The 121,896-nt window shown below is 37.9% G+C and overlaps 12 protein-coding genes across 18 annotated transcripts in view; 5 read left to right on the top strand and 7 right to left on the bottom strand.

Moving 5' to 3' along the window:
* Window positions 1-2,950, top strand: part of RB195_020694 (uncharacterized protein) — a gene marked incomplete at both ends in the record, with an annotated part of 6,005 nt that extends 3,055 nt beyond the window's left edge. The window contains 4 exons of the mRNA XM_064189103.1: window positions 1,668-1,693; window positions 1,770-1,786; window positions 1,869-1,896; window positions 2,608-2,950. Of these exons, the coding sequence (XP_064044984.1) occupies window positions 1,668-1,693; window positions 1,770-1,786; window positions 1,869-1,896; window positions 2,608-2,950 (414 nt within the window). The remainder of the gene's footprint in view (window positions 1-1,667; window positions 1,694-1,769; window positions 1,787-1,868; window positions 1,897-2,607) is intronic.
* RB195_020695 (uncharacterized protein) lies at window positions 2,681-2,950 on the top strand (the record flags this gene model as incomplete). The annotated part of the gene is made up of 1 exon (XM_064189104.1): window positions 2,681-2,950. One exon carries the CDS (start codon window positions 2,681-2,683, stop codon window positions 2,948-2,950), a length of 270 nt encoding a protein of 89 aa, XP_064044985.1.
* A 4,938-nt stretch (window positions 2,951-7,888) lies between these two features.
* RB195_020696 (uncharacterized protein) lies at window positions 7,889-14,729 on the bottom strand (the record flags this gene model as incomplete). The annotated part of the gene is made up of 6 exons (XM_064189105.1): window positions 7,889-8,009; window positions 8,081-8,191; window positions 9,257-9,351; window positions 9,786-9,865; window positions 13,315-13,420; window positions 14,595-14,729. The coding sequence occupies 6 exons, from the start codon at window positions 14,727-14,729 to the stop codon at window positions 7,889-7,891; spliced, it is 648 nt and encodes a 215-aa protein (XP_064044986.1).
* Window positions 14,730-50,523: 35,794 nt separating this feature from the next.
* On the top strand, window positions 50,524-50,901 carry RB195_020697 (uncharacterized protein; the record flags this gene model as incomplete). The annotated part of the gene is made up of 1 exon (XM_064189106.1): window positions 50,524-50,901. One exon carries the CDS (start codon window positions 50,524-50,526, stop codon window positions 50,899-50,901), a length of 378 nt encoding a protein of 125 aa, XP_064044987.1.
* Window positions 50,902-53,922: 3,021 nt separating this feature from the next.
* On the bottom strand, window positions 53,923-57,505 carry RB195_020698 (uncharacterized protein; the record flags this gene model as incomplete). Its single annotated transcript, XM_064189107.1, has 6 exons — window positions 53,923-54,014; window positions 54,920-55,028; window positions 55,483-55,587; window positions 55,645-55,779; window positions 57,209-57,293; window positions 57,468-57,505. 6 exons carry the CDS (start codon window positions 57,503-57,505, stop codon window positions 53,923-53,925), a joined length of 564 nt encoding a protein of 187 aa, XP_064044988.1.
* Window positions 57,506-58,764: 1,259 nt separating this feature from the next.
* Window positions 58,765-62,434, bottom strand: RB195_020699 (uncharacterized protein; the record flags this gene model as incomplete). 2 transcript variants are annotated; one of them, XM_064189109.1, is made up of 6 exons in its annotated part: window positions 58,765-58,874; window positions 58,982-59,093; window positions 59,162-59,260; window positions 59,343-59,435; window positions 59,776-59,857; window positions 62,400-62,434. In XM_064189109.1, 6 exons carry the CDS (start codon window positions 62,432-62,434, stop codon window positions 58,765-58,767), a joined length of 531 nt encoding a protein of 176 aa, XP_064044989.1. The 2 variants fall into 2 exon arrangements, with proteins under 2 accessions (XP_064044989.1, XP_064044990.1); XM_064189108.1 differs by having other exon boundaries at window positions 59,156-59,260.
* Window positions 62,435-62,576: 142 nt separating this feature from the next.
* RB195_020700 (uncharacterized protein) lies at window positions 62,577-67,230 on the bottom strand (the record flags this gene model as incomplete). The annotated part of the gene is made up of 13 exons (XM_064189110.1): window positions 62,577-62,659; window positions 62,981-63,059; window positions 63,158-63,279; window positions 63,341-63,413; window positions 63,759-63,887; window positions 63,950-64,036; window positions 64,117-64,221; window positions 64,685-64,771; window positions 65,275-65,385; window positions 65,446-65,583; window positions 65,639-65,758; window positions 65,870-65,968; window positions 67,201-67,230. The coding sequence occupies 13 exons, from the start codon at window positions 67,228-67,230 to the stop codon at window positions 62,577-62,579; spliced, it is 1,263 nt and encodes a 420-aa protein (XP_064044991.1).
* Window positions 67,231-68,060: 830 nt separating this feature from the next.
* RB195_020701 (uncharacterized protein) lies at window positions 68,061-73,730 on the top strand (the record flags this gene model as incomplete). Of its 2 annotated transcripts, XM_064189112.1 has the most annotated exons (13): window positions 68,061-68,117; window positions 69,956-70,115; window positions 70,175-70,295; window positions 70,346-70,508; window positions 70,752-70,950; window positions 71,485-71,597; window positions 71,655-71,765; window positions 72,350-72,523; window positions 72,581-72,729; window positions 72,794-72,953; window positions 73,010-73,127; window positions 73,181-73,207; window positions 73,654-73,730. In XM_064189112.1, 13 exons carry the CDS (start codon window positions 68,061-68,063, stop codon window positions 73,728-73,730), a joined length of 1,629 nt encoding a protein of 542 aa, XP_064044992.1. The 2 variants fall into 2 exon arrangements, with proteins under 2 accessions (XP_064044992.1, XP_064044993.1); XM_064189111.1 differs by lacking the exon at window positions 73,654-73,730 and having other exon boundaries at window positions 73,010-73,189.
* RB195_020702 (uncharacterized protein) lies at window positions 73,633-78,779 on the bottom strand (the record flags this gene model as incomplete). Of its 2 annotated transcripts, none has more annotated exons than XM_064189113.1 (15): window positions 73,633-73,683; window positions 74,029-74,130; window positions 74,636-74,719; window positions 74,780-74,967; window positions 75,026-75,109; window positions 75,751-75,859; window positions 75,938-76,070; window positions 76,193-76,269; window positions 76,319-76,441; window positions 76,508-76,642; window positions 76,914-76,986; window positions 77,329-77,451; window positions 77,570-77,652; window positions 78,480-78,576; window positions 78,637-78,779. In XM_064189113.1, 15 exons carry the CDS (start codon window positions 78,777-78,779, stop codon window positions 73,633-73,635), a joined length of 1,605 nt encoding a protein of 534 aa, XP_064044994.1. The 2 variants fall into 2 exon arrangements, with proteins under 2 accessions (XP_064044994.1, XP_064044995.1); XM_064189114.1 differs by lacking the exon at window positions 73,633-73,683 and adding an exon at window positions 73,838-73,879.
* Window positions 78,780-80,721: 1,942 nt separating this feature from the next.
* On the bottom strand, window positions 80,722-87,982 carry RB195_020703 (uncharacterized protein; the record flags this gene model as incomplete). 2 transcript variants are annotated; one of them, XM_064189116.1, is made up of 18 exons in its annotated part: window positions 80,722-80,778; window positions 80,908-81,008; window positions 81,065-81,143; window positions 81,215-81,361; window positions 81,714-81,835; window positions 81,915-82,057; window positions 82,176-82,299; window positions 82,454-82,538; window positions 82,676-82,801; window positions 82,873-82,945; window positions 82,999-83,072; window positions 83,162-83,246; window positions 83,303-83,419; window positions 83,940-84,079; window positions 84,174-84,228; window positions 84,795-84,929; window positions 84,982-85,133; window positions 87,956-87,982. In XM_064189116.1, the coding sequence occupies 18 exons, from the start codon at window positions 87,980-87,982 to the stop codon at window positions 80,722-80,724; spliced, it is 1,842 nt and encodes a 613-aa protein (XP_064044996.1). The 2 variants fall into 2 exon arrangements, with proteins under 2 accessions (XP_064044996.1, XP_064044997.1); XM_064189115.1 differs by lacking the exon at window positions 87,956-87,982 and having other exon boundaries at window positions 84,982-85,118.
* A 584-nt stretch (window positions 87,983-88,566) lies between these two features.
* RB195_020704 (uncharacterized protein) lies at window positions 88,567-111,038 on the bottom strand (the record flags this gene model as incomplete). 3 transcript variants are annotated; one of them, XM_064189118.1, is made up of 23 exons in its annotated part: window positions 88,567-88,587; window positions 88,705-88,726; window positions 88,800-88,839; window positions 91,337-91,485; window positions 93,477-93,521; window positions 93,593-93,762; window positions 93,874-94,047; window positions 94,249-94,354; window positions 94,481-94,634; window positions 94,691-94,814; window positions 94,905-95,022; window positions 95,158-95,259; window positions 95,348-95,541; window positions 95,744-95,847; window positions 95,913-96,032; window positions 97,865-97,986; window positions 98,723-98,853; window positions 99,800-99,945; window positions 100,013-100,075; window positions 101,004-101,080; window positions 108,905-109,049; window positions 109,326-109,343; window positions 110,921-111,038. In XM_064189118.1, 23 exons carry the CDS (start codon window positions 111,036-111,038, stop codon window positions 88,567-88,569), a joined length of 2,463 nt encoding a protein of 820 aa, XP_064044998.1. The 3 variants fall into 3 exon arrangements, with proteins under 3 accessions (XP_064044998.1, XP_064044999.1, XP_013298299.1); XM_013442845.2 differs by lacking the exons at window positions 88,567-88,587; window positions 88,705-88,726; window positions 88,800-88,839; ... (3 more) ...; window positions 109,326-109,343; window positions 110,921-111,038 and having other exon boundaries at window positions 93,425-93,521; window positions 99,800-100,015; XM_064189117.1 differs by lacking the exons at window positions 88,567-88,587; window positions 88,705-88,726; window positions 93,477-93,521; ... (16 more) ...; window positions 109,326-109,343; window positions 110,921-111,038 and adding an exon at window positions 92,626-92,702 and having other exon boundaries at window positions 88,751-88,839.
* Window positions 111,039-121,120: 10,082 nt separating this feature from the next.
* Window positions 121,121-121,339, top strand: RB195_020705 (uncharacterized protein; the record flags this gene model as incomplete). Its single annotated transcript, XM_064189119.1, has 1 exon — window positions 121,121-121,339. One exon carries the CDS (start codon window positions 121,121-121,123, stop codon window positions 121,337-121,339), a length of 219 nt encoding a protein of 72 aa, XP_064045000.1.
* Between the last annotated feature and the right edge of the window lie 557 nt (window positions 121,340-121,896).

Raw genomic sequence — 121,896 nt, forward strand, 5'->3', positions numbered from 1 at the left:
GGCGGATCGAAGAGGAACGCGAGGATAACAACATATTTCTCAATTTTCTTTCAGGAATATTTCTCAAGCACGTGGAAAAATTCATTACTATTATTAGCTTATAAATAATTTATTATTATTATGGATAGAATATCCACTAAGCACATATTTTGTTTAGGAAAAATTGAAATGACCCCCGCAAAAGATTATTTTTAATAAATTAGTGAAAGATTTCAGCATGGATTAGTACATGGAAGTGCTTACATGTGCTTCGTGAAAAACGGAAAACTCGTCCAAAACGCTGGCGTTCGCGTTTTGGTGCCTACCTAAAACTAGTGGTTCCATATGGTGTAACAAAGCGCTGCGCCGTGCTGTGTCCGTGCCCGTCCAATTCAATTAAAACGCTGTCGCCGTTTTTTTTTTCTAAAAGCCAAATGTCAGAAGTTCTTTCTTTTTGCTTCAAGTGTTTAATACATGAACATGTGTTCGACGTTGTATGTAGGAAAGAGCCAGGCAGAAGTCGGCAGCACTTTTTAACATCGCTTTCAAAACGAGTTTTACATCCTTTTTCCACTTTTTTCTATCTTTTTTCCTGGACTACATACGATACAAAGGTTTACGAACGGGTGAACAATATGTACAAGAAGTACGTGGAGGAACAGAAAATTTCAACAACGACACTAGCCGCCAACTCTTCCCCCACGTAAAGTCAGCGTGTCATGAAATCTTCGATTTTTCGATCTACCGTGTACAGTTTAGAGTTCGCGGTATATTTGCTCATGATTACGAGCGTTGCGACAATCAGTCTTCCTTGATCGTCCTGAAAAACAGCGTGGAAAACGGCTTTAGTTCCTGCGAAGCTGTCCTTGCACACGCGCCGCGTCCCCGAGCGAGCGGTCAAAAATCAATGAGGTCTTCTCATCAGCTCCTTAAAATGTGTGTATGCACCTATTCTACTAGGATAAAGGATAAGGCCTCTGTCGTATCAATCCATTTGGGATGCACCAACACATTTATTTCAATTCAGAATCGTTTGTGGTTTACGAACACATGTCTAGCCTACACAATAATTTGCGAGGACTAGTCGATGGTTCATAAAATTTGTGTCAAGTCAGCGTTCTTAACTTCTCAGACAAACTTGCTACCAAATTATCGACCTTCGGAGGGATGAGAAGCTTGGTTGGCACTAGGGCGGTTTCAATCCATTGATCGATCGTGCAGTCTCAGCAGAACCTCTTACCGACTGCGCCACATCCGCCCTCCTATTCGAGTGAAACCAATGACTATGCCGCTGAGAGATGGAGAGAGGTGAAACGCGTACTAGGGTGGCGCGTTCTAACGCGTCTCGTAGGAAATAAAGCAGTTTTCCACACTGTTTTTTTACGACTTTTAGGGCGGGGTTCATATTTGTAGCTTACATTCTGAACTCTACGCTCTTCACGGGAGATCCGGACAAAAATTGAAAAGTTTTGTGATACGCCACCTTTAAGGGTGTTTTTGTGATTGCGTTAGCCACTAAACTATGTGTACCATCCAGCAGCGGGAAGAAAAATTCTCTCAGACATTAGGGTGCCGTTTGCGCTCTCACCTCTAACTATGTATAGAGATCCAAAAGTAGATTAAGGATTTATTTTTAGATTTGTCTGAATGAATCACTTTCCATTTCCTTCCATTTCATATTTTTTCAGGAGGAATGCACTGAAATAGTAGCCGTGTAAAGGATCATAACATTCTTGTTCGTGCTCGGTTCAACTCAAGGCAGCAGATACTGAGTAAATAACGACTATCAGTGCCGGAAGCAGAAGAGGTATCAGATTTATTCCGGCACCTAACATCTACTCCTCTTCTTTCGTTTTTTAATGGATCCATTAGTTTAATTTCAATTTCAGTGATTGATGGAGATCTGAGGGATACATAGTGATGGATCCATTCGCAGCATGTAATCAATTTTCCCGCAGTATTTTTCTTAGTTGGAATTTATTTTCTATTGGTGCAGCTTATTATTATTATTATTTATGGTAGAGTGTACGAGTGCAAATTATGTTCCAAAAATAATTGCGTAGATAAATATTATCTATACCAAATTTTTACGTTGTTGACACACTAAGAATTTTTAAAATGTAGCGTTGGGTTGCGTACGAGGGGTATCATTACAAGTAAGTGAAAGTTATTTAATTTTTTGATTGGATTAAAAAAGATCTAAATTCTTGAGATTACTGTAAGTGTACGATACTCAATTAATGCCAGTTGTGACGTATACATTGAGTCATTCGGATGACAAGGAAAGAAAAAATCTCGGAATGACGGAGAAATAGGTATGCGTGGTAAGAATTGAACGACGTGGTCGTGCCAGAGATGGTCAAAAAACCCTATTGGCGCCAAATCAATACTCAAAAAATGGTGGTCTTTTTCAATCTTCGAAGATGCCACTATTCATTTCACGCAGGTTCAACAACGCTGCTTTTTTGTGTGTGTTTTTTTTTTCGAAAGTTGAGTTTACTCGCTCAAGTTCCCTAGGAACTGGCGCGCAGTTTATTGGAATGTGTTCAATTAATTTTGAATAGATTTATTGGAGATATGACAATTATGACAATCAATTGATAGAATTACTGACGTCGACTGTTCCAGCTTTCCGACTATTGAAGAGCAGACATTGAGTGAATGTCGGTTCGAGGAAATACTGAAGGAGAAGGTATTGCCGATGGCCAGGGTGAAGAACGCTGGTACTGAAGTTACCGCAAAGGCGACGATGCGTCGTGAAACGGATCGTCGGTGTAAAGCCGTGAAGCTCTGTAGCGATGAAGCTTCGACTGCCTTCTTCCTTGAGATTTATACATTCTCTTCCCTGGGTGGAATGTCTGGGCGGTTGGAATTTCCTGTTCATGCTCTTGGATCCGTTCCAATATCTTCATTCTGGAATCCCGAATGTGCCAACTTCAATAACAAAAACAGTAGAATCAACAAACAGTGAAAAACCAAATCTGAAACAGTAAAATCTAAATAGGACCCGCTAATGGCATGTGAAATAATCTAAGACTATGTAATTGAATCTTCGACCGTACTGTATATTGATGGTAACAAAGCTGCACTCCTAGAGAAATGCTTTTTGAGCGCACAATTTCCTGTTCAAGCTCTTGGATTCGGTCCAATATCTTCGTTCTGGAATCTGGAGTATGACAGGGAGCTTCCGTCGCGTGGAATTAAGAAGCTGAGTACTGCCTTTTGTACTATTGAACAATACCAGCATGCTTTTAACTAATCGATCTCTTTCTCCACTTCTGCTCTCTCAGCTGCAGGGAGGTCCATCTCCTTATTTCTGGCGTCGGCCCTACTTGACTAGTACGGGAGAGTCGTCTTCGATGAAGAATCGCTATGAGGACAGCGTCTGCGTTGTGGACTGTATTTCTAGTAAACAAGTCCGGTTCAGCTCCGCAACTGAGCAGCGGGGGTTTCCATTAGAGGCGGATTTTATGGCATTGACGCAAGTTTGGTGGATCTAGAGGGGATGGTCCGTATCGCTAGATCTGCAAATTTGGTTGACTACTGTTGACCTTTTTTTCACGAACGAGCTCCCTTTTGATCACTCTTTTAACAACATGATCGTGTCCTTTGTTGATTGTTAGTGTATCGCTACCTCCAAGGATTTCAATAATTTTAGCGCCGAGCATTCACAGGAAGGTTACAGATGCAGGTCCTAAGCGATCCAAAACTTTTCCTCTTTTTTGTGTTGTAGCTTGTGCATGTATTGTTGCGGGATGACAGAACAACGAGGAAATGTCACTCTTTTTCACGTAATCAGCCGATGCAGGGCCACTGATTTTTCTTTGCATGTACATCCAGAGAAGACAGAAGCTAACACTGTGAGCTCCCGATAATCTGAACTTAAAGTTCCGCTTTAAGAGACCCGCGAACCTAAATAACCGGTGGCATCGATTTTCTTTTTATCAAGACCTCTAGTTTTTACGTAGTCTGGATTCTGATGTAAGAGTTATGAAACGAAACCAGGAAATGTGTTGCAGCACGTGTTTGTATTGTCGCAGGATGAAAGAACAACGAGAACCTCCGGCGCACAGTAGTTTATCAGATACGGATATCCTAAGAGGAGGCATCACCACTCCGTTATATGATATCCTTATTTCGAATAAAATTTTCGCTTGAATCCTTGCCGCTTGAATTTTTGCTGGAGTGATTTTTGTCTGTTCAATAGCCTCCAGAGGCAAGTATACATAGGAGGCCATTGTGGACTGAAATAGCTCGACAGGGGCTCTAATATTCTCCACAGTTTGAGCAACGAAGTTGAATATGATGGATGGATCAAGATTCAGCGGATACTTAGAGTGTAACATTGGGAAAACCGCTCCATGATTTACCACTTGGGCCTCGGATTTAGCAATTAAACTAGCAGATACGAAAAAGACGCCCCTGCAGACATCCTCTCACATCGATTGTACAGTTTCTTGATTTTAGGCATAACATCCTTTTCCACACTCGTAAGCGGTTCTAGCAAAAGCTTGAAAGCATATTGTTGATCACTGCTGGAGGAGCCAATATTTATCGGATTTGGCTTGTTTTGTTCGCCTTGTCATGTTCGATCGATGTAGATCATCATCTCTTACAGAACTTGTGACCTTCTGTCATTTCGAGCAAAATTGACATCATTTCAAGCTGACCTTCACTGACCAGAGAAAGAACATCTTTTTGTTCTGGATCTCATTACGTTCACCTCGTTCCAACTTTTCGAGAAAAGGGCCTTTAAACAATGGCGAGACATATTTGGTGTTTAAGAATTCTTTAATAGTCACAGGGGCAAATGAATAAATAGCGAAGCGACCTGGATTCGATACCGATGCACCAAGCTGTATTAAGTTTGCTCGCTCAAGGAATTTCGTAGGAATTGTCACGCAGTATATTGGAATGTGTTCGATTAATCTCGAATAGATTTATTGAAGATATTATTATGACAATCAATTGATAGAATTACTGACATGGACTATTGAAGGGCAAATGTTGAGTGAATGTCATTTTGAGGAAACACTGAATGAGAAGGTATTGTCGTTGGCTTGGATGAAGGATGTTGGTATTGAAGTTGGCACTGCGGCGACCATGAAATGAAGTGATAAGGCGATGAAGTTCTGTAGCGATGAATCGTCGACTGATTTCTTTGCCGACATTTACATATTTTCTCCGTCAGCTGGAACGTCTGCACTTCAATATCTGAAACGACATCAAAATAACATCCGCTACTGGTGTGCGAAAGAAGCAAAGGCCACGAATGTAATGAAATCTCTCCGAATCTTACTATATGTTGATAGTAGCAAAAGTACAGAACACGTGTTTACATACAAAAGAGTAGAAAATATGCACTACAACCAAAAATGAGGAGAAAAAAAGGAATTTGGGGAAGGATCTGAGCATGCAGCCATTTGTGCAGCAGACTAATGCGCTACCACCTGTGCACTATGATACATACTTGATATGGATGGCGTCTCCAGAACAAGTAACTTATTTCGTCTAAACTCCGACCTTGTGGGACCCCATTTCTTTCTCACCCCATTTTACAGCCATCTGGCTCCGGGGCACGAATCCAACGCCGTAGTACCCATTTTAGTCTCAGCCAATTTTACCGCGTTGAGGCTCCAGCGCACCAAACCGACGCCATGGTATTCCCTCTTTTTGGGATTTTTTGACTGAGACACACACATACACAGACGCACACACGTGACTGAATAAGCCTGTTATTATACAGTATGATAGTTTGTAAATTTGGAAGTATACATTCACATAAAAGTTTATATGCCAACACTAACATATGAGAGAAACTATCTTGCCTTTATCATACATATCGATGTTTGTAACTTTGTAACAATGGTGAAAAGGTGTAGTATGTCCTATCAGGTCTCAACGAAATGGTTCCGCATCAAATCGGTGCAGAGTTTTGCATCATTATGGAGTATTTTCGTGACACACAGACAAACATACACACATACACACACGGAGTAAGCGCGTTATTATATAGCAAAAAAAGGAACTTGGGGAAGGAACTGAGCATGCAGCCATTTGTGCAGTAGACTAATGCGCTACCACCTGCGCACTACGATGCATACTTGGTACGGATGACGTCTCCAGAAGAAGTAGCTATGCCGTCATATTCATTTTGTGCTTTCGTTTCTTCTACTACAAAGCAAATATGCGCAGCTAACATCCCTGCTCAACATTTACTTTAGCCTAAACTTTAATCGTTTAGGCCAAAGTAAATGTTGATGTTAACGTCTCATCGTTTAATTCACTAATGACTGGAGAGTTGGATTGGAGTTGAAATTGAAATTTGACTGGAAACTGAAAATTGAGATTGGAGATGAAATGTTCTATTTCTTTTTCCCAGATGACACAGCGTGACATCTGCTTCTCCCAATGACATGTCGGTCCTCTGTGCATCCTAGTCGGTTATTGATTAGATCACATTCCAGTTCAGATCAAAATAGCGAAATGCGAATCCCAATCTTTGAGAATAATTCGACATAACTTAGCAATTGAAGGACAAAGCGTAAAGTTCACGCCGCTGACAAGTCGCTATGAAGCGCGCCTACGCGTTCGCAGTTTCGAACCATCGATCAATGATCAGTTATGCAGCTGTAAGCGGACCATTTACCGATTGCGCTACCGGCCACATTAGCAATTATATCAAGATTTTTAGCTAAAAGCTGGTTTTTATAGATGCTGAGGAACATTTTTCAAGGGATTGATATCATGCTATATAATAACGAGCTTAGTCCGTGTGTGTATGTGTGTGTGTGTGTTTGTTTGTGATGCAAAATTCTGCACTGGTGAAGCGCCGAACCATCGCCATGAACCTGATAGACGATCATTCTACTTTTTCACCATTGTCCAAAGATATGCAACCATGTATGTTGGCTTTGATACGGCAAGTTAGTTTCTCTCATGGGTTAGTGAGGGTATATAAACTTTTATGTGAATGTATACTTCCAAATTTGCAAACTGTCATACTGTATAATAACGGGCTTATTCTGTCACGTGTGTGCGTCTGTGTATGTGTGTGCCTCAGTCAAGAAATTCCAAAAATGAGAGGGAGACGGATACCATGGCGTCGGCTTCGTGCGCTAGAGCCTCAACGCGGTAAAATTTGGTGAGACAGGTCCTACGGCGTCGAATTCGTGCCCCGGAGCCAGATAGCTGTAAAATGGGGTTGAAATGGTGCGCGGGAGCCCCAACGCAGTAGAATGGGTTTCTGTGGTTCCTTCGCATATCTATTTCCCAGCATGTTTCCTGATGCTGCTAACATCATTTTTCCAATAGTAGCCAACAGTTTACGCGTAGAACGTTACTTTCATCACAGCGATGGTGATATTCACGTCATTCCATGTTAGCGCATCGTTCTTAGCAAATAGTTGAGAGCGAAGGAAACTCATAATTCATACTTCGAATTACTTACTCACTTTAATTACAAATTCATTACTCATACTTCGAATAATGTTTCCAAATTGTGGAGGTTTGAGAGGAACATAGATGTAAAATCAAGTTTGATTGTTCTCCAAATATAGAACTGACGCGCTTAGGGAAAAACCATAAAATCTTTCACCTATGCTTAAATTTTCGAGTAAAAAAAATTGAAGAAAGCGTTGATAGAAAAAAGCAATTCGAATTTTACAAAAAATGTCGCTACTGTTATTCCTTATTGATCGGTGAAGGCGAGCGAAGCGAACACCAAAAAAAGCCTGAAGTTCAGGCTAGTTGTTTTATAAGTCGTTTCCTTATTTAATACGCACTTTAAGCGGTTGCTAATTTGAAAATTTCGTCAATAGCTCTCGTGCATAGATCTCTCTATATCGTTATAATATTTTATTATATTACAACTGTAAGTAAGTAGGAACTGCACATAATTTAATTATATTCAGATGATACATGAAAATTCCGTAACAATTATTAACAATAATAATATTAGTACAAAGCTACTAGTGGTTGTTGAGCCTTTGGCAAACCGGTACTGATAACCGGAGATTATTTCGAGGTACCTGGAAGCAAATATAATTAAAACCTAAGTTTTTATCGAATTGCCGTGAGAAAGAATCGATTTTTTCCCGACCTAGGATCCAAATCCGCAATGATTTGGTCGAAATTGACGACTCCGCTGAAGATCCCTTCACCGTAAGTCGAAAATGGCAATCGAGCATACATTGAATTGCACTTGTCCCTCCTGAATTAAAAAAAAATAGAAGCAGAGAATAAAAAAATCAGGATTAAAAAACAATCGCCCGAACCCGATAACTTGAAGGGAATTGGATTTTCAGAGATTCAACAGAATAGAAGCTTTTCTGTTGAATTTTGATTTTATATGATTTTTTTAAGACAGTTTAGTTAATTCCTTTTAAAATAATACCCTAATTTTCGGCCAACATCTCATTTTTAGAGTTCTTCAACTTCTTACGGGTTTACGTGTTAGACAAAAAATGTAACTTTGGTGATTTCTGGTTGTTAAGGATAAAGTGTCCGGGGTTAATCAATCCGGCTGGCGCTATAGCGGAATCGAACCCCCGATCGATCATGCTGCATCCTCTTATAACGAATCATGAACCTCTTACCGACTGCGCTACATCGCCCATATGGTTACGGTTGATTTTTTTTTAACAATTATTTATTGTTTATTTCTCCTTTCCCCACTGTTCTCTCCTCTCTAGTTGTTACAATGTGTTTTTTTGTTTTTTTTTGTTTTCTTTGCTTTAATCAATCAACTTTTTTCAACCTTTAAACAAATTTGAAGGTACGTCTCTCATTAAACAAATATCGTTTTTTGTTCCCTTACTCTGAAAACTTTCATTTCTTTCTTTTATCTCGCAGAACTTTTTTTTCTCAAATTTCATTTTATTGAAGAATCAGTAGGGGACCATCTATGTACTGAACCCTGATTTAATGTCAACCTCCGTTACCCTCTTAATTACCCTTTTTAGACAGTAAATTGTTAAGTCATCAACTGTATTCGACAAAAACTTCGAAATAATCCTTAATTATAGGACATTAGTGTCGTCATCATCAGTTCCTTTATCTATATAAAAAAATGTTTAAATAAAATAAATAAAAATATTTCTTTACATAAAAATGTATATAAAAATAAAATATCTATGCATAAAATATAAAAAAAATAATATAAAATTTAAAAAACAACATAAAAACAAATAATAAAATAACGATGACAGTATTTACCCCAAAAAAGGCTCTGCGTGCTTTTCCACTATTATAATATTCATTTCAATGACCAACATACCTGTTACATATGCACGTCGTCTGATTGAAGGTGTCCTCACACAATAATTCCGAGCCCACTCGTCGCAGTCGCAGCTCGGATCGTCGACGATTCACCTAACGATTACCATTTCATAAAGGTTTATCTCGGTAATAAAGTAGATCAAAAAGAAATTACATAGAAGTCGACCTAAACCTCTTTTTCTACGTTTTTCTTCCTAAAAACCATTTCCTTTGAGTTCATCGTTGTCATGTTCTCTAATAATTGTCAGGGAAAAAATTTGAACGGATACAGCACAGTACAAAATTGAATTTCACGAAAAGAAAATCGGAATTATTCCAGGAGAGGTTCACCCCAACAAATCTTTGAAATGTTTATGGATAGTTTTTTTTTCAACTGAAAAATTCAACAGTAGATGGAAGGTCAACTCATCATCTGAGCACAAGAAAATATTCGTCAAATCTTCGTCTATTTTTTTTTTCGAGAATAGCAGTTAACACTGAACCATTTTGCCTGACACTCACACGCTTCATTCAAATATATTTCTCACCTCCAAATCGGCAATTTGCCAGGGGGTTAGATCCACACATCCGGACATGTATTGGTATACAGGACAATGTTTACATTGACCTAAATAAACACAAGTCAATCGAATCAAATTAACAAATTATCTCAAATCTATATTTTAAGATAATAGGTAATTTTATTCAGAATTTATATTAAAAAGTGAAGATACAGTTCAACATGGAGAGTTTTTTTTTCTCTTCCTCTTCTTTTTCCTTCTTCTTCTTTAGTGTTTGTCCCATGTGGTGGCTGGACCCGCTTTTCTGGTTAGGTGATGCCATTCGCACGGTGTTGTGCCTGATCAGGGTGGATCCCAGATAGTTTCATAGTAAATCTGGGTCTACCCGGAAAATGTGGTTGTCATTTAGTGCTACGTGAACGTACGATCGTAGGCGAATTTTATTGCAATTCCTCAGCTACTACAAGTGAAACTTGTACCTCTTGCAGTTTATTGAGAGTATTATTTCCCATTGTTGCAGATGAACGATTGCGAGAAGGTAAACATTTACTTATCTTTCCCTTTCCATCGACACAAAGAATCCCATCGCGAGGTATATTCTTGCTGTCTTTTGTTCTAGCTCGGCTATGGATGCTATGCCCAGTCTCAGCCGAATGTCACCGTTGCGGTGGATGGAGTTTGTCGCAAGTAATACAAATGGTCTTAGCATTGTCATAAAAAATGACAATGAGACAATTTTCCAGTGCTAATCAGAGGTGATTCCGGCATTATCCACATGATTCCAACATACAACGGCTTCGGGCGTTCCGGCGCACTATTTTCTAAAACGAGTTCTATTGGAGCGCGTCAGCCTTGCGCACGCGCCGCATCTTCCGGCCCGGCCTCTTTTACGGCAATTAGGAAGAAGTGGACGGAATCACCCCTCCCCCCTCTCCATAATCTACTGTCCCGTATACGAATACTCCACCTGAAATCCGTACCACCTCAGATTCGTGGGGTGATGCCTTTAGGTAGAAGTTAAGTAAAGTGCATCTGTACTCCAAAAAATATGTCCAAGTCCGAGGTTAACGAAACTGCACTTCGTACTTTGTGTCGAGAAGCGCCGATTCCAAAGTCGTTTATTAGGGCGAACCCACCATTGCTAGATCGTCGGGCTTATATATGGAGCGATTCCAGAGGAAAATGTCGAGAATTTTCTAATAAAGCGAGCACAGACAAAGCATATAGCGTGCATATTCAGGACAAAGACATATAAAGGACTGTATTACTCATGACTATTGATTAAGCTTAATCTACATCTTCGATGACACTCCCACCTGGGAGAAGAATTATCGTGTTTTCTTGATAAAAACAGATTTAGCTTTTCTTTTGCGAAGGCTACGGATCATTTGCGTCACAAAAGGAACAAAGAGGATCATTAATCCAATGGTTTTCCAATTCGTTATTGTCGTCCAGATGTATGCGAAGTTGCTGGAGATTGAGTTTCGGATTCCATGGAAGAGTGAGACAAATCCAGTGTTTTCCGATTGCGTGTGTTTTGCTTTTGAAATATCGTTGTGAAGGCGTGGTTAAGCTCAGTTCGCCGCGTAGGGAGAAGGGGGATCCTCCTGCCGGACACTTGACGCTGCAATTCGTATCGATAGCTGCTTTCTGGAAATGGAATGTTAACGTCGTCGCGTGTCCTTCTGGCTTGCGAATTGTTAATTGGGTTTGATTGTTGCAGGTGATTTTTGCTGTTTCTTCCGTTAGAGATGAAGTGCATGAAATGTCTACAGTTGCGCCCTTGTAGCAGGAGTAGCAACCGTTCAGCGTGCCTGCCTTCACCGTGCACGCATTGTGTGATCGTTTTGTATAGATTTGTAGATGATTGATGGTTATCTGAACAGATATGCTTGTTCCTGATGACATTGTCGCAATGAGTTCGTTTCCTTCTTTGAGGAGAATGATGTTGTCACTAGCGAGTGGGAGCGCACGTGAATTATTTTTGAAGAATGTCTTGATATTTCCGGAGGGGCATTCGCAACTAGCGTCATATACTGTCGTCGAGCACTTGCACGCCAATCGAGAGTATTTGCACTTATTGAATTCTTGTGCGTCCTTCCATGTGTTGCACTGTAGTTGTCCTACTGATCGTGGCAGTAGTAGTCCAGCTGGTGACGGATCGATTTCAGTAATTTTTTCGTCGTTCCTGATGAATAAATTGGATAATATTGGGAAACTTGGAGTGGTGGATGCGGTCAAAGCGAGTTGGATCTGGTTCCACCTGTAGGGGATAGCGGGATTCAGAACAAAGTTATGATTCTTCTGTTCTTGAAGGGTATTGATGGAAATCGTTCCGTGTGCTGTCAGCGGCCATGATAGACAGTTGAATACTCGATAGATAATCGATGATTCAGGTTCTGCGTGTTTGCGGTAGAAGATGCAAGTTTCTCTGCATCGAAAGCACCAGTCGCACCATATGCATTTGCAGCTTGGTAAACAGTACGTGAAACCCGGTCTATGGTTCGCGTTTCGGCTGAGTTCTGGAATTTTCGATGATTTCTTTATTCTTTTTCACGTTTCTCCTCTGCAACTGTGTGTGTTCCACCATTGATGGTTCGATTCCGTGTGGAAGGAATGATCGCGAGTGTGGTACTGGGTTTTCTGTTGGCATTGATATGCTACGTTTAGAAGACGAAGAGAGATAGTTCCCGCTGGTTGGTTGCTTGAGTCTCGGAGAAGAAGACAAGATTCCTGTCCGATTGGCTGGAGATGGAGTGTGACGGCTTGATCAACTATGCATGTTTCTGTAGTCCTGTCGAATTCGCAGCTGTTGAATGTGCTCGTGACGCTGACAACGTCAGAACAAGGTAGTGCTGGCTGCAGTAACGTTGTGAGTGCAAGCGGAGTGGAAGGGTCCGTGCGAACTTCTGTGTTCTTCTTTTGGAGTACGACGGAAATTGTGGAAGAGTGTATTTCCGACGACGGTTTCCTATCCGTTGGGTGATGGATGTGATCATCCTTTCCAATAAACGGAGAAGCTTGGTGGTTAGCCACCAAAAGCAGACGAAAAAGGGTGATAGCAATCAGCAGAAGATTGCAGGTTCGAATCCTGCCGTCGAGAAATCGCCATGTCGAGAAGCGTCGATTCCAAAGCCCTTTATTAGGGCGAACCCACCATTGCTAGTTCGTAGTGCTTATATATGGAGCGATTCCAGAGGAAAATGTCGAGAATTTTCTAATAAAGCGAGCACAGACAAAACATATAGCGTGCATATTCAGAACAAAGACATCTAAAGTACTGTATTACTCATGACTGTTATTCTAGAATGCTCAAAACTTCAGGCATTGATTAAGCTTAATCTACATCTTCGATGACACTTTGAGTTGATCAACAACAACAAAAAATAAACAAACTCGGCGTGGAAGACTTATGCAATCACAAGATCCAGACGCAATTGTAGTACGGAGTAAATATGTCCTTCATAACTCTTTTTATGTGAAACAAACAGATAGCTTTCCGAAAACACATTCGTCCCCGAAACCAGAAAAATGGAAAATCATCAAAAGCACTTACGCATGAAACACGCATTTCCTTTGCATGTTTTCGCATGCGGTCCGCATGCTCTCGTATCACGTTGCGATGCCGTCCGCCATAATTGTACACACTGTACACATTCAACCTAAAGATGGATCCGTTAGCAAAAAAAATCGAATGTGAAGAGAAAAATAAAAGACCCTATGGAAATGTTAGTATGTCGAATGTTTGTGGCGGGTCCTAATAAGGATATTAGTAAGGATCGCTGCCATCTATTAAGCTTCAAACAAAAAAAGGAAACTAGAAAAGTGTGAGGCACTTTTGAGCTTTATTCCACGAATTTATGAGTTTCTTCAGAGTCGATCGAAAATTCCAATCATTTAGCTCAGTCGATTTTTCTCCGAGTAAATCGAATTACTGAACTACATATTTAGGAACAGTAAGTAACAGTTCTTTTTTTTTTAGTGAAATTGCCACAAACGCTTTAAACAAATAAACCAGATTTCAAAGACAACAAAAGAATGAGGTTTAGAAGAAAACCTCCAACAAAAATCACATTTTACAATTTATTTAAAGGAATCGATCTACAAAAACAGTGAAAATATACGTATAATAAACATGATAGATTTTGTTGAAAAATATAAACGATTATGAAAGAAAAAATCGTGATCCACAGTTCCGTAAGAGTATCAACATGTGTTTGTTGCTTCCACTGGGATTTCTTGATTTTTTTCTCAACGTTTTATTTTTAATTCATCTTCCCTGAGGGGGATAGCTTAGGTTTCTTGCAGAAAGCGTATAACGTGTCCTGAAGACCTCGTTTGTTAACGGGGTCTTTATGTTTTGAATAAACTTCGGGAAAAAATCCAAAACGCTCCAAGAATCCAAGAACCTTATCACTCACTGCCGATTAACTGATTTATCCCAGGACTTTCCACTAATTTCTTTCGCCGGAGTGGGTTTTCTAAATTTCGCTCATGAACTCCAGCCTCTAGATCTGAAGATGGAAATTTTTAAGGAAAATTTAATCACAAAATTCATCGACATTTAGTTCCTGATCGCTTTTAGGCCTAAATCTTGAATTTAAATGCTTTCATAGCAGAGCGTTGCATCTTTGAATCAAAACATTGCATTCTTATTATGTCTTATTAAAATTATATAAATTCTTATTATGTTCTAATTAAAATATCAAATCTTATAGTAAGATTTTTATCTTTTTTTTTTTTGAAGGAAATTTTTGTTGAGACAACGAGAACTGTGGTGTGAAATTATTCGCTATTTTTGTAGCTCGCAACGTTACGTTACGTTAAAAGACTTACCAGACCAACACTAGTATCCAATTCCAGTTCAGGACTTACAACATCGACAGCATTGCATAGAATACTGATCAAAAGAATTACGGTACTTGATCGAAATACACTGTAGATAAGATTTAGACGAACGGGAAATAGCATTATGCTAGGGAGGGCATTAACCCTCCCCTCGGGCAAAAAATCGTCGTACAATCTGAAATTCTATTCGTTAATTAATTATTTACATCGGTATCGAACGAATAAGAGGTTTACTGGTGGAAAAACGAAACTTAAACGAGAATCAAACGGTGCCTCTGTGCAAAAATAAAACAAAAATGAATTATTTATTTCTACAGTGAACTGTGAACACGTTTCCTTACGGAATATGAAAACCACCAGCACGAGATTCTTCTCCGAAGTCAAAAATACTGGCTGGGATGGTTTAGAATGAATTCGCCCAGAATATAAATGACTATTTTGAGTTTCAGCGTAAAAAAACAAGTGCTGCCGAAAAAAAGAGAACTCAAATATGTTGCTGATTGAGGGGACGGAATAACAAAATTTTGGAGGATGTGTCTGAAAAAAAAAAACGATGAGGAGAGTAGCATTGGAGGATGGACGATTTTCTGACAATAATCGTAAAAAATCTGAACATCCAGAAAGTAAACAAGTAGGTTTTTATCTCAAGGAAGTTCATGGAAGCAAAAATTCTTCACAAATTCAAAAAAAAAATTTACAAGAAAAGTATACATTTCGAATAGTAGGGACATTGATGTCTGAATTCCTACTGCGAAAATTACTGTTTGAACGTGTATGTAAAAAAACCATAAGAATATTTTGAAAAAAATGAAATATAAATAGAAAAATAAATATAAATTATATATAAAAAGTGTTATAAAAATGTAAGGTCTGGGAAGATTTCCAAGTTAACTAAACTAAACAGAAAATATGAAACATTAGAAAATAAGACTTCAGAAAAAGTAAACATGATAAAATGTGCGAAAGAAACACTTTTCATTCAAATATCTCAACAAATTCATGAAATGTGGAAATAACTTTATTTTGTAGTTTTTTTAGATATAATTCGCTAATAGCGCAGCATACATACTAAGAAGCTTAACGCTAACAAATTTGCTATACGTCAAAAATGTACTTTGCTCGAAGTTGAAGCTCAATAGAGAAAATTGTTTTTGATTCCCTGTGACTCCAGAAAAAAAAGGAATGGGAAAAGAGATACAAGCTGATCAGAGTGCTATTTTATCTCCTCTTCCTATTTGTTTATCTCTTTATATCTTTATCTTTTATTTATCTTATCTCTTTATTTGTCTTTTAGATTTTACAATGCGTGCATAGAAATGAGCAGGGCTGAATTTTTTATTCTAAATTTCAGCTATTTTTTTTCCCGCTAACGACTAAAAAAGAAAAAAATGTAAATCACATGTCGTATTAGCGTTTCAGGATTTTTGTTTACACTAATGCGACTAATCCTCCTCACACGACAACAAATAAATGAGTAAATAAATAAAGCTTAAAGACTACACATACATATTTGTTCCCCCCTCCCCCCTCCCCTCCATCTCCAATGCAGGAAATACGAGGAAATAGCCGTGTCAGGCGCTCAACGTATAATCCTGAGCTGAATAAGAAATGCGTTGAATATCAAATTCGACACACCTACATACGTATAGCTATAGCTATAGAATTATATCTAAAAAATACAAAATAAATTATTTTCATATTTCATAAATTTGTTGAGATATTTGAATGAAGAGTGTTTCTTTCGCGTATTTTATCATCGTTACTTTTTCTGAAGTCTTATTTTCTGATGGTTCATATTTTCTGTTTTAGTTTAGTTAACTTGAAAATCTTCCCAGACCTTACATCTTTCTAACATTCTTTATATATAATTTATATTTATTTTTCTATTTATATTTCATTTTTTAATATTCTTATTAGTACTGAGGACTAATTACACATTTTGAGATTTTATTTAGGCTGAAAAAAAACGGAGTCCTGAAAAGAAAAGCACGAGTCTGCACCTCTGAAGAAGAGGAAATTTCCAACTATTTTTGGTTCCACCTCTTGATCAAATGTCAGAAACAAATATGATATTAAATTGACAGCTTCGCCCCGTTGCCAATGGTCACGAAATTTCTAATATTAACCAATAAAATTAATAGAATTGTGTGTATGTGGGGTAAGCTAACTGAGCTAGATTTTTCGTGACATTTAATTGTTTCCATGGAGTTATTTTTACTCCATGGAAAATAAGGATCGAAAATCTTTGCTCAATTTTTTTAGTGCTGATGAAATGAAATAGAAGCCGAAAAAAAATCTGCAAATCAATCAGCCAAGTTGTGGAGAGAAAACCGGGACGAAAATCGCGAGATTTCCGGAGAATTCCACAGAATTTTCGCCAGAGGACTATAGTCAGCTCAATTATTATGAGAAATACAGCAGGAGGAGAAAAATCGTCGTCTGACTCTGCACTCCTAAACCTTTCAGCCGATCATTTGTCTCACTCAAAGAACGATTGTCACGAAAATTGACACCTTATCACTCTTGTTATGCACTTAAAAATGGTGTTATTTACTTTATTTTTTTTCCATTTTTTAAAATCAATAATCGTCCATTAAGTGCCATTTATTAGCTATGTATGTATAAATAAAGACTTGTTTCTTTCAAAAAAAAAATAAACACAATATCACGGTTCAGAGTTAGGCCAGCGGATTATCATAGAAACGAAGCATTGTAGTCAAGTGAGAGTCAAAAATTATATTTATCTTTATTTTTTTTCTTTTATGTTATATGTTATTATGTTTTTTATTTGTTATTATATGTTGCTATATATGTTATATTATTATGTTTTTATTTTATATATTTACATATAACATATTATATATTCACATATATTTATATATTTATTTATTTGTTATTATATGTTGTTATATATGCTATATGTACTACCATGTTTTTATTTTATATATTTATTATCACATATATTTTACACCAACAAAATTACAAAAATTATATTTAGAAGAATTTATGATTTTTATGATTTACAATGATCAAATATACTTCAGAAAAAAAAGAAGTAGAAGAATATTTAGATTAGAGGCCAAAAATCTCTGCATAGAGAGGATCAAACTGATTTTAGCGTAATATCTTAATGTCTTGAAAATTTCATTGATTTTTCTTTCTTTTTCAGAAGATTCCACTTATTTTTTCCAATTAATCATTTCGACTTTTGAAATGGTTTGATTGATCACTACATGTAAAAGCATTGAAGAACAAGGATGGAAAAATCTCTGGAAATAATGGAAAGAATTTTCTAAGGTAAAAATTATAGGATAAAAAAGTTTGTTTACTTGTAAACGAAGAAAAAAAGCGAAATATGACTGTGAATGAGAAAACTAAGGACGACATTTGTGATCCTAGCTACATATGTTTACGATAACAATCAGAAAATAAGCGGTAGTACTCCGAAAATGAGTGGATTCAAAATCCATAACAGCCAGTTTTTTCCCGTGTTTATTTATTTTTTGTCTTCTTTGTGTTTATTTTCATAAAAACCAAAAGATCCCCACTTAAGACTGTTAAATTCTCTTGTTTTTGTTTTTTTTTTCGAAAAATATTTTTCAGAAAATCACGAAAATCTTCACCACGAAATGCTCCTGTTTCTGAAAATTGCTTCAGAGACTTGTGAAGGTCATTCTCATTCAATGTAGGGAAAGAAAAATCGCTAAAAAGAAAAGTAATTTTTTAATTCTTTTTCTGAAGAATAAAATAATCCACCACCATCGGAAGGAGATAGCAAGAATCCTTACTGAATTTATTTTTAGGAGCATATTTCATTTGTCGCTCAAAATCAAAAAGTATTCAAAAAACACCAGCATAAGCGGAAAAAGTGGAAAAATCTTGTATTGGTTTCTTCTGAAAAAATTACATCCAGTATATTCCGAAGTGCAACCCCATCAAGGTCCTCATAAATGTGTGAATGAGTTGTTAAATTAAAATATGTAAGTACGTACGTTTAATATAACGGATGGGACCTTTTCCAGACTCTTACTGGGTTCGAATCACTTCAAATATTACCACATTTTGTACGCAACCATAAAAATAAACACTAAAAGAGTACTATAAAAATAAATAAAAAAAAATAACCATAAAAGACGACCATAAAAATTTAATTCCTTAGCCAATGCAAGTGGCAAATACTTTTCATTTTTCAGCCCCTTTCAACGGAAATCTATGCCTCCAAATTGGTTGATCTGTCCAGCGGAAGATCGTTGTGAGCGCAAACATTCGAGAAATATGAGCGTGAGAATTTTTTTCTGAGTTCGATGACTAATGCATATTCAATTCTGCCTCCATATCTTCAAGATGCACTTAACTCATTGAGTTCTTTGAGTACGGCCAGAATACGGTCCTTTGCCCTTTAAAAGAAAAAAAGGAGAGCACTTGTTCTCGAAAAAAACGTATAAATCCTATAAAAATTCTATTTAACTTCTCTTTTTTTTTTAGAAATTCTCTATCTATTTCTAAAAGTTCGTATAAAAAATTTTTATAAAGTTAAAGTAAATGCTATACCAAACGACCGCTACGCATTCGCTTAAAGCTTCGTCCTCCTGGATAATGCCGCTTCCATACTCTACAGTACACCTCTGCTGTCGTGGCCGCATCGCAACCACACTGCTAATCGAACACGCGTCGCGGCTTTAAAATGCAACACAAGAGCCGATCTTTCTAAAAAAATTGAGCTACAGGTAAGAGAACAATTTACAGTTACTGAGAAAAAAAAAGTCCTTGAATTGCTAGGATGTCTCATTTTTTGACTATAACCTGAGAAGTCAGTGTAGAGTGCTTTCTGTATTTTTTTCAACAAACATCGTCCAGGCGGTCCTAGGAGGAATGTGAAAAATAACTCGAGAAGAAATTAACATTACAAGGAAACATGTAAAAAACATAATTTTTCATTGCGGCAGTAAGAAGTCTGACTATAAACTCGCAATGATTTCGCTAATAGCGTCCTTTAATCTTGAAATAATAACGAGTGCATGAAGTTCATTTTTTTTTTCTCGCAAATATTCTCATTATTTTTTTTATCTATTTCCATTATTGATTGCGGAATTGAAGCCTATTGATTTTCATTTATCTGCTCCGTTCCTTATTTTTCAAAAATTAATTGTAAAATTAATTAAAAAAAGTAAACGAAATATTTAAATAATATACTTAAAAAATAAAGGGACACTAAATAAATGAATAAATTCCACAACTTAACAACCACGAAAATGACATTTGTTTCATTTGTGACAGATATACGGTACCCGTAAGTTCGAATATTCACTTGAATGCAATCTCATTCAGCCTGCTTTGCAACCTTCTCCTCTTTTCCCCCTACTCCTCTCTATCATACGACATCGCTCTATTTCTTTGCGCTCTCCTCCGAACCGAATTCCGGAAATAATCCGTAATTGAAATTTGTGTACATAGGCAGTCGCCGTTGATCGCGTCATTCGGATTTCTTTACTCATTTACCGTAAACCGGTAGCTGCCGACGACGATTACACTGCCGTAGTGTAACCGTCGTTGACTACGTGCGCCTAATTTTTAAACTTAAAAAAATCTTAAATCTAAAAAATTAAAAAAATAATTTTCAAAAGCCTTCGGACGCAGTGCACGATTTCAGACGATCTGACCCGTTGAGTTAACGTTTTTGACGTTTTTAAGTTAAGGTTAAATTTTAAAGGTCAAGTTTTTGACGAGGAATCCATCAAGTAACTTGATTTCAACTGAAAATCACTAAACTCCAACGAAAATGGTGCAAATTTGCGTAATACACTTTACACGATGGCTGTGAGTCTAGAAAAAATAGACAGACGAGCAGAAAAATAGCTGATTCTATTTGAAGTGAGTGCCGTCGCCTCAGCGTACGTGCGACTGCAACTGAAACACATTAAATGACGACTCAAGTCCTATTTTATATTTATTTTATAGAAAAGTTACAGTTAAAGATCAAAATTTCCCTCCGAAAGCTGAAAAAACTGCAATTTTCCTTTATGGCTTAAAAACATGCGAAAAGCGGATGGTCTGAGGTCATATTTATATAAATACATATAAGTAAATACTAAACTAAGTAACTCCAACAAAAATGGTGTAAATTTGCGTATTACACTTTACACGACGGCTGTGCAGCTAGAAAAAGAGGAAGAAGAGCCGAAAAAGTGTTGATTTTATTTGAAAGAAGCTCTATTCTATTTTTGTTACTGGATTTTTCTGTTGTTTATTTATATTCATCTTTTTCTCATCCTTTTAGGATGCCATTGAGCGTAATGAATAAATAGATAGATAGATGGATAGATAGATAAATAATTAAATAAATAAATAAATAGAGAGTTTAAAAGGATTCTAGGACCTTCGGATCCTCAAACACATTTATTCAGGATTTTTTCAAGGCTTCTCGTCTTTGATTCGTTACTCTTTCCAATAGTTTACCTTTTTCCCAGCGCACAATAGGAAAACAGTGGAAATATTTTAATTAAAATGTAGAAGTTAGTCGGAAAATGTCGGAAAAGAGAACTTGGATCGCGAGAACATGCGTGCATGCTACAAGAAATCGTGGAGACATTTGTTTTATTGCATGCTGGGAAAAACTTCCCAGGACATAATTCACACGCGATTCGAAATTTAATTCGAAAAAAAAAACCACCACATTTCGAACCAATTGTCAAATAAGCGAGAAAAAAATTGTCTGTACTTTGGATTTCAAACCCAGCGGAAATCCCTAGGCAATCTAGCGGAGAAGGGCTCTGATCAGCTACCTGGGACCCCACAATAATCTTTATAAATTTGATGAAGCAGAGAAGTTTCTAAAAAAATTTATATGTGAAGAAAATAAAAATATATAAATACAAAATATATGAATAGAAAAATGTAAATATCTATACATATAAAAAAATGCAGATATAAATCAATAGTGAGCGATTTTCATTAACCTATATATATACAAAATTTCTCTAGAAAAAAGTTTTCTTTTAAAGTAATTTTTCAAAGTAAAACAGAGAAGAGGAAGAAAAAAGAAGAAAAGGAAGAGAAAAGTAAGCAATTTCCAAAAAATAGCAAAATAAATAAATTTCTCTTCTTTTGTTAATTTAAACATCCATTTATTCATCATTCGATTTATTTCTAGTCAAATATTTAATTAAATAGTATTAATAAGTAATAGAATAATATAATAGGCACAATAATAATAATAAAATTTCTGATTTGGAAAATCAACAGATAAAAAAGTGAGAATGCGAGAAAATTTATTTCACTACGGGTTGAAAGTTAGGTAATCTCCCCGGCTAAGCGAATGATGGCCGATGAGGGCGTCGTCACGTATGACATCCAATCTCTTCGGTGAAATCCGAGCCACATCCTAGCAATCGGCTTCAACATCGTCTAACTGCTGCCATCTGCAGCACGTTTTTTTCCTCGCTCTCTCTCTCCCTCTTCCTGGAGGAAATCGTAGCGCGAATGAGACATCACCATAGAAAAAACAATAGCATCCTCAGGCAAGAAAAAACAGTGACGTTTTTATTTTCCTACTGTGGAGCAGGCAAAAAAAAACTCTTCTTCTTATTAAACGGAAAAAATAAGTCTAGGAGGAAAAAACTGATGATTTAGTTTTCTGAGCTATGAAAATCCCCTCGGAAACTATGTAAAATTTAAAAATCCGACGGCATAAATTTTAAAAATAGAATTCGTGCTTGAAATAAAATTGTCATGAACCTTTTCCTTTTTTTCTCAAACAAAAGAAGTGTGTATGCATTAATATATGCTGTGATCATATTGTCGGTTACAATTTGAAATTTAAAAAAAAAACATTTAGAAAAATGAAAAAGTGTATTGTGAGTGAAATATTGTGCTTGAAAAATCCAGATAAAATAAGGTGAAGTAAATAAAAATGGCCGACTTTGTTGTTGGAAATTTAAGCAAAATTCTAGTGCACCCTGTTTTCTCTTACTTCTTTTTTTTTGCTTTATGATACACCTATGAATGTTTTCAAATGAACAAATTAAATAATTTTTCAAACACGAAGAAACACCTGTCTGATAAATTACTAGAGAATTATTTGTCGGAGTTTTTTTTTCTGTTGGAAAAAATAATAACAGTGTTAGAGTTGGGTAAAAAAAAATCCAAAGAAGAAAAAATCTTAAAAGAACGAAAATAGGATTTAATAGAAAATGAAGATGAAGTTTAAGATGTCAAGGCATTCATTTAAGAATGTCGATCCTTCTTTTTTTCTTTGAAACAAACTGAACTATTTCTATTTAATTTAACTTAACTTTAATTTAACTATTTCTACTTATTTCCATTGAATTCTAATATAAATTCAACATCTCCACAGAAACTTCTAAAATTTTTAAAACTTCAAAAATGACCAGGAAATTAAAAATAGGAAAAAATAGGAAAAAAATAGAAAAAAGCAGAAAATTCCATCGGCGAACACAATTAGCAGAGAACGCTTGAGGTTATCTCCTGTTCTTCACCCTCAATACTGCAAATATGTTTGAATTCTATGGGAAGAAAACCATTTATTGATTTGAAATTGGGAAATTTTCCCAGAATTTCTACAGCCCTACGTACTCTTTCTAACACATTTTTTTTCTTGCTGATGTCTTCCCATCAAGTGGATTAGAAATGTTTCAGCGGATCCAGAATAAACTTTCTGACCAAAGCGTCGCTCATATCAAATTAATTCTGTTCATTTAACGTTTGGCACGAAAGTTTGTAATTGTTGAAAACTTTTCGCTGAGCAATTTTTGCCAGAAATATTACGTGATAAAAATTAGTATAAAATAGGAAATAAATAAGATAGAAATTTATAAGTAGAATAATAATAAAAATAATAAAAAATAGCAGATATTAGTTGTAAGAACAGATAAAATGGATGTTGGATAATGAAATAAAGCTGAAAAGAACCATGGAATATTTGAATAATCGAATTCGCCAATTTGTGGATTTGTAGCGGAAGTTAAGCGGTGAACGTGAATGATTGACAGACAACCAATGTGGGACCCACCAATTGTCCTTTAAACGACACCGCACAGCATCGGTTTTTCAGCGTATTACACGTCATTAATCGAGCTAATGGCCGAAATGCTGAGAACTACCGTGGCTGTGGGGATAAATCCAGAAAAGAGAGAAAAATGGGGGAAATTAAAAATCGAAAGAAAAAAGAATTGCGAAAAAAGAATACAAAAAATAGCGGATGTTAATAGCTCAGCTATTTATATACACATGTAAAAAAGTTTTCAAGGAAATAAAAAATACCAAAGGGAAAAAAAATATCAAACAATAATCAAATAATAAAAGGTGAAGTATAAAGTAAAACAATAAAAAATAAACACTTAATAAAATAAAAGTTAAACAAAGTGGATGAAGTGGAGTTAGACATAATTGCAATGAAAAGTTCATATTTTTCCAAAAACCATTTTTGTTTGTTTTTTGTTTGGTGAAAATCTCTGGAACAATGAACTAATCCCTTCGCATTACTTTTTTTTTAGAAAGAAGTCTCCTAGGAATCTCTCAAACTATGATGTAAATATGAGAAGGATAATCAGAATATTTTGTTCTATTAGGAAAAAATTAACCGAATTTTTGGGAAGAAATACAGTATGTGATGTGATTTTTTATTGTTTATTTGTATTCATTCCTTGCCTCTTACTTCGGGCACGCCTTTGAGCATAATAAAAAAATAAAAAGATAAAAAATAAAAATGTGTCTCAAAAAGCAGTTTTCTTTGTTGAAAATCTCAGACGGAACGAATTAATCCCTTTCTATTACTGTTTTTCAAGGAAGATCTCCTAGAATCTCTCGATTTAATGCAAATATGAAAAGGATAATGAGGATATATTTTTTCTACCACAAAAAAATTCAGGGAACTCTGCGCAAGAAAAAAACGGACATGAGATAAAGGAATGCTCAAATAACAGCCGTTGAACCTAAATGTGATCAGTTCTGGAGCTGCAGTCGGGCAGAGGGAAGCGGAGGAGGAGCCTCAACTCTGAAGCTCATGGCCTAGTTGAGAGTTCGGTCATTCCAGGATCGCCATATTATAGACTGTTAACCTGGAAATCAAGTGAAAATTTTCTTTTTTTTTACCTTAGTGTGTAAGTTTTTACATAGCAGAGTAAAGAACTAGGAACATCGCAGAAAATGCTTCTAGAATGGAAATTCAGGAGAAGAAGAGAACATTCAGGAGGAGAAGAGAAAATAAGAGAGAAATAAGAATTAAATTTTGTGTAAAAGGTGATGGTAAAAAGAAATAGAAACTACCCAGAGTCTACTCACTAATTTTTCAATTTCACTTTGACTTTTTCATATATTTTTCTCACCATCATGATTTTGTATTTTTATATTTTTATTTTATACATATACAGAAATATTTCAATTCTATAATTAGATTATTATTCATTATTTTTATTATTATTATCTTTCAAAAATATTTCAAAACTATAATTCAGAAGCGTGTAAGGGACAATAGCCGTAAGGGCATGTAGGGGTGACGACCTCCCTCCCCTATCCGTAAGGTCTGAGTGGTTTAAATCCCTACATTATCCTGAAGGTAAAACAATAAGAAAATGAAATAAAAGAAAAAAATTGTGAAGGCGAAGTAAAACACCACATAAAGCATTTTTTAAATTTAAATTTAATATTTTTAAAAATGAAATACATGATAATAATAAATTTATTTCAGATATAATGAGATTTCACCTCTTTTTCTATATAACCAAGTTTATAAAGCTTATAAGAGGTCACAGGTGACATTGGTTTCAAAGTTATGAACGTATTTTAATAAATATCATTTTTTTTTGAAATATGTACTATTCTTGATGGTAAAAACTAGTAAAGACGTTTACTTTTTTTTTGCTAGATATTTCTTTATTGGCCTAGGAAAATGAACGAAATGGTTACTTCAGATTACTACTACCGTAGTTAGAACTGCTCTAATCGCATAACTCACGTAAATTTTTCGGCAGAAATAAAAACGTTCCAAATTTATCCGGTGAGGTATTCGTGTACATACCTCCTCAGCACGGCCATCACTTTGCGAAATTGAGAAATGTGCGGCTAGAAATAAGAAATAGTTCCTAGTGATGCTATATGTTACGTGTTTTCTGACGTTATCCAAAAGAAACCAAGGATATGGTGATGTAATTGCACGTCCCCATCTCTCACAAACGACAAGACAGGTCTCCTAAGATCCAAAAAAATCCAATCCATTTTAAATGACAGCAATCGGGGACACTTTCTATTTAAAAAAAATTCTATAATTTTATGACAATGACACCATTAATCATGTGCGGTTCAGAATGTACCAGTTTTTTTTTATTATAAGGGGACTAATTTTTCTATTTTAAAATTTCTCTATCATTTTATGACAATCATTAATGTGCGGTTCAGAATGTACCAGGTTTTTTTATTACTTATTTTTTATATTATATATATTGTTATATTTATATATATTTTATATTTTCTTATTAAATTTTTTATTACTTTAAAATTTCTTTATCATTTTATGACAATGACACCATTAAGGTGCATTTCAAAACGTAGTTTACAGGGGACGCATCAAAAACGCAGAACACCTCCTATAAATTCGGAAATCAAAGGTGTCAAGAGCGTCCAACGTATCAGTTCATCCAACGAAACAACTCTTGACAGCGCATTAACGGTGGAATTACTCTATGGAATAATTTTTACATCCATACATATAGGGAAAGAGATAAGTTTCGCTACGTTTCACCTCGTTACTTCTGTGATAAATCAACTATGACCTTTTCCTAACTGTGTCCAGCAATCACAGGCATTAAGAGCATCTGAGTGATCAATTCATCCAACGTAACAACTCTTTACAATACAACACCGGTTAAATTATTCGATAAAACAATTTTTACATCCACGTAAGTAATCGAATCCGTTTCACAAGGCTTCTCCTCCACAGTTCACAGTAACAAATCAACTATGTACATCCTCAACTGGATCCAATACTGTAGAAGGTCGAGTACCGAGAATTTTACGGACCGTATACAGGTGAAATATATAGGTGGTAGTAGCAAAAAAACCACATTTCACCGTGAAATTACTCGCAAATGATCGTTTATTTTTGTTTATTATTATTTATTACATGGATTTAATAAGGTACCAGGACTTTAGGTAACTACTATGTCTCTGGAGAAAAATTTTCACTAAATGTACGTGCATAAATTTACTGATTTTCAATTTTACATCACGATTGACCATGCTTTCCCTCCGGATTTTACATCTATGTGTCATTTTTTGAAGACATCTCGTTGGCTAGTCAGCTGTTATCAAGAGATTTCATGTTTATAGCCTGTCGAAGACGAGCGCCCCGACACGAACATAAATTTAAAAATTCCAGACAATTCTTCTCAACCTGGATTCCAGCAAAATTCTATGAAGATGATGGTATTTGACAAATCGTATGTGGATAGAGAATAATCTGACAACATTTATTGGAATAATCTTAAAAAACCTTTTTAAGTTTTCCCTTTTTTCCTTTCTTAGTAGTAGTTTTTTTTTGTAGCACCTTTTTTTAGTAGTTTTCCTAGAAATATCCTTGAGTTTTTCATTTAGAAGCACGGAAGATCGAACACAAAGGAAAACGCTCAATTGCTATGAATAATTTGAATACGTCCATAGACTTAAATTTTAAGAAAAAAAAATAAAAATAAATGTAGGCAAAAAAAAACTTGCGAAAATAAAAAATAAAGCTGGTGTTGAGGAGAAGAATCAACTCAGTGACCGCAACGTGTTATCGATTACGGCTGTGTGGGCGAAAGCGAGATTTTACACCAAACAAGGAAGTGGCAGATGCGTCGCGGTCGTTCGGTTGAACAAACTTGGCGTCGACTATAGTCAGATCAGATAAGTCGACAGTTACATCCAGCTGATGTTTTCTGTATGTTTTTGATCAGTAGCGTTTACTTTTATGATCAAGTTAAGTGAAAAAAAATGAAGAATTAGGGAAACAATACAAATCGAGTGTTTAAATTGTTAAATTTTTCTCACCCAATTAAAAAAAATAAGTAAATAAATAGCTAAATATGAAATAAGTGTCAAAAACATGTAAATAAGATTAATCAGCGTTGTACTTACCTAAAATCTTGGAATATGAAATAGTTTAGTTAGTGGAAGAAATTTCCGGGAATTTGAGGGAAAATTCTCTCAGTTGTCAAGAAAAAAACAAATTCTTCCAACTAAAAATTTGTTGCTGCAACCGGTTATCTTATAAATTTACAAAATTCCAGTATTAAATTAATCTTTTTCCTGGGAAAAATATTCGATTCTCCAATCCAGAAAGAATTTCAGCGGAAAAAACCCATGTTTTGATGAGAAATTCATATATTTTCGTTCTTCTATAGAATCGGTTTCAAAACACCAAAATCCGAAAAGATTGAAAAGAACTTTTTTTGAGAAAGAACGAAAATTCTCTCCGACAAAAATTTCTTGACACTATCCTTAGCAGTATCATTGGAAAATTATAAAAAATAAAGTAATTAATATATATATAATATTAATTTTATAATATTAATTAATATAATAATTTTTTTATAATTTTCATTGCTTTAAATTAATTTTTTAAAATTAATTTAAAGCAGTGAAAATTCTCACTGCTATTTAATATTTCTTATTTAATACTTAATAATAATATTTCTTGACACTATCATTCGCAGTGCCATTAGAAAATAAATAAAAATAAATACCTGCCCGGAATTAATTGCAGAATCATGAGCACAGAGCACAGACATTTGTCACAAAATGATGGATCACTTCTATATTTACTGTTGTTTACACGATCCAATGATAGACACTGATCACATCTGTTCTGGAGCTTGGAGGGAGGCGGTGGTGTCAGATGGACATCACATTTGTTGTTAGACAGACACGCAGGCGCATACAAACATTGTTAACCTCCTTGAGAAAACATCGTAATCCACGGTAAAAAAATCCACAAATTTGATAATTTAAGATACTTATTTGAAGCGGTTGAAGAGGAACCAGGATATGATAAATTCACAGGATTAGTTTATAGACTAAATTCCCCTTTTTTAAAATAAAAATAAGCAAATTTCCTATTTTTTTGCTTCCTACTGCTTAATGTAATCTGTGAGTAAAACAGAGTAAAATTCTAAAATTTATAGAAAAAAAAAGCTAGATTGGCAACAGAAAACAATAAAGAGTTCTTGTAAAAATTTACTTCCATGAAAAAAAAAACCTCTATGGAAAAAACTACTCTCTGGAAACTCTATGGAAAACTAGAAGAACTCTCCCTTTCAACTGAAGAAAAGGAGTCAGAGAGGTGGAGAGGTTTCTACAAAGCTGCAAATTTGTCACAGTCCTATAAGTATTTGAAAATTTACAGGAAAATTCAACGAAAAAAAGCAAAAATCTATGAACGGTGAATTATAACAATCCACTCATCACATCCACTTATCGAAAAAGCATCATTACAAGGCGAAAAAAACTTTTTTTCATGGAAATACTCCAATTGGGAAATCCATGATCTCACTGTTCTGATAGGTAATAAAATCACAATAAATGCCCGAGTATTCAATTTTTTCTATTTTTTTTTGTTGCTAAAGACCAGGTCCAGATAGGGAAGATGCTAGTAAGATTCTTTTCAAAAACGATTTGTTGACAAAAAAAAATTCTCAAACCAGGTGTGGTCATCTTTTTCAGATTCATCCGTTAAAACACTCATTATCCTTAAACAATACCATCCGGTTACATTAATTCACTAAAACAAGTGGTGTTTTGAGAAACGAGAGCCATGGCGGCAGAGACGCAGAGGAAAAGTACGGTGACATAAAACAAATAACTTACTTTACTACCTATAGGAAAACTTCTAATGTAGTTAAATTTTATGGTATAGTTAAAAAGAATGTCCTCCGGTTCGATGCCGTGCGCGTGTCGCGGCGCGTCTAGAGGGAAGAACGCCGCTAGTAGCACATTAATCAACTATTGTTTTGTTTACATGCTAACTAACAACGTAAATAGGTAAGAAAAATTAAGAGAAAAAATTTTAAGGTGTTTTTGGTGCAGTTACAGATCGTGTCACATACCTAGCGCCAAAATTCTTCACATAGCATCGCAAGGAGGCCTGTGGCATGTGTCTGCGTAAGCAAATAGACGAGGATACGATGCGGTTCAACCACGTATTGTTGAAAACTTGAGGAATTTCAGGATTTAAGCCAATATGCTAGGAAAATACTGGGATGGAGGAGAAATATTGGAGAAATTTCACATCACATCCATTTTTCATTTATAGTTACGCAGAAAAAAATCACCGAGAAATCAATCGATAGTGTGGACAAGAGAGTCGTTCAATGTTCGGAAAGGGAATGGTGGAAAATGTAGGATAACGAAATCTTTGAAAGTCATTTCTCTCAGCGGACCTCGCAAGAGAAAGAAAAAATGTCATAGAAACAGCTATAAACAGGGACACATTCGTGTTTTCCTCATAACGACATCGTTCCGGATGTCGACAATGTTCACATATGCATTAATTGAGGTATTTTTCTGTTTCGTCAAAATGGATTCGCCTGGAGGAAGAACTTTTCGTACAGTTCTGTAAAAATTCATTTTTCATTAAAAAAAAATTCAATGCATTTCTCATCAAAATGAGTAAATGACGAAGAGGAGTGTTAATGGATAGTCAAATCCAGCAAAATTAACAACAAATAAATTTTTTCTCCAGCCTTTTAAACAAAAAAAAACCGAAAAATTTCAAAAAAAAATTCAAAAATTGCTCATTTTTCATGCAAATCCTACGAACTTCCCATTAAAATGTATACTGCTGTATAAAACTTAAGCAAAATCCTTATGAGCTCTGTTTCTTCTTGTTTCTGTTTTATTGCACACCTACGGGTGTTTTCTAATGAACGAATAAATAAATAAATAACGTAAAAAAATAAAATAGTATGATCAGGTAAATAAAATTAAGGAATATAAAAACATTTAGTTCACTCCTCTCATTTTTACCCTAAAAAAGCTAAATCCTTTCGGAAAAATGGCACAAAACCAAGCAGAAAGGATATTGAGGATCTCTTCGGATCAGCAAAAATATTTCGTAAATATTTTCGTTCATTTGAAGCGGGTGAAGACGTCCAGATTAGATTTCATATAATTTATATTCTTAGAAAAACGAGGAAGAGTTATCTCACAAAGAAAAAGGATCGGATGAAGAATTCGTCAAGATAATCCAAAATTTACTTGTTTCAAGGAAAAGGTGCTGTTCCGAATTCCTTTATTCAAAAACTTCGAAATTCTAATTCTAAAACTTTTCTCGAAATCTTTTCCGATTTTTTTCTTCGGAAAAAATGCGATGAGAAATTTAATGGGGAAATGCATTTATTAGGAAATTTCTTAGGCGAACGGGTGGGAGTTGTTCCCGAAAAAAACGGACCGGATGAGGAGTCCGCTTAATTATTCGAAAATTTCAATCGTTTCAAGGAAAAGGCAGTGAGAAATGGGAAAAAGAAAACAGGAAAAAGAACTGGGAAATGTTGCTGTAAGCTGTAGACCTCGGATGTGGATGCTTAGGAATATTTTTAGATGGAATCCTCGAGGAAAAAGTGCGAGTTACACAATAGTTCCAGCTAATTAGTTCTGGATTCCACACAGCTGTTCACCACGTCAACATCCGATGACTACCTTGTTTTCTCCGTCGAGTACAAGTGGCTGAGGATACTGCGAATCCACAGCGGTGATTCCTCCCTCCCCGGATCGGCGGCTCCGCATCAATCACTCGAATCCCGCCACACAGCTCGCCTCTGGACGTTTCCAGCGCGGTTCACGCGCGTTAGAAATCCATTCACTTTCGGCCATGATTAATGCGCTTGTGAGACAAATGCAATGGAAAAGTTTAGCCGAGAGGCGGAAAAAAAACACATGTTAAAAATTCGCTGAACAATGACATATGAATTTGAGAGAAGTGCAGAGAAAAAAAAGAAAAAATGCTCAGAATTTTCTCTTGGCTCTTCGAGGAGAAAAAAGAAAGAAGAATGAAAAGATCACCAATTTTTTCTCAGCTCCTGCACAAAGAAAACCTCCTTGAATTTAAGAATGAGGCAAAAATCGCTATCCGAGAACTGGAAACGATTCACAGATAATTTTATTTCAAAGTTAAATTGCATAGGCAAAAAAATAATACAAGCACCAGGTTTCTTTTTTCTTTTTCTGCTTCGCTACAAAGCAATTTCAAGGAAAAACGCGAATTGTGCACTCCCTATAATTTTTAGATGGATCTTCCGTTGTAATTTTTATTCAGCCATTTTACATATTTTTTTAATCTTATGGTTGTATTTTACTGCTTTTTTGGGATTTTTTTTTGTATTTAATATTTGATTAGAGAGAGTTTGTTACTAAATAACATTACCATCTCAAAAAGTAAACCCGACGAAATTCTTGGATACGGTAGCTGTCTAGTTCCGCAAACTACTACCAGGATTCAAAAACACATGGACGTTCCTAACCGTCTCAAATAACACGTTTGCAAAACTGATTTCGTGCTCTGACACCGAAAAGGTTGCGCTGAGGACAATTTCGAGGTATTTAAGAGTTTCTCTCCTAGCAAATCATGGATTCAAAAAAAGTGTTATGGAGAAGATGATGTAGAGCGCTGGGCTCGAATTTTTGTGGCGATCGATAGTTAGGAAAAATTCGTGGAACGACAGAAAAAAAAACAGAAAGTCTGCTGCCACAAAATGATTTATCTATTTTCCAGGAATTTGAGACACGGAACAAGGACTGTACTGAGACTCAGAGGATAGGAGATTTGCGCTGTACGCGTACAGTTTCACCCTTAGATCTGACACGACGACTGCAATCGTGCGGAACATCAAATAAAAGTGGGTGGGACCCAATGCCGTTTCTTGTAAAAAGAGTCACAAAAGCCTATTTTATCGTTATAACTGTTTATTTAAACAACCTCCGCATCTTTTTTTTTCTCAGTTTTCCTTTCCACTCCAGAAACCCATTCAGTTTCGGAAATATGCATTAGCGGCCACTTCCCCCGTTGTAGTTCTTGAAATTGATACCACTTTTCAAGCACTTAACGGGATGGACGATTGAGAATTCCATGGAATCGATCGTTTTTTTATCTCGTTGATGTGGTGGACATATAAGTACTGTAATAGGTCCCATTATTTGCGGCGTGCTCGATGCAAACGCTACATACTTGTTGCTATATGTAAATAAAAAGTTAGTGCCGAGAAGTTCCCGTAGATTGAGGCAATTTGTGCGAAATTTAGCATAGGAGGCATGTTATGATAAGCGCATCCAAAGCAGCAAATCTTGCAACGATAAAAAAAACAGAAATAATATTTTTTTTCGACTTGTAGGGTCCCATTTCCTACGATAATTGCTTAATTTTGTTTTTGAAGGTTCCTTCGTATACGCATGTTTATTTATTAATGGGACCTAATACATATACTAATACTAATACATATACTATTATACTATAATACTACAATAATATACATATAATACTAATACTTAATAATACTTAATAGCAACACTAATTTACTAATATATACTTGCACAGGGCGGGTGTGGTGTAGCGGTTAGAGGTTCCGCTTCTTGCACGATCGATCGAAGGTTCGAGTCCGCCCCGGTGCTCACCAAGCCTTTCATCCCTCCGGGGCATCGATGAATTGGTACCAGACTTGTCTGGGAGGATAAAAGCACTGACCTGATACATCGGCTAGCCACCGCAAGTCATTGTTGGGGCCAGGTACACGTTCGTTATCCTCAAACGATTAAAGCGAACGCTGTGGCGAAGGTCCCAAGCGGATTGATTGACGCCAGAAACTTTTTATCCTTTATCCTTTATATACTTGCACTAATACGTGCTAAAAAATATGGTAATACTAATACATTTACTAATACTAACACATATACTGATACTTTTACTAATATACTAAATATACTACATTGATAATATTAATAAAAATGTCCCAGCAACAATATTTATATGAATTCTTTTTTAAAATTTTATCCATAATTATTTCATTTCTTACTTTTATTTATTGTTTTGAATGATAATTCTGCACACTTGTGTTATCGCTTATGAACTTCTGCAGTTGAGAAATTTTCCGTTATTCTGGAAAACTGATTTTTTCAAAAAATATTTCAACGACGAAAAAAAAGACCAGCGAAAGATGTCTTTCGGGAATTTCTACCATTGAAAGCGCTATGGTTTTAATTTATATGAATCTGTATTGGCTATTTTAATTTTAGAAAAAAGTATTATTTATTTTTATTTATTTTTGTTTCTTTTTAAATTTGTTTATTTTATGTTCTAAGCAAAAGAAATACGAACGCGTTGCTTTTACTTTGAACTAATTTGAAAAAATAAATCCACATAGGAGTAAAAGCGAATAAATATGGAAATACTAAGCAAAAAAATTATTTCAATCAGTTGAGAGGATAATGACAAAGGGAAATTTTGGAAAAAGAACAAAAAAATGAATCCATGTTTCCTGCATCCACAAAGAAACAAGAAAACATACCCAGAGGATGAGATTACCCGTGAAATCCCAAGCCACGAAGCAATTTTTCACAAGTTATCTGTTAGAAACTGGACAGGCAGCAGGAAAAATGGATGTAGCAGGAGAGTCGCTTTTCGCTTTTCCCTCGATCCACGTTTTCAATTGAATTTTGGAGGAAAAACACACATTATAACCAAAAAATAACGAATTTTTCTAGGTGAATTGGTCTAATAAATGGGAGATATACGGTAACTATTTATGGCTAAAAAAAGCCCTGAACTTCAGTCAAGTGAAATTGAGGTGGAATGAGCCTCTGCAGTAGTGACTCTTATGCTGTTAAGTATTAAGACATGGATTCGTTTGGGGATTTCTGAGGTCCTAACCTCCACGTACCGTAATTCTAAATTCTAAAATGATTACTAGTACTGTACGGTTCTTCTAAAAATGGTAGCATCACTATACTAACAAATATTTGTTTAATGTTCATTTAAAGTACAATTTAATTTCATTATATTTATATTTATTATTTATTGTTTACATTTATTATTATTTATTAATTATTATTTTTATTATTATTTATTATTTATTATTATTTATTTATTCATAACTATAGTAATAATATAATTTAATGTTATATGTAATTTGTAGTGTAACAGTAATGTTTGAGCTCACATTTATCCAAAAATGGGCAGTTTCGGCATGGTGACGAAAGGGTCCCACCACTTCATCTGCACAGTCAATGGCTAAAAATCGCCAAAGGCCAATAAAACTCGGATCCCTGTGACCCTAGATAAAATGGTACGTGAACTTGTCTGGGAGGATAAGCAGATAAAATATAAAAATAAATAAAAATATTAATATATAATATGATATAAATAGTATATAAAAAATATAATAAATACATATATAGCGTAATAAAAATATATGATAACTCAGCTGACCTCGTAACTGGTGTATTTAGGCTAGGCAACTAATCGAAAACCTCAAAGAAATCCTGAAATAATGTGGGACACGCACGGTGCATCCTTAAAGGAGTTGATCTACTACTTTAAAAGAATAAATAGAAATATAAATATATTATATATTACAAATAGTATATTTTACCTACTTTACCCAGCCAAAATCCTCAAATCCCAAAATAAAGAGTAATAAATAGTCGGAATTCCCTTGACCACATAGAATCTGTTGGAACATTTGCTGTCGAGGTTACGGTATTGTCTGAATAGTTAATTTAAGAGTGGAAAAGTGTTCTGGATTCAAAAGCGTGGAACGTAAATGTTTGAAGAGACAAGAATTTTTTTTACAATATAAAACTCGCCAAATTTCCAAATTTATTCAAAATTCAGGTGATTCAGTTTTTGAAAATTCCTCGGTAGAAAGCTCGAGAGCTGAAGCTATAGCAGCTCCAGAAATTTCTAACCAATTTCTATTCCCTGGATAAATCCGGGAGTGGACAACAATTTTCATTCTATGAATCTCTGCACATCTTCGAACTCATTCAAAATCCAGGTGAATCAGTTTTTGAAAACTCTTGTAGAAAATTCACCGCCGTAAACTATGGAGATACTAGAAATTTCTAAGAAATTTCTATTTCCTGGATGAATCCGTGGAGTCTATATTAGGGCGAATTTGTAGCATATGTAATAGTGTTTCGTGAAAAAATCTTGGAAACAATGCAGCCAACTGGATTTGCTTTGGGCGTGGGTCGTTGTGAATAGAGGAGACGCTCATAAAATTATGAGACCTTATTTCTTTTGCTTTGCACTCGAGAAAAAAAAAACCGCCTCTCTCCTTTCACAGAAAGCAGTCCAGAGTATCACGTCACCAAGAAAACACTATGGTTACCGTATTCGTGTCAACGTCCTAGAGGTTTTTCTTTCCTCCTTGTGGGTCCTTATTTGCTATGAACTCGGTAGAGGGGTATGTAGCTGTTGACATTCACCTCCGTACGTACCCTTTCGCAGCCCGAAAAAAAAATGGAAATGAATTTTTAGCTGAGCGCTGGGCTGTGCTGGTTAGTAAATGAGGGTCAAACGGAGTGCGGCGAGGGACCGAGTGCCACATGAGATTCAACATTTGGAACTAATCAAACTAATACCTCAGGGAGGACATCGGTCGTCGTTTGTCTAAAATGTCTGTCTCGTTGCACAGCGATTTCGGCGGAGATTGTGGATGGATGGATGGGTGCGAGCAATCAGTAACAAGTAATGCACTACATACATACGTTACTGGATGTTGCAGTCTATTAGGATTAGGGATAGCCACATAGTTGTGATTAGTGGTGTCAGAAAGCTTTAAAGTCCTAAATCCCTGGAACACACTCAAAATCCTAGGCAAAGATGTAAAATTTCGAGAAAAAAATCCGAGTTGTGGATATTTCCAGACCCATTGTTGTGCCTAAAGAAGACTACGATGCTAAAAAAATGTGATAAGAGGGAGCAGCGGAAAGGTATCCAAGTTTTTTTTTCTTAAGACTTTAATTACTCTACGTTGTGAGTCTAAAGAAGGGATTAGATCTGCTCAATAAAAAAATATTGGCTCCCCAAAAAATCTTCGTTTCCTACTCTAAGTTTGAGGATGTTGTTGACCTCAGCTCAGAGGCAAATAGTTCGCTTCTAAGTGCTAATAGTCCCTAGAACTAGCTGTTTAAGCTTTTACAAATTAAGATTTATCAACTTCCCAGAAATTTGGATACAATTCTTCATTTGTCCTGACAAAAATGCCGTCAGGATGAAGATTGAAATTGGATTGATTGGAGAGGAAGGAAGCTTCGGTAAAGGTCTAGCTGCTTTTGTGTCTTACTATCCAGAAATACTATCCAGAGAAATGGAATAATTCTCAGACTCAGAGAAGAAATTCAGAGTATTCGAAAAAAAAATCTCAGCATGAATCTGACTTCCTGAAGAGTTCATCCTGTTGGAGTGATGATTCCAAATATTAGGTGAAGTGAAAAATTCTGAGCGATTTTTTTCTGCCTTATTTCGACTATGAAATTCACACAGTTTGGATCAGCCGAAATCAAATATGTGCCACTTTGCTCATCAATTTTTGTCCATTTTAATGGCAATTTCATAATTCCAGAATTGAAGAGGTCTACATCCTTATTGGTAAAAAAAACTTGGCCACCTCATTTTCACAAGCTTCTCTTGAGACCAGTTTAATAAAATCAAGAGGATTTTGCAAACCCTTGGAAAGGTGGTGGTCGCTTGGCGTCAGGTCTGGACTATACAGCGAATACGGTGGAACCATTCATCCAAGTTTTTTTCGGAGCTTCTGATGCGTCGCTAAAAATATGTGCGGCCTGGCGTTATCTTGACGGGACCTAACACCGTTCCTGTTGGCCAATTCTGACCGATTCTCGTCGATCGCCTCCTTCAATCTGGCCAGTTGTTGACAGTAGTGGTCCGAATTAAGTTTTTGACCCCATATGGGAGGAATTCCATAGTGGGCGATTCCCTTCCAATCCCAACAAACCCACAGCAAAACCTTCTTGGCCGTTAGTCAGGGCGCAGGCGATCCTTCGGGACACCGGCTCACCGCTTTTGCGCCTTTTTTCTTTCCTCTCTTTTCTTTTTTTTCGTTTTCTTTTTCTCCCAATGTCACCTTAAAATCGCCGTAGAGACAACCCGACGTGTTGTTTACATCTTCAGATATTTCTCAATAAAGACATCTACCAAAAACGTTGGGATCTTCTTACTTCACCTAATATTATATTTTTTCTTCTAAAAATTTATCATATTCCTTGATTTGATCTCTAAAATCTCAAACAAAAAAAAAAACTTAAACTTAAGACTTAAACTTAAACTTAAGACTTAAACTTAAACTTAAACGTAAGTTAAACTTTGCCAGCTAGCAGTTACACTGAAGAATTTTAAAAAAAGTAAAAGTTTTAAAAGGTTTTAAAAGTACAATTCAATAACAACTCAGTACAATTCAGAAAAATTAAGAATTAAGAAAAATGGAGGTTTTTTTCCAGAAAAAAAGTTATGGAGTAATCATTTCAACCTTTTAACCGCTTATGACGTATCTAACGTCATAGAATGCAGTTTTTGTATAGGCGCGCACCAATTAAAGGACTAATTATCAAAATCAATATCTTTGCAAATTTTTCAGAGCGAAAATTATCATCCCGTGAGTAAAATGATGATAAAATCTTAGCTAGAATGAGGTCTGAAGCTGATAAAGATTTTCATCCAGGAACATTGGTGTTAATGGGTCCTTTAATTCTGGAGCAGCTACACGAATCAGATTCTGAACACTGAATATTAACATTTTATAGAATATGAACCAAAACAACGGGCCTACGTCAGCACGTTATTAGAATCAAATCATTTAAGAAAAAGTACAGAGGTTTCCGGAAAAATCCATGATAGAATCAATGAAATCGACCGAGAATGGTCTAGAAAAGCCGCTAACAATAGGTTCTAGAGTCAAGTCCGAGACTCGGCTCATTATTCACTCGGCTGAAAAAAATGAGTTTTGAAAGAATGGATTCTTGCAACAAGGATATTGGAGCTACAGAGTCAAGTCAACAAATATGGAACTTAAGGTGCTTAATGTTACCCAGGTTGAGGTTCAGATAAGGGTCAAGCGGCGGTAAGAGGTTCGGCGGCGACTGCACGATCGATTGATGGTTCGAAACCGCCCAAGTGCAGATCAAGTCTTTCTTCTTAGGATTTTAAGAGTGTATTCGCGTTCGATTAAAATCTTCAAACGATTCTGAGTTGAAGGCAAACGAGGTCTTTTGCTGGAGTGAGTTCCCCCTTTTGTCAATTGCTCATTATTTGAAAAAAAAGATGCCTCGAGGAAAAAAAAACGAATATACGAGAAGAACGATAACAGCTAAAAAAAAACTTTTCGCAGAATTTCGAACACACGGAAAACCAGAAATATGGATAGAAATAACAGACGAATCAGTTCCGTATCGAACCGTTGGTCCAAGTTAAACTAATCTCCGGAAAAGAGCTCTTAGTGGAATCCGGAAGGAAGATATATGGAAGAAGTGTTCGGTCAAAATATCAACAGCAACAAAAAATATTGGAATCAGCAGAAGATTAACTGGAATTTCATTGAAATCAATGTGGGAAAAAAATCAAAAGAACTGTTAGATTTTATCATGTGAAAGTTGCAGAAAAAGGAAGCAGCTGGAAGGACATAAAAATTCCCAAAAAGGTGGATCATTACATTGGATTATGATGTAAATTTATCAGATTTTAAAATTTATCAATTTTTCTTTAGAATATGGAATAAAATACAGGAGTGGATGCGGTCCTTGATCAAGAGGAAAAAAAAACATTTTTAATAAGAAAAATGATTTAATAAAATTTGAAATGATTGAAAAACAACTTTAATAAAAATTGAAATAAAAATTCCGAAGAAAATAATGGATCAGTACATTGCATTATGATATAAATTTATCAGATTTTAAAACTTGTCAATTTTTCTTTAGAATATGGAATAAAATACAACAATGGATGCGATCCTTGAACAAGAGCAGGAAAAAAACAATTTTAATAAAAATTTTAATGAAAATTCCGTGGAAAAAAGATGGATCAATACATTAAATTATGAGATAAATTTATCAGATTTTAAAACTTGTCAATTTTTCTTTAGAATATGGAATAAAATACAACAGTGGATGCGATCCTTGAACAAGAGGAGGTAAAAACAATTTTTGAGGGAAAACTCGAACTGAAAGAATCGAATCGAAATCGAACTTTCAGTCGTTTCTAAGCGATAACAAGTGAAAATAGCAAGCGGATGACGTGACGAACGAGGATAATTTATCGAGTAAATCCGTGAACATGTGCTGTGTGTAACACGGATTGTTACAAGTTGTTCTGCGGCGGCGGGGGGAAGAAGCAACATGGCTGGTCACTTCCGGTGGTATCGGCTTATTTTTTAATGAGACCGACTGAGACAAAGGATTCACATCCTGCCGCGCCGTCACTCCGCGCCGGCCGGCATTCATCGAAGTCAGAAATTAGAGCCGCTATTTCTTCGATTTCCACTTAAATCCAAGCCTATACAAGGATTTCGGATCCATAAGGAGCAATGAAAGAAATTTCATTTAAGAAGTTTGGTTCACATTCAAATATTCAAAGAAAATATAGAAAAATTGAATTTTGTTGAACGTATCGACGACAACCACAGGAGCGTTCTCCAGTGAGCGCTGAGTGTTTTCGATCACGAAGCAGAATCGATCTACAGTCGATCAAAGACGGAGATCATAAGATCTATAAAGGATAAAGAAAGAACTTTTGAAAAAAAGCAAAATACAGAATTAATTTTTAAGATGATATTCTTTCTTTCAGAAATTATTTAGATATTATAGTTCAAACTTTTTTATTATTACTTACATCACCACTTTCATTTGTTTACTTTATTTTATTATTTATTTATTATTTAATTATATTTATTTCTTTTAGAAATGTCAGAATAAGCACGAACAAGAAAACATCATAAATGAAAGAAATTTCATAAAGAATTTTGGTTCAATTTCAAATATTTAAAGAAAATATAAAAGATATTTTGTTGAACATTAATAACAACGGATTTAATTTGGTTCAACACTCAAATGTGAAAAACTGAGCGCAGCGACTGAGGTGAAAATGCGAAAAACACTCATTTTCATCAACATGTTAATGGGACCTTAATGGGACCATTCCTAATCATTTCCTATGGGTTTTTTCTGTATTTTCTCCACGGAAAGCACTTGATATTTATGTCGATTTCTTCGTAGTGAATGAATTTCATAGTTTTCATTGCCTATTTGCAGTTTCTGGATTTCTTCGAGTTCTTCTATCCTATTTTAAACGAATGCGTTAGGGCGAACACATTGACTTGCCTATAACTCGTAGGTCAAATCTCTAATCATGAGTAAATGATCTAATTCAAATCCATGACCTTTGAACACACAAAGTCTCGCACGAAGTCCTATAAATTCATACGGATTCCTTCAATTTAATATTTCTTTAACTTTAAAGACCTAAATCAATTTGCAGACTTTGTACTGAGTTCTTTTGCCGGCTCAGACTGCTCCGAAGAATCCGATAAAGTTTCAGAGGTAAAATGAGGAGTGGATTAAATAAAAGGATAAAGTGCAGGGGCGTTGATCAATCCCTCCGGGGATGCGCCACCACGTTCACTTCAATTCAAAATCGTTTGAAGTTTACGAACGTTTAACTGCCCCACACAATGACTTGCAGCGGTTAGCCCGTGTCCCAAACCAGTGTTTTTATCCTCCAGACAAGTCTGGTACCAATTTATCGACCCCGGAGGGATGAAAGGCTTGGTTTGCACGGGGACGGTTTCGAACCTTCGATCGATTGTTGCCAGAGCGGAACCTCTTACCGACTGCGCTACACAGCTCCAAAATGAGAAATGAGTGTCAAAGAAAAAGAACGACGGTTATTTGTCTAAATTCATAGCATAAGTGAAACAAAATCAATTTGAAAAAAATTGGAAAAAGCATCGGGCCTTTCATGACAATAAGCACAGCTCAGAATCCTAAAAGGACTAGAAATCAAAAAAGAATAGAGAAGATTAGCTTCGTCTATCCGGGGAAAAAAAACTCATACTCAAAAAGAAGCAGGAGGGAAAACGAAAATGTACAAAAAAAATTCGTCTCGTGCCAAATAAGAAGAATAATTGGGAAGAGGGATTAGGGGTGGGCGGTGCGGAATAGGATTAACTGATCTTTGCGGACTTTATTTTTTTTCCTATTCTGGGCGAATTATCTTTTTCTGGATATATTATCGCATAAAAAACTCTGATAATGTCACGAAGTGGGACAGAATTTATAGTAATCATCTAATTGACCACCTAATTCTCCTAATTTCAGCATTTAAATTAATTTTCTTCATTAAATTAACCAAAATGTGACAATTTTAGCGACTGAGACTTTTTTTAATGCAACAATAACTACTTTAAGAGAGGTACAGGAAGTCGACTATACCGCATTTAATGTCCGAAAATATTATTTAATTTTTAAAAACTTTATGAAATCAAGATCTAAGAACATCAAGAGATCAGGTTCCTGAGAACATGCAAACTTACGTCCTCGAACTCGACCACAATTTGAAGCAAAGAAAAAACCTTTGTAACCACCCCCAAAACCCCGAAATGTTTTCAATGTAAAATAAAAAATAATATAAAAATATATAATAAAATAATAAGTAATAAACATTTACATACATAAATAAATAATATTGAAAAATGCAATATAAATATAAAATGTCCGAAAACCCCTACTAAAAGGTGAACGTGAATGTTCGGAGAATTTTTGAAAAATTTGAAATGTGTGCCATATATTTCATTTTATTCTCCAACTTGTTCGCTCGCAATTTCGTAAAACTAAGGAAATGTGACGGAAACGTGCAAATTGACAATTTAAGATGCTTCAAAGATGTTCAGGAAAAAGCAAAAGATGGAAGGAATGACGTATTCAGTGAATGAAAGTAAATTTATACGAAAAAAACAGAGAAACTAGAGAAAAGGAAGATAAATGATTTCATAGAATGAAAAAATGTCGAAATGAATTCTACCGCCGAAACATCCATTATTGTACCCGTTCTATTCTTGATTAAATCGTATTTTAAATGAACCTCGCTTTGTGGTCTCGAGAGGAATTCAAATAAGTCACTCAAACAAGTTGAAATGCCAACTTTTTGCCTGGCTAACGCCATGTGGAAATGGTAAATTGAGGGAATAACCAATAATTCCATGGAACCGTGGATTTGTTTCATCAGCATGTGATAACCAAAGCGAGAAAAAAATATCTCTCGTATTGGATCCGATTACCAAAAAAAAAACTGTATTTTCCAGGATTTTCACGAAGTTTTCAGCTATTTTTCAGCTATAACAAGAGATCAAATGTTTTTTTTTCTGAGCATTTACAGCATAACAGGAATGCCCAAATTCTAATAATAATAATAATGATAATAATAATAATAATAATAAGTCCTAATAATAATATAATAATAGTATATTAGAAAACTGCGAAATGTTTTCAAAATAAGTTTATTTCCGTTTGCAAAAAAAAAAACTCCGCATAAGGTCGTATGAAAGCATTCGACAATTACTGAATTTTTTTCAATTAATGGAAAAAAAATCCATCAAAGATCTGTTGTCAGCAATTTGATTCAAAATTAAAAATATGAGTTCTGGATGAATTAGTCGAAATAGGAGAAAAAAATTAATAAAGTAATTTGTGATCCTAATCATAGCAAATATACTTTTTTCAGTTTCTACTGACATTACTTTCTCATCGTTAAATATTATTGAAGGGATTTGAGCATAAATTTAATTAGAAGTATAGACTTGAGAATTCAATGTATCTTAGTACGAGTCAATTTCATCCTGAAATTTCCGGAAAGTAAAGGAAAATCGAGCATCAGCTATGATAGTGTGTACGACTAGGGCCTGTTGTTGTTCCCCAAAAAAATCCAATCATTGAAGTACCGCCCGAAAAGTTGTTGAACGCTCGACGGAATAAGGAAGGAGCGCCTAAAAACAAACGCTATTCCTACGATGTGATCCTTAGTAGGAGGATAGATAGAGCTGGATTTATACGGAAGAAAAAAATCCACAAAAATTAGTCAGAAACTTATGGATTTGGATTTAAGGCAGTATAAAACGACTTGGACAAGTTCTATGTGAAGTTTTCTGTCCAATAAATGCAGCAGAGTGACCTCTGGAAAAATTCTACAGGGACAGTCGTGATTTAAGGTTGGGATCGGCTCGAAAGGTTCGTTAAGGAGGATAATATGGGAGAGATGATGAATTTATTTTAATTTTTTCCTAATCAGAAAAGCCAGAAAGAATTAAAAGATTTGATGCTTGAGGTTAAAACAAATAACAACTTAGCCTAGTGAGTTTAAAGTCGAAATAACTCCTCTCCTGGCGACGAACCTCAATGCACACAAGGCGTGGCCGATTTTGATTGGGTTCGTTTGATGAGCGCCGATTTCGAGCCTGATATGCGCAGTATACGTTCGTTGATGATGAGCTGAGGAAAGAGTGAGGAGAATTTAGACGATCGTGCAAAGGAGTGCGTGCACTCCTTTTCACCTCACTGCACTTCTCTTGAATCGAATACGAACTGAAGTTGTGGTGGTGGTGGTTACTACGTCGAAACGTTCGTACGGAAGCACACGGAAGAAACATCAGAACAATAGAAAACGTTCCCAAAACAGCACTGGAAATTTCAGAGAAAAATCCCGAAAAGAAATGATCCTAAAAAAAACAACAGTTTCATGCTTTTCCTAAGAAATCCTACGTACGGATTCCATAACAAAATGTTACTCTCGGGGAAAAAAAACAGAGGCTCTGCCTCTAACTGAGACAATGGACTTGAAATTCCAGAAAGAGAAGTGACGTTTCTTTCCGCTGTTCGTTTCCAAAGTGGCTTAATTCTATTTCAAAGTTTCCCAGGGAAGAATTCTATAATCCTACAAATTTTCTTGCAAATTCTCCGCGTACATATCTGTGGTACAAATGTGGATTAGAGCTGCGTAGCACTTTTTTCATTCGATCAATCCACCATCCATTGAGAACTAAAACTCGGCCCACGTTTTCCAAGGATATCCATACACGAAAGCATTGGAAAACGTCCAGAATCAACAATAATTACGAAGGAAAATGCATTCCGTAGCGACTCCCATGGACCTCCAAAACAATAGACACAAATCCAATTGCTTAGTCAAGGAGGACCTCAGTGTATGAGTTTTACTGCTAACGTATGCAATGAAGTTCCTGAAATCTCTGAAAGGAAGAAAAAACAATGTGACGTATTTGGTCAACATGTGCCACAGTAATGTTTCAGGAAGAAAATTCCTAGAAAAAAAAGTTCACCGGAAATAAAAATATCAACAAAAAAAACATTCCAATGATTGTGAGACACTCAATTTTTTTTTGTTAATTTGTTAATTTTAGCGTAATGGTATGAGAGCATAATCATACAAGAAGTACTACTAGAAATACTTTGTAAAATATTTTTAAAGAGAATAGAATAAATTTAGTCTTAATAGGTGATATAAATACAAAAAAGTCATGCGCTTTTTTATATATTATAACCTCATATGTATTACGTACACACTTCACGTTTTCAGAAGATGGCACTTGATAATTGATGGTCGCTTCGATTTACGTCAGTTGATACGTGAACCAGGAAACACAGAAAAAATTCAGTACTCAGTTGTACTGTTCACGCCAACCTTTTTATGTTTTCTCATATTCATCTCCGTACGACTTCATAACAATTTTATCAAGTTTTTCTTGGCAGTAACATGTATCGTCGAGATTATACTAGTTAATTTATTTTTATTATTGCTTTTTCTCGAGTTCTATGAGGTATTTGTACTCGAAAATTAACTTCGGGTGATATAAATACAAAAACGTCATGCGAAGACTTTTTTGTATTTATATCACCTATTAAGTCGAATTAGAATATCTTTCGGAGGAGTACTTTAACACTGAGAACATTCTTGGGAATAAATTTAGTGTTTAATTTTAAAGAAGAGAAGAGAAGGAAAGTGTGAAAAAATACAATTTAGTCTTCCCGACAGAAGTCTTCAAAAGCAATTTCTGCCCATGCTTCTATTTTTATGTTCGGAAAAAAAAGATCGTTGCTTTATGAGGAGTGGAACAAAATATGGATCTTAAGATAGAGACATATTTCAGTATAATATTTAGAAGAAAAAAAAGATTTCAAAAAAAAGCATATGTTAGAAAAAATAGTCAAAAGTGGTTATTTTCAAGAGTACATTTCAAAAATGGAAAAGGAAAGGGAAGCTTTCCTTTTTCTTTATCCAACGATTTACTCGGATATAATCCAACGAGGAGTACTCGATTATGATTTAATCTTGCTGAGGTGATTTTTTTAAAATTAAATACTAATATATCATAAAATACTATCTCATATTATACTATCATCATTTATTTTTATCTATTATTTATTATTTATTTATGAAATTTACGGTGGTGTTAGTTCAGAAAATAAATATATAAATATGAAATATCCGTATCTACACCTTGGTTCCATCGTCCTTTACATTTACAGACCTCTACTATAGTCCTACTGAATTCGCTGAGCGTATGGGGGCCGAATCTTTACTAATTGCATAAATTCCAATTGCATTTACCATCCGAATCGTCGACCAACCATTGTTTACAGCTCCAGGGCTCGAGAAAAAAATAAATGTACCACCAGAAGTGCTCTTCTTAATGCTCACCAAACAAAAACAACGCTTACCAGCTAAGTGGTTCACATCATCAGGATGCATACGTAGCTTATAAGCACATACTTCTTCCTGAAGAGAAGATGTGAATATTCCCTGTTGGTCGGGAATAGATTGAGTCCTTTTTTTTCTTTTCTTTTTTTAACAGAAATTTAGAATTTACTATGGTCAATTGTTTTTACTATGGTTGAATTTTTAGATATAGATTTTTTTTTCAAAATTTCAAGAATCTTGGAAAAGACAAGGATTGGGTTGTTTTCGTACTAAAATAAAATTAAGGATTGGTGCTAAGTGGCTGTTGCTGCTGTGAAGCAAACGCTCTCCCCCAAAACCTTCACCACGACGTTTCTACGAAAAAAAAATTTAGTTGCTATAACTGTTTGAGATTAATAATAATAATTTTATTTTTTTTTAGCGACTGTCGACTGAAAAGTTACTGTATTTCCATGGACATATCAAGCAGGCTTTTGCGAAAATTTAGACCTAGACTGATTTTCTCTCCAAGAAAATTAGTCTAAATTTAAATTTTGCAAAAGTAATTAATTATTTTTTTTAATTCAAAAGCAGTCAAAATAAAGTTTTAAAGTTTAACATTTTAATTAATTTATCTTAGGATTTTAAATATCAAGCAGGCTTTTGCAAAAATTTAAATTTAGACTAATTTTCTCTCCAAGAAAATGAGACACAAATACACTGTTATATATTACTATGTATATTTTTATATAATATACACTTTTTATATCTACTTGATTTTTCCACCTATTTATTTTCATAATTATTTCAATGGTTGCGTGCTAACTCTGCATTTTTACGTTTTCATTGAAAAGTAGTCAAAATAAAGTTTTAAAGTTATTAGATTTTAATTAATTTATTTTAGGATTTTAAATTTAAAAAGAAAATAAAAAATATTTAACAAAAGCGGTTATTTTTAAAAGCACCTCAGCCGATATTCTGGAATCAGTGCAAGCAGAATGTTTTTTTCACAAACTACAAAGTAGTGCGTGGAACCCACCCTTAGGATATGAGTGCTGAGAAATGTTGTTTATCAATAAAATATCTCGAGCGGAAAATGGTTGTTTGCGTGGGGATCATGGTAATGGTGTAAGCATATTAATAACGGGGAAGAGCACACGATGTCGTCCTCACGAAGCTCCGTCCCGCGCTTTTGGTACGAGCGCGAGTTCTAAATTATGCATTACTACTCAAGAAAACGTGTCCTGCTCCTGAACTCATCACTATTGGATGGGATATTCACGTCAAATGTTCTAAGAAACGTTGTTTAGGCATTTTTGGGGTTTAGATTTTTTAGATAAATAAACGGTAGCGGTAAATTTTGCAACGTATAACATTTTCAGCACAAGTAGTTCTTTTTTTCACTTCTCGTTCCTATTCAGATTTCCTCTGGATACGTTTTCTGAATGAGGAAGAGTAAAGAGTAAAAAAAAATTCTGAGCCTTCTTATGGATAGCATTCAGTGTCATCACAAGCAAAAGCGATGTTGAAGATGACCGCTGCAAGGGTGAAACCTCCTTTGTGTGCATTTTTGTTTACATTTCAACCCTCTAAAAAACAAAACGAAGAAGCTGTATCAAATGTGTGAAGAATACCGAATGGTAGTGCTCTTTTTTTGTCTTTTATACTTGAGAACCTATATTATCGCATCACTCTCCTTATAAATTGGCGACTAGACTAATAATTTGGATATTGGGCATACAACTCGGTTTTCAAAAGGTGAAAATCAGTTTCAGGAATATTATTACGTATTCGCGCTGACGCATTCCCATTCCTCTCACGATAAGCATATGGAACAAAAAGTTTGCAGAAATTCCGCTTCAGATAATGATTTGCTTGCACGCTTACATGTTTGTTCTAACGTTCTTACTTGATTGGGACCCTTAAGGGAGATATCAGGTATGAACGTTACATGTATACATCAGGCTTTCCATTCAGATCATCCAATGGTTCGCATAACTCCTTTCACCCCGTTTAATATACCTTTTGCCATTCTTCTTTGTCGCGTATACAGGATCATGCGAACCATTCGATGCTCTGAAGGAAAAATTTGATAATAGTATACTATACGATACTTGTAACGTTCTTGTACCTAATGTCTCCCTTGAGGTTCCCTCTGACAACTAAGAACATGCTAGAACAAGAGCTTAGGCCTTCTAAGAGAGTCACTATCTGAGAGCGGAAATTCCACAATTTTTGTGTTTTACAGTCCTCCCCACTCACACACCAAAACATAAATGTAGAAGCGCAATGGATTACACCGCACCGGAGGAGAATACCCCTCTCTCTCAAAGGAGGTATACCCTTCTCCCATCGCACTCGTAAAAACAGCCACGTGTCTCTGATATGTATAAGTCTGACGTAGAAAGGAGTAACAGTGGGTAAGTTCATATTCTATTCTGCGTACCACCAAGGAAAGTCGTCCTCCTCTTGACGGATCCATCAACACAATGTCACTTTCAAACGCGTCGAAATCGTTACGGAAGGAAACTCATCGTTGAAAAGACAGCTCCTCGATCGCTATGGACGAAAACAAGGACGTTGGTGATTTAGAGTGGAATAAAACGGTAAGTCAAGCCTAGTTCATGACACGTATGACAACGGAGCGTGGAGCGGTCGATGAGATTGTTCGCACCGAGGCAAAATTATAAGAGGGATGCAACAGGTAGGCACAGAAACTTCGGATTGACTGGACAAAATAGTGGGAATTTTGATGCTGATTCTGTGCGTCATTAGAAAAGCTACTGGAACATTAGAAAATATCGAACAAAGCCACAAAGTCGAGCACTCACCGCTACATTTCATACAGTTACTGTTCCTGCATCTGAATGTCTGCATCTGTGCGATCCTGGCACTAGGTTGACAGAGATAGACTTAATGAGACACATAATATCACAATGCATGATTATCAACCATTGATTGGGCAGCGCCAGTTCCTTAGTTCGAGCCTAATCACTAAGGGTAGAGTTGGATCTGCAAGAACATGACAATACCCTGAAGGTTTCACCGAAGATACTGCTTCAAGAAGCAAAGGGAGAACTATCAGAACGTCATCAATATGCAAGGAAGGGACCATACCAACGGCTATGCCATCTGCTTAAATTATGGATCATCTTCATCTTCATCTCATTGCTCACATCTGCGTTAGCAAAGAGATCGCCTGAGTCTGAATCTGTTGTCGGGACACATGTAGCCGACGTCGAGCCGGTTGTTTTCTTGGAAGGAACAATGCGCCTGAAATAGAGGCAGAATAGAGGTTGTGTCATCCTGAAACACGCCCTGACACATTTGTCCAGATTCTTGGAAGGGTATTCTTCGATTTATGAAGACAACGATGGAGCAACACATGTTGTTGTGTAAAAAAAAGAAGACTTTTTTAAAATGCTTTTTGCGTACTCACGTACTCGTTACGGTACTCGCATCGGTGTCATGATAACAGCTCCAAGATAGCGGTCACGATCTTGACACGCGAATCTGACGTATCGGCACGAAAAACATTGGAAGCGTCTCATATAGTAGCCAAAAGTTCAATCATGAATCATGAATTATCGCGCTCATTACTAATGTCTTGTGGGATGACAGTGCGATTAAGTGATGGATTGCACGTGTCTTGATTTTCCAGGCTCTGAATAAGGAGACGACGCCGAAACGTTAGCCAGAATAAAGATCGATAACAGTGTTGGTTTACTCCAAGAAAAGTAGCACATGATTCCAGAAACATCTGAAAAGGATCCCAATATGTGATCCAAAATTGTGACTCTAACCAAACCTTTACTGTTCAAATGTTGACTGTGAAATTAGCCCTTGAAAAGTTGTTCTAATAAATATCTGGTCAAACTGTGTAGCAGAACAGAAAAGTTCACTTACCGCATTGATATTTGAAAGTGGTGGACCGAAAAAATTCTAAATGATGTAGTAAGTTCCCTAAATCAGGAAAGATCTACTCGACTGAATTTTATCTGCCCCCTCTCCCTCCTCCTCCTCCTCCTCCAATCTGTTGTTTTTCCCTTGATTCCTTGATTCACTAACACCGAGGATGAATTAAATTTTTCACAACTGTCGCCACATTTTAATGAGGTTCATTAAGCTTTACCCAAAACCCAAGAGGATCTTGAGAAATTGAAAAATAGTTATAATTGGAATATGCATCCTGCAGCGTCAGATGAGTGCCCCAACGATAGGAAAAATGGGGACGAAATGAGATCCAAGTGCGAAGTGGTGTGCCAGCGCCAAAAAGCAGTGAGATGGGTCCAGCAACGAAAGAGTGGTACGCCGGCACCAGAGAGGAGTGAGACGATGACAGAGTGCAACGGCGTCAGAGGGATACTCCTGCACTCGCGATTAGCCAGTGATAGCAATCAGGTTAGTGGTGCAAGGGGACCACAAAAAAGTGTTCGAGAAGTCCAGAACAACGATAGCGGTCGAATGGGAAACGATGAGTGTGTTGTGATTGCAAACGAACTAAGCCCATATCAAGACCTCTGCGGGTTTCGATCTACAGGCGGATTGTCTCTTATGTGAAAGCACTTGTGAATGATGGTTTTGGTACGAGGTACGTTACCATTACATCACATGAGGTGAGCACTAATCGAGGTTTGGCCACCGCATATACAAACTGTCTGAATGCTAAGACGTTTTAGAAGTCATTTACAGATTTGACTTCCCAATCTTTGGCGATAACGCAAACGTTAGCTGGTAGTAAAGCACCTACAAATCTTGGCTACTGCTCAAGCCGTATCCGCGCTGCTGCACATCAGCGCATGTGTACTCCTCTGTACATTCATCCCATCATGATGCAACGTATTCAAAGTAATGATACACACACCAAAACAGCTTCTTAGATAGTAGCTAGCAGTTAATATGATCCTATGTGAAACCCCTATCTTTATCATTATGGTTGTGACGACTGTATCGTTCTTCTTTTCCACAACCTAGAAGAAGAGAAGGAAAGAAGTGCCTCGGCTACTTCGAATAATGGTAGCATATTCGTCTAAAGCGATTAAGTCCATGCACGGCGGCTGGCTAGCATCTGCATCTTTAACCTGTTCTCCAATTCCACACATTCTCCTGCTGTTCTATCTTCTCCTAACGCCCAAAAGCACATGTCCACCTGTACGGCACATTCAAGAAAAAAATCTGTTCCAGGAAACGTGATTACTAATTCTAGAGATTTCTTATTGCCTCGAAACTTTCTTCACTCACGATTATCATTTCTTGTCTTGTATGTTTTATTTCATAATAGTCATCAGTAGCGAATATCGTATTGGTGTTTATGATTAATCAAGTTATTAGAGTTTAATTTATATATGTGAAAGATTATTTGTGAAAGAATAAAAACAACGTTTGATTTGTTTACAAACCAGACAAATGTATCTCTGAGACAATAAAGATTGTATCTTTGATTTATTTATGTTGTGAAAAAGGTCAAAGGTAAAATTCACTCCTTGTCTGTCGGACTGAAATTGGATGGTTGGTCAGACTGAGAATCGTCCCTCTCAAAGTTCTTCCTGGTGTTCCTCAACAGCCGCCACAAATAGTGTACGCGATAAGTGCAAACTTCAAGGCTATTGCAAATCCTACGGTAGCAGCTAATTGTTTTTTAGAGTCGCCTTGTCCATGTAGTAGCTTGGCGCACTGCGGCGCGATACACGGTGGTTAAAAGCGTCAACCCACGAATCTGAGGTGGCACGGATTTCAGGTGTAGTATTCGTATACGGGATCGTAGATTATGAAGAGGTGGGTGATTCCGTCCATTTCTTGCTAATTGGCGTAAAAAACGGCCCGGAAGATGCAGCGCGTGCGCACAGCTGGCGCGCTCCAATTGAACTCGTTGTACAAAACAGCGCGCCAGAACGCTCGAAGCCGTACTTTCCAGGGCGTTTTTACGGCAATTAGGAAGAAATGGACGAAATCACCTCTCTCTCCTTAATCTACGATCCCGTATACGAATACTCCACCTGAAATCCACCACCACCTTAGATTCGTGAAGTGATGCCTTTAAATCTAATCACTGGAATCAATTGGATTTGGTTTCTTGAGGATAAACCACAATAATAAAGAAGTGAGGTTACCGACAAAGGTTTCCAGTTGATCAGTTTTCATCTAAACCAATAAATTATTTTACTAGGCATTTTAATTCCGCGGGTGCTTGAGAGCGATGACGTTAAAGAAAATAAAGTAGAAGTATAATATAGATAGTAGAGATAGAAAGATTATAGAAAAATAGAAAGTAAATGATTATCTGATGAACCAAGTGCCCCCTCCCCCCAAAAAAAAACTTCCTCACTTTCTTGAAAAGAACGCTCATTTCTCAAACTTTAGTATTTTTTTCCTGCTAAGTTGTATACTGTTGCTTTTAAATGTTGATTTCTTTATTCTATTCTATGTTATAGCCATCCACTTCAATTACCAATTCCAGTAATAAACAGAAAAACTAATGTGTAAAAAAAACCATTGTCTTTAAAATCTTACTGCTTTAGCCAATAAGAAATTTCTAGCATTGGTTCGTTAAAAGGTGGATCTCTAGAAGGATCACTAGGAGATCTCTAAATGGAGGAAACGATAGATCACGCAATGGAGTCGGAATAAAGTATATTTCGTGCTGAGGACACCTGAGTCCACAAAGCACGCGAGAACGATAGATCATAGCTTCAGGGAGTGTCTACATTACGCTAGTGGGCTTCTGGTTAAAGAGGTGGGAAAAAAATTAAAAAAAAAACAATAAATACATCTAGAATGGTGTAAACAATTTGTCGACTCAAATGTTTGGTAGCAGCACTTGTATTACGCCTGAGACGGTGATGAGAATGAAAATTGTAGTAATATATCTATTTTCTAATCTACATTTTAAAATCGAAACTTTTTTTCCTTTTTCTTTTTTGTATCTCGATCTTTGCACAATAACTTTCTGGCTTCGGACGGATCACAACTGGAGTTCATCAGTCTAAAAGCTTGTCAATTTTTTCTTCTTTCTTTTGCTTCTTTTTTTTCAAAGAAAAAAGCTTTTCCCTCGGAAAAAGGAACGAGTGAAGTAAGCTTTTCTGGCTTATCCATAATTTAGAAAAGTCGCCACACTAGTGAGTCGAAAAAAAATTCATCCAGCCAAAGTATGGAGAGGAAAATCACCCTTCGGAGAAAAAAAAACAAAGAAAATCGCAACAGCGTCTCTACGCGATATAACAAAGTGGAGAGTTTGCGATGGCGACACTCCTCATACGGTAATTCTTACTCTATCCTGACTGACATACTAAGAGTAAATAATATTTTCTATTTTATTATTGTATTTTCATTTTTAATATTTATTTGAATTGTTTCTGTGAAATTTCTCCAACAAATAGCTTCTAAAATTTTCGGTTATTTTGAACAGAACTGCAGTGATCAGACAAGGACGTTCCAAAGGGGAAAAAAAAAGAAAAATGAACAAGAAAAATTTCAAACACAAACTTTATTAAGAAAGCCAATACATTCTAGGAAATTTTGAAGATTTGTAGATGACAAAAAATAAAGATTAAGATTAATTCGATATGCCATATTGAAAGCCGGCTACTTTGAAAAAAGAATGCATACGATAGCATGCATGAACAAAATTGTTAGTCCACCAAAGATTTGAAATCCAATAATGTTGCTCATATATACTGAAAATGAATTAAACTTAATGAATTGAAGGATTTCTAGGAATAGCGGATTAACGCTTGGTAGTGGAGTACTGTAAATTGTACCACTTATGCTAATACCTATAGTTGTCACCAAATTTGTTCAACCGAATGAACGTGTTTCACATGTTTCTGCTGCAAGACCCTTTCTCCCTTCGTTTGACACAAACTGCCTCTTTTTTCCCTCTCTCTCTCTCTCTTTCTCTTTCTCTCTCTTTTTGTGTATCTCTGTCTTTTTTGTTCTAAGCAAAGACGAACCCTCGGCTGAACAGAAACGGTGCCCTGTTACAAAATACGTCAACGAACGTACAGTCGGGTCAAAACGACATGAAGCCACGGACCGTTGCGTAAGCGGCTGCGCTCGAAGCGTAGCGATGTAGACAGCGGTTGGAATCGAGGTGGGACCATGGGGCAACCGCTACGCCCCACCGCGCGCGCGCACCGCTTTCAGCGCAGCCGCTTGTGCAACTGCCCGTGCTTCATGTCATTTTGATCCAATTGTATTGTGTCGACCTAATGCAGTATATCTTCGGCAAAGGAAGGCAGTGATGGATCCGCTCCCGATGGATCGATAAGAAAATAATCGAATAGGCTGAGAACGCTGATTTCAGCGTTGAAGGGATTTGCTACGATAACTACAAATTCAAAGTAAATCTAACCATTCAAAATTACATCTGAAAAAAAAATGAAAACTCCCGAAAAAAAAAGAAGAAGAGAAAACGACTCTATGCGCTTTTTTGACGTTAGCGCCCGATCGATTATCGTCCTATCGATCTGTGAGAGCGGGTGTCAGTGTCCACTTCCGTCGAGGCTGTGCTGTATCAAGCCAACAGAATTTTTTCGTGTTATATCTAGGTTGATTTCATTGATTGATAATATAAGCTCACAGTCTCTTTTTTCTTTAGGAGGAAAATAATTTCTCATCATTGCTGCGATAGTAATTTTCAAATCTTCTCCTGTTTCTCTTCTAGTAAAATATCGCAAATACAAACATCTCTGGAAAAATTGGAGATAAGAATAGGATAAAGGTTCGCGAAATCGTACTCTAAATACACCTTATTTTGAAACGGGAAACGGGCAGAACCGTGATATGTGAATTGGCATTTTCAAAATACTGTGATCTAGCTAAGATTGAACAAAAAAAAACAGAAGAAACTTGAATTACCACCCAAGAAAAAAATATCGAGTAAGGAACTTATGCATTACAGGACGTAAAGACATCCAAATTCATAGATATTATTGTGATGGCTTGAAATTTCAACGTAATATTTTACACGCTGCATTTTGTTTCATGAATTTTCAAGAGTTTAAGTTTTTGACTAGATAACACAATGATTTTAATTGATTTGATTGAAGAGTGAATCGGACTTCCTCCATATCCTTACAGTAGGGTGATTCTGTATATTCTTAACCGTTTAAGTTAGTATGAAATATTTTCAAACAAACCTACCACAAATGCTTCGGGAGTGTTACAGAAGTCGCTGTGCCTACAAGTGTATTTTCTTAGGTGCATAAAATTTTCAGTGGTGGATTTATTGGCACATTCTATCTCGACCTTTAAAGAATCTTTGAAAGTCAGTAGGTCAAGAAGATCGGGAATTTCGATGCATACCGCTGCTTTCATCTCCTTCACGGTTTCGTATGTCCAGTTTGCCATTCCATACATTTCAATTTCGGCCAATGTTCCAGAAATCAAATCCACATGGGATTGAATAACACATGCTGATGAGTTTTCTTCCACTAGTTTCTTAAGTAAGATTATTAGACTGGACAAAAACTCTTCTCAGTATTTGTCATTTTTTCCACTTTATTTTTTACTCAGCTTACAATGGAAATTAATCAATAATATAATCACCATAATTAACTACAACAGTGTCCCACCTAGTGGACAGGTCAGCGATCTCTTTCTCCCAGAACTGGGGAGAATGAGAGTCGAAGAAGTCATTGACTGCCCGCTCGACATCTTCAAGGGTGGTGAAGATTTTTCTAGCTAGGAAAGACAGGGAGCGGTAGTCTGAGGGGCAAGGTCGGGAGAATAGGAGGGATGGTGCACCGTGTTCCAGCCTGACCACCTCCAACTTTTCATGGGTTTCCTTAGCTTCGTGGAGCCTAGCGTTATTGTGGATGAGATGCACCAAAGCTCGTCTCGACCGTTTTTTTTTCTCAAATGGCCGATGTGAACTTCCGGGGATGACTAGCGTAGACCCAACTCAACTATGGACCCAACTCTCATCTCCAGTAATAAGATGTTCAAGAAACTCCTTTCGATGCGGGCGAAGAAGGAGAGATCGAGATGGTTACCAAGGTAAACAGGGTGCCATCCGTCGAGGTGTGAGGGATCCATTGAGCCAGCGCTTTCCTGTAGCTGAGCGCCTGGAGGCGACTGACGACTGTTGAATGGCTACACCTGGGTCTCTTCGCAAGTCAGGTGTTGATCTGGTGTTGATCTCCGGACCCTCTTTGACAGCGTCGAGAATGGCGGAGTCTTCGACAGTATGGGGGCGTCCCAACCGGGGCTTCTCTTCGAAGTCGGCGTGTCCGCTTGCGAAGGGAACCAGCGCTTGGCAATCCTAATGGTATTGATGCCCTCGCTCAATCTGCTGCTAAAGTTGCGGGCTGCTGCCGTTGTTCCATTGCGGCCACGCCATTCATAGAAGATGATAGCTCGAAGTAGCTCTCGCGTAATCTACATCGTGGTTAAAGTTAAGAAAGTCCCTCATATACCTACGGTGGAGAAGTTTCGAAGATTTTTTTACAACTACAACATGGTGAAACATGGATCCTGGAAATTTCGAAGAATGGTTGACAAGACTTTCTGTTCAGCCCAATAATACCATCTTAACAAGTGTAGCGCAGTCGGTAAGAGGTTCCGCTGTGTCTGCACGATCGATCGAAAGTTCAATTCCGCCCTAATGTCATTCAAGCCTTTCATCTCTCCGTCGGGTCGATAAATTGGTGCCAGACTTGTCTGGGAGGATCAAAACACTGACTTGACACATCGGCTAGCCCTCGCAAATCATTGTATAGGCCAGTTACATGTTCGTGAACTTCAAACGGTTCTGAATTGAAGTGAACATGGGGGCGCATCGCAAGCAGATTGATTAACGCCAGACACTTTATCCTTTATCCTTTATATTCATGATGGTCGCGACAACAAATCAATAAAGTAATCTCACCTCCTCTTCCGCTTCATTAAGATTTTCCAGCGGAAGGCTATAATGATGACTTGAGTAACATCTTAGGCTGAACACTCCAGCAAAACTGTAAGGAAACGATAAAGACAATTTCTCTGGGAAAAAACATTGGAAGTTAGGATTACCGGCGTTAAACACTACGAATCGATAGACTTAATGTAATAATTTAGTTCTGATGTTGCTAGGAAAACTTTGTACTAAGACATTACATAGAGAAATCCCAGAAAATGTCCAGACATACCATGAATACATAGAAAGTACGTACAACCATACGATCATAGTTGAGCTAAACTGAACATCACCTTAAGATGATCAGTCAGGTACTACTGCTTATCCTAACATATTGATCTTAATATCCTGACAATATATTGATCTACTGATATTTGTTTTCTGGTTTCTACATGAAAAATTATGCTAGCGCTCAAAGTCGGTTCAATGAAACTGAAAATTGAATCCCGTAAAAAATCGGCAACATATTTTTATCTATTTTTTTCTGTTTTTTTTTCTTGCAAAAGTACAGTAACCAGGAAAACGTGGAAATAACTGCCGTTATATTTGCTGCTAATGAGTCTACAGTATGCGCCTGTACGTCGAGATGGTTTGGTTGCACCTGCATAAAACCGCTTTTTGTACGCAATCGCTGACGCGATATTGCACCATAAATCGAAATTTTTCGACTGATCTCGTGAAAGTACACTGTAGTAGAAGAGGATAAAGTATCTGGCCTTAATCTGCATGGGATGCGCCACCAGGTCCACTTCATTCCAGAATCGTTTGAGGTTTAAGAAGGCCTGTACAATGACTTGCGAGGGTTAGCCGAGTGTCAAGTCAGTGTTTTTATCCTCCCAGACAATTCTAGTACCACTTTATCGACTCCGGAGGGATGAAAGGCTTGGTAAGCACTAGAGCGGAACCGAACTTCCGATCGAACAACCTCAACGTAATCCTAAAATTCTCGATCCTGATCGTTCCAATTCTTTTTTGTAGCTTCCCCAAAAACCTTTTTTCTTCACATTCGTGCTGATGGTGGTAGCGGAACCTCCAACCGACTGCGCTACACTCACTGTACTATGAATGTAGGTCCCATTAAGTGAACATTTCATGCGTTATGTGCTCCTTATTTTCAAAACATCCCTCTCTCTATCTTGTCATATTTCTTCAACACATAAACTTAACATTAACAGTAAACAGCTTATGAAACTTTTCTTCTTCTGTCACCATTTCTCAATTTTTTTTTTCACAAAATCATAGCAAACCCAGTTCCCACGTTTGATGTACAAAAAATAACCCCTTCATAACTGCATTTAAAGAGTAGATCACAACTTCACAGCCTCATCACTACTTTGGATGCATTTTTCACCATACATTTTCATTTTCAATATCTTTTGTCGACTTCTCCACTTTAATTCTAGCACTTTTTTTTCGATAATTCCTCAAGAATATTCCTTATGAACAAGGTCTATTGATCTAAACGACTTTAAAATTTTATTAATAACAGTACATAACAATACTTTTTCTTTTTTTCCAGCAGTTTTGCTTCATTTTTTCTCAGGTATAGCTCCAAGGAAATAAACAGTGATGAGAAAATGTCCCAAAACGATGGCTACCAAAAACCATAGGACTATGATGGCAGAAAGAAGAGAAACTGCTGTAAAACGAATACTAAGCGTAGTTAGTTTCAAATCAAAGAAGAAATAACTTGGAAAAGACATGAAGCGGCAAGTCTTCCATCTTGAGGCTTGCCGTTGAACTCACTTCCTCGCAATTTGTCCACCTTGATTGTCCCATAAAGATATCCTCGCAGTGCTTTGTTGATCTCAATAATCTCTCTCGTTTTATTACTAATCGGCTGTTTTTCGAGATAATCCTGAGAAAAGTGAATGAAAACTCCTCATGTGATTGAGTTTCAAAATTTACTTTAGTTCTAACATTAACTGTAAACAAATTATTACAGTAATCCTGGTTGTCGCAAACACAGCTTAGCACAAAGATTCTCTGTCCATCATACCTCGTGCTGGTGCAACCAGGTCGAATCTGAAGATAAACAATAGAAAGGATTACCAGTAATTAAATTACCAATTAAAATCTAAGAGAAAGTCACAAATCTAAAAATTACCATGTCGTTCGTTCCGATCGCCTCGATATGAAAAATTTTACGTGACGATAAGTCAAAGAACAACTTCATGAGGCACTTAGTTAAGTTCCTTGACTGAAATTGAAAAATTTTAAATGTGGGACAACGATGTGCACATCTGGGACGGCTCGGCAGACGATGGATCCAGACATTGACAAATGTGACAACTGTCAAAAACTAAAAAGATGGTTTCTTTGGAAAATCTTAGACACAGACGCTGGGACCTCTTTTGTCCGGAAAGGAAGACGGAGAAAAAAGTCTGTTATTTAGAAAAAGCGCGATAGTTCCAGCGAACGCGTCACGGCCATCCGGACGAACACAGGCACCAGCGGCTTTATGCGCCGTCGCCATCAATTGTGCTCAGATGTCTTGGTGCAGAAAATTCAAGGATAATATCAGTAAATAAATAAACTACCCAGAATCTTGCATGTATAGCAAATAACGAAAGATTGGCACCATGATCAGTGTTACAAGTCACATTTAAATAGCATTTGAACCTGAATGAAAACAAGTGAAGAAAATTAGGAAAAATTTAGATTATGGTAGAAATAAGACCTTTAGAACAGCCGTCATATAAGACGACAATTTCCCCAAAGCCCGTCTTAAACCATGTGCAGGACTAGTGCGGTTACAGAAGAACAATGTACAGTCAGGTGTTTATGAGCAGAGCGAATGTCGTGTTCATTTAATCTTCAGCGATCTACCAAAAGAATCCAGTCCTATCAATAACGTTTGTATTAAAGGCAGCATACCACGAATGTGGAGTGGCACGGATTACAGCTGGAGTATCCGTATACGGGGTCGTAGATTATGGAGACCGGGGTGATTCCGCTCATCTCACCCTGAATCACTGCAAGCAGCCGGCCCCTGAATGCTGTTTTGTACGATGCCTTCTATTGCAGCGCGCCACCATTGCACGCGTAGAGTCCCTTTCAGCCTATCGGGGCAGTCCGAATTGATTTTCGACGAATCGCAGGGCGGAGGCGGCGCAAGGGGTGGGGCGTTGCGATAGATGGCGTCGTACAAAACAGCATTCTGGAGGCAGCTGTTTTCAATGATGAAGGAAGTGATAAGCGGAACTGCCTCCGTCTCCATAATACGACACCGAATACGGATACTCCACCTGAAATCCGCACTACCTCAGATTCGTGGTATGCTGCCTTTAAGTTGGTCCGAAAGTAACACACCAAATTTCACACTTCTTTCAAACAATTATAACTTTACTGTTCATAGATATCAATCGACAAAATAATGACCATCATGTTCCATTACGTGTGTCAGACGCTTCACTAGACTATCAGTTCCAAAAGTCCAGTCCAGAACTCTAGCGGCTGCGATTCGAAGAAACGCAAAATCTCCCCCTCCAGCTCTTTCTGTTCGTCGAATTTTTTCTCTCCTAGATGCAGCTTCAATCCCGGAAACAAATTATAGTCAGACAAATCCAAGGCAGGAGAACAAGCAGGGTGCGGTAGAATTCCCCAACCATGTCCGGTAATTTTTTTGACGAGAAAGTTCTGACATGTGAGCTCGGGCATTGTCTTGAAGTATAACATCATGAACAATTTTCTCACACTTCAGGCGAACAGCGTTTGTGAATTTCTGTACTTGAGAAGGGTAGACTTGAGTGGTCACTGGGCATCCAGATGGGAGCAGTTCATAGTACAGTATTCCCTTGGAATCCCACCAACAACATTGCAAAATCTTCTTTCCGTGTAATTCTTCCTTCGGCTCTTTTGGAGGTGGTTTGCCACGCGGGAGCCAACCTTTCTGCCGTGTATGATTAAAGACATCACCCCACGAATCTGAGGTGGTACGGAATTCAGGTGGAGTATTCGTATACGGGATCGTAGATTATAGAGAGGGGTGTGATTCCGTCCATTTCTTGCTAATTGCCGTAAAAAACGGTCCGGAAGATGCGGTGCCGCACACGGCTAGCGCACTCCAATCGAACTCCTTGTGGAAAATAGTGCGCCGGAACGCTCGAAGCCGTATCTTCCGGGCCGTTTTCTACGGCAATTAGGAAGAAATGAACGGAATCACCCTGCTCTCCATAATCTACGACTCCATATACGAATACTCCACCGGAAATCCGTACCACCTCAGATTCGTGGGGTGATGCCTTTAACTCGGACCGTTGGAACAAACGGGCCACAGCCCAGCGGGATACTATGTACATCCTTCAGCACAGATATGAGCGGTGGCGTAGATCGCGTTGTGGCGTTCCAGGAATTCGTAGCACACGATTTTTCAAATTTGACTTTGGTTTATTGAAGTCATGGTTGAATTTCAGTGAAATAAACGCGCTTATATATCCTTCACATGAGAGCTTCTAGAACATTCTACTATATTCAACTGCTATAAAAGTTTGATTCAAGGTTTCTGAAATTCTGTATCGAAAAATAAATTTTGGTGCAAGACTTTCGGGCCAACATAATACCTCCTACTCAGAAATTATTCTTCAAAAAAATATGTAATAATAATAATAATAATAATAGTAATAGGTATCACCTAGTAGTTCATGTATTGGAAAGAACTCCATCAACGCCTTGTGAATTTCTACTTAACAACTAAACGCTGGATAAGTACTGGAAATAAATCCGACGACATGAAATTCATCACAAAAATAAACCCAGAATTGGTGTAGTTCGTCTCAAATAATTTGGAATTTTTAAGAGTTTGTTGTCAATTTCGGAAATCCATACTTGGAAGGATAACTATATAGATAGATATGGCCAGAATGAGCAAGAAAAGTACTCCAGCAAATCAGTGCCCCACGAACGAGAGGTGAACATTCCCAGGAATCTCGTCATAACGTTGCTCTAACATTCTTTTTGTATTACTCAATAATTATATTATTAAATTTCCGATTCAGATTCTATGACCTTCGATTATTTATATTTATATTTATATATTTATATTCTTCTTTAGGCTTTTTTACACTAAAATTTTCGAATTCATACAGTTGTGAAGGATTCATGGATCAAAATCTATGCAGATTTTTATCATCACTCTTATTATTACCATAATTATGACACTTACATCGTAAAACAACTGAGAATAGACAACCAATGCATGGAATAAATGAATCCTCCTCGATGATGAAGGTAGAGATAAGCGAAGAGGGTCAGATTACTCTGCAAGAAGCACTCAAACAAGTTAAAATCCTTGAAGACGTTAGGAATTTCAGATAAATGAAACGAGTTGAGAATTCCCTTCTCAACACTTCTTTAATCTCCGTCTGTTGCATGATTTTGATGCAAAGATTTCTCGGTTGCAGAGCCACACACATATCATTTTTTCTAAAAAAAAAACAGAACAGTTCACCTTAAAATCTTCATAAAGGAACGACAATCAACAATCGAAAAACATCATGAGGATGAGGTAAAACGTGTCACTAAACCCGCCTCTACTTAGAGTTTCAAATAAGTTAGTGATTTCACCAGCAGTAGAAAAAAAAATGGAAAGTAAACGAGTAAAAAGAAAGAAAGAAAGACACAAAAAAGAGATTAGTTAACGTAAGAGCACATAAACAAAGGAGAAACCTACTAGTATTTAATATTTGCATATAAATATTGTCAACTTTTACCCGGAAGAGCTAAAATCGAAATTTGAAAACACACTAATCCTATCGGCATGTGATCCAATTACACCGTGTAATTGTTCGGCAGACATCATCAGCAGCTCGCGTAAGTTCTTCACCTGAAATTAGCGCAAATAATTTTTTTTCAATAATTTAATTAATTAATTTAATTTTTTTAAAATAATTTTCTGCACAAATGACAAGTAAAGTATCGAACCTTCTGACTAAGCATCATCGTTTGCACATCTCCTCTACCCATACCAGGTAAGTGCTGAGACATATGTCGTAACAGTACTGGATTTGGTTTACGTCTTTTATCCGGAGAAATAGTAAGATCTTCTGGAAAAAAAGCGAAAATACTGGCAATATCTAAGTAATAAGATATTTTCTACAATTCAACCTTCAACTCGCTCAAAAGCATCGTCTCCTTTGAGTGACATAGCCTTCTCCGGATCTGGTTCAGGACGATTCAGCTGAAACCAGTTTTCTGCTCCATGAAAATGTGGATAGCGCTGTTTTTTTTTGTTTTAGATTATGGCGCTAAGTGATTTTCACGTCTCATTAGGATCTCCGCAATTTCCGCTGCCCTCAGGGATCATCGAGGAGAAAATAAAGGAAATATGTTTAGTAGGGATACCAGAAAACGAATAGAATTTGGTAGAGCACACCACATGGTCATCCTATAACTCTCTTCTTCTACTCACAGACCCTGGAAGCATTATCCTGGTTCTGAATTTATCTTCTACATTGCCCACTTCACTTTAAAATTCATCAAAGCTAAATAGTGAAAATATCAAAGCAAAATAAGTAAAAAAAACCTTCATCTCCGCAAAATACTCCGCGCTGTTTGCCGGCGATAGCGACCAAATCAGTTTGAGTTTTGGACTTGCTCGCAACAACGAACACAACAGAGCTCGAACCTCACGACAATGTCGTGTCAATTCTCCCTAGACCACAACTATTTCAAGCAGTTATGTGTTTTGGAGCTCCCAATTTCTAAAAAAAATACCTGGAATGGACCTCCGTTAACTATTTTTGACTCGAATTTTCGATTTGATTCAATTAGAAGAACTGAATTCGCATAATGACGTATCATCTGAAATTACCATATTTTAGTGGTAAAGTATTAATAGTTAAAATTATGTTTATAACCTTGAACACGAGAAAAAAACTCGCCTGTTCAGACTGTTTGAACACACGACCGGACTGAAGAGACTGCGTCAGATCGTCCAGAGCTTTTCGTTCAACTGCGATTCCAGGAGATAAAACGTAATCACCGACCTGTCAACAACAACAAAATGATGATAAATGAAAAACAGTGACAGTGGTACAGAAGGAAAACGTTCAAACAACCAAAAACATCTTATATTAAAGCTTTAAAGAACCTGACTGCATCTAGTACAGCAGAAAAAATATTCTATTTACATTTATATATCTGTGGGCAGAACTGTATTATGCTATAGAAACAAAAATACTGTATCACACAGCGAATACAATATTGCTTAGTAGGTTCAACATCAATTTTAGGATGAATAAGTCAAATATCAACTCAATCTGATTATGACAACTAAAAAATTAACCTTGTTTTTTTTTTAGCCAAATTAAACTCGTGAATAGCTGACAAACAACTATGGGTTCACAAACCTATCCACAACATCCACTGGAGAAATAAATAGTTGCTTTCAAAATGTGCAATTTCAAAACTTTTCAAAACACTGAACACCTTTAAAAAGGAACTCTTTACCTCAAGAGTGACTGCAACAACATCGTAACCTTTCTTGTAAAGTACAGTAGGAAGTTCACTGTTGAATTCACGCATATCAACAATCACCTGAATAATGATTCTTCAACTTTTAGCCAAGACCAGCAAAGTTACAAGAACCTCCTTTGAAATATGAAAAAAAATAAAGTAGAAAAAAAGAGAAACTAAACGGAAAAATAAAAGGAAATGAAATGAATTTTATGGATGCAAGGAAATTATCGGATTTTTTACATTACAAACCATGACAGAAGCAAGAATGTGTCGAGACTAATTTCCATGCGAAGAAAGAAGCAAAAGAAAAAAAGAGGGCGAGATGCGAGGTAAGGCACGTACACAAAGTCAAAGAAAAAATGTCTTATCATTTCGCTAGAAATTTGCATGGATAATACTAAGTTAATGCAGCGCGAAGACTAAAAGGCAACATCCTTGCGACAGTTCAATAATTTTTTAAATAAGAATAAGAACAATAGGTTTTTTTTCTCAACTGCGGCAAGAATTATAATCCCAGAACAGAACAATTTTTCAAACATCAAAAATACAACCGAAACCTATATCGAATCCATGAAACCTACCTTTGGCCTTTCATCCGAATCCGGCGCCTGTCCTCCGCCGTCTCGTGTTGATAACTCTAGACGAAGTACCTGCTCACGTTCAGTCTCATATCGGCGGGGAATCAACAGAACCTGCGGTGATGGACAAATACAGTACCAAATCAAGGATCGGGATAGCAACCGTTCACGTACCTTTTCCTCTTTGAAAAGTGATGCAAAAGCATCAGTTTCATTCTTAAGAGCTGTTAAATAACGTGACTCCTCCGTTGACTCCCGGTACATCAATGAGAAAATATGCAGGAATAAATTCGAATGGTAAGCTTTATACATCTAAAGCAAAGCAAGTCACCTTAGATATTTGGAAGGATAACCCGGATGGATGTACCTCAATGTGTCTTAAAGTAACTACATCAGTATTGTAAAGGATAATCACTGTTGGTTTCATTTGTTCCAGTTGTTTTAGGATCGTATAACGCTCACCATATGCCATTATTACAAGAGGTACCTACATCGTGAAAAATTACTTGGTAAAAGTTTAAAATCAGCTAAAAAATAACTAAAATCAAAGAATTCAATTTTATAACCAAAAAATTAACTTGTAATTGTATCACCACACCTTCTCGTGTCCTCCAATAGTTTTTGCCTCTTCGGTCGGTTCATATCCATCATCGGGAGGTTCAGGCTTCGTTGTTACGGATGGAGTAGAGGTTTCCGGCTGAGACAGTATACAATTAAATACAAATGGTTACAAAATCGACAGGACAACCCATGGAACGCTCTGTACGTGTATCTAACGACATTAGTGTTAATAATTACAAATTATATTAATTATTACTCAATAATTAAATTATTAGATCACTTAGAAGCTCCGTTCTTCTATTTTAAAGTAGACAACACTAAAACATCAGAAACGCCACCAGAATCTCCCATGACAAAACTAGCTCTGCGACTATAAACCATACAAAACCATCTTTCGTAAAACATTTTATAGTGAAAATTTCATTTATTTATTTTATTTCGAGTGTAAAGTCCTAAAAAAAAACTATGTTGACACTAATAATTTCAAATATGTTTATAGAATTCCAGTGAACCGTGAAAGTTGTTCTGCACCCATGGAAAAGTAGTCAAAACTACAACCACTGCCTTAAGTCACGGATAGTTTCACGATTTCGGACCACTGTTGAGAAGTTATATTTACATTCTGTTCCTCTGTGATATATGTAAAATTCACAAATTCTTATTCTTATCTTATTATTATTCTTATTCTTACAAATTCTTTTTTTTTTAATAGAAGAAGCAGTTTAAAGTACAAATCGCTATCAATCGTTTTCATCAGTTGAGAAATGGCATCCTTTAGCAAAAGGGGGAAGGGCATCAGCTGCAGAGGAGTCTTCATTCCATAGCATTCCTTACTGATGAGCAATTTCCTATTTCTCGAGTCCTCAGGGTGTCGTTGTTTTAATACTTTGCGGACACCACTGCCAGTCCCGTTATTTCACGCAGTTCTGAGAAAATCTATTCAGTAATTTATTCGAAAACATTCATCGATGTCCCATAAAACAAAAACAAGGAAGAACAAAGCTCATTAGAATTTTCGCTAAGTTTTATCCAGCAAAGTTGGTCCTTTTCAGCACATTGTCCGCTGAATTGGCAGGCCATTCTCCTGCTACAGAAGATAAGAAATCCTGTCTAATCTCACCTATTTAATCTCAGTGTTTCAAGGATTTAGTACGAAGGTAGTGATTAATTCTCCATGAGAAATAACAAGAAGTCTGATACTCGTGTGTTTCGAATCGATTTTTGAAAATACTGTAGTGAAAACCTTTAGGAATAGTATATTAGTTCGGTAGAATTAGCGACATTATATCATCTTATACAATTTCCTTTCCTCTCCTTTCCTTTTTCCTCTCCCTCTCAAAGAAGAAAAAACCTCTGCCGAAATGTCACCTCCATTAATAAGCCGAGTACATTAGTCATGGAAAAAAAGAGATCTGAGGTGACAACGATGGTCATGACACTTCATGTCACCACTATCTGTCAGTACCAACGGTGTTTCCTCTTTAATTTCTATCAATCATAGTTCTGTCATAGAGGTAACTACTTACGGGCTTGGATATTCCGACCAACTATCAACAACTCCATCACAAGACCGTAATTTAAAGGTAATTCCGTCAAGTTCTTTCTAATTTCGAATACTTAAAAATAGTCAGTGAAACGCTTTTTTTTCCTGGATTCTAAAGGATTTTCGTATTTCTTTTCTCCGTTTCTATGCAGCCTGAAATGCACAGCAAAATCAATATAGCAACGGCTCTCTAGCGCTAATGAGTGCAGAAGCCGGAAAACCAAAATGTCTCTCTCTCTCTTGACGTTTCGTCTATTTCTCAGCATTGTTTTTGTTTCTTTCCTAGTCATTCATCCAGAAATCCTTCCGGGAAGTGCCCCGACTCCGTAGGTTTCTCAAAAACTCGCTGCATTCCCTCTGGAAAACACTCGAGTGCTGCCATTTTTTTTATAGAATCGAATTTATTGCCCTTTGTAACCTAGTAGATAAGAATAAAAATCAAATGAACTGTGCTTTATTGCCGTATGTGCTCTGATTCGAGTCGCCATCGTTTCTGTGTTTATTACACCAACATATCAGATTTCATACATGTTTATAAAAGCCATGACAAGGTCATTTACGATCATTTCGCTGTGTTTATATAAATTTGTCATTTTCTGCACCATCCGATCCTTTTTTGCTCACATTATTCTGCATAATTGAATTTTCTATCAATAAACTTCTCTTATAGGGTAACTATTTCGACATGAACGGCTCTGTGAATGGAATCAATGGGACCACTGCGGGACAAAAACGCAAGAGGGTGAGTAAATACTCCACAGAGTTTCGTGCTGAGATTTTCCTCCTTTAAACATAGAATCTTACATTAAAGAAGCTTCAAGCAAAATATTCTGGAATCTGACGTAATTTTCTTGGTTTGGAAGCAGTTTTAAAACAAGAAACCTCTGGAAATCACTTTAAGAGAGAAATATTTAGCAAACAACCTAACATTTTTCGTTTAGGGCGGTCATCTTTGATTTTATAAAAAGAAAAGTAAAATAAATTCCATTTCTGAATTATCCATGAAATTCCACGAATTAATCTTGAAGTGAAGCATTTTTTTTCACCTAACTCATACTACAAAGAACCTCCTCATCCAATTAACACCGTGAGGAATCAATAGCACGCAAAATTGACTTTTCGCTTATTCTACTGTAAAAAGAAAAACGATTTAAATACCAATCATCTCTGTGATTATCAGGATTGAAAAAAGTTTCGTTCTTATCACTGGGACGTTGCAAACGCTCCACAATAAACTAATTTCTGTCCAACGTAATCTTACGCAATCATTTTGAATCAAAACGCAGACAAAATGAAAAGTATAATCCGAAGACTTTACCTTAAATCCAGGAAAAATTCCACGTCTAAAATCGTGAATCTTTCGTATAAAGAGATCCTTTCGTTTTCTTTTGAGCAAACTGTACTTTTCATATTTTTCAAAGGTGCGGAGAACAATAATGAAGACAAAGTATTACAAATAAAGTCAATAATTCATAGAAATTAACGGAATGAACCGCGATAGTAAAGATTGGTCAAAACTTTTGCTTTTCTGGCAATGTATTCATGATGTTTCCAGAAACTTCACATGCAATGTTTATTTCGGTCTTAAATTTCAGCGTTTTCTCGACAAGAATGCATCTCTTGGTTTATTGAAAGCTTTGAAAAATTATTAAATTGCACTACAGATACACTACGCTTCTACAATGTTGCAAAAGGATATCTACTCACATATACTCGTTGCTATGCGACTGTTCTAGCTTTTATTTTATGCATCTTTTTGCTTCGAACATTCAAGGCGGACTACTAAGAATGCTGGGTATAACTCCACAAAAACGGACAGAACTATAACCCACAGAAAGAAAAAAGAGACCAAAATGAAGAAATCAACATGCTGCACCTTTACCACCTTGACAATAACATGTTGTAGCGCTAAAGGCGTTTGCATTCCAGATTCGAAAAACTTCTCGACTCCAAAAATAGCCGAGTAGTATAGATAGTATGGATCATTAAAAAAAGTTATTGGGTGCATAAAACCACAAATAGCTAGTCTTTTGATTACTATCGAGCTTGATTCGAGGCAGTTTTAGCACTAAATCAACTGCATCAGGCGCAATTCGAAGAAAACGAAATCAATGGTAAAAGTATCTGCTATCGTCTAAAGTTCTCAACAGTATGAAAAATTAAAGTTGGTGCTGGAAAGATTCTACAATTTCGCCCATCCCAAACAGCGCTGTCTTCTCCCTTCTGCAGCAAAATTCCACCTTTAAGCACCTTAAAGTCATTGCCAATTTGGTTGCTTTGCCTTACTTTGCTCACGTGGGGAGAAGAAGAATAATTGTAAAAGAGTCAAGATTTGAACTAAAAGTATCTGTTACTGACGTAATGAAGTGAAGGAAAGAGGGGATGGTGTAATGACTGAGGAAGACAAGAGTTATGACTGAATTAGTGGAAAATATTGACTCTGTATACTTCAAGAATGATTTTCAGTAATACATATTGAACGGACTGGGAACAAGGAAAATAAATATTTACGGGAAATTCCAAGAGTGGTTTCTTGGAGGTATTCTCGTAATACGTTCAATACAATATTTCTATTCACAGCTGATCATCGACTCGCCTTATGTTCGTTGCGACGAAAACGAAATTGAGACCACATTTCACTACCGAAAGAATCATTTTTTGCATACAGCGGAAGGACTGAAGGTTTCCCCAAAAGAACATGAATATCTATTCAAAACCCAACTGAAGCCAAAGAAAACAGGTAAATCTACCCTAGAGGAAGAATTTTATTTTTTTGGAGGATAGAAATGCAAATTTAAGGGCTACTGCTCGTTGGCCTCGGAGGTAACAATGGATCCACCTCGGTCGGTGCCATTTTTGCCAATAAAAAACACATGACTTGGAGAACGAAGGAAGGAGTTCAGAGCGCCAACTACTTCGGGTAGGACCATACTTTGTTGCACAGGAGGAAATTCAGAATCCTCAGTTCAGGTCCGTTACTCAAACGTCAACCGTTCACCTTGGATGGGACGGGGAACAGCAAGTTCATGTACCTTTCAATGAGATCATCCCAATTCTTTCACCGAATGATCTCATAATTGATGGATGGGATATTAATAACAAAAACCTTTATGAGGCTATGATTCGTGCACAGGTGAACATCCATTTCCATTTTTCTCGAAGAAAAATATTCTAATTCTAGAAGAAATAATAAAAAATTTGTGAAAGAGCAATAGGCTGGAATTCAGCACAATTGAGTACATTTTTCACATTTCGCTACAGTAGCCGGACCAAGTCAAGTAATACTGTATAGACGCTGTATTATTTTTGAAACAGTAATACATATAAATCCTACGTCAATCTGAAAAAAAACCTTTATATTCCGCCATTATTCCAGGTGTTCGAACCGGAACTACAAGAAAAACTACGTCCTTACATGGAGCCAATCGTACCCATGCCATCTATCTACTATCCGGATTTCATTGCAGCCAATCAGGGTGATCGAGCTAATAATGTGATTCCGGGAACGGATAAGAAACAACACCTTGAGCATATTCGTCGTGATATCCGGAATTTCAAGGAGAAACACGATTTGGGTGAGTTCGAAACGATTGGAATAAGGACTGGGAAAGACAGGAGGGAGAGCACCCTATTTATGCCATTCTGTACCCGTAGGAAGTAAGGCTACGGTACTACACCATTTATGCAGCATGGTCATCTGATCAGCTTATCCCAAAGAGAAGTAGGATAGGACATCCCGAAACGATAAAGCCACGATGAAGTGGAATCAGATTCAGACCTACTGCCACTCTTTTGCTTTGGTCACTCATCCACTACGCATCACTTCTTTTTTTTTAGATTTTTGTGGATTATCGCGGAATGCACTTATTAGATAGACATTCCATATTTAGTGATTAGTTAGTCAGCATAGTTAATCACTCCCCAAAAAGAAGCACAGTACAGATTCGTATAGGAAAATCCAATACTTCACAAATGTACGACGGTTTCCTTCTGCTTTCGCCGCTGGGGCCCCCACCCCCAAAAGATGTTAATGACGTTATTCTGCTCATCTTATCGCCATTGATGAGTAAATTGAAGAAAAACCTCCCTTTCTTTTCAATCAATTTTAGAATGTGTGATTGTGTTGTGGACAGCGAATACGGAACGTTACACCGACGTAGTTGAAGGACTAAACATGACCGCTGAACAAATGCTTGCTTCCATAGATAAAAGTGCCGATGAAGTGAGTTCAACGGGGATTTCAGGAGTTTTTAACATAAAATTGATTATGAACATACAGGTGTCACCTTCGAACATTTTCGCTGTCGCTGCGATTCTGGAAGGAGCTCACTACATTAATGGATCGCCCCAAAACACGCTTGTACCAGGGATTATTGAGCTAGCTCATAAAGTGGGTGGATTCGTTTGGATTTAAAATAATATTTTAAAACTTAACAATGAATTACAAACACTCCAGAAGATAGAATAGAATTTTCATATTTTTCGACTGCACACAACTCGTAATAATCTTTAATATCCAAAAATTACTAGCATTTTCCTAAAACCTTCTTTATGACAATTTTTGGAAAACTATAGCTGTTTATATAAAACAGATTATTTTTACATCTCACGAAGTCGCGGATCTAAGGTGTTACGCAAAATATGGCTCTGAAGTTTTCATTCCATTACTTGACGCTCAGACCCAAACAAATACTGATTTGACCGAAAATTCAAAATCTTCCTAACGTAGCGAAAAACGCAAAGAGAACGATTTCAGGGATTACCAACAATCATAAATATTTCAAAAATATGTTACAGAAGTTTGAAAGAAAAACTATTACAAAAAGGAAGAAAAAAGACTTGTCACAAAAAGAAAAACATCCCTATTAACGCTTTCAAGCCGAATGTGCAACATTTCCCCCGGATAGAAAAAAAAACCCGTCACATGATGCTTCGTAAAACCTATTTTCACATCTTAACCACTTTTTTTTCCAGCATAACGTCTTCGTCGGTGGAGATGATTTCAAATCTGGACAAACAAAAATTAAATCAGCTCTCGTGGACTTTCTGGTCAGCAGCGGATTAAAGCCAGAGTCCATAGTTTCCTACAATCATCTCGGGAACAACGATGGAAAGAATCTTAGCGAAGCAAGACAGTTCAGATCCAAGGTCAGTCCCTCTTCTCCCTGGAGGGTTGAATGAGCTCCCTGAGCACGACCTTTTAAGGAAATCTCCAAATCATCCGTTGTCGACGATATGGTGCAAGCAAACAAAATTCTGTACCCTACCAGCAAAAATCCTGATCATTGCATCGTCATTAAATACGTTCCTTTTGTGGGTGATTCCAAGAGGGCTATGGATGAATATATTTGCAGGTTGTCTACAAGTTAATCGTTAGATATAATTCCACGAAAATGAGCCTCTATAACTCGGTTGTAGCATATTCATGGGTGGTCGTCAAACCTTTGTCATCCACAACACCTGTGAAGACTCCTTGCTGGCTTCTCCCCTCATCTATGACCTGGCCATTCTTACCGAACTTGCAACAAGAATTCGATACGCCGACGCCGCTGATGGGCAGTTCCGTCCCTTCCATGAGGTAAACGCACTCATTTTATGCCTCTTCCACTTCTCCCATGAATAATCAATCTTCAGGTTTTGTCAATTTTGTCCTTGTTGCTGAAAGCTCCAGTTGTTCCACCAGGCACACCAGTCAGCAATGCATTTATGAGACAATTCGCATCATTGACGAAACTCGTCACAGTACTTGCGGGTGTTGCCAGCGACACAGACATGCAAATCGAGTTCTTCACACATTTACCAAAGGCGCATTAAGAAGAATGGTGAAGAAAGGTAAACTAAAATTGTTTGGGTCCCATTGAAATGACAAAACATATAGAAATATTCGCGAAATCATTAGTACTAGAGATCATTGCTTCGCATTTTTCCATGCTTCGTATATATTTATATCTTTTTTCCCTTTCGTCCTACAATCATTAGTGGGTGAAAACGGGGAAAACGGGGAAAATCTGAAGAAGTCCAGCTTATTATTACGGATGTCAGTAACTCTCGAAGCACCCTCGGTATTTATTAGCGCACAGCCTCAAACCACCTGTGCTATTCAGCGTTTCTCTTTCTTTCTTGTTTATTGTTTGTACTACGCAATCCATCCTCCCTACTCCAGATATCAAATTACAATTTTATAAAAAGCTTGACTAGAAATCAGACTGCTGCAAATATAAACAAAACTCTCAACAAAGACTGAAACCGCTGGGATTCTACCGTATAACCATTTTCAGAGTTCGTTCCGCAATCTTCTCAGCGCTATTCTATGAAGACACAGAAACAACTTCGTCAAAATTTAAAAAAAAAATAAAAAAAATAATAAAAAATAAAATGCTGAACTGATATCTGATGCAGATAACGTTAACATTTGATTGGAGTAGAACTCAGCATGTTTGTTATAGTTGTTATGGTTACGTTTTAATTCATTTCACATTCTAAGTGTTCATGTCGAAAAAAGTTCTAAGAAGGCTAATAAAGATTTGTTGATTCGAGATCGGAAAGAGAAAAGTATCAAAGAACGGAAGAAACGAACACAGATAGAACGGAGAAATATTTTTTAAAAAAATTCCACAAAAATATAAACAGAGAAAAAGTAAGGATGCGGATACCTGCGTGTCACTTTTGCGCTTTTTGTACTGCAGAATGCCAAACTGAACTATCTTCGTTTGCTTTCCTCCATGGTTGGACGTTGCTCCAAGATCTTCAGCCACCTGAAGAGAGATGGTTTACCAGCTGTAGAAAAAAACAGCACCACTGTAGCCAGAAATACCCGAATATGAATATCTGTTACAGGGATGTGTACGTTCATACATAATTCCTAAACAGTAACCGAATTGAAACCACAGCTGCTCATGAACAGCTACAGTATTGAAAATATTGCAGTTTCGTTGTTTCTCTTACAAAGAAAATGAAAATAAGTAAGTAAGAAAGAAAGAAAGAAAAAGAGCAACAAAGGAGAGACTATATTGCCACAATGATAAATTTACAGAAGCACCTGCGAGTGAGATCACTGCAAAAAGTGCAAGAATGTGGTTTTTAACACAATGTTCAAGGAGGTTTCGATTTTATAACATCAATTTGTAGAAAATACCAGAAAAAGAAAAAAAAAACTACAAGAAACACTACACCCTACAATGGATAGTTGCTCCACTACATACAACATTGAAGAAATCCACATAGAGCCATCAAAAAATCTAAAAGTACGAGTTAAATTACCTTTCTCCGTCGTTTAGATGCTCTGGCTGCAACCAGTGTGTTCTTCTGTAGATCAGAAACCATCTCCTTTCGCGGTTCTGAGGTCTTAAAATATCCAAAATGAACTCTAAACCACTGCGCTTTACAAAGAATCAGAAACCGTACCAGATTCCCTCTTTGAAAAGGAATCACATTGTCTACATCCCACAGAGGAGCCCGTTGGGGCTCTTTACCAGCACCTGATCCTAAAGTGCGCCTAGTCAGCCACCCGACAAATTCAGGACCGTTCTTGATGAGATCAGTTAGCTGCCGCACTACATTGTCGTTATTGACGAATATCAACACAGAAGGGCCTTAAAGTGCTTAAGTTTCGATAGTGGCGAAAATTGGATGTTTATCAACTAAACTTACCATCCGGTCCAACTTCACTGGGTCGAACAGGAATGTTCTTGACCTCATCCAAAATTGATGCAAGCACCTGCCATTTCGGTGGAGCTAAACATCAACGACATTAAGTAAATCAACAATAAATATTGACGAAGGAACATTTGCTTAGATATACTAACGGGTGTGATGATAAAGCTAACACGAAGTTATGAAGAAAACATTGTTTGTGGGATACCACGTTTGCAAATAGATTCTTGAATTGAGACGCTCGTTATTTGGAAATATTTACAACTTATAAGTCAAAATCCGGATTAACGACTTGTTACAGTTTCCCAAGAGCGGACTTTCACAACTATAACCTAGAATAGATCATCAACTGAGAATTAAATAGAACTCGTTTTCGTTCTTAAAAACTTATCGCAAACATATCACAAAAAGCCTCTGCAAGCTGTCACAAGACAAAATTGGTGGAATCAGAGAGAGAGAGAGAGGAATGGAAAAGTTCGTACCTTGGAAAAAAGACCCCGTTTAGAGGCAAAAATTATATCGGTGGGAAACCTAGATTTATTTGGTGAGGAATGAAACATTATGCGGATAAACAACAGGAATTATGGAAGGTTATACATGTTTTAGTTTCTGCTTTACTGATGTCATATCAACGAAAGGGCCTGTGCACAAAAAAAAAATAAAGGCAATAATAACAGGAATAATAAGAATATAATAACAAGAATGGATATAGGAAAACTTACGAACAAAGCGGCAACTCTTGAAGGCTCCATATCCGCACAATGACTCAATATCAGCAATAAGAGTTGCAGCCACCCGTGACATCATCCAACCACCGCTTTTCTCGAAAACCTACGCGAAGGGGAAGTGGTCAGATTTTATCCTAGAACCGGTGCAGAAGAAAATATGCAGAAGAAGACATGCAAACACCTCCTTATCGCATCTGAGGGCATTGATCCGAGTGAGAACAGTCGCCGGGTCCATATCCTCTGCAGTTTGCAGCAATTCCCGTAGTATAGACAAGTCTGACATAAGGCGGCCTTGTTTTTCCGTCAAGAAAGACCTGTCAATTAGAGGAGTAAGCAAAACACATACAGATAAGATTTTTCAAAAAAGAAACAGAGGCCTCGAAATGACATGAATTTGTAAAGATTTTGATTTTTTTTTTATAAAACGCAGACTCACCTTCTCTCATTCAACTGCCTCTCCAACAGACTTGGTACATAAACGGCAACATTAAGAGTGTCTTCTTCCAAGATTGCCTATATTATCAGAAATTTCATACAAAAAGAAGAACTGCGTGAAAATTACCTGTTTCTCGATAAAAGAACATTGTTTAAGTTCGCGAACGCAAACTTTCAACAGTTCAACAAAAGTTGTGTGCACTCTGCGGAATACGGTAGGAAGATCGACGAGAAATTCACTCATAGCAGGCTGCAAATTGTTTGTTAAAGAAAAATCCATTTTTTTCATGAGGCTTTTGAAGTAGAGACCCCCTACCGCACAGTTCTCCAGCGTCGTTTTTATATCGGTATCACAACGTGGAATTAATCGCACTCGCTTAATATACAACCGATCCACTACTCTTTGCAGTTGTCCCAACGCACAGATTGATGTCGGCAGATCCGTGAATGCCTGAGAGAAGAAAATTTAGAGTGCCTGAGGGAAGAAAATTTAGAGCTCATCGCCAAGTAGACAGTGTCTATTAGAATTCCTATTTGGAGAAAATATTAAAAATTTACGAAAAGGTAATGATTCAAGAAACATTAACAGAAGCACACACAATCTGCCTAGACCAGTCTCCAAACCAGTAAGACAAGCAAAGCGATAAATACGAGTGAAATAACCTGGTTAGAAATTTTCATACTCCTTCAGAGAAAGATTTAACGATCACATAAAAACGTACCTTCACGAAACCTCCAGGTTTTCGCTCACGATATAAACGTAAGATGAACGATTCTTGGAACGAAGAAAGAACCCTGTAAATTAAACCAAATCAGAAGATATAGGACTTAAAAACATGAAGATCTTACTGAAATTTTTTCAAACATTTCAGAGGACAAATGAGGGTTGCAAGTAGATAGTAATCTTTTATGTACTTTTTCTGGTACATTCTACTCCTGGATTATAAACTGCCATCAGCGTGCGGTGTGTCTCCCATAGGATAGTCGAGTTACACTATAGTTCTGTGAATGACATTGAGATCTAGCTGAGTAATTATGACAGAAAAGTATTAAAGGGTTAGAATGAAGTACCAATGTAAGAATAATTTGTTCTCTATGGGAAGGAAAACATTACTGGATCTCTCAAGAAAAACTTACTGATGAGCACGATAGACTAGAATACCAGCAATGTTTTTTACTGGGACCCGATCTGTCAGTAAGTCGACTAGCAGTATCCTAGACGTGAGAAACTGCACTCCACCCTCGAGATACACAGCTTCCCTGAACAATTCACTTCTTAATGCAATTACACTGAACGCTGTCTTCCGAATATGTGACCACGCTACTGTTGTAGATATCACACATCAGGAAAACATCTATATACAAAAAATGTACAAACCTGTCCTTGGTAGACACATCAGCGTTCACTAGCTTAGGTAGGCAAGGTACGTTCGCATCCTTCAGTTGTGAAATGAAGTATGACTGAAATATGGAATCGAGAAAATTGCACAAAACTGAAGAAGATGCAAACAATCGCCACAACTTTATAGAACTTAGGAATGATCATGATGTATATGCTACAACGCAAAAAACTCTTTTTGTTTGAGTAGTTTGTTTATTCTCAGCGCGTTTATACTTCACCTATGCTCAGATTCGAAGAAGAAACTGATTTCTACACTATGTCACCTTAATTACACTTGAACATTTCGTTCCAGAAAAGAAAATATGAATAAATGTTGTGATGAGTGTTGTATGTTTGTCCACCCCAGGACATAGTAGTATGGAGGAGTCAATTTCTGATTTTTTAGTCACTTTTTCGGAGGTGACTAACAATTGTTAGCTCATCTATGCCTACCCAACCCATGACCTTGAATAGACAATTTCGAACTTATTTTCATTGAATTTGAAGAAACTGTCTTTGAATAAAAGCTATGACTGCGTCATACCAAAGTAGTGATTAAACCGAATAGTAACTTCCATTAATGGCAAGTATTACTCTGTTAGACAGTGAAATTCAATGAAAACTAAAAAATTTTCATATAAATCAGTCATTGAATCACTTGATCTTCAGATTTGTACAGAAGTAGATCCAAATTCGAAACCATGAATAGACTTAGATCTTCTGAAGGCATTGCTGTAGAGATTTTTGCGACGGGAGAGTATGGTTTCTAAAGCTGCAGTTACATGAATAACAGGATAAGGCTCGAATTATGTGAATGTGTGATTTGTCAACATTTTTAATATTGTATTTCCGAATTACTATTTTGCGCAAGGTTGCTTATTCTACAAATCCAGGGTTAGACAATTACCTCATCATGTTGCGAAGTGTTCAATACAATTGTTAGCAGTTTCTGGTCGGAATACATGATCAAATGATTAAGGAAAAGTCTTTCCATCCCAAGTCCCCTAAAAGCAGCATCTTTCAAAACAATTTCAGGTAATTCCCTTAAGAAAACAATCCATTACCTGGCGTGGACGAAAATGACGTCATCGTCCATGGTGTCAAGCATGAGTCGTTGTTCATAGTCCAAGATCTCGAAGGTACCATGACATGGGTCATCTTCTATGACCTCCTCGTCCGACAAAACTTCTTGTTTTATGAAGTCCATGACTATTACTTCACGAAATTCAAAACAGCGGTTCGTTCACATCATCCAGCCATCAAGGAGCATACCACTGAGTGAGAAAAAGAATTCAATACCTTTCTACTACGGAACAAATAGACAAGTTCCGAGAAATTTTGTCTCTTTCTCATTATTCAGCCACTTTGAAACGCAGATTATTGCTGGGGAAAAAAGAATATAATTTCTCAAAGGTACCGTATCACGAAATTGAAAACCCAGCAGGAAATATAGAGTTTAGGATGTAGAATAGGAGTTTAAGCATGGCTATCGCTCAGCACCCCTACTCCGCCCTAAGTGTCCGGAAAAACGGCGTGGGATTAGCCTCAATTTCTACGAGATGCGTTAGAAAGCGTCACCGCACGGGGATGGTGCGTGTGCGCAAGGATGGCCCGTTCTCACGTACCTCGTAGGGACACTTACGTTTCTAACGTCGTTTTCAGGACGACTAAGAGGAACTGACAGCGGACACGCTCATATTCGTTATTCACCCCAAACTCTATATTTTCCATCAGATTCCCGCACCACGTTAATTTCATGATACGCTGTCTTCAAAGGCATCACCCCACGAATCTGAGGTGGTGCAGATTTCAGGTGGAGTATTCGTATACGGGATGGGAGACTACGGAGAGGGAGGTGATTCCGTCCATTTCTTGCTAATTGCCGTAAAAAACAGCCAAGAATATGCGGCGCACAAGACTGGCGCGCTCCAATCGAACCTCTTGTACAAAATGGTGCGCCAAAACGAATGAAGCCGTATCTATGCGGCGCACAAGACTGGCGCGCTCCAATGGAACCTCTTGTACAAAATGGTGCGCCAAAACGAATGAAGCCGTATCTTCCGGGCCGTTTTTTACGGCAATTAAGAAGAAATGGACGGAATCACCCCCCTCTCCGTAGTCTCCCATCCTGTATACGAATACTCCACCTGAAATCTGTACCACCTCAGATTCGTGGGGTGATGCCTTTAATTAACAATTCAGAAAGTTTGCACAATACCGTCTCATTCCATGGATTTTCAATTTAAACAAAATTTTAACACCCATCTTAAGGAGACTACGTATGGAGGTGCGGCAAGAGAGTTCCCTCACTGTGTTGAAATCTCCTGATAACTCTAGGTGAGGGACTCTACAAGGACCGGAACGAAATCAATTAGTAGCCTGAAAATGCACTTCTGTTATGGGGATTTTTTCAGCAACTAATCAATTTGTACAGTGTTCAATCTATACTGTAGATTGTATCGGAGAATATATTCATGATAACGAGGAAGCACATTCACAATGAGCTTTTCTCGAACACATCTAGGGAAATTGTAGTGATATCAATTAAGCATCATTTGCCTGATATTCCATTGAATGGATGCAATAACTCAGCATCTTCCTATATTGTACTTCGTACTATTTAACTTTATCCAATGTATTGAAATGATAGAAACCCATCATGTATCATGTATGATCAGTTAAGACGTGCAGAACACAGTAAGTTCTTAATAGATATCACGAGAACTTCGAACTGTTAAACGCATTTCGACGCAAAACGTCAAAGCATCATTTTATTGGATAAATTGAAGCCAACAAAAAAAAAGCCGACTAAGTTGCACGTACTAAAACGTACTAATTGGACGAGATCACAGGTAGCGAGAACAGCGAAAATTAAAAGCACAAAAATATGTACAGGGAAAAACAGGAAAGAAACCGTTCGAACATACCAGTAAGCCCTATCTTGAAATCGTAAATTGAGAGATAAAATCCAGAGAAAATTGGTGGGTGTAAGATGTGGACAAGAAGAACCAACGATAAAGAGAGAGCAGAAGCTATATAGGATAAGGAATACTAAGCAAGTAATAATGAAGAGATTTTGGCACGAGGTGCATCCTGTATTCGAACCATTCCAATGCTCCATTCAAATAAATGCAAGATTTTCTAATGAATCATGCTTTTGGCAACAACGTGACACCGCAATATGACCTCGCTTGGGGCATTTCGGTCTAAAAAAGTTGAAGAAAGTATGTTCGCAAAAGAAGTCACAAGTATGCAAAAAAAAATTGAAAAAAACATGATTCGATCACCAGTAAAAAAAAGAGCTCCAAACAATGCTAAAGTGTGCGAGGACCAACCTGTAATGTGCTCCAAAACTGATCTGGGCTTTCCAACTCCAAACATTCAACTGATGACAAATTGCTCGCTCCATCATCACCTCCGAGAGCAAAAACAATGCCTGAAATTTTGATGGATCCTTTTATAGGCAACGTTTAATCTTAACCACAAACTAACCGTTGGCAACAACGATGCCAGCGTTTCTCCTGCAAACGGACATTTCTGGTAGGTGCATCCAACCATCTTCACCAAGCATCTGGAATTAGAAAATGAGATGTGGTGTTCAACAATGAGGTAAACAAACCATGTAGTTGTGTTGAATCTTACCTCTACTGAGGCTCGAACTAAAGGGCCATCATGACCGCCTGCAGCAATGACACGGTCACGATAGATGGCAACACCTGCACCTGATCGCACTTCTAGTAATGGATCCGCAATACGCCAGCGATTAATACGGGAGTCATACAGCTCCACCTTAAAACTGCTCTTTGACGAAAATACCAAATAGAACGGAACAGTTCTGGTACTCTATAGTTGAACTCCAAGTGGTAATGTAATTTATTTGTAGGACAGTCATCCACCCATGATGGGTGAATAATTTTTTAGTTGTTCTCTCCTAATATTTAAAAAGGATTTTCTCACAGTGTTTTTTTCGGAACATCTTAGAAATAATAACTAAAAATTTTGTGATTACTAACGACACGAGTGAATATATAAATGTATAGTGGTCTATAAAAAATATTGCGTTAGAACACGTCACAAATATCTTTTTAAAGCTGAAACTCAGACCATAAGTAAACAATAACGTTAAAGACAATGTGCTAACCGAGCTAAGACACTGCCTTGACTGTCCGTCATAGCCACCAACAGCATAAACAAGGCCGTTTATCGCAGCAACACCTACACTCGATCGACGGGTCGTCATTGATGGTAAAGCCATCCACTGGCCTAGAGTATGAAAAGAATGGAAACTTAATTAGAAAAATATTATGGAAGATCTTTTAGGAATAAAAGAAAGTGCACTCACCTTGTCTTGGATCCAGCATCTCTGCACTACATAATCCAGTTGATCCGTCAAAGCCTCCTACTGCGACAATTGATCCATCTAGTACAGCGACTCCTAATGTACTTCGGCGAGCTTCCATAGCTGGTCCCGTAAGCCATAAATCTCTAAAAACGACTTTTTTGGCAGATAAATGTAATGGATCTTCAGAAGAAAGTGGTAGATAGCTACGGCTTGTTCGCAATGTGAACGTTTGAAAAGATCTAAGGTGTAAAATTGAAGTACCTTCGAGGATCATAAATCTCGACAGATCGTATGCGAGCCGAACCATTGAAACCACCAATAGCATAGACTAGATCACCAGCCATAACCACTCCACAACGGCAACGACGTTGTTGTAAAGGAGCCACTAAATGGGAAAATACAGAAACACGAATAAGCAAAGGATGCAGGGGATCTATGAAAAATTTCCTCCTATGATAATCTCCACAAGAGTAAAAAAAACACTTTTACAAATACAGATATACTAATATAACGCGAAGAAATAAGAAGGAAAAACTTACGGGAAGTCCACCGCTGCGAATCAGGATCAAAAGTGTCTACACTCGAAATAGCCTTTGGGGCTTGCCCTCCAACAACCATTATTAGCTGTAATTAGTATATTTACCGTATCAAAATCAATAAAGTGTAAAAAACAGCAAAGTAAATGTAAGCCCGAAAACGTTGAAAAAAAAACAAAAAAACATTCCAAACAATGGTAATTAGAAATAAAGGATAAAACTAACCTGTGATAGAGGCACAGGTTGTCTAGGACGAACCCAACTAGCAGCTAGTCCCGGGGTAACTTCCTTCTTTAGAATATGGTGATATACTGAACACAACATTGCTATGCATGCAGGTGACTCTTGTATCTGGAAAATGGACTTTTCTCCAACAGAATTCCTTTGAAAAATGTATTGATCATAAAACTACAGATAATTACCAATGGCTCCTGGTACGCACGATCCAAAAGAAACTCCTGAGAGATAAGTGGTAAGCGAACTGCTGCAAGTACGCTAAAAAGAGAGATTGAAACTCTTAATAACAAGAGCATACTATGGTGACCTACTTAGGCAACGAAGATTTTCGTGAAGGATCATATTTCACCCAGTTAATTACAGCTTCAAACACTGCTTCTTCTCCCTAAAACAACAACTGGATCTGCAAATCACGCCCATAGATGACAATGGCATGTCAACACTACAACGCCAACATGTTTGTTCATCTATCACCTCTGTTGTGAGACGATCATCAGAAATAAGTTGTGTGAAGCTAGCTTCATCCATAGTAAGCATCTCTTCACTTTCAATCAACATTCTGCAACCAAAAGATGGATAGGTTGAATAAGCGGTAGATGAAACTAAATGACATACCTAAAGTGCTGATGAGTGAACATCTGCGCAGCATGGGCTAGTTGAGTACAGTTGTGGGTTTGTGCAAAAGACGCAATACCCAAACAATTAGTGGCATCCAACTGCTCCAACAGAAACCTGAAAAAAAAACACATCTATAGAGGGAGCATCTATAGATTGTATTAGCTAAACGAAATTAAAGCATGAAAGTACCGAAACAACCTTCATCTCTAGTCATTCTGATAATCGGCACATAATCAACATTAAAACACTGGAGTATTTTTCAAAAGTTATTTATTTAGAAAAGGTCGCTCACAGGAATTGAATTGTAGATAGTAAAAAAAAAACTTAAGGCATATAAAAAAGCATATAAAAAGTTACAAGTGAAGGTTTAGAAGAAAGAGGAAACTTAACTTTTGGATTGTGGTATTAGTCCGATACATTTACAAGAAACGTGATCAGTAAAAAAATAAGACTGAAATAATCAAAACGTCTTCTAAAGAAGAAAATGCTTACTTTCCCAGCTTGCCAATGGGTCTACAAAAACTTAACATAGAATCCAAAAGTTGGTCTTCAGCCGTTCAGCTGACCTTATTGAGGGCGTTCGATAAGTCTATGTAAATCGTTTTATATTAGCTGTATTGAACAACAAATTTACCTTGAACATGCATCGCGTACGCAAGCCAGCTGAAGAATAGTTGCTGTACTCAGAAGACATTGTACATTTGATTCATCGATATCCAGGCGACCGCTGTACATGTACTCTACCAACAACGCCAGTGTCGCGCCATCAATATCCTACAGAGAATGTAACGAATAACAGAACTAGGGTGATTAATGAGACAAAACACGGACAAGTAGGAACGACTACATATTATGAAGGAAATTTCACCTTTATAGTAATTCTGTCTCTGCTTGATTCGACCATGTTACTGGTGAACATTGCTCTGAAAATGTTGAATTCTCAAGATCAGGCTTTCTTAATTCTTTTGCAAAAAAAGAAGCAGGATTTGCGTTTAAGGTTGTTTAGACGAAAAATGATGTAGGTAAGACCTTATTCGGATAAAAGCTCGAAAAAAAGTGAAGAAGCGAATGAACCGCAAGAGAAACCATCAAGATAACTTTAAGGGAACAGTGGATGGAGAATTAGCACAAGTTCAGATCTTATGCCATAAACCTTAGTAGCTTTAGCCTCAAATTTCCCGACTACTAAAACCAGCCCAAATCCTAGAGTCAAAAGACGATTTCTTTATAATTAGTTAAAGATGCAATAAACATTTTTGCAGAGTATTTTCAGTAGTGAAACATGGCAGTACCAATGGTGTGTTAATTAAAATTGATGGATCTAAAATCTTAACTTATCGTAGTTACGCAGAAATGCTGCCATCTATCCAACTAGATAAGCTGTACAACAGATATGAAACAATTTGAATATTTAGCCCATCCTTCAAGGGACAGTGAAAATGATGTAAAATTTAAACATTAGTAATCAGATGGAAATAAGGCTACTCACCTGAAATAAGGGCAAGCTGCTGCCAGAACGACTTTATGAGCTGCGATGATCGTTGGTGGCGCACTTTCCGATTCCGCACCTCCAGCATCGCTTGGACCGTACGCTTCCAATACGACATCGCACAACTCATCACACCTTAACACATAATTAGAAAAACATTTTTAAAATTATGCAAGTGTTAACGTACCTTCTTAGACTTGTGAGGTTATGAAAGAATTCTCCAGATAAACGATCATTCACGAAATGATGGACAGTACGGTCTCGTTCCGGAGAGCGAGCACTTCGACGTGGTGGACAATCCGACTCTGCACACCATCCGCTCATCCACGATCGGTTACCCTTTATTATTACCAACTTATTACTTTGAAGAAAGTATAAGAAGCACGTAGAAGAGAGTCCAAATATCCATGATGGATTAATGTACATTTATGTAAGGCCAGAAAACCATTTATTTATAGAAACAACAATAGCGTGCGATAAATCTTTCGCACGCCTAACCGACCATTCATCAAAGAACCAAACGACAAGCAGTCAGCAGCCATCACTGAACCTTGATTACTAGAGGAAAGCAGAAACCCGAGTCACTCGACCGGGAAATTGCCTGCGGTAATAAGTGCATGGTTCGACTACAAGAATGCGTAAGTTTATGTCAGATCCAAAAAATTCACTGGATTTGGCAGTAAAAATGAGGTTACTCAGGATAGAGCAACACACCGAAAAAGGTGTAATCGGAACAAAAACAACGAATTTGTTTCTGAGATGAGAGGAAAGATCGATAGAGATCTGAGCGTAGCATAACTGAGTTGACAAAAGAAATGAGGGTTTCCGAAATATCTCAGTTGTATTTCAATTGTATGCAATTTTTACCTCAATGATACGTACAAAGGTGAAAAAACGTCAATTGCAGTTGATTAAATAAATGAGTGAAGCGAAATATTACATATGTTCTAATTCTTATTTTTAACGAAATAGATTGTTAAGTAAGAAGATGTTACCACTTCACTTTCGAATATTTCACCTACATTCTTCGAAGAATCTAATGGCTTGACCAACATGTTAGTAAAATAATGTAATACAATTATGTAGCTTTCTATTAACCATTTAAAAACAGCAGTCAGTGGGTAAAATTTGGTTCGGGGGAGGGGGGACTCAGCGGCGCCCTTATTTCTTGGAGTAAATAATTAAATCAATCGGAGCCCTAAGACCTACGCTTAATAATTCGTCTTAGAGGATCTATGACATGTAAGCTAAAGTTACTAGGAGAAAAAAAGTAAGAACGTCGAGAAATAAAGACGCCACTGGATGTCCCACCCATCAACTACATTTTTCTCGAATCAGCAAGCTCCATACAGGAATGGCAAAGGATTGAAGTACGTCTTTCACTTCACCATGGAGACGAGATAGTGGTGTACGAATCAGCTGTCTAATTGTTTATGATGTCAGAACAAAGGACAGGATGTAACATCATGAATAACAGAGAACAGCTTTAAAGACTAAAAGCTGCATATATCTCTGATACGGCAGAAAATCCCATCAATTAAGCCATTATGAAGATCGAACAGGGAAGTAACGAAAGGAAGCGACCAAGTTGTTCGAGCACTAAGAATTGAGAATTCTCGGGTTCAGCTAGCATTAAAAATTATCCAGTCACTGAATGTTTCATATGAAAAGGTCCAAACACTCAAGACGAATCGTTGATCAGACAGTTGTTGATCGCTTGCAGATAACAAATAAGTATGACGTAGGATAGAATGAAGGAACACAGCTCAAAACACTGTTTGTTGTTCTGCACTCCATTCGCCCATTGATTTCCATGCAATATGAAAGGATCTTAAGAACAGAAATGCTGGAATATTCTACAACCTCAAGAAGAAAGCACAATCAAAATTTAGCTACTGAAAACGGAGCTGCAGTAATATCCGTAATCGATCAGGCGTGAAGAGTGTGGGCCGCATCACTACATGTAGTTTGACGGCAACCATCCAACCTTGCACGTGTGGATAGTGGTCGTCGAGGTGGGGATTAGTGGCGGCAAAGTTATCCGAACTGCATGTCCCCGTTGTGTATGGCGTAGTTCTTACGGTTTTATCGAGCAAAAGTCGTCAGAGAGAGAGAAATCTGCTGTTTTTGTCGTAGCGTGGCCGTGCATAAACACTAAGTTGATCCTAGCTTGAATAGTTGTAAAAGGCAGTAATTTTAACTTTACGGGAATATTGTGCTCGATTTATATACTTCTTCAAGTCTCTACGATTGGCGAAGAGGTGGTTAGAAGGGCGTTTAACCTTGCTCTAATCGAACTGTACTTTAGAGCACAAAAGACGTCCTCAACTGTTAAATGGGGATTGCGAAGTTGCCGTTTCTCAGACCATTTTCGGTTCTTTTTCATCGTTGTGAGTCATGTACATGAGATGACTTAGCTATTCACTTCCAGTAAGCCTGATTGAAGGGTTTGGTAAAGTTAAGCCGTTGACGGCTTCTCCGCAATCCGCATTTGACAGTTAAGGACGTCTTTTTGTGCTCTACGAATGACCTTTGCGGTCTCAAGTACATTTCGATTAGGGTAGTGTTAAACACCCCTCCAACTCTTTTTTTTCTCTTACCAGCCTTAGCCTTTATGTCATGGATCCTCGAAGAATAATGCTTAGGTTGTAGGAGTCCATTTACTCAGCTATTCAGTTCCAGTAATGATCTGTGATGATTGATGAACTGTACCTTCTTGAGTGCGAAAGCTATTTGACAGTTAAGAACGGTTCCTGTGTTACAGTAACCATTTTTGCGTTCTGACGTACAGTTTGATTAGATTAGCGTTGAGTCCCACAGTTACCTCTTTGCCCCCAGGTCTTAGGAGGTGGCTACAGGTATTGAAGGCAAAGTACGTGGAACTTCTTGAGGAACGGGAGTTTCTCAGGGTTCGAAGCGTTGTTGACAAATATCACTGAGGGGGGAAATGAAGTGGTCAGCCGCTCGCGGAGGTATCAATCCGCATAACGACCTAACACTTCCGCCACTGGTCGTTCTACCACATCGGTCGATGGTTTCCTTTATTCGTGAATTATATCTTACACTGTTGCATCGCCTTGCATTGTTCCTCTATGTTTGTTGGAATGGGACCATTACCATTGTCACGCATAGAAAATGTAAGTACTCCAGGTTTAGCTCACACTCAAAATCCACTGCTGGTTGTACATGGCGTTGCGAACGTTCTACTTCCCGCGCGAGGTTTGTCTGAGACTGTAAGAATAACTCCTAAACAGAAATATGGAAGGCAAGATCAACTCCTAAGTGGAAAGTATACTGACTTGGAACCTATGCTCGGTTTAATGAGTTTGCTCTCCAATTTACACTTAATACTAAGCTCTGTAAGAAATATAAATTCTTAACAGAGTTGTAGGAAGTAAGAACTATAAATTCTAAACAGGTAAATGTCTGAGTCTGTCTGTCTTATGAGATCCTAACATATGGTGTTCTCTTTGCTACAAACTGGAATTCCTTGAGAAAAAACATTGCTTCATTGAGTTTATTTAAAGAGAAAAAAACAATTCATTAATATTTCTAGCGGGTTATTTACAAACAGAAACTCGAGCCCCTATCATTTTATGGAACAGGATGGCGGGTAAATAGTTAATACATATTTGCATAATACAAAATACATGACATCGGTGTCAAGAAACGAGAATAATACGAAAGAAGAAAGATGAAATAGAGGTATTGGAGGAAACTTGTTGAGAGTCATCACTTGCGGAGGTCTCTGATCTTCTCCGAGGATCAGAGGTCAAAAGACGTGATCACGTTTCTGAAAACTGATCTTTAAAAATCGACATTATAAGTATGAGAAACTCATAGGAACAATGAACGAAATTTTAAACTACATGCGCTACCGTATCACTTCCCTTTAATACTGTATACCCACATGCTTGTTCTGTACCAGAATCCTGAACATAGGAACCCTATGGAGGTTAGAGCGTTGAACTCACAGCACACGTCCAATAGCACGTCGGTTTGCACCGGTCATTAACGCAACATTCCAGCGATGCCGTTGGGGCACCTGCATACAGCTGGAGAAGGTGAACTAACTTTCGTTCTAGAGCTACAATTTGTCATAAATTTGTTAAAATTATTGAAATTTCTATTCTCACACATTTTATGTCGTCGCAATCGTCTCGTTTGCAGTTGCAGTCTCCATCAAACCTCATTTTTTGTGTTTTTGTAGAACTTTTGTGACAATTATCTTTGTGACATAATTGTAATCAAACAATAATTCCGCTTTTTTTTCTCTCACTTCTGAGGGCAATTAACGAGAAAAACAGCTTTGGCGACCGCCTCTGGTATTCATCATGCTGCTACTGCCCACCTCTATCGCGTGCTTTTTATCCTCAAACAGATCCAGTTTTACAACTAGAACATTGCTTAATTACCATGGTCAGCATTCTTGTGAACGTAGTATTCTTGTGAAAAATAAGTTTCTGCCAGAGTCCATTGTCGTGGTCTTGTTTTTTGAGGGGATTGTGGATTACAAAAGTTCGGACAGAACGTTGGAGCCGTAATTAGACTATCAATGAATGGATAAGTTAAAGGCATCACCTCACGAATCTGAGGTGGTACAGATTTCAGGTGGAGTATTCTTATACGGGATAGTAGATTTATGGAGAGGAGGGTGATTCCCTCCATCTCTTCCTAATTGCCGTAAAAAAAAAACGGTCCGGAAGATGTGGCGCCTGCACAAGACTGGCACGCTCCAGTCGAACTCGTTGTAGAAAATAGCGCGCCGGATCGCCCGAAGCCGTATCGTCCGGGCCATTTTTTACGGCAATTAGGAAGAAATGGACGGAATCATCCTTCTCTCCATAATCTACGATCCCGTATAAGAATACTCCACCTGAAATCCGTACCACCTCAGATTCGTGGGGTGATGCCTTTAAAGGCAGTATATCACGAATCTGACCTAGTGAGGGAACTCGCGGGAAAATCTAGAGATTGGGTTGTAGATTGCGGCATCGGGGGTGATTCAGTTCATCTTTCTCTAATCGTCGTAAAAAATGGTGTGGAAGACGTTTCTTTACGACCATTTCAATTGCAACGCGCCAGCCTTTGCTCAGATTTGTGGTATGCTGCTTTTAATTTCGGTTGTTTGGTGCAACTGCGGCAGTGCTCACATGTCGGACGTCATCTACTGCCCAAACTGACGGATATCGCACGGGACCCACCCATTGGTTGCATTGTGCTTTTTTTTCGCTTTTTTTTTAAATTGTGTAGATACACCGAGAATGTGCAGATGTTGCACAAATCAATTCAAACCAGTTCGTCACCATCCGCTTTATAGCCGTTCTTTCTTTCAAGTGTTTATCTTGCATCACATAGCAACATAAACATGTTATGCCCTTCCCTTTGCTTAACAATTGCTGCAAATACTTTTGGTCGTTCATGCCACAGAATGCATGCACGAAACCGGTCCTGTGTATCATTTCAACAAATATGGTGATACACAAGTATTGCTTTTTCAGCGGAAACTTCTTTCGCATCAATTTCCAGCCTCTATGGTATATACACTGAATATTGAGATGTTTAAAATCGTCCTTTTCAAGAAGTCCACTTACCTTGCATGATTTATACGTTTCCAGGGGACTGTCTTATCCTAATCTACTAACATCCTTAACAAGACCTACCAATATGCATAGTTTCTCTCTGAGATTTCACCACATGTAGAAATTAGATTAAGACTTGTGGAAAAGTGCAGAAATAAAGAGATAAAGTTCCTCGTGCACTCTTAACTAGAATAAGTTCTTCGTAGCAAATTAATGTAACTGGACTGGGTCAACGTTTATGTGCTGTCTACTGCAATTAAATTACAGAAGCACTCACTTTTTGGAAGTAACAACGCTTTAAATCAATTGCTCGGATACGTTTCCCGTTTAATTAGACTATGGAATACTAGCTGGAGAATGTTCTCATTCGTGGATATCCATTTCCAACATTTTTATGTTGGTAAAAATACAAGAATCCCTGTATGAAACTATAATGATGTGCCGAGATTCCTCTATTTTGTTTCATATTCGGAAAGATTTTCTTTACTAAGTCGTAATCGAAGTAGATCGGTGCACAAGTTGCATTTCCAAATGTTTGAGGATTGTATTTGACAACTAATCAGTCGAATTCATTTAACTTCAAAAGAAAAATCCAATTCTATCGGATTCATCAGCTAAAAATTGATTTCGAGAGAAATAATCACAGGGACCATTTGTCCTCTCATGAAAGCACTATTCAGGTCCTTTCACAAGGATCCTTTGGATTTCATATTACGATGACTTCCAAAGTTTTTAAAGTCGTTTAAAAACTTCAATGGATTGATGACAGCCAACAGCTGATTATTGTACAATGTCCTATGGTCTTTGCTGGCAGCTGCCACTTTTTGATGACAGAAAATGCTGCCATCTTCCTGGCTAGTGCAAATGTTTTCCAAGATATACAATACAAGAGAAATTCGATCAACGTCGTCAAAAAAATCTGCAGTTAACATAAAGCCATTCAAACAGGAGATTTCTCACACTTCCCTAATTCTTCTGGGTATGCTGTTGCGACTTCTGGAAGGAGGCACATGGATACCGCAGGAAATCGCTCAAAACACTTGCATCTGAGCCAAGTGAGAATCATCGCGATTCCATTCCAGAGCACGTGAATCAGAGCTATTTGGATCCTAAATGAGAAATGTGACAAATCACAGGAAAAGCTAAACAGTCTCCCTCCTTAGGACAAACACTTGATTCGCAAGACTTTGATGTTGACACGGACAAAATATGCTCTACGGTAACAGGAACCGTCTTCGTGTCAGGAATATTTCGCTGAAACCACATCTTGTGATTATCACCTTCCCTTCTTTTTTCTTAAACAGTTGCTACGTATTTATTTGTTTGTATTCTTCACTTTCTCCTTTGCATATTTCTCCGGCACTGTCTGTCCCACTGCTATTTATTCGTTTTTTTTTTTTCGCTTGACTTACCAATTGAACTAATAAGTTAGGTTTCCCTTACCTATGTCATGAACCGCAAAATATCGCTGAGATTCCGCGAACTGCCCTAACCTAAAGACGAGAATTATTGTGAACCCGTCGAGTTCTGGATCTTTTATGTCTGCATTCAATACAGGTTTCGCAGCTTTTTCTTGTCACAATTCTTTTCACACTTTTTTCCACAGTTTCAGGTTGCGCATACTTTTCAACTAGTTCTATCTACACATTAATGTGTTAGTTCCGGTTCTTGACGTAGTTCAAGCTGTGCTAGTTTTATTTCGAGTCTAGGCCCGAACCCAGTTATTGCTCTGGAATCGGATAACGTTGGATGAAGTTAATGCAACTTTTTGCGAAAAAGTTTTTTCATACTTTGCACACCGAAATATCAATAACATTTGCCATTTTCGGCTAAATAAATCTTATTCTAAGGAACATATGCACAGTAATCAGAGTGTCAATTTACTTTCAAAGACTCAATTCACTTCACTTCTGCCAAAGTCTATTTTATCTTGTGCAATCCGAACTAAATTTTCCATTAGCTTTCGCTGAAAAAATCAGCGAAAGCTGATGGAAAAGTATTGAAATCGTCATCCCTTATTAGGAACTCCGATAGCTACGTGTCACTCCCCAGAGTTCCTAATGCTTTAACTTTTGATTCCTCCAAACAACTTAATAATGCTGGTCCATTCTTATGGTTAAGAAGACGGCTGACTGAGTCCTCAGAAAATATCCACATGTTATTTTTCTAACATGTGATAGAAGTAGAAGTAGAAAACATTAATAATATTTATGTGAACAAAAACAACTATACAGATTTGCAATGGATACCCGAAATTACCGTGGTCAGGGGATGTGGGACAGAGAGAGTAGGAAGAGATGTTGGCTGAGATGATTGGTATCCACATGAGGACATCATGCTGGCAGCAAATAAACGATGAATCGAATGCTTAACGAAAGAGGCGCATAACGATGAGAACAAAGAAAATAGTGAAGATTCGTTTCTAGAATGAAATTTCAGCTATCTACATATTACAAGATACAAGTGCAACACAAAGCTGACAAACGCACGATAAAACGAAACTATCGTAGCATTTCAGTGGCAGTGCTAAGATTGAAGATGATAAGAGATACATTCATCCGTCCATCGTTTCTGGACTCATGAAATGGGAGTGTTAACTCAGCTCACAATTCTTACATTCATATTAAAATAATTTAAAGAATAAACTCTCTAGAAACAATAAAAAGTAAAATTATTCATTTATGATTGGTTAACGATATCGTGTCGATATCGAGTACCTCATGTCGATCTATACATCGGCGCCAATGAAAGGGACTTCTCGATGTACAGCAAAACAAACTTCTCCTAAGATCTGGAAAAGATGCCCGCCTAGAAAGAACACTTTCGCGCGGAACAGTACATAAACGCGACGACCCGAACGAGAGCGAAAAGACTTCAATGGCAAAGAGCGAAAGTATGGACCCGAGCACGTATGTTGAGTGTGCACAAGGAGAAATTGATAAACTAAGGAATGAGCATCGCAGAAAGGCTAACGAGAACCCAAATAAAGACCACAATTGGTCTACGGTAAGAGAAAGGGAGATGATGAATGAGTAATGTTCAGAACGCTCAGCATTCTGTTGATTGAATAGGTCTGCGAGAAACATGAAGAAAATCACACTCCATATTCAGCGCCCGGCGTACTACGAATAAAGAATCCTCCAGACTGAAAATATTATTATTGAGTAGGTCATAGCTTGAAAATAATTGGGAAAAAGGACTTTCTAGAATTAGTACCTCTGAGGTAACTCGAGACCATACATATGTCCAGGTCGTATACGATACGCAAAAGGAGCGAATCCGCGCTCTATTATTGCAATACATGTGTATTTGGAGTCGCCACTATCAGCTGATCCGCCTTCGCCACTCCAGAGAACAATTTTCGAACGTTTTTTCATGAGGTTAACCTAAATATGCGCAAGTTGTAGCTCTTAAAAATCTTAAAACTCAGTCATAAAAAGGTAAAACTCGCACTGAAGAATGGAGATATCAGCAAGAACACTAAATGATATACTCACCTGAACTGTTCCATCACTGAACACCATGATAAGACAGTCAGAGCCAAGATGAGTGAAGACAAGGTAAGGTGGACTATGTGAAGACGACATAGCCGCACTACGAGATGCTTGTGACATGAGTAGATCCGTGTCAGCTAGTTCTCGCTCCATGTATTCGCGGTACTGGCGAGCCACCTAGATTAACGAATCTATGGGGTGCAGCTTCGCAAAGTAATTAACTTCACCAGAAGGAGAAAGGAAAGAAAAGAAGTCCTAATTAACGGGACAATTACAGGACTAAACATAAAGTAAGAAGGTTTTTAAGCTCAGAATTAGAGGAATAAGAAATTCGAAACTTCTGAAGCAGCACTGCTGCAAATAAAGTTTTTCACTCACCTCAATATGAGTACGTGTAAGGCCCGAATTTTGTAGAAATGCTGGATGAACGGCATGTGGAGAAGAAAATGGAGTTTGCGCATAAATGATGGTCGACGAATTTGCCCTACAATTACGAAAATGAGGAGGAAAAACCTAGGAAACGTTGAAAAAATGCGTCATCAAATGGCCCCTCTAGAGAAGGAAGAAGCACCTGAACACAATAAAGCAATCAACAGAGCTAAAAACTTACGGCCAACTCAAGCAAAGCCCCTCGTTGAATTTCACGGAAACAGATCCATCGCTGAACTGGCAGCCGAACCCTCGTCGGTTCGTGTAATCAACCCACTTTGAGACGAACACAGGAGGTAATGGGCATGGCTCCAGTGCAAAATCGCACGCACCACCTATAAAATTGCTTCAGTTGCATCAATTTAAAGGTTTTTTTCGCAACGTATCTTACCTAAAAGTGCACCAATATCGCTGAGGTAGCCATTTACTGCAGCTGCCAGAGCAGGACGTCGTGACATGTCTGGATCGGAGCCAAATCCCGAATCATGAGTGCTTATTATGGACTTGCGTCGTGACTGAAATCACAGGATCTTCGACTGAGATTTATCCACAAGTAACGCAGTTCAAATATGAAGCACATTTAAAATTTGATCACCAATGTTTACCTTATTGAGGGCCGCTCCCGCTGAGGCTAAGTCCAAGGTTGACTTAGGACGATGCGGCTTACCACTGATGACGTTCCCGTTAGCATCGTGTTTTGATAGGTCTTTCAGACTTTTTGTTCTAAAAAAAATACTTCAGCTTACACATGCTTGCATATTTAAGGCGAACAATTCAATTTGTTTCGTGGGTAAACGAACCAATTAGAGGAAATCTTCCCCAAAGTTATGAAATATGAAGTTAATCCGACTCACTAACCTCAGCAATAGATTTTCCGGAACGGGATGGCTCATCTTAATCCAAGGATCTTCTTGGATTTCCCTTATAGTTGGCCGAAAATTGGCTGAGTGTATGAGACAGCTAAATGGTCACTGGTGAAAGAAGGATTGAAACCACTATGAAAATCAGAAGAGGGAACTTTTCGTTTTCCAAAAAGTGAGAAACTTACGCGTTGATAAGGTCTCGAGCCTCATCAGAAATTTTGGACCATGGAGGGTAAGAATACTGGCCAGCTTGTATTCTTGCATAGGTCTCGTCAAGGCTTTCTGATTCGAATGGAGGCCTTCCAATCAGCATACAATATAACATACAACCGATCGACCAGACTTCGCTGCACTCGGAGTGACCGCGTTTCATCAATATCTGGAACGAAAAACGCTTGCTGAGCTATCGAATGAAAATACAGTAGCGATATCGGAAATAGAGAAACGAAGAAAGAAAAGAAAAAAATCCTACTGTTCGTCTTCTATCCATATGTCAGTCTTCTACTTACTATGATCTCCCTTTTCTAACGAATCAACAGTTCGAAAGTCGCCCAAACACAAAATGACCGCTAAAAACAAACCTCGGGAGCGAGGTAGTTCGGCGTCCCACTGACACTCATTGGGTTCAAATCCTGCTTGAGAATAGCTAAGCCAAAATCCGCTAATTTCACTTGGCCGTCTGCCCCTAAACGTTAGCTTTCGTTGCGAGGAAAAAATTGAATCCCTTTTTAATCGTTGCCAGATACAAACCTATGAGGATATTTCCTGGTTTAAGATCTCGGTGAAGTATGTTCCTATCCAAAAGATATCTGACAGCTGAGAGAATGCCAACCATGTAGCCTTTGCTCTCATACTCAGATAAATAACCTCCTGTAATAAGAACTAGAATTAGAGATACTCCTTTTCTCTATGAGTATTGAGTCCATTTTTTGTTGCAGTCGCAAAAAAAAAACACTTTTTTTTTGTAGGAAATAAGTGCCGTTATAGTAACCGCCATTACTAGGTTCAAGTGGTGCGGTGTCAACTGGTGCCTCTACAAAAACTGCGTAGCATGCGCGGAAATCATGGCAGTGTCATTATAATAATATGAAGCATAGTGATTGACTTTGACATCCAATACTTCCATTATGTGTTTGTCCTTGGTACTAATTAATGCACTCGAATCCAACACCAATGGATTCCTATGTAAAAAAGAAAGATCGTTTGCGCTTAATTTGAAGCACGCTTGCAATCTATGCATGTTTATGTGATTGTAATCACATCACATTTTATCTAGAAAGGAAAAATTTCACATCAAAAGCCGGTTATTACGCTTGCAGACACTCCTATACTTCCCTCTACAAGGACTATCTAATAAGGTGAACCTAATAAAAAGGACAATAAGTGATAAAATTTATAGCTTTCGTCTTTAAAGATAGATTCTTCGTAGGGAATGTTGCACCCAGAAATTGATTTCCAACAAAATTCCTTCCTCTGACGACATCAACCTACAGGAACAAAAAAAAATCATGGAAAGACGTTCTCTTTTCACAATCAAGCCAGCCATTTATTGTTCTTTGTTCTTCTGTGATCTCATGAATCTCATGAAAGAAGAAGAATTTTTAAAAGCGATAAAAATTTTTCATAAAAAAGAGAACGAGACTATGAATTCATAGTTCAATGTCTAGTTTGTTGTTTGTTCTTGTTGTTTCATAGTTGTTGTTTGTCTTTGCTTCATAGTTTATAGTTCAATGCAGTTAATAAAACTATACTCGCGGCCTAACGTTCTTATAGTCAAGCAAAAGAAATCCCTACATCAACTACTATTGTTTGAGGTTTATGAACGAGTGCACAGTACCAGAATGACTTGCGAGGGTGAGCAAAGCTCTCCACTCACAGTTTTTATCCCCCAGACAAGTTTGGTACCAATTTATCCCAGAGCGATGAGCGATGCGTCGGTTGCTACTGGGGCAGTATCGAACCGCCGATCGTGCAGTCACATTGGAACCTTTTACCAACTGCGTTCTACCCGCCCTTCATCATAGTAAATCCAGGAAACTGTGCAACACAAATCTTCTTTCCAGTTCAAAATGTAAACTGGCATTATTCGAGTTGTTTGCTATGACTGAGTATTCATTAGTGAATTCAAAAATCACACGATCTTTACTCAGTTCTCATTTTTCAATTTTCAAGCCTATTGATTAGGTGCAGTGCACTTCCTTGTACTATTAAATCCAATACAATGAGCAACTGGCACAACCTTTCAAAAAACCGATAAATATAATATTTCAGGCTCCTCGTGTCATTCCCTCTCCTCGATGAAATCAGAGCGAAAGGAGGATAAAATAAAAAAAAACCGCGAAAAACCTATATCTCATAGATTTCCAACGTCATTCTTCACTGCTTTTCGGAAAACACTAACTGTTTCTGATAGATTCTTCACTTATTTTTGTTTTACGGATCTGCTACCGTTCGCGAACCTATTTGTCACGTTCAAGTGGAGCACGAAAGATTTGTAAGAGCAAACAGTAAGCGAAAATTGTATTGACAAGCGGCCTCTTACAACAGTACTAGTACAAAAATTCGCAAACATGGAAGTGTGCATACGATCAAGTGGGGTGTGGTGCCAGCTACACAAAGTAGCACTACTGGCGTAACTTACAAACTTAACTTTTTTAAGACAAGATCAAAAGGAGAATGCTGGAAAGAGTTCAGGAACTTACGTTTACTTTGGTTTATCAGCGAAAGAAGGGTTTGCTCTCGACACAGTTCCATGATAAGAAAAAAGTATTGGCGGTCCTGGAAACTTCCGCGTAACCGCACAATATTCGGATGAGAAACTGATCTGAAAAAAAAAATTGAAAAAAAATCAGTAAACTATCGAACATGGTATGGTGATGTTGATATGTTCAACCAAAGGCGTCTATCGAGTAGTAAAACACTCAGAAAACCGTTGTTTTCTGGTTAGCAGTTGTGGTCAGGAAACATAGAAGTCCCTACGAAAACAAGCATTAATTTCAGACCATACGTGCACGTAGAACGAATGCCTTCCGTGCATTCACTCCTATACTCGCCACCAAAAAAATCCTACACTTTCCTCACTATATCAACCTCATGAATATATGCAAGAGGTAATCGCCTTAAATCCATAAAAAGTACAGTCGATTCAAACCGTAGAGTAAGTCTAGTAAACAGAACTTCATAATCAAACCTCAATCCATTACGAAGTCTGAAGGCAATAGATTTTCATTCAATTTTATCAAAATATTGAAATATTAACGGAACTTCTAACGTATTTCATGAGTTTATTACATGTTAACAAATAAGAGTTCATCATAGTCCCTCAGTCATTACGTATATATCCGTCCACAAATAGTCGCAGACTAGCCATGGTGCTGCATGCAAACAAAACTAATGATTGATCGCAATATAACGATTCAAACGAAGCACTTAACGGTATTATTCCAAGTGGATGAAACCTGTCCGCTGATGGCGAGCTCTTTTCATCGTTTTATGAATCCTACGCCATTTTCTATCCAGAAGTGAACATTAAAGGAAAAACGAATCATTTTAGAACATACCTATGTAGGTTGATTTCTCGGTGCATCTTGGAATATGAAGGATCTTTAAGCTTCGCTTTTTCAACCACTTTCAGTGCGAACTGACCACGAAAACGATTCGATCTGACCGCGAAGCATTCAGCAAATCCGCCCTAAAACTTCTTCATAACACAACTGTTCGCATTGTTCCACTTCAGAGTACAGCAAAAAACATGGCAGCTTTCATCATTCAATTTCTTTTTCTTTGATGCACTGTGTACATCGAAGAAAAAGATCTGCATGCAACAATCTAGTCTATTACAGCAGACACTGAAGTACTAAAATTAAGTTTTCGCATAGCATAGTGAGAACGTGTTGTCGGATGTCCAGTACCCTAATATACTTCATTTTAAAAACCTTAAAATAGATTACGAAAAGTCAAAACTTTATTGAAGCCTGGTTCATACTAAGCATAGTTTGAAATCTGTACATATGTATCGCCATAAGTTTGGATAACGGTGGTTTTTTTGAGAGCAGTTGTGAAAAGCAGCAACAATTTCAAAAATTAAACCGAGTGTGTGTAAAATCATTCAAAAAATAAACCATGTCCTTTGCACCAGATGTTTTTTTATAGGATAAAAAAACAGCACCCTGTTGAAAACTGGTGAGCCGCGTATCAAGAGACCCATATTATAAACAACTAGTGTGCTGTTGCAGTTTTTTCTCATCTCAAATACCTATCAAACTCTGTTCCCACAAAAACTAAACCAACCAGAATGTTTACAAAACTATAAGAACCAAAGCTTTAATGCACTCCCCACTTCCTTTTGATGCATAAGTTTAATTAGTGTACCAAGCAGTGAGAGCCTGGCCCGAGATGAGATTAGTGGTAGTTGCGCGCTATACTGGCCGCATAAACCCGGCTGCAAACACTGTCTAAACCTCAATGACAGTTCCGAGTCGACGTCATCCACTCACTATGCAAATGTCATTAGGTGCGCAGACAGCGGCCGAACGTATCCGCGCAATCAATATCGATCTTCATTCGATACGAATCTTGCGGTGATTTCAAAGTCGTAAAGAAATAAAAAAAAAGAGAAGAAAGAGAACGCGCCCAACCTTCCCAAGAAACTGATCGACATGGAACTCCTCCTTCGAGTACTCGTCCACTATGCGATCACCTGGTTGGAAGAGTGAAGGACCTCCAGGGGTTGGATCTCGATCTCGTGAATCGCCACGGCCATCACGACATTCTGCACCAAATCCTACAGCGAAATGTGCACGTTCGGGTAGTACACCCGAATGCGGCGAGTAGGACTGTTGCAGCCGCACCATGAGTTTGTTTGTGTGGATTGCTTTCGGATAATAAAATCAACACTGTGAAGATGGCTCGATCTGAAAGCAAACGCTACACTTATCTTGTACAAATATAATTTTGCCTAAAAACTGCGCACGAACAATTAAGGCGACAAGCGGATACGACACGACTAAGCCATGTTTCAGCAATCATGATGAAAAAAGACCGAATTTCAAATGATCGAACAACGATGAAGATAGAATATTATATGAAGCGGTCAGAAAAAAAAACCGTTTAAGAATATGGAAAACAATGAAAACAGAACGGTGGAGCAATTAGAGGAATCAATCTAGACGCAATAGAACTGTAATTACCGCACAGACTCGAACACGGTTCTCAGAACGTATGCACTTAATTCTATTGCACGCGGTTAAATCATTTATATTTAGAGAGAGAGAGATGAAAAGTGCAGCAAAGTCCAATATTATTTCTATTATTTTATGAATATTCTCTGCAGTTCTATTTTTCAAGTTAGCACTGCGGACATGGACGATGTGTGTTGTTTTCATGATGGGTGCGAGAAATCCCGCCAACAAAACAGTAACAAACTATCACGTTCCCAACAGTTGCCGAAAATATTATTCGTAGCAAAAGTTATGGTCGCTTTCTTACTTCGAATTAACCGTAAATACGTGCTTTTCGAACCGTTCAGTGCTTCTTTTGAGGAAAACCAACTAGAAGAAAGATCAGTTCCTTTTTTCTTGAATATTAGTTGATTAAGACCCAAAACATCGACACGTCAATTTTGTTTTGCGCTACGAAAAAAACACATTTGTTTTTTAATTCCGTATATAACTATACAATAACCCTGGTAATAACTACAACTCTATTCACAGAATTTAGTACAAAATACGGGAATTAATACCATATTAAACAACGGTTTGGTATTGCCCCTAATTACGCAGAATGAAAGCTATTCAACAAATCTGGAAGTAAACCTTGCTCAGCAAATCTAAGACAGCTTACATTTTTCAGATTGCAGCACTTGGTACGACTGCAAAGTATCCTGCCCAAAGCGAGAAAAACCGTCACATGCAACTTTCCTGCAATAAGAACTTGATCGATTGTGCAGTTACGGACCAGCACAAATGCAGGGCACAACGATGCGTAGGTAGTACTTTTGCACTGTTCATTCCAAAGGACAATGCACTTCCTCTGTGTATAGTCTGTCTGGAAACTAGTGACTTAGAGTGAATTTGGCGCATGCGATCAGGTGTTCGTGGATGAAATGCAGGCACGACAGAGGATTCAAGACTAATCAAGAATGTAATTAATGAGGAAAGTCAGCTGCCGTTGTCTACATCTGCCAGAAAAGTCGACAAATGAAGATAGTTCTGCGAATATCCGGTTATCACAAGCAGAATGCAGAGCTAGATCAAACAAAAGTCGTACAGGAAGGCTGGCATGTGCACGAACTGTTAACAAACAGACGGCTAGCGAGAAGGAAGAGCAGAGCCGACAAATATGAGTGTGACACCCTCCAATCGTACGCCAACAACAAAGTGCTTATCCAATGCAATGAACGAAACGCGGTTAAAAATCCGGAAAAACAGTGAAAGAATAAGGACGATTGTGGAGCCCGATTTTGCTCCAAGGACTATTGTTTCTTTGAAGAAGATAATAAAATGGTCGAATTGCAAATGAATCGTAAAGAAAACTGGAAACCTCTTCCGCAAAAGATGAAAAAAAATTCAACTTCCCTGACTTTTTTCCCATTGTGAAGTTTTTCAAGTTAGCTAGATCGAACTAGCAATATGGTCACTTCTTTCGAACATCATCTTTTCCTTCTGAATCTATTGGGGAAATTTTCACCCGAAACGTGGAAAAAAACGTCTAGGGTCAGAAAAATGGATGTGATGTGCCTACAAAACTCAGTGCTCGTGAATATTTAGCGAAGGGGGCTTGGAGAGTCTTAACGACAGGTGCATTGTGGACCAAATTAGTTTGACTCAATAAAACGAATAGACGAACCGTTTATGTAAAGAATGCTATAGTAAAGAAACTCAACACTCGAGGATCCGTACTTTTTAAAATGGAACATATGGGTTGGGAAATGAGTTCCTTAATCGAAGAGAAAAATGAGAAAGTAAAAAACACTTTGACTGGAGTTCCTTCGATAAAGTACATTTTGTCTCCTTTACTTCGCGAATTAGCTTCCGGTGTAAATAAGATCCCGCGGCCACCTACAATTGATCATATTGGGCGCAAAGTGATAAATTGAACAGGAAAAGAACTGATAATGGTAGTTTCACGCTGAACCGCGAGTTTTCGCGATGCTACTGTTTCTTCCTTTCAAAACCTCGAAAAAAAACCCTTACAAAAATTTGTGGTTCAAAAAATTAAGCAATTCAATATCTGCATCATAATTTGCAAATAGTAGTCACAAATTAGGGTGAGGATAAAACCTAGCTGTTCTCCGCAATTACACGAAAGTTCTGGGCTTTCTAAAGACGTAATGACATAATTAGGCCACTATGGAAGTGTATCAAAAATAAGAACATTTAATTCTGTGATCTAATTATACGTTCCTATTTACAGAATTCTGCGAACGGGGTAGTCGAATGAATGAACGAACGAACGGACAGCGATTATGCATGGGTCTTCGATGTGGCACAAGGTCGTCGCCATCTGCACTATGTAAAATAGTTATTACCAGAGAAGGGGGGAACGGCTTCGAAAGGGGTTTCAGGTGCAAAGGACTCATAAAAGAGTTGATGTACACACTACGTAAAGTGCCACGCAAGATTGTTCTCAAATCAAGTAACCACAAGAAAAATCTATAGATTTAACAGCGACGAACGCTCAGCTAACAGCTGAAGAAAACCCTAAACAGTCCACTTCTGGTTATGGTTATGGATTTCAAATGATACACGGCAGAGCTGACGTAGTCCGGGATCGGTAGACGAAGGAGGATGGGGGTTGGACTGGGCATGTGTGCGTGCCGCGCAAGGTTATCGGCTCGGCTCGGTCATACAGGTCATTTCGGGGCACATTACTCGTATAACGCCCTCACACGAACGTTAGGCAAAACTTCAAATCAATTCAAATGGAAAGAATAATGGAAAATCAGGTTGAAAGATTAAAATAGTGAAGAAAGAAACGCGTAAGAGATAAACAACACGACTCTTTTGACTTCTGTGGTTGTTTTCCGTGAGTGGATGAAGTAGAGTGCAACATTCCAGCAGTATTTTCACACGAAAGAGTTAAGCAAGAAGTGAAATCCGTGATGGAATTGCAAAGTAGACGCCTGGCATTGATTCTGGGTGCTGCAAAATTGCAAAAATAAACTCTTAGCACTCTCAGCAGAAGGAGAAGTCAAGAAAATTGGCAGCCAGAAAGTATAAGAAATGACAAGTGAACGAGCAGAAGTTTGGACGTCCGAATTCAAGAGATTTTGCTATGATTTCTTCTCTTCCCTAAGCTTAATAAATGACAGAGCCGGCGAGTCGAAAAGAATTTTGCACTCGAATACTGCAGAACACGAAGTGAACAGAAAAGATTCCGAACGGATCACATCATTCGGGCAATTGTTCAAGATCTGAGCAAGCTTTTTTTCATGCGTTAAAAAAACACAACAGGCCACATTGCAGCAGTTGGCTTTGCGCCACGTTAATTTTTTTCTTCGAAAGTTAAGATGCCTGACCTGAAAGAAAAAAAGTATGATGAAGTGCTCATTCGACTGCAAGGAGCAGAGAATTCATGCAGCTGCAAAGAGAAACACAAAGCTTACACGAGTTTCAGGAAGAACGTCCGGGATAATTATTTCATTCGTAAGCAGCGCGATAAGAAGGAGAACAGAGAGGGACCCCCAAAGACTCCGAAGTATCCGATTGAGTCAGTTAGAAGAAAATTTCGTTAAGGAAATGAAGTTCCAGGGGTGAGGTAAGCACTAATGGTTTTTGCACAGTGCTAAAGTGAAGATTACCTCCGAATTGTATATAAATTCTGAGACTATTCTGTCGTGAAAAGAACATCTAAAAAATAAAAACTGTGTAATTCATGAAAACACGAATTCTGAGCCGCATTATCTTGTGTCTCCAAGGACAGGAGAAGATACGCGGACCATGGAAAAAACACTGGCAAGAACACGAGAATCAGAACGAATTCTGGTTTGATTCTTCGCTCTTTTTAGGCTGGAGTGCTCGGCTTCAAAACAAGATTGTGCATTCAATTTTGGTCAAGATTGAAGAGAAGAAACATGTAGATCGCCACAAAGCTAAAGGAAGCACAAGTCGAAAAAGGGGAACATCGAAGATTTCTACTCGTCAGATTTTCTCGGGTGCTATTCACCACAGAAGACAAATTCTTAGGAGGAGAATATTTGGAAGAAAAGTCGACTTGCAGTGCTCTGAACGAGAGGCGGAGCAGGGGTTTATGGGCTGGTTGTACTTTGAGAATAGCCGAACAGAGGCAACGTGCAAATGCCGCTTGCTGCTGCTGCTGCTACGGCGACGGAACGGACGTCGGTCGGACAGAACAACAGAAGTACTTCTTCAGTGCACAGCTGAGAAAATTCGAATCGAATTAGGAACGAACAGATTCGAATGTTGCAGGAACAGCGACCGCAAACCAAAAAAAAATCGTTTATGCAAGTTGAAGAACTGGCGATGCAGCCAGATGTGTGCATGTCTAGCGATGACGATGAAGACCTTCGAGAAATGTAGCGATGGATATAAGGACATTTAGGAATGAAAATTAATCCCTGGAAAACTCAAAAAAATATTAAAACGACACGAACGCAACTCACAACTCATTCAGAATGATGAAGATGACAAATACAAATGCATTAGTAGTGAAGAATCCGCAAAAAAGCAGCCGAATACCTGATAGGAAAATTTGCAGAAGAGGGTGCGATCCGCCGTTGAGGGGCGAGCTCCAAGACCGACCAAGAGTACACACGCACTTCAATAGAACGTGATCTAGAGCGATGACAAGAGGTGACGTATGCACGTCTCGGAAATGTGGTTGCATTAAACCGCAATTTAACACAAGTCTAGCACGAACCGTAGTTGAACGACGAATATTTGATGAGTCCACTTTTGTCTTAAACTTTCCTTCTCTCGAACTGCTTCCGTGATTTAAATCAGAAACTGATTGTAGCAACTTGAAATATGTAGTAAAATCATAAGGAAACGAAAAAGAACCTCACATTGTCAAAGCAAAAAAAGCAACCAGGAAAATACAAATCTTTAGATTCGCGTTAGAAAATGGCAATACTTGCGGGAATTCCTCGTTCAAAAAGATGCAACTGCATACGATCGTCACTAGCATTAGTGCAAACACTATGCTTTTTCTTTCGCTCAAAATGGATGGAAGAGGAATTGGTGCATGTGAACGAAATATGTGAAAATTCATCGATTGACAATTGTTCATCTTTGTGTGAAACATTGTCGGAACAAACTGAATACGGTCATCTCCAGGAATGGGTCTTAAAAATTATAAATCAGGCAGTAACTGGCGTATGGTTTGGTTTTAATTACTTTAAACACTGTTACCAGTATTTTGCGCTGTTCTGACACACTTAACCTCGTTTGTTTATCGACTTTTCTACGATCCCACATCTTTCCCACAATGAAGATTTCTGCAAGCGCAGATGTTTACCAGTGGTTGTATCCGTAAATAAATGGGCATATTAGGGATATGATGAGATTAACTCGTACACCGGAGGAGTTCAACCTTTATTTCTCAACTAAACTGAAAAAAAAATAAAAGGGAAGTTTTCACATCAAAAATTTTGTATAATATCATTGAGTTATTAGCAAAAATTGTAAGTTGCATATGTAAATAAAAATCCACGTAACAAGGATACTAGTTGTTAACGTTTTCTCTACTACTTATAGTGACATCTTCGCCATATATGATATATTTCATGTACTTTGTATTATATTTTGTATTATTGTATGATGCTATGGGAAACCATACGAGGTGTGAGAAAAAAAAACTTTTAGCTCTCATTTCAATATAACAATAGTTGTTTGAACAGCAACATAGGGAACAATTGGATGGTATTTGATGGTGGAGACACGGCTATATGACTGTCATTACGTAGATACTAGTTTGCGTTTCCTATCTCTTTGCCTGTTCATCTGCGTAATCAAAAAGTGAGGTTAAATTGCATAAAAAAAACGTCGATTCACGTAGAAATAATAACTATTGTTATTAGTTTTTTCTTCATGTTTTGGATTGTATGTTGATCCTATCAACTGAACAGCACGACAGATCGTTCTGTAAGAGTGATATAAAGCGAAAGGTGATAATCTCCGAGAGGAATTAGAGCGCGTCAAAATCACGTTCCTCAATACAAACAAATACATATCCCGTTGATACGTGAGAACCGGAAAGCAGTTATTTACTGACGTACACACAGGTGCAGCGGAGCTGTTCAGATAGAGGGTGCGACTAATGAGAGGTGTTCGTTCTCGCCACCACTATCCGATAATTTGTGTCACTCGCCGCTGCATTAGCAGGTCAATCCAGCATCGCTGTCGTTCTAAAAGCAAAAACAAAAACAAGGAAACAGAACAGAAAAAAAAGGAGAAAAAGAAAAGAAAGAAATTGAAGAGGATAAAATGCCAAATTATCCAGCTTCGCAGCAGTACCAACATATAACTCGTAAAAAAAATGATGTCAATGTTATGTTATCGATTACACACGCTTCTTCAGGCAGCAATCCATATATACATGCATATAAATCGGTTCTATTTGATAATAAAAAAATACTTAGTTTCACAAAATAAAAAAAAACGAAAATAGCGTAGAAGACCGTTACGCATTTTCAGTTCTCAGTCCATACACACATATATGTATAAAATGTTCTATTTAACGCATATTTAATCCATACGCTCATTTGATCAAAAGAAAAAAGCACTTTAACGCCTTGCTACTTTTCAGTTTTTTCTACTTTTAGTTCTAGGCACATCTGATAGGTTTAGTCGTATTCGATGAGAATTACCGACGAGAAATAAGGAAAAGAGAAATTTTCAGGAAATAAAGAAAAGCTAATCATGTAAAATAATGTTTAACTTAACTTTTAACTGTTCGAATCATCCCAAGAAATGTAGATGTACAACAACTTCAACTAACTGAAATTCCCTCCAAGAAAAAAAAACAGAAAGAGGCAAAAAAAAGGAAGCGAAACCTGGGAATGGAAGCAGTTCATCGCAGCAAGTACAGAAGCCATTTATTCGATTCCAACACTTGTTTTCATCTCACTAACTGCTTTTTTTACTTCACTGAATGCAAACAACCATCTCATCGTTATTCGTGCATGCAATGGTTGCAATCTGTGAAATATGCACTCTTACATTTAAGAAAAAAACTACAAGATCTTCAACGACTCTTTTGATGCATACGAGAACGAAAAACGTGCCCTAAAAACGAAGCACTGTATACACGAAGTGGTTGCGACAAAGATTTCACGTATGTTCATACAGTTCCGAGGTTGTGTTTCTACTCCATCGATACTTTTCTCGAGGGAAAAAAAGGTGAACGAGTACACCACTACAAGATGAAACGTCATCGAACACAATTTCGTACCAGTGGGAAAGGAGCTTGCGCTGTTCCCGATGTTACCCATCTAAATTCGTTGGAAAGATACAGAAATTTCTCCCTAATTTCTTCTTCTTCAACTTTATTCCTCTTCGCCGAGAACAGGTAGCTCGCACGTGTATCAAATTGATAGGTCTTCATTTCAGGACGAATGACGAACATTTTTGCCGAGTTCATTCAGCTGGAAATCTGCGCAAACCAAAAGCAAGTCGTGCCGGTTTCTTTTTTTTTGTATCTGGATGACTAAATCAGTGCTCATGTTATATAAGGAAGAGCGCGTGGTTTTTAGCTATGCTGATGGTTGTCACGCCTTATCTAAAGTGACATGAACACTGGTCGACTATCCAGGAAAGCACCGGAACCGTCCTTTGTCGAATATGTGGAAGGAAGACCACCGTGAATGATTAGAGCAGCAAAAGTAAAAAAAAAGAATAGGAAACATAAAATTCTGATTCGGCAAAATGGAAATTAAGGATAGATGTAGTTCGCTTGTCTGTATGAAGAGAATTAGACAACAGTTAGGCGGCTGACGTACTGTAGAACCAGTTATTTGCATTACTTCAACTTAACCAAGAAAAGAAATCAGGCCTAGTACTTGTTGTTTGAAGAAATTTCACTGGTTTCGATTCCCATCAGGAGACCTCACTGTACGAGTACTAATGCAGCGACCTCATTTCGGAAACCGATCGAAATGAGGGGGCTGTTTTTAGTTGTAACCTATGTTTTCCTCGAAGATTTGCATTTAAATCCATCGCCTGGAAACAGATCAAGCTCAGAGAGTGGAAAGCAACCTTTATGTTAAATTTAAGTTAATTTAATTCAAATTTAATTTGATTTAAGTTTAAGTTGACATGATCTAGGCCTGACAATTGACCATAAAACGCTTGAGAAGTTCTCGTTTGATGAAGCCGGCCTCAAAATCACTAAGACAAAAGCCTTAATCATAAAAATCAAATAATTAATAATTGTCAATTATTTATGTATTAATAAACAATGATAATAAAACAATAATCATAAACTCACTGAAATGGAAATACTTAGACAGACTATCGGGCAGGATGAGCTACAATGAAGCAGATCAAGTCTTATAAATAAAATAATTGTTGATCTCATCGATGGTTGCTTTAAGTGTCAGTGCAGAGTCATAAAAAGTCTTGAGTCATAAAAACATGAGAGAACAGAGTACGAGGATTTATTGTCCAGATTTCAACAAGCGAATAGGAAAACGTCCAAAGACTTCGTCGATACGTTTGAACGATAGCCTCGATTCAAACGTTGGCCGAAATTATGGGAAAGTGAAGTCGAATCCCTATTACGACCGGAATCCACCCGGTGGGTAGGAGCTCGTTGATAATCCTTGTGATGGAGAATGAGAATGATCCTTGTGATATTTACTCGATTCACTTGATTTGATAGCACCACATGATATTGTCATCAAGAAGCGGCGGTCACGGTCATCTGACTCTGAATGACGTCATGTTTCGTCTGGATGAATTATGAACTAAGCGGAACACATATACTACGTCAGGTGTCCTTAAGCTCGTGTTTTTGTCTCATGGCACAAAAATATTTTTTACGAGACAAGTGTCGAAGGGAGAGAACGAAACAACGAAACCAGGTTTCTATTTTCATTTACTTTCCTTTCAGCTAAATCCACAGAACTCGCGGATAATATTGATGTGAGCAGTTGTGTTAGTCGATTATGTGAAGAAAATGCGGAAGTGAACGCAAACCGCTCACCAAATGACGTTCTTTCTCCTCAAATCAATAATTATAAATTCCAGTACTGGTTAGGGGAAAAAACGAGAACAATTAGTGGATGTAGAAAGTTTTGTGTTTTCAAATTTTTTGAACGACTATTGTGGAAGTTGAAAGTATTGCATTGTGTGAAGATACGTACTTAAAAATCCTTAGGTCACGGAAACAGCGCAATTATTCCCTATACATCCATGAAATGGTGAAAGAAAAAACTTGAAACTCTGCCCGGGGATTAATTACAAATCTGATCTCTACGAGAACAAACATTAGCATTTAGGTGTGATCCAACGCCAGTACCATGCTGAAACCAATGTATGCCGTAAAAAATAGACAGAACGTACTAAATTAGTAAAGAAAATGCTGTGAAGGTGTACCTAAGAGAGAAAACTATGACAGAAAACGATGCGGAGCCATAATGACCGTCAAGAAAGGTCCTCTATGGCTAAAATTTAACCTTCGATCGAAAAAAAAGAGTTTGTGTTAGAAAAAAGAGATTGATTAGGACGACATTGACGTGAACAGAGAAAAAGAAAGAAAAAACAGAGAAATGGTTATACAAATCCGATGAGGAGAACCAAATCGACCAATCACAAGAAATTCGGTCTCATCCGCCCACAAAAATAAACACACCCAAGAAAATAATGGAAATCACGACCGCATCTCTTAGGTCATGGTTTTCGGTCATCGAACTTCCATTATTTTCCCTTTTCTCGATTTGTTTCATCATGTAAATGAATAGAATTACTCTCTCGCATTTCTCATCTGTTCTAACGTAGTTACTATGTTTAAATTATTGAAAAACTCAAACGAAACTGGATTTAAATTCGAAACGTTCGTGTTAGTAGAAACCAACTGGTCTTAGTCTGCGACACGTAACCTATTCAACAACCCAACAATGATTGAACAAGTGGCGGCACCGAAAAAAGAAAAAAAAACCCTCCATTCAGATCCTAATTAGATTCACAGCCGAATTGCACTTCTTAACGTCCGCGCTCTGCTAAGCCTTTCACAAATTCGACGGCACAAAGCCGCAAACCAATATACACCTCGACAATAATTGAGAAGAATGAAAAAATTGACTAGACGGGGACGGACGTCCCGAGAAGAATCGCTCGCGTCAATCGGCGCGCTGTGCACGTCCTGCATGGAAAATGCTGTTGGTGTATGGCTGTCTCCGAAACCGTAAAAAAGCACCATTCGTTCGCAAGCGAGAAATTCCTAGGCGCCGAAACCATTTACCGCCGTCCGTGTTCGCCTTCGAACAACAACACGATCCAACCAAGTGCCAATTTATGCACTCCCGAAGAATCGACTAATGGCCTAAATGTGGTGTATTAACATTTTTATGCATTGGAAGGTTTATTGCAAAAGAACGCAACTCTCTAAGCAGAGCGTAGGAGTCTAAACAAGCAACCAAATGGCCCGTGAATTATAGACACGCTTAGCATCAGAGATTTTACGAACAAGGGGGAAAAATTGGTTACAGCTCGCTTGAGAATTTGAGAAAAATTCCGTGATGTGTGCGGTGCGATGGGACGTGACGTTTAAGACCTGAGGGGAGGGGACCCTTGCTATACCACTCACTGCTGCACGTCGCGATGGTCCTACGTCGATCGCAACCGCTAACCACACCGCACCGCTTCGAGCGCAACCGTTTACGCAACTGTACCGAGCTTTATGCCGTTTTGACCACATGTTTTGGTCGTATTCATCGTAGACCCATCGTGGGACCCTCCCCAAAAGTTATCCTCTGGCTCAAAACTTGCCCACCTTGAGGATATTTACGCTATAAGAAATGGTTAACCACGGATACAACAATTAAAAATAGCTATGACAGAAAAGAAAACAATAAGCGTCCATGCTACCTCTAATTAATTGGATGATCAAAACAGTAGTGAGTAGAAATAATAACACTGTAAACTGTAAAATTGTAAACTATGTTAACTTTCAATAGTCGTTTCTAATGTGTTTCCCTTGGAAATTTATCCAATCTTTAATGTTGAATTAATTAAGAACCTTTACCCGTTGCACTTCTCGGCTGGAATCGTGCTGAGACCTGCGTCGATGACTGGATACATTAATCAATGACACTGTGACAGTTTTCACTTACTTTAGAAAGAAATAAGTGTCTCATTTGAATTAGATGATGAATAGGGAATCGATACTAGAGTGCACAGTGCTGCTGCAGATTCTATCTATGACGTCGCCGACATTTTGCAAACGCGGCAGAGTCGTTCGTTGTGATGCCGCCGGCGTGAAATAGCTCATCTGATGATACATATATCCAGAAATTCTATGGTAGTATTGAAATATATGTACTTATATCGATCTTATGTCCCTTGAGGGGAACGGAATGGGAGGGGAAGAGGGGTAGGAGGAAGGTGAATGTTACCGCAACTCGCAATTTTGCACACAAATTTGTCAACTGCGAAATAATGCGGAGCTCTTACCGAGTTTTTCTTTTCGTTAATCCTCCCTAATTTAGTGTGGTATTCATTAGCTTCAATTCTCAAGAAATAGATGGCGAAGAGGAGGGGAATCTACTCTCGCTTCGCGATTTTTCAATGTATAATCGGGACAAAACGACATGAAGCACGGTGCAGCGTGTGTGCGTACACGCTCGAAACGGAGCGCTGGAGGCAGCAGTTGGAACCGAGGTGGGACCGCTTCGCAAACTGCAGCGATGAGTGGTGTTAGCAAGGGTCGCAGCAGGCTCCTAACCGCTACGCGCTCCACCGCACCGCCTCAGGAGAAGCCGCGTACGCAATTGCACCGTGCTTCATGTTGTTTTGACCCTACTACTATATATTTCTTGGGTAGAAATTGGGAGTATGTCAGATGAGTTTGATGCATGATGGCTCATTGACCGTAGCCTCGTGTGAAAAAAAACTGGGTAATCCACAGAAGCTAGGGGAACGACGTTTTCAGCAACGTTGATGACTACAGCGATCAAGAAATTCCCAAAAGTACAATCAGTAAAAGAAACTACAGTACTAGGAGATGCTGCTTAGAAATGGTGCATGCAGATGAAGAAGCACATATGTCCTAAAAGTGCACAGAATCACAATCACTACAAACGAGTCGTAACATAGGAATGAAAAGATTGCATGCTCATAAATGATTCTGCAAACGATTCTATGAGAATGAATGTGTGCTCATGAACGAAAAAAAAAATCGCCACAATGGAACTGTAGAAAAAAAATCCCGAGAAATCTACAACCTTACCGCAAGAATGGAATAAATCTCTAGTTAATCTATCCATTTGATGGAAAAAAAATGCTCGCACTTTGTTAATAAAAAAAAGTTTATGGAGGCTAAGCAACTTGTAGGAGCAGAAAATCAGGTTTGACGGGGCGACCGCTACGGTTCCGCTGCAAAGAAAGGAATTCCCATCGCTTGAAATATCCTACGCTGCTCTAAATCTGCTCAAATCAAACGCGCGTCGCGTCTGCTCGGATAAACATAAGTGCCGTTGCTTATGTGTGATCTGGAGGATTTTCTTAAAATCTTGATTGTTTTTAAACAATATTGGATGAGCTACAGTACAGAAATGTGGATATGTACGTATATATTGGATAGGTGTAACGTCAACCTCAGAAATTAACACAGGAAGCTCTACGACTTCGTACGCTTCGGCGTTAATTCACAACTGTAGTCTGCAACCACAGAAAGAGAAAAAAAATCAACAAGGTCATAGCGTGGAGATTTTCGCTATGATAGATCCTATCGCTTGTATGCGTGTGTTGTTTGATGTATTGTAGCCCAGATGGTCGGACTGACTCAGACTCGACAACTGTAGTTCTATGTCACTTCTCTTCCACCACCTCTACGATCTGTCGTTATCGAAGAAATAATCGGTGAAGGACGCATATAACCTCAAGTCAAATCCAAGACACAGCAGTTGTTGGACGATAGCCATGTGGATTTAGGGGAAGGGTTAAAGCTTCACCTATACGCCCAGCTGAGATGTGCTCTGACGAGAAATGAAGGGTTTAGGTTCAGAAAACAAGAGGAAAAAAAAGATAAGTAAGTCTGATTCCGACTATTCTGCCATTCTCAGGACAATGGTCAAGAGAAAAAGTTAGTTTGCGTTGCTACTACTTGCTGAGTTCACTTGTATTGACCTTCGTGGTAGGATTATTCTCTTCCTTCGTTCAATACTGAATGATATAAATAATTTCATGAAATGAAGAAGAAGCGAGACCTCCATAGACTCCTAGAATATCCAACTATTCGGAACCTACCTACTCTGTCGCTTGAACCTATTTGTTTTGCATCACGGAAACATACGGAGCATTCCACCGAAAACCTATGCACAACAACAACCACGAAAAACACAAACATGCTTACGTGATTGCAATCCGACGCAGTGTTTAAAGGGAGGAAGTTCCTGGTTCTAATGAGACACAAGAAATGCTCGGCACCTCGGCTTGAACTACAGGGAACGTTAAAATTAAACTGTAGGACACTGGCTCTATTGGATTTTCGCAATAACTTGTAAATTTTCGCACTGCGTTACTTTTAGTGACAACGAAGATCGCGACGATGACGCAATGCTCGGCAGAGAGAGAGAGCGCGAGTTCCAGCCGACGCGTCGCGGTTGTTCGCGTGAACATAAGTGCTGTCTGTTTTAGCGCACAGTTTGGCTGTCCACAGTATTTGCTGTTTATTACATAAATAAATACTACAGTATAATGCCACGGCTGGGAAGATGTTTCAAATGGCTCAATCATATGTGGAATAGCTCAAAATGACTGGAAGTATCTTAACTCAAGCGATATTTTTACCCACATGAGACAGCTACCGTATTCCTATTCTATTCAGGAAAATTCGTTCGTAGGAAACGTTTGGAAACGTGTGTGAAACTGCTGTAATGACGAATTATTCGTAGAGAGAATTACGTGTATTGTGTGGAATAGACGCGAGAAAATTCCTCATTTGTACGAAGTCGTACAGTACGGGAAGTAGTTTGCCTGGAAGGATTTCGCATGAGGATTGGGGAAAAAAAAAGATTTGAATCGTTACGTTCGGATTGTCTAACGGAAATATCACTTAGAATCTTTGGCGGATAGATTTTGAAGAAGATACGAGGAGCCGTGGATGAAAAAAAAGGCCGACAGAATTGTGGTTGATCCTGGCGTTTTCAGATAGGATGGGGAGTTTAGCACTGTTTTGTTGTGACCCCGCAGAAAAAGAGGACCAGCTCGCAAAAATTTTCCACGAATTTGAAAGAATGAACTCGATTTTCGCACGATTCTAGGATGTTGCTGGTGGAAAAATTTGCGGCGATGACATTAATCGAAAAATTAGTGGAAGATTGAAGTGAGAGAGAGAGAGAGCGAGCGATGGTAGAAACCTGTCTATTTCTTATATAACTCTGCCATAAGCTGTTAATCTTATTCAGTTAGTGGAACCTGAGAAAGCGCTACGACGAAGCCGGAAGTGGATGGATGTGAGACGAGTTTTGTGACAACGGAAAAGGTTCGGTTGGTATGTTCGATGCGGTTAGAATCGATGGCTGAGACAAATGACCTGGATGTGCACTACTGTATGGAGCCCGTTGTATAGAGGGTGAGTGGGTGATTGTGTGTGTATGTGTGTCTATGGCTGGCAGTTGACCGGACAACGAACGGGGCAACCGTGGGGTCGTCCAAAGGAGCACAAAAGAATGCTGCGAGGGTCGAGGTCAACACCATCTGCAAATATCATCATCGCGCCAGGAACATCATCGTGGCCTCACTGATTGAGGCCCGATGCCGTTCCTCCATTCTGACTGCTGCCAGATGGAATGTCACATCGATGGGCCGACGAAACCAGTTCGTGTAGAGATGCTGGAGATCAAGTGCTGGAGTCCACCACCACCACTGGCAGCTTAATTATCCACTCGAACTGTTTTTCGTTTTATGATGGCAATAAGGTAGCATAGCAGCTAATAATGGGAGGGAGAAGCGTCTCGAGAAACACGAATTTCTCGAGACCTCGTATTATTTATTGCTGTTGAATGCTGTTGATTTATTTCATTTTTTTTTTGCCGGGGAAATTTCTGCACCACAAACAAAGGACAAAATTTCGCAAAATTCGAGACATTTCCTAACATAAGGGCTTCGGTTACAGTAAGAACGACCTCAGATACCTTCAGCAGATGGTATGAATGAACCTTTACATTCCCATTGATGGGCTTCTGAAACCAGTTCGAGTAAAAACTTTTAAACTTTTTAGAATGAATTCTAAGCTTCCTGAAATCACCATTCACATATTTACTTTGTGAATAAATGAAACTTACACTTTAATAGTTTTGCCAGACAAAGTCTGATCAGTCTAAACTTTAGCCGCAGTTCCAATATTTTCTATGGACCATGTGAGCTATTGAAGAAAAATGGCAATTTTTTTGGATACTGTTCTCTTTGTTGCGTATGAGGAGGAATTCTTTCTTTACTCCTTTTTCCTGGACAAAGAAACCTGGAGAAGTCATTGCGTTCGCGATTTTGTGCTGGTGAATTTTACACCACAAATATGCGACATAAATCCAATTTCTTTTCATGTTATTACCGCTTACTCTGCATGCTTCCATGAATCCATCTATTCTTCTATAGTCTTTATTTTTTGTCCTCATAACCCTCTTCTCTCGTTTGTCTTTCATTTAATATATGAAAAATGGAAAAGCACATATTCTAATGTGAATAGGATGTGTTTTTGTGGAATTTGCGCCTGATGAACCTATGGATGACTCTGTGCGTTCATTGCTCCCGCCAGCCATTGCAGGCTGCTAAGATTTCACGAAGTGAACGATATAGTGCCGATTTTTTAAGGGGATTTGTGGATTATCCCCGAGGCGGTATTTACCCCGAAGGAGCTGGACGACTTTCGTCTTCTTAACCACTTATGAAGGAAGAAAAGAAAAAGTTGTGAGAAATTGTGAAGACGTGGATTTTTCTGCTTTTCTCTTCCGTAGAGCACAATCAAATAATCTTCTGTTTGATACTTTTATACAGAACCCTTTGAAAATTATAATGTTAAACTTGTTAATGTGATGTGTTTAGGGAGAGAAGAACTGGTTTTGCTACTGGTGCTCTAAGACGATGTTCATGAATGACAGTCAATTAATGGTTAGAAATCATAGAATGTTTGTGTTGGGCTCGAAAATAACCAAGTTACGTTGCGATGGATACTACAGGTACTATAAGCCCCTAGGCAAATTTCAGACACTGTCTGGCATGGAAAAAACTGTCGTTTCCGATTAGTTTACAAAATTTCGCAATAAAAAAGTGAATATTTTGTGTTGGAATCGTGTTTTGAATGATGTGAGCATTGATTTCACTGCTTCAAAATATTATAAATAATTCAAGAATCATTGTAGATGAAGAAATCGTTCGAATAGAGAGAATGACGTCAATAAATGAATGGATTCACCGAGTGAGCATATTCGGACATGTTTCAAAAGAGAAGGAAGAGAAGAGGAAAATTTTAAAAGAGAAGAAATGATAAAATGACCATATGATTGATTGAAATTAATATAATAATAGTAATAAATAAAGAAATACTAAACTAAACCGTTTGAGAAATGTGAAATGAAGGTAATATGAATCGAAGGAAGCGCGTAAATAAAGAGAAGAAACAACAAGCGCCTTATCGAAAAAAGGAACTAATCCGAATAGGAACGATAAGCGCTTCCGGATCGTTGCGGCGGCGGCGGCGGCGGCGGTGACGGAGCGGAGGTGGTGCCAAGATGTGAGTAATGCGCTTGAAGCTGATTGTTGTCAAGGTGTGCGATCAAAAAGAAACAGTCACCACCCGGAGGGGGCCCGAATCCGCCCGCCCGGCCTTCGATGACCTTCGGTTCACACCCTACCACACCCCACCCACCCACCCACCCCCTCCCTGCTTGATGTGCTGTCTGTGATCGGATAACAAAGACAATCGCCGCGAATTCGTTAAAGGAAATTGGAGAGGTGAGAAGAAAGGCTAAGCAGCCAGCAACTAGCAAAAACCATAGCACAGTTGCTTTTTTTCTAAACCCGCCGTCGGCTAAGAGAAATTGATGAACATTGAGCGAAAAAAAAAGAAAGAGAAAAGGGTGAGAAGAATCGAAATCGGTTAACAAAGACGACGACAGTAGCACAGGAAATTACAGTAATTGGCTACTTAGTATTGTTCGATGTTACTTGTCGTTGCATTTGGAACCACAACAAATTTCACAAAAATTCTTTCTTTGCAGAGAGCAGAAAAAAAAAGAGAAAAATTGTCTAATCGTTGTCGCACTCACTATGAACAATAATCGATTCCCTTTTGGAAAATATCCACGCATACTGTCAACAATGTTTGCATGTTTACATTGCATTTAGCCCCTTTATATGTGCTGTGTATACTTTATTGTGATTATGACAAATTTTTTCTATGGAAGTGGAAAATAGAGGAATCGGAGAATGTTTTGAATAGTTGAGGGTCGAGTTTGACATCGATTATCGATTAAAATTAAGATATTCCGTAGAAGTTAGAGATTTCTGAAGATCACAGACTTTATTCAGGCTAATGATGGGACCCATCAACCTTTATTTATACTAAATTTATTTAAACTACCATTACTGCTGTCTACATTATTAATTATGCACCTTTGTTTATTTTATGATTATGTGCCTATTATATCTACACATCTGTATTTACTACGACTATTTATGTATTAAATAATAGTAATAGTAGAAAGTAATAAATAATAAATCGATAATAAACAACAGAATTTTTCCCATTCCCAGTTAGTCAGATTTCCATTCGCGAAAAAAGATTCCCAGCTAATCCATCAAGATGGCATACATAGCTGACGGAAGGCGGTGGAAATAAAAAGCGTTGGCCGTTGCGGATGGAATCACTAGCCTAAATGAGCAAGCTCAGCTAAGCATGGGAGCTTCAGGAAGAGCGTCTGGAATTCCTAAATGGATTTTGAGGGAATTGAGAGAAGGGAACTGTGGCACTGAACAGAAGCATATACTCTCGTATTTCTGATAAAATTTCCGCGAAAAAAGAAACTATTACCGATAAGGAGTAGTTTTTCCGTGGGTAATTGTTGACGTAGTGGAATGTGCAAGATTTACAGTGGTGGAATTGTCTACAATTTCGATTGACCCTTAGCTTTAAAAAAAGAAGCCTTAATTTTAACAACCAGGATAACCTAAATTTTTTTCCTCGTCTATCGATTACTATCCGAAATATTCGAATGAATTCGAGCGGGTTTGAACTCTTTGCAACAACCTGCGTACAGGTTTGATATGGCCTTCACCATAACTCCACACGAACGCCGGCATGTGAGAAATTTTGAAAAAGCGAGATCATTTTGATACGGAAGAATTTGAGGGAAAAAAAAGAGGAAAATGTGAAGTTTTAGCAGTTCTACGGCGATTGATGTGTCCTTATAAGCTGTTAATTGTTTGCTGGATGATAGAAAAGAATAAACAGATGAGGAGAACCACGGAACGAGTTCGTTCGGACTTAAGTGTTAGCGCGTTCAAGCGCACGGGCACATTTGTATTCCGGCAGCATCAGCGAGCCGGCCACTCCCATCGAAATCAAATAAGGCAAGAAATTGGTTGTCGGTTTAGGAGCAAGGCAGGAAGGAAAAGAACAAAAAAAAGGGGAGTAAAAACGCTGGAAGAACACCAGGAATGAATGAATGGGGAAGGATGATATCCACGACACTATGCATCCACCACTGCATCCACGATAACTCGTCAACAACAACCACCTAATGTATGACCCAGAAAAGACAGCAGCGTCCAGCAGGCCCGGCTGGCCCAGCTGTGCGACGACGATGATGGCTCTTCATGGGGACAGCGCATAATCGCACGGCGACACCCCCCTCCGTGTGTGAGTGGCGCTTCTGCCCGTCCACTTTTTGCCCACCGCTTATGGCCTCTGACAACCGGCTTGAAAACCGAGTTTTCAATGAGGTCTGATTGTCAATCGGGTTTCGCTTTCTGTCCATGCGAAGCACGTCGTTTCGGATGAGGATGTGACTGAAGCGTAGTTGCACTAAGTAAATCCTGGTTAACCGGCGCACAGCTGACGAAACGCTTCCACAATTCGCAGAAACAGGGACGCAGTTAGCTAGAAAAAACCAAAAAGTAGCTCTAGGAGTGTAGGTGAAGTTTCTGGAAGTACAATTATTAGAGATTTATTGGACTATTTATTTCCTGGACTTGGAGGTTCTTCCAGAAACATTTTACTGAATTTACGAATAGTTCATCACGCAAACAACACCGAAACTAGTATCTTAAAGGTAGCCCCAGCTCCCCCCCTCCCCCCTCAAAAATTGCTTTTTTTCTAGGAACTTCACAAAACGAAGTCGTTAGAAGAGCTGTCACCGTATCGTGAAAGACCTAGAAATGTCAAAAACTTAAAGTCTCAAATTTTGAAGAATCTCGGATTTCTTCATTCGCTTGGACGAGGTAGGCACCAAATGTATACAGCTTTTTTTCTCCCCAACATCTCCTTACTCTAAACGATCGATAAGAAAATAGTTGCTGGCAAAAAGGTACCGGTCGCAGATTTACAGCAGAGAACGTTCCTACCGTTGGTGTCCTTGGAAAAAAGGTGGTTCCTAGGGAGTTGATCAAATTTCTGGATTTTTTTTTGGAGAGAATAAGGTCGTGTAGATTCGGAAATGGTGGATTCTTGATTTTGTACGCTGAGATTCTGCCTTCAAAATAAAAATGAAATAAATGGAATAGTAAATAAAATAAAATAATGCACTTTTTTCTTGCCCTTGTAGATCTCGAAGAAAACCCATGAGATCCAGAAATCAGGCATATTTTCATGGAGCATTGTGATTGGGAACAATCCCCTATCAAATGCAAATGATCTTTCCTACTTTTTTGTAGCAATGATCTGCACAAAAGTTATCCATATTTAAAAAGTTAAATTTTCCTTAATGAAAGAAAAAATCTTCCGAAATGGGGGAAAAAACTGGCACTGGCCTTGGACTCATCGCTGCAATACCGGCGATGTACTGACGTTCTTTTGGAGGAAAAAAAAAGAGGAAAAATCGATGGGGAAAAGCGTTGCCAAACACAGCCGGGAACGAATGCTCATTATCTCGTTCGGAGGATTCCTCGGTTGATTCTCAGCCTGGCGGATTTTCCTTGCCAGCTCCTAGCAGGTTGGCAGAAATTCAGGCAAGGTCACGCTGGAAATTTGCAGCGTGATCACGGCGTCGAGCGCTTACAAAGTTTGTTCAAACAGTTCGAACAGTTTTTTTTTTTCACACGGTAAACCCTTATCAACGCTGAGGGGTTTTTTGCGGCTTATCTGGACACGTTCTGGACATATTAGTGCTACACTTCCGATAATCTTACTATTTAGAGATCGTATAGCGACTGACGTGAACGTCGAACGTCGAACGTTGATTGGAAGGACAGGATCCGTTCGTCATGGACAAAGCCATCATGGATTGGAGTGGAAGCAGGCACGAACTAGCAACTATTGTGCACCAGACACACGCACACACACACACACACACACACACAAACTAACACGGCTACCACAAACCAACTTCTCTTATCTTATCGGATCGATAAAATAATCTCCAGTTTGTGTAGAATAGTGGTGCAGGTCATCATGACGATCAGCTTGTACTGATTAGGAGGACACGAGGGAGAAGATAGGATAGGAGGGCACAAGTTGCCAGTTGTAGCCATTACACCGTAAACAACACTTGTTGACAGCAGTTGTCACACAGCTAAGATAGCGATAAGTTTATTAGTGACGATGAAGGATGGATGGATAGATGGATGGATGGAAGGGATCAACGGAAAGCTACGCTAAATCATTCCTATCACAAAGATACGGACGACGAGGACGACGAGCACGACCACACGAACGGCGAACGAACGTCGAACGCATGGAACGTCCGATACGATGACTACGCACATATGATGTATGCGTATACGTCGTACACACATACGGACATCGGCTGTGTGGCTGATTCATGCGTGAGCGCGCAGCCATAACTGTCGTCTTCCCACGAGAAAACGCCGAAAACGCCCATGACAGAAAAAAAAAACGGGAACGGCAAACATTGCGCACCGAAACGCCTGGACCACTATGATAGCTTTGTGTTGTAAAGAAACGAATTCTAGCGCAGCGCGTTAGAATTTGCTAGCGTTCGCTGCACCTTTCTTGGCGATAAAATCGGTGGTATTTGTTGCGCACGAAATGCACGAATATTTGTTAGCCGAGGTGGACGTGAGGCTACACAACTGTACGAACTGAACGCTATTTTTGTATTCTCGGGAACCAGTTGCATGAGAAATTTCCAGAACTGCAAAATTATTCGCTGAGATGATATGTCATAATTTCAAGTCTTTCAGAAATAATAGAAAAAAAGAAATATTTGGAAGGAACAGAAAAAAGTAATTGTAGAATTGTATTTGTAGACTATTTCCTTTTCTTTTCATGATTAAAAGAAGTGGGCCTCGCTACTAGCCGCAGAATAAAATCACCTTTTCTTTTTTTACAAAGCAGTTTTCTCAGCAGTGTATTTAATTTAAAAAATACATTCGAATAT

This window comes from Necator americanus, chromosome II, assembly GCF_031761385.1.
Source record: "Necator americanus strain Aroian chromosome II, whole genome shotgun sequence".
Lineage (NCBI taxonomy): Eukaryota > Metazoa > Nematoda > Chromadorea > Rhabditida > Ancylostomatidae > Necator > Necator americanus.